Raw genomic sequence first — 131550 nt, 5'->3', positions numbered from 1 at the left:
GCCTAAAACTAATATAACACTGTATGTTAACTGTACTGGAATTAAAATAAAAAACATAATAAAAAAATTTTAAGTGTCTTTTCACAAAGAACACTCCAGGGCTAGATGATTTCACTGGTAAATTCTTCAAATATTTAAGGAAGGAATAATACCAATATTATCCCTAATATAAGGAAGAAGAAAACACTTTATTTTATGGGATCAGAATAAAACTGATACTAAAATCTGACAAGAAAAGAATACTACAGGTGAATATCTTTGTAATTATAGGCCAAAAAAAAAATCCTCATACTAGTAAATTTAATATAGCAATGTATCAAAATGATGATATGTCAGGACCAAGTGGGATTAATTCCAGGAAAGCCAGGTTGGTTTAACATTCAAAAATTACTCAGTATTAGGAGAGGCTCTTCCAGAAATCCACATTGAGTGGAAAATTTTAAGTCCTTTCTTTTGAGCAATTGGGTCAATGGGGGTGCTATGTACTGAGAAGGGAAAACTGATGAGAGCAGAAGTGAGTTGGAAAATTAAAACTTTTTTTTTTTTTACATATTTAGATTGAAATGTCCTATTAAGGACATTACATTACATTCTTGTAAGCAGTTGAAGATATTATTCTTGGATTCTGGGAGAGGTCAAGGGTAGATACTAAGATCCGCTATCACATAGATGGCTTGTCAAGGTTTAGTCACCTAATGGGAAGTTGGAAGAAGGAAGAGGCTTTACAGCTGAGCCCAGAAAATAAGCAGTGGTCAGGTGGGAAGATCAGGTGGGTGTAATTCCCATGAAAGTATGTTCCAAAGGAGAGAATGGTCAATTCGGGATAATGAAGAATAATAAGATTTTGATAGGCAGAGAAGTAGAAAGAAAAGGAAGGATAAAAAGAAAAAGCATGTTAATTAGAGGGAAAAGAAGGAAGAAGTATAGTCCCTCTCCATACTGGACCCCAAAAGAGACCCTTAAATAATCTAGTTATCAGCTTTTGGGGAATGGAAATATAGGAAGATTTACTTCAGGAAGCCAGGATCCTATGTCTGAAGTAAAGATTTTCCATCCAAAGCACAACATTAACTACTTCACATTTCTAGGATGCCATTTAATAAGCTGAGATAATCACAGACTTTCAGAAGGAGTACACGGAGCCTCCTCAGTGTATCTACCCTACTCTGAACAGGTCCCACAGGATGGTACAAGTTCAACTATTTCTCATCTGAGAGAGAACACTCAGAATCATTCTGTTTCAAAGACATTGCCAATGACTTGAAAACCAAATAGCCAAAGGACATTCTGATATCTTCACAAAGTGAAAATGTAGAGATCTTACATTGATTTATCTTTGCAAAGATATGTGGCATTACTTACTTCTCACCAGGGTTGAGATGAGTTAATTTTTACCCAAGAAATATACAGGAGAAAAAATTTTCCCCAGCAGTATGAGTTTATCAAATACGTATCATGGAATATTTCAGCCCTAAATCCACCCAGCTGAAAGATTTCACCTCTGAACGCTTTCTGACTTCCTGTTGGCTAAATTCTTCTAAAGCTTATGACTCTCAGAGCATTGCTTTGCTTTAATACTGAGAATTTGACAAGAACTTATCATTAGAATTCTGTTTGACAGCATCTTTTTTTCAGCTTGTGGAACAAGAAAGGTTAGGATGAATTTTGAGTCTCCAAATAATATCTTAGCAGGAGGGGAATCCTGCCATTTCCGGACCCCTGCACCAAAAATCTTGACTTAAAAAATACAATATCACAGATTGTCTAATCCCCTTCAAACCTAAACTGGTAATATCAGTCAAAATGTTTTCATAGCGAGATTTGGGATCAACGAATCCAACCTACAACCTAAACTTTCTTTTTAAGAGAAAATATTTGAATGCAGAATAGTTTCTACAAAGTTACCTCTAAGGTTGATTGTAAAAGACATATAAAAGTCAAATAAATGTATTAAAGAAAAAAGAACTAAGCACCAACGTGTGAAGTGCTGTTTTCCTGTGATTGCTGTCATCCAAATATGAATCACTTCACTGAGCATGGGCCACACCTCAACAGGCTTCTAAAAGAAAGAAAGAAAGAAAGAAAGAAAGAAAGAAAGAAAGAAAGAAAGAAAGAAAGAAAGAAAGAAAGAAAGAAAGAAAGAAAGAAAGAAAGAGAGAGAGAGAGAGAGAGAAAGAAAGAAAGAAAGAAAGAAAGAAAGAAAGAAAGAAAAAGAAGAAAAAAAAAAGGAAAGAAAAAAATGTCCCTCAAATTTTGCATCTTATGTCAGAAAGGTAAGATAACCTTAAATGGATTTTTTCCCCTAAGATTTTATTTATTTTGGGTGGGGGCAGGGGGAGGAGCAAAGGAACAAGCAGACTCCCCACTGAGCACAGAGCCCGATATGAGGCTAGATCATGACCTGAGCCAGAATGGTGTCATAGAGGTCAAAGGTAGACCTGAGCCAGAACTGAGTCATCCAGGTGTCCCACCTTACATGGATTTCTTAACTCAACAAGTAGACATAACTTCCCCCATCAAATAGGTAAACATGTAATCAGTAAGATTATTTCTGATATTTTCAATTCCTTATTTTTTTTTATCTCTCTCCTGATGCTATATTGATGCTGCCAATACTGGGTTTCAGCAGATTTTTAAAAAATATTTTTTAAATTTATTTATTCACAAGAGATGAGAGAGAGACAGAGACAGAGACATAGGCAGAGGGAGAAGCAGGCTCCATGCAGGGACCCTGATGTGGGACTTGATCCCGGGACTCCAGGATCACCCTGAGCCAAAGGCAGATGCTAAACCACTGAGCCACCCAGGCATCCCTTAAAAAAAAAAAATAAATTCAATTAATAAATATATAGTGTCTTATTGGTTTCAGAGGTAGAGTTCAGTGATTCATCAGTCTTATATAATCATTACATCACATGCCCTCCTTAATGCCCATCACCAAGTTACCCCATCTCCCACCCTCTCCCCTCCAGCAATCCTCAGTTTGTTTCCTATGATTAATACAATTTGTCTCCCTCTTTGATTTTGTCTTATTTTTTTCCTCTTTTCCTCTATGATCTTCTGTTTTGTTTCTTAAATTCCACATATGAGTCAGATATGATAATTATCTTTCTCTGATTGACTTATTTCGCTTAGCATAATACCCTCTAGCTCTATCCATGTCATTGCAAATGACAAGATTTCATTTTTGATGGCTGAGTAGTATTCCATTATATATATATATATATATATATATATATATATATCTTTATCCATTCATCTGTTGACAGACATCTAGACTCTGTAGTTTGACTATCGTAGACATTGCTGCTATAAACATTGGGATGAAGGTGCCCCTTTAGATCTCTACATTTCTATCTTTTGGGTAAATACCCAGTAGTGCAATTGCTGGGTCATAGGGTAGCTCTATTTTCAACTTTTTGAAGACCCTCCATACTGTTTTCCAGAGTGGCTGTACCAGCTTGCATTTCCACCAACAGTGCAAGAGGGTTCCCCTTTCTCTGCATTCTTGCCAACATCTGTCATTTCCTGACTTGTTAATTTTAGCCATTCTGACGGGTGTGAGGTGATATCTTATTGTGGCACCTGATGCCAAGTGATGTGGAATATTTTTTCACGTGTCTGTTGGCCATTTGTATGTCCTCTTTGGAGAAACAACTGTTCATGTCTTCTGCCCATTTCTTGATTGGATTATTTTGTTCTTTGGGTGTTGAGTTTGATAAATTCTTTATAGATCTTGGATACTAGCTCTTTATCTGATGTGTCATTTGCAAATATTTTCTCCCATTCTGTCGGTTGTCTTTTGATTTTGTCCACTGTTTCCTTTGCTGTGCAAAAGCTTTTTATCTTAATGAAGTCCCAATAGTTCATTTTTGCCTTTGTTTCCCTTGCCTTTGGAATGTGTCTAGCAAAAAGTTGCAGCGGCAGAGGTCATAGAGGTTGCTCCCTGTGTTCTCTAGAATTTTGATGGCTTCCTGTCTCACATTTAGGTCTTTCATCCATTTTAAGTCTATTTTTGTGTATGGTGTGAGGAAATGGTCCAGTGTCATTCTGCCTGTGGCTGTTCAGTTTTCCAAACACCATTTGTTGAAGAGACTGTCTTTTTTCCATTGGATATTCTTTCTTGCTTTGTTGAAAATTAGTTGATCATAGAGTTGAGGGTCATTTCTGGATTCTCTATTCTGTTCCATTGATCTGTGTGTTTGTTTCTGTGCCAGTACTATATGATCTTGATGGTTACAGCTTTGTAATAGAGCTTGAAATCTGGAATTATGATTTTGATTTTCTTTTTTCAGCAGATCCAACTTTCAATGGAACATCTCTTAAATAACCATAGGAAAAAAAGCAATTTCCTAATATGATAGTTTTTCTTGATCTATAAATAAAATAAGTGATATAAAATGCCACTCACCATGTATTTTGAGGACCAGGGCCACAAACAAAGCATTTCTTATACACTGAAGTCTTTTTCACAGTGTTCTTTTATGCCTGCCCCCCTGTTCCAATTTTCCATTCATTGAAAGATATCCTTCCACATATTATTGCCTGTAACTTTCAGTCCCCCTGCTTTCCACCAGTACCATCCCACTTCCCCAATATGCAAATACTGGAAGGAAAGAAACCAGAACTTTTTATATCAAATGAAATGGTCCTAGATTAGGAGCCATGAGACCGGGTTCTCACCCTCGCTCTGCCCCTTGTGTTCAGTGTAGCCTTCATCAAATCACTCAACCTCTTCTGCCATTTATTTCTTCATTCGAAAGAAATGGCAATCAAAATAATGAAATATAATTTGTGATCTTTACATTGTAAAGATTCAAATGTGTGATTATTTGTAGTGTTGGACAACATGTGTACAAACATTGTCATCCTTTGTTCATGGGAGCATAAATTAATTCAAGCATCAGGTGGGCAATTTTGCAGTACGAGATCAGGGAAGGAGGAAGGAGGCAGGAGTGAGAGGTTCATGCAAGGGGAATCATCCCATCATATTCACGGGTTTGGCCAACCAGCAGAGGGAGATTTCATGGGGGTACTCTTGGGGTCAGGTTAGAATTTGGCCAACCACAGGGAGGCAAGAAGATGAGTATGTGAGGTTGACAGAAGAGGGGGTGGATCTGGGAATGTCAGTCAGTTTGGAGAAGTACTTTGCCAAGGATAATGGTACCAGTGAGTCTTTCCTCACAGATACTTCTCACCACCTCCACTCTCTTTTTCTCCCTTCCCCAATAAAATATCATCAGAACTCTTGCCCCACCCAAATAACCCTAGTCTCTTTACCACAGAGTGTCTACTCCACTCAGTTATCTGCTTCTACCAGTTGGGTTAACAATCAAAATATGTTTTGATATTGATCAAGAAAATATTAAATCTATTATTGACTGCTTCCCTGTGTGGTCATCTGCAGAACCCCACCTCCCCCCAGTCCAGGACATCAGAGCCACCACCAGGAGCTGAGAACTACCTGGCAATCTCTTCCCTAATATCCAGCTATCCTGGGAATCAGAGAGGAGAGAGAGAAATGTCTTGCGTAGATATCTGATAAAGCACAGTATTGTCCAAAATTGAACAGATCTTACTCAGTACTTAGGGAAAAAAGTTGATACAAATTTAGAAACTGCTAAAAAACACAGCCATAATTAATAAAGTATAATAATATAAAATACAGCCTAATTTATTTCAAAATCTTTGTGAAAGAGTGCCAGATTTTGTAGAACTTGACATCTTTTATGTCACATTTACGCTTTAGATGTTCCTGATACAATAGGTTTAACACAATACCATTCATAACAAATCATAAGGAATTACAATCACAGATAAAAGCTCCTTTTTAACACAAATTGCCATGGGATGTGTTATCACAAGTAAATACAAGAGAATATTCAAAGAAATAACCACTGTCAGTCTGCCATGTTTTCTAAGGTACTCCTCAGCCAGAAATCAGTAGATTTCTCTTGCTCTTTTGCTCTTGCTCTGTTTGCTAATCATCTTCAGAGATAAGGTTTCAGAAAGCAGTGGTTAAAAAAAAAAAAAGAGAGAGAGAATGAGAGAGAGAGAGAGTCAAGTCCCAAATTCATGGCTTCCAATCCAATGGAGGGGAGAACAAAGTGACTTATTCTTGTAACGCACAAACCTAAACCCTGGGCTTACGTTTGATAAGCATGCTCCCTGGAGGAAGCAGCATAGACACTGAAGCCTGAGTAAATATAGAAGCTAACTCTACCAGGAGGTCCTTGTCCACCACGTGAAGGAGATTTGACTGCTTTTTCTTCCTAATGCCCTTTTTGGAGGGCATCAGGAAGCCATGAAAAAGTTTTAGAAATTGGTGTGATGGGATCCCATTTCCACGTTGGTATAATGGGTTACCTTGTGGGGCTCAGTCAGTTAAGCATCTGCCTTCCACTCAAGTCATGATCCTGGAGTCCTGGAATTGAGCCCTAAGTTGGCCTTACCCCTCAGTGGGGGAGTCTGCATCTCCCTCTGCCCTTCCACTCTGCTCTTGTGTGCATTCTCTTTCTCACATAAGTGAATACAATCTTTTAAAAAATATGTTAACTTGCTATTTCTATTGTTTCTTCTGAAATAGTGGCCAGCTAGTATATACATTTCATGGAGTTGCTGTTTCCACTTATGAAATACTTTTCAGGACCACCACTCTTCTATAATTTGGGGTTTAAGAATAGCCTCTGTTCTTCTCTGCGACTTAAGAATTAGGAATGCATCCCTTTTTCATTATTTATTTATTATTGAGCAAACTATATAACACACCACATGCAACTTTTCTGAGCAAACAGTGTATAAAGTACTGCAAATAATTACATTTATCACATTTTGATTTATGCATCCTTTTCAGGAACCCATGTGTTACATAAAGAAAGTGTTTTCCATTTGGTGAAGAGAAATTAGTATTCTTCACCTAATGACATACTCTTTAAAAAGTCATGTGATTTTGCAGATGATATTAACTACATATGAGATATTTGTTTTAAGAAAGCCTCTCTGTGATAGTGTTTTTTCAAGGTCTTTATATTATGGAAAATTTCATATATACACAATAGAGACAATAGTGTATATAATAAAACTCCATGTGTCCATCATTCAGCTTCAACTGTTTCTACACATGGATCTTTCTTTATTTTTCATCTACAGTTCACCCACTGAAATACATATATTTTTAATTTTAAACATTTTATTGAGAGAGGGAGAGAATGCATGCACACATGTGAAAGTTGAGTGGAGAGAAAGAAAATCCCAAGCAGGCTCCATCCCATGACCCCAAGACCAGGACCTGAGCCAAAATTAAGCATTAGTCACCCAACCAACTGAGATACCCAGGGCCTCACCCACTTAAATATTTTTAAGCAAATACTGGATAATGTATGATTTCATCTCTAACTACTTCAGTATGCATTTTTAAAAGATAAACATCCACTCATCCCTTGCTCTTCTCTCGCTCCTCCCATCCATTCTCCTTCCCTCCCTCTCTACTTTCCTTCCTTCCTTCCTTCCTTCCTTCCTTCCTTCCTTCCTTCCTTCCTTCCTTCCTTCCTTCCTTCCTTCCCTCCCTATAACCACAAACCAATTATCACACCTTAAACAATTAACAGCAATTCCATAGTGTTTATAAATACCCAGTGTTCAAATTTCCCTGATTGCCTCAATTTCTTTTACAGTTTATTTGTTGAAATTAGGATCCAAACACAACCACACATTTCATTTCATTGATTAACAAAGACTCTTAATGTAGGTCAATTATACCTCCATTTAAAAACTCTTAAATCTCTTTAATCTATGCATTCTCCTTCCTCTTTTCTTTCTTATAATTGATTTCTTCTTTTCTTGTATGTGTTGTCTTCGTTTGTATTTTGCTAATTGTATCCATGCAATGACAATTTCTCTGTTTCATATGTTTCCTATAAACTGGGACTTATTTCTGGGGGATTTCTCAGATTCAGGTTCAAATTAATTTTTGTCAAGAACAGTCCTATCAGGAGGCACATGTCTGGTTGTCTCTTTTTGTGTGATATTAAGATTGATTGGCACATTCAGGTATTGTCCTTTATCAAATGCCTCACCAACTTTTCACCTAATGTTTTAAACATCTGTTGATGATGATTGCCTAGATCCATTGTCTTATTAGGGCCTGCATAAACAGATTTTATAAAACATCATTGACTTTTGGTGGGAGCAGGGAGGGGCAGAGGGAGAGCTAGAGAGAGAATCTTAAGCAGACTACACACCCAGCACAGAGACCTACACAGGGCTCAATATTATAACCCTGAGATCATGACCTGAGCTGAAATCAAGAGTTGGACACTTAGCCAACTGATCCACCCTGGTGCCCCTAAAACCTCATTGACTTATATGAACTTAGAGATGCATGGACCTTTAAAAAAATTAGTGTAAGTCTCTCACTTTGGATAAGACAACTAAAAGCCATGAGGAATGAGAAAGGCACTCAATGTTTGCAATTCTTTGTTAGAAGTATTAAACACATCTCTCCTATCACATATGTGATAGCAAACTTCCGTTGAGACACACTACTCAGTGAAAAGCACCAGCACTGACTTCAAGTCTAGCTTGGCTTTATACAAATGACCTTGATCAACCTCTCTGACTACTCTGTGCTTAAGTTCCTTCATCTGTAAAGGGTAATATTCATCTCTAATTCAAAGAGTTGAGAGAAATAAGTGAAAGTGCTAATAAAGGGCTTGACATGGGGTAAGTGGTCAGAATTAGCCATTATTTCGTTAGTCACTCATTCAGCCATTCAATGATATTTTATCATCTTTACAATAATTGATCATTTTACAATATTTTATCATTTTATCATTCAGTGAGGTGAGTGCCAATTTCCACAATAGAAAACTGGATTCTGTAGAGGGTAGTTTTTCTTGTTCAGACCCTTTCACTTATTTTATGTTACATAATTGTAAGATATTTTCACATACATGATTTCATTTAATCATCTCAATTGATGTGCACTACAGGCAAATGTATCAACTATCCTAGCCTAGAAAGGAGGCCATGGAGGAGATCAGCTTGTCCTAAACTTCGTATGTAGTTACTGGTAGAGCTGGGACTGTGACATAGTTCTCCTGCTCTTTCCTTGACACACCATCTTACGTATCCTCCAGTGTTAGGTACGTCCTATTTGTTTAATCAATCAATATGTTTCAGGCCAACAGGAATAGGGTAGCTTTTTGTACTTGAAGACTTTTCTTTAAAATTAAGTATATTCTTCATTTTGTTTTTTTTTAAATAATAAATTTATTTTTTATTGGTGTTCAATTTACCAACATACAGAATAACACCCAGTGCTCATCCCGTCAAGTGCCCCCCTCAGTGCCCGTCACCCATTCACCCCCACCCCCCGCCCTCCTCCCCTTCCATCACCCCTAGTTCGTTTCCCAGAGTTAGGAGTATTCTTCATTTTGTAATCTGAGACCTGAAGACAAGAATCCTACTATGGGGTTCTTAATGCATAGATTTTTCCTTAAACTCAAGTGAATTTTCTGGTTCATTTTCACAATGATGTTTAGTTGATCACTGTGCTAATGAAATGTGTATCATACCCTTACATCTATAGAGTAACACCAATGTTAGAGATAAGAAACTTCATTTTTCCTTTTAGAATGGGGAATATTAGAACAAACCTTTTGCATAAATAGATTCCTAAGCAAGTGAATTAAAGAGTTGTTTGTAGATGTGATCAATAATTATCTTTAAGTGTTGTTCCATTACATTCCCATTTAGTTACTGTCACATCACCTATAAAAATAGTATGTGTTAATTGGGTGTTAATGTGTGTCATGAAGACCCCAAAATCAATGACCTTGTTAGCAGATAAGAGAAAGAGCTTTTCTCAGGTTGCAGAGAATTTTTCATATACCATTGACATCGCCATAATCATTAAGCTAAAACTGATGCTCATCATTTAATGACAACACACTCAAAATCAATGTGGTCTGCCAATGGCTGTCAGCACGTGAACTCTTTGTTATCTGTCCACAAGCAGATAAGGACAGACACTGGGACAATTCTAGCAATTTGGCAGAGTAATCTCATGTCTGTGAAACCTAATAACTTTTAAAGAGTGGATATGTACTTTAATCTTTTTCATTTTATTTTTCTAGTAATTCAGGTTTTTTGTTGAGGTGTAATTTACATGTTCTCATGCCCTCCCCTGCCCCATTTTAAATGGACATTTAAATGAGTTTTGGCAAATTTGTCTACAATGCATAATGTAGGATGTACTCACACCCCTCAAAATTTCATTGTTTCCAATACAGAAAATTACTCCCATCTCTAACCCCAGGTGGCCACTGATCTGCCTTCTGTCCTTACAGCTTAGATACACCTTTTCTAGAGTTATTGATGAACCAGTTGCTCACTTTTTTATTGCAGAGTAGTATTTCCATTGTATGGGTATTCCACAATTTATTTATTCAGTCACAAGTTGACAGACATTTGGATTCTTCAGTTTGGAGCCATTTGAATAAAGCTGTGTGAATCCTTTAGTGGGTATGTTCTATGTCTTTTTTTTTTTTTTAATTTATCTATCCATGAGAGGGGGTGAGATGGGGAGCAAAGGGAGAGGAAGAGAATCTAAAGCAGACTCTCCACAGAGCTCTGAACCCCACCTGGGGCTGGATCCCAGGACCCTGAGATCATGTCCTGAGCTTAAATCAAGAGCTGCCCGCCGACTGAGTCACCCTGGCTCCCTGGGTATGTTCTATTTCTGTTAGGTAAATACCGAGGATTGGAATTGTTGGATTGTGAGAAAAATGTGTCTAACTTTTCCAGAGTAGTGTGCTTTTTACATTTTCACTAGCAGTGTGCATAATTTCCATTTGGTCCATGTCACCACTAACACTTGGTGTTGTGAGACTTTCTTTTAACTTTAAGCAGTTATAATGGGTATTTAATGGTACTGAACTGTGATTTTGTGTTCATGATGACTAGTGAGGCTGAAGACCTTTTCATATGCTTTGTTGGATATTTGTACATCCTTTTCTGTGAAGTGTCTGTTTACATCCTTTGGCTATATATTTTTGAATTATCTTATTAAGAGTTCTATATAGTTTTTTGAAATAAGAAATTTGTAAGATTATGTTTTGCAGTTATTTTTCCCAATCTGTGCTGTGCCTTATATTTTTTAATATTATCTTTCAAATAACTGAGGTTTTAATAAATGTTGATGAAGGTGACTTTACAGAATTTTTAATGCTTTTGTTTTTTTTTGTCTAAAACTTTACTCAAAGATGATGAAAATTTTGTTTTGTATCTGTAAGTTTTAGAGTTTTGGCCTTTATGCTTAGATTGACAACCTATTGTTTTTTAAAGATTATTTATCTGAGAGAGAGAGAGAGAGAGCGAGCATGGGGAGGGGGGTAGTGTGAGAGGGAGAGAATTTCAAGCAGACTCCTTGCTGAGTGCAAAGCCCAACACAGGGCTTGATCCCATGACCCTGAGGTCATGACCTGATCTAAAATCAAGAGTTGGATGTTTAACTGACTGAACTATCCAGGTGCCCTGACGATCTGTTTTTTTTTATCCATCACAGTTTTATGTATGATACAAGGTAAAGATTGAGGTTCATTTTTCCCATAAATATATCCAGTTGTTCTAAAATTTGTTGAAAAGATCAGTCATTCCCTATTGAATTATTTTGGCAGCTTTGTCAAAAATCAATTAGCCATCTATGTTTGAGTCTGTTTCTGGCCTCTATTCTGTTCATTGGTCCATGTCTATCCTCATCTTAATATCACATCTTAATTTCTGTAGCTTTAAATAGCAAATCTTTACATAGTGCAAATTCTCTAATTTTTCCTTGAAATTGTTTTGGCTATTCTGGGTCATTTGCATTTACAAATAAATTTTATGATTAGTTTGTTTACAAAAAAGACTCCCAGAATTTTGAGTTGAATTGCACTATTTATAGATCAATTTAAGGACACTTAACATTTACAAAATTAAGTCTTTCAATTCACAATTATGGCATACCTCTTCATTCAGATTTTCATTCATTTCTTAGCAATTGTCCATACAAATTTTGTTGTTATTTGTCCCTAATTATTTCATGTTTTTTAATACTATTGTAAATGGTAGCTTCTAAATTTCATTTTCCAATTATTTGTTGGTAGCATGTAGAATAGTTTTGTGTATTGACCTTGTACCTTACCTTAGTAAACTCATCAATTCTAGTTTTTAAAAAAAATATATTAAGATTTTCAATGTTTTATGTCTTCTGCAGTTTTATTTCTCACAATATGTATGCTAATGTTATTTCACAGGCTAGGATCTTCAGTATAGTGTTGAATAGAAATGGTGACAGCAGATAGTTCTTTGTCTTCCTCCAAATCTTAGAAGGAAGACAAATTATTATATATGGTGTTAGCTTAAGGTTTTTTCAATGCTCTGTCAGGTTAAAGAAGTTCCCTTTAATTCTAGCTTGCAGTTTTTTATCATGAATGGGTGTTAAATTTCACTATATTTTTTTCCTTCCTCTACTGAGATGACCAGGTTTGTCTGCCCGTATCATGTAATTTGAACTACATTATTAAATTCTCTTAGTGATTCATTTTTAAAAATATTTAAGTTGTGGTTAAGATATAAATAAGATTTGCTGTTTTACTCTTAAGTGTGTACAGTTCAGTAATGTTAAGGATATTCACATTATTGTGTAACCAACATATGGAGATTTTTCATCTTGCAAAACTGAACTCTATACCCATTAAGCAACTCTTCATTTCCCCCGCTGCCCTTCATTCATTTTATAAGACTTTCAGTCTGTGACATATTGGAAATAAGAAAGTGGCCCTTCACCACAGGTTTTAAAATCATTCTAAGTTAGTATTTTAAATCAGTTTAATAGTAGTAAAATGCCTTTTAAACATGTGCTTAGCTTGCAAATTAAAGTCATACACGCACACAAATCAGTTTGGGATTACAAATTATACCTGATTTTCTGATTATTTTCATCACTTCAAATGGGACAAAATTAGGTTTTGGTTTTAGAGCAATTTATTTCACTCAAACCATAATCTTGTAAGCATGTCATAGTTTGATCATTGCTTGACCATACATAACACACAACACCTTTTCTGACCCATTTGATTCCAGAGACTTTGGTCCTTGGCACCTGTGTGGCTCAGTGGTTGAGTGTCTGCCTTCAGCTCAGAGCGTAATCTTGGAGATGGGGGATCGAGTCCCACATTGGGCTCTCTGCATGGAGCCTGCTTCTCCCTCTGCCTTTGTCTCTCTCTCTCTGTGTGTCTCTCATGAATAAATAAATACAATCTTAAAAAAAAAGCTTTTCTTTTTTGCAACGGGTTTGCTGCCAGAACACAGGGGTCGTGAAAACCACCACTAAACCTAAACCAAAATGGGAAAGGAAATGACTCACATCAACATCATAGTCATTGGGGCAGCCCCAGGTGGCTCAGCAATTTAGCGCCGCCTTCAGCCGGGGGTGTGATCCTGGAGACCCAGGATTGAGTCCCAAGTTGGGCTCTCTGCACGGAGCCTGCTTCTCCCTCTGCCTGTGTCTCTCTTTCTCTGTGTCATGAAATAAAAAAATAAAATAAATAAAATAAATAAAATAAAATAAAATAAAATAAAATAAAATAAAATAAAATAAAATAAATAAAATAAATAAAATAAAATAATAAATAAAATAAAATAAAATAAATAAAATAAAATAAAATAAAATAAATAAAATAAAATAAAATAAACATCATAGTCATTGGATGCATAGATCGGGCAAGTCTACCACTACTGGTCATCTGATCTACAAATGTGGTGGGATTGACAAAAGAACTATCGAAAAATTTGAGGAGGCTGCTGAGATGGGAAAAGGCTCCTTCAGGTACGCCTGGGTCCTGGATAAACTGAAAGCTGAACATGAACATGGTATCACCGTTGATATCTCCCTGTGGAAATTCGAGACCAGCAAGTATTATGTGACCATCACTGATGCCACAGGACACAAACACTATCAAAAACATGATAACAGGCACACCTCAGGCTGACTGTGCTGTCCTGATTGTTGCTGCTGGTGTTGGTGAATTTGAAGCAGGTATCTCCAAGATGGGGCAGACCCGGGAGCATGCCCTTCTGGCTTAAAACACTGGGTGTCAAACAACTAGTTGTTGGTGTTAACAAAATAGATTCCACTGAGCCACCCTACAGCTGGAAGAGATGACGTCTACAAAATTGGTGGTATTGGTACTGTCCCTGTGGGCCGAGTGGAGACTGGTGTTGTTAAGCCTGGCATGGTGGTCACCTTGCTCTGGTCAATGTTACAACTGAAGTAAAGTCTGTTGAAATGCACCACGAAGCTTCAAGTGAGGCTCTTCCTGGGGACAATGTGGGCTTCAATGTCAAGAACGTATCTGTCAAAGATGTTCGTCATGGCAACGTGGCTGGTGACAGCAAAAATGACCCACCAATGGAAGCAGCTGGCTTCATGGCCCAGGTGATTATCCTGAACCATCCAGGACAAATCAGTGCTGGACGTGCACCTGTGCTGGATCATCACACAGCTCACATTGCTCGCAAGTTTGCTGAGCTGAAGAAGAGAGATCATTCCGGAAAAAAGCTGGAAGATGGTCCCAAGTTCTTGAAATCTGGGGATGCTGCCTTTGTTGATATGGTTCCTGGCAAACCTATGTGTGTTGAGAGCTTCTCTGTCCTCTTCTGGGCCGTTTTGCTGTTTGTGACATGAGACAGACGGTTGCTGTGGGTGTCATCCAAGCAGTGGACAAGAAGGCAGCTGGAGCTGGCCACGTCTCCAAGTCCATCCAGAAGGCGGCTCAGAAGGCTAAATGAATATTATCCCCAACACCTGCCACCCCAGTCTTAATCAGTGGTGGAGGAAGGGTCTCAGAAGTCTCTGTGTCAATTGGCCATTTACGTTTAATAGTAAAAGACTGGTTATTGATAACAATGCATCATAAAACCTTCAGAAGGAAAGGAGAATATTTTGCGGACCTTTTTTTGTGTGAGTGTGCATGTATGGCAGTTTTAAGTTAGTTTTTAAAATCAGTACTTTTTAATGGAAACGACTTGACGAAAAATCTGTCACAGAATTTTGAGACCCATTAAAACAAAAGTTTAAGGAGAAAATAAAAGCTTTTACCAACTCGTTTGCTGACAAGGCCACTTTCAAAAAAAAAAAAAAAAAAAGACTGGTCCTGGCTGAGGCAACATAAACAGGTGATTTTTTTTCTTTAGTTGAAAAAGACTTGCCTTTTCACAAGTACTCAGTGTTACTACCATTCCTTCTGTTGCTATTCTAAAAGTTTGGCTCTGTGGATGGTATTTCATTTCTTTTAAGATTCTTATTTGACAGAGCACATGCAGGGTGAGCAGCAGGTAGAGGGAGAGGAAGCAGCAGGCTACCCACTGAGCAGGGAGCAGGACTCGGGGCTCGATCCCAGGAACAAAGGATCATGACCTGAGCCCAAGGCAGAAGCTTCACTGACTGAGCCACCCAGGTGCCCCTCTTTTTTCTTTTTTTTAAGATTTATTTATTTTGAGAAAGTGTGAGCAGGGGCAGGGGAGAGAGAATCTCAAGCAGACTCCTTGCTGAGCACAGAGCCTGTCACAAGGCTTGATTCCACAACCTTGAGATCATGACCTAAGATGAAATCAAGAGTTGGACACTCAACTGACTGAGCCACCCAGGGACTCCTCATTTTCTTAAAAACAGTAACTCTAACATCTAATTTTAGTTCAGTGGAATCTGTTCTTCCCAAATTGATAGTTTTTAAATAAAGTATATGGTACTCATGTACAATACAACAGATGTAGACTGTCATATTTTCTCATCCAACCTAATTCCAAGAATTTCAGACTTTTTTATGTAGGAAAAAAACTTCCAAGAACACAGAAATATACTGTATAATAGTTTTATTTTTCTCATTTTACTATTTTTACATTTTATGCACAAATATTTTTTATCTGAGTAAAAATAGAAAATAACTGTTTCATGTAAAATTACAAAAAAAATAAAAACCACAAAGAAATACATAATTGTTATTATGACCGTATAAGTGTCTTTATTTAAAGAGTAAAAATGTATGCAAAAATCCTCCTTCCTTTTACAAAAGACTGAGAATATTTTTTTCTGGCAGCAAGTGAAATATCACTGAAATATCAATATTTTTACACCTTCTAGATGTGAAGACATTAAGTTAGTCACAGGTTGTTTTGTAATTATGAATTTTAAAACATTTTTGTGCTATTTCAAAGATACACTAGTTCTTTTTAAAAGGCAGTAGCATAAAATGATGGACATGGAAAACAGGTGACCTCACCAAAAATGTTTGGAGGCACAACCTTTTAAAAAAATGTCACACTTGAGTTTCGTCATTAATGGGAAAAGGAAAACAACTAAACCATTTCTCTAATTATCTGACATGGATTGATACAAAAATGAATGTGATGAGTTGATACATGTGAAGATCAACGACACATAGCAATTCTTTAATGTGTCTGATTTTCTGGTATCAACACAAATTTCCAACTTCAGGCTAGATACACATCAAAGTTGGCTCAGTAAGAACCACACATGGAAAACAAGTTTTAAAGCAAAAATGGACATTTCCTTACTTTGTACTTAGAGGGTACAAAAGATGACCAACCATTTTATCTTTCTTCCTTTAAATACACTGTAAATTCCTCTATGGAAAATTTATTCATAAAAACAGCAAAGAATGAATAGCATGAATTGTATCTTCTTTTACAACACAAGTTCTCTTTCAATAAAAGAAAAGACTGCCTGGCTTTCTGATAATGTAACCTTAATAAGAACAATGGAGACAGTTTAATATTTAGGTTGAGAAAACGTAACTCAAGTTTCTTCAATCATGTGGGAGAATCAGTCTCATGACTTCACCTACGTTCTGGTGCATAAAATGATGGTGAAAGATGGAGATGAAAAAGAAAAAAAGAAATAGCACCTGTATGAGAATGATCTTTGTTCAAGTTGTAATGGGGAATAAAACTGCCAAAGGAAGAAAAATGGATAGAATGTGTCTTTGAAAGAAGGAATCTGAGGAATGCTTAAAGGAGAGGCAGCAATAGTTTGGAGATCCAAAAGAAACGTGGGTTCCTTGCCTTGAAATATATACAAATATATATAATCGCAACATAAAGAAGTCTGTCATCTTTGCTAAAACTTTAAAGTAACGTCTCCCCAAAAGCATTTTAATACTAAAATAAAAAATTTTGAGCTCTTGATAACATACCAGAAGAATTTACTTCCTTGTATGTTTTAAAACCATAAGCGACTTGTCAACTCCCCAGATTGTAATATGGTGCAAAACCTTCTTTTCAGCCATTTATTTGTTATCTGAACCTAAAGCTTCTATATATTATTTCATATGGTTATTCTACTCAGATATTCTTGTAGTCAGTGCCCAAAGTAACTGATAGTTTGTCAGTCTATGCTGTATGTTTATAAAAAGGTAAAAATAGAAGTTACAAGTTTTACTCTTTTTAGGCAGCTACCACAGTCTCAACGACTTAATCATATAGATGAGAACTGACCCTACACATCATAGTCCTACAGCACACAGCACTTCAAGCTACGGTTTGAGGTTACCAAAGAAGATCAGAGATCCTTCCTCTCCTGCTGGTTCCTAAGATCCCTGCCTTCTGGCTCATTCCAGACTACCGTCTGGTACCAGTATAGCGACTGCTAGTGATGCCTCCTCAACTTATACCCCTTTCCTCCTGGTTAGTCAGAAGCATCAACTGAGATCTTAGAAAGCTGCCTAGGGGGGGTGGGTTTAAAGAAAATGATGAAGGAGAAGGTGCATAAAGTAACATTTAAGAATCAATCTTCTGCTGTAAGAGGATTAAAAGCTTTTTGCCAGTATCTCATGATTCGCATATAATACCTTAAAACAAAAAGCAAAAAGAAATAAAGAAAGCAAGCAAAAAAGACTTTTCTAGCCATTTCTGTTTAGTGTTAGCTTGTGATAAGTTTCATATATATGAAAATCATAATTAAAACATTTTTTAAATGAGTTATGTTTTAAAATATCTTTCCTTTTGAATACCATTATATCTTCATATGTATGTGTATAGGTATATATAATAAAACAGTCAATTGGACATATATATAGATATTTATGCTCACACATATATAATATTCAAAAGGAAGAAATTAAGGAAATGGGAAATTTTGTTTTGAGAGCAGACTGCCTATACTGGAGGTCAGAATTTCCTTTTAAAACTATTGGCAAGTAATTTGCTCTTGTCCTGAAAGGTAAAGTACTGCTGACTGATTTAAAGTCTTCATTTCATCAGAAACACAATGACTATATAAGCTGCTTTTGTATAATACACTAGCAGTATAGGGCAATTTTAAAAAAAGAAAGCAAGCCATACCAAACCAAACTAAACCAAACTTTTATTTTCTGGCTGAGGTATACCTTTTCAGTTTTTTAAATCTCTGACAGGAAAAACAGAGATCATTTCAGAATTTTTCTAATAGTTGGTTTATTAGAATTAAATGCCTCTCTTAAAATAATTTAAATTCTTGGCCTGACATTATGAATAATCTATACAGAAAATCCTTAAAATTAGCTTGAGGTAAGCCAAATTTCAACCTGGATCTCCTTCTGCAGCAATGCTCTTTTGCCAGTTGACTTCTTATTGTCCTCTGCTTGCAAATATATAAATTATTTTAATAACCTGATACTCTCAGTTTAGTAATTAATATTATAATTTTATTTGATATGAATATTTTAGCTCTGCTTGATTAGATGAAACAGGCACACATGCTTTAGCTGTGAAAAATTCCATTTTCTGGTTCTATGTAAAGCAACATCTAAAGCAGCAGAGAGGGGGAAACAGTTATATTTTCAAAAATAGTTATGCCAGACTGTTTCCTGGAGATACTTCATTTATTTTTCATCCTCAGATGCTACTGGCTATTTTTGGTAGGGCTAGACATTAATACTGACCAGTTTAGCTTTCCTGACTGTTAACAAACTATCCCACAATGAACCTGACTTCGTGCTGAAGACATTGTGGTGATCCTTAACATACACATATTCTAAAATATATGCTCAAAGTAAAAAGATCCAAATTCACAAGAGTATGAAATATTTATAAAAAAATCATGCATCAGATTGTACAGTCTAGAAATAAAAGATTCAAATTCAGTAATAAAGGTAAGAGCAATATTTGCTCTAATTATTTAAGAAAGACCTCGGACTCCCAGAAGGTCCTGGGCTCAATTATCCTTTTCCGTCTGCAGAGAAGCAGTAGCCAGGGCTACTGCTGTGACTGGCTGGGCAATCCCATGAAGCTGCATCTTTGCAAGTTTCTTCTGTTCACATTCTGTGACCAAACGGTTCAACTCTGCTGCACTGTATCCAATAAGAGTCTTCAAGTCACAGACAAACTTGTACACAAATCTCTTGCCTTGAACTTTACAAATCATGTCCCCGTCATAATAATACCTTTAAAAAGAAAAACACATTAGGACCATAGAAAAAATACAGAATTTGGACTTCTTAAAATATTTAACAGATTCTTGCATAGGCAGAAGCCTAGTATTGTATCTATACCAACATCAGTTAACACTGAAGTTATATAGAAATATTTAATGGTACCATCCAAGGAAACTTCAAAACATTACTCACTAAAATTTCAAGATTCAGTATTCTAAAACTCTATATATTAAATTTTCAAAATGTATTTCAACAACTATGATAAAATACTAATTTAAAATGAACATTATTAAAACAAAACAAAGAACTTGAAAGCAAGGGCTTGGAATCAGAATGTCAAGATTCAAAATCCAGTGTCTCGACTTTGTGATTTTGTCACCACAGGGAAGTCACATTTTCTCTAAGCTTTTATTCGTCATCTATACAATGAGGTTAAAAACAGTACTTACCTTCAGAGAATTGTTGGGAATTAAAAGGGTTATCTTTGCAAAGTGCTCACTTAAGCACACAATGACTGGCACATAGCCCTCTATAAAATATAAGCTATGTTAATAATTAAGAACCCATATAAAAGGAGACAATTTTTAATACACATATTCTACAGACTGTGGGAATCTGCTATATGTTGTAGCCACGCCTTCACCGTCACCGTTTTAATGTGTAAAGGCTCTCCTTTCAGTGAAATTCAAATCCAAATTCAAATACAAAAGGGAGCCTCAAAAGTGTAAGTAAAGGGCTAGAAGAAGGACAGAATACAGAACACCAGGAAAGAGGACATCATAAAGAAACAAGGTTTCTATACCTACACAGACAAATCTAGAAGTCTAGTTTACTGTTGCTATGTATGGAGTGGAAATAGAGCTGGATTTGTATTTACTTTGGAAAACAGACTTTATTTACTGTTATGTGCTGCCAAGTCCAACAAAAGGAAAAAAGGTAAGTCGAGACTTTTATAGATAGGAGGATTAAGCCTTTTATTATTTTTTCCCTATCCTGTGAAGCCTTCATTTTAAAACTGCACTGCCTGTCAGTACCAATTTGACAATGAGCAGTTATGAAAGGAATGACCATTTGCCAAAGTACCAAAGTGGTATAAACAACTACCACATTTAGCAAGATTTTATTATAAAAGTCATTCAACTTAATCAAGAGTCCATTAATAAAAAGGCTGATCCATATGCAGGATATTAAGTCACTTTTCCTAAATTTCAGAATAGCAAAAGTCTAACAGTCAGTTATGTTCACTTTCTCAGTGAGAGATACAAAACACTGGGCAGAGTTCTCGTGTTTTCTTTTGTGCCAATTACATTTATATAGAATTTAGATCTTACCCACAAACCACCAATTTCCTGTCATCCAGTTTAAAATGAGATTAGTATAATAAAAAAAAATGAGATTAGTATTTCAATTTCTTAGAAAATTTTTACATAGTATGTAAGGTTATAACAGACCCTTGAGAAAAAAGTAAAATGAAGAAAGTGGTTTTATATTTCAAGGAGGAAAATGGAGTTGGTATAATCTTCTGTCTCTTAGTAAGAGATGATAAAGAATACAAACATTAATTTTTAAATTTACTTAGTATGTCCTCAATCTAGTAGATGCATCATACAACCACATATAAGAACATTCATATTTGTACCCTCTCTAAAATGAAGAAAGTAGTAAGGTAGTACACAGTATCTGTACTTTCATGCACATGATCCCCTCTCCCTGCTTTTTTGAAGCTTGTATATTTTTAAGCCTTTTAAATTGTGAAATAGATTTCCCCAGAATCCCTCAAAGGCCCTTCCCAATCACTACCCCGCCTCACTCTAAAAGGTAAACACAATCCTGTTCCATGATGGTGGTTCATTGCTTGTCACCCAAATATGTATCCTTCAATGCTGTAATTTACTTTTTCTGTTCTTGAACTTTACACTATTAAATGCATTCATAAAATATATACTCTTTTGGGTGGGTCTGATTCCTTCACCGAACATTACGTTTGTGAGATTCATCTATATCAGTGCCTGTAGGCAGTTCATTTCCATGGATACAGTCTACTTTTGTTTACCACCATTCATTTAGTCACTCTCTTGTTCATAGGTATTTGGTTTCTGGTCTTTGGATATTATAAATAATGCTATGAGCACATATGTGGACATAAGCATGTGCTTCTGTCTGGTAAATATTTAGGAGAGAAACTCCTGAGTTAAGAGGTTATATCCCTACCCCAAAGTGTAGAGGCATTCCCGCTCCTCCACATCCTCATCAACACTTGGTACTGGGAATCATTTAAATTTTAGCCACCCTGAGAACTGTGTTGTGTCATTTTATCATGGTTTCCAAATGTGTTTCCCGGATTACAAAAGAGGCTGTGCACAGTGGCAGTCACTGGCCATGCACATAATCTCCAGCTGGTACTGCCTATTCAAGTCTCTTGCCTATTTTTTTCTACTTCTCCTATTGATTTGTACTTCAAACATGACTTTTGTGTAAGGTCTGTGGCTTGCCTTTCACTCTCCTAATGATGGCTTCCATTGACCAAAAGTTCTAATTTAAATGTAGTCCAATTTCTTAATCTTCTCCATCAGGTTTAGTGCTGTAGATTGTTTGATGTCTTTCCTCACCTACTGACATCATGGAGATATTCCTGGATGCTTTCCTATTTTACTTTCCACATTTATAGCTATAAGCTACATGGAACCAATTTCTAGTATAGTATGAGGAAGAGGTGGAATTTAACTTTATTTCCTATGGATAGTCAATGTCTCAGCTCTGCTGATTTGAAAAACGGGTCTTTCCTCATGTCTTTTCCCCATGCCATCTTTAAGTCAAATACTCTTATATTCTTGGTTCTACTTGGGCTCTTTATTGTAATCTGTGATCTATTTGTTCTAAGCAAACAACACACATGCTATTGTTGTAGGTTTACAGAAAGTTTCAATGTCCTGGAGAGCAAGTCTTTCTGCTCTGTTCATCTTCTTCTGGTATCCCTGTTACTATGGCACTTTACATTCCCACATTTATAAATTTCACAATCCACATGTTAAGTTCTAAAAAAACAAAAAACAAAAAACAAAACAAAACAAAACAAAAAAAAACCTTTCTGCATTGAAACTTGTATCAATCTGGGGAGAACAGGCATCTTAATGATTAACTCTAATAATTTATCTGTTATTTTGAAGGGACTTGTGTATATCTAATCATATCAACTGCCAAAAATGACAGTTTTAATTCTCATTATACGGAAAGGATCTTAAAATAGTTGGCAAAGTGTGTGAGACTAAATAAATGATAAATACATTGAAAATAAAGCATTTTAGGGGCACCTGGAAGCTCAGTTGGTTAAACATCTCCCTTCAACTCAAGTTATAATATCAGAGTCCTGGTATTGAGTCCCGCATCGGGCTTTCTACTCAGCAGGGAGCCTGCTTCTCCCTTTCCCTTTGCCCACCACCCCCATCCTAAGTCGTGCTCTCTCAAATAAATAACATTAAAAAAAGAAAAAAGAAAAAAAGAAAAGCAAGCATTTTAGTTACTTATGAATGCTAAGGAAACCAGTTATTTTGGAAAAAATAATCATGCTAAAATATGTAACAATACTTACATGATAATGATCCTAACAATGAAAACTGATATTACCACAATTTCCATATAATTATGTAATTACATTATGAAGGGACAAAGAGAATGTGTGTAGGGATGAGAGGTAGATCACATTCTCATAGTGTGAAATTCACAATGCCCAAGCAGCAGTAAAAGCATATTACTTAGAAACAGAGATAAATTACAGAGCTATTTTACACTATGTTCAATCTTCCAAGAAAGGACATTAGCTCCGTGATATTTCCATATATCTTGCTTTTTAACTTAAATGCACATACTGAATTTCCATCTCCATAGTAAGAATAATTTGAGTACTTATGTCAAAAAAAATTCATACTACTTATGAGATGTTACAAATAGTTTTATTCTATTCCAATTCAAACTGTGTAAAGGTTGGATATTCAGATTTAGGCAGGCTGAAAGGGGAGAAAGAACAGAGAAATGGGTTGACATTTTGCACCTAGTTATAAAAAACAAAATATATGCATCTTTGCTAAAATTTACACTCAATTCACCTATACAAATAAATGATAGCATCTTTATCTGTTATGCAAATAACAGAAAATTCGGAGATTAAACACTTAAGTTTTTTAAGATTTTATTTATTTGAGAGAGAAAGAGAGAGAGAGGGAGAGGGAGAGGCAGACTCGTCACTGAGCAGGGAGCCCAATGTGGGGCATGATCCTAGGACCCTAGGATCATGACCTGAACTGTAAGAAGATGCTTAACTGACTGAGCTATCCAGGAGTCCCTAAACATAAGACTTTTTAACAGAATAATATATGCTTTTGAATGAGATAAAAACAAATAATCTTGGAATCATCCTAAAAAGAAAACAAAACAATGTGCCTCAAAGTTAATACTAAAGATCTTTGTAAAAGTCATTTTGGGGGCGCCTGGGTGGCTCAGTCAGTTAAGTGTCTGACTCTTGGTTTCAGCTCAGGTTGTGATCTCAGGATCCGGGGATGGAGTCCCACCCTGAGCTCTGTGCTGAGTGCAGAGTCGCTAAAGTTTCACTCTTTCTCTCCCTCAGCCCTTCCCCCTACCCGTATGCTCAAGCGTGCACAAGCTCTCTAAAATGAATAAAATAAATCTTAAAAAAGTCACTTTTAACACAAGTGTGAAATTTTTAGCTTTTTAAAAAATTAAATAAACATCTTATAAACAAATCTTTTAATGTTATATAACAATATTAAACCTATAAAAAGTCATTTTTTAGAAAGGCTTGATAATAAAAAGTAATAATCATAATAATGATAAATGCTTACCTTAAAGCACGACTGAGTTTCTCATAGTTCATTGTAGGCTTATTTTTACGTTGTCCCCATTTTTGCGCAACTAGTTCAGGCTGATTTAGCTTAAACTCGCCTTCATCACCAACCCAAGAAATGCAGTCTCGAGCATCCTTGTCAGTAAGAAGTTCTAGCAAAAACTGCCACAGTTGGATTTGGCCATTGTTTCCTAAATTGACAGAAAGGACAAGTGTTTACCACAGTGTTATGGGTTAATAGCAGGCAAAAGGCAATAAACAGGTTCTCTGGTTCATCCCTCAACCATGCTACAAACAAAAATTCTTATAAATGCTATTTACATACTGCCAGAGAAATAATCCACATTCATACTTTCATACAGTGAAACAGGACAAAATACACATGATTTGACAAATTTTATAAATACCGTAAGATAATGCAAAAATACCCGTTCTGTTCCCAGGTGAACTTCTATCTTCTCCTGAAATCCTTGGAGCTCTTTGTACTTTCGCTGCCTTTGCACTGCTGTTTATGACTTTAATGGTGGTTGGGGTAGCAGACTGCACTGATGCTGGGATAATCTGCACAGCTGCACAGAAAAACAAGGGAAACATTTTTTCTTTTCTAATACAAGCCACGAGAAACATTACTGACAGAAAATGCTGTTAGTTTCATTAATGCCCCTCCAATTAGCTCAACAAAAGGCCTTTCAAAAAAACCTTACTCCACAGCAGTTTTGAACAAAATTACCAAAGAAGTTCTGAGGATAAGGTACGATGTTTTCATCATGGGTTGTGAATCTGAACTGCAGGAATAAGAGTTGGTCTTATTTTGGATGAACTTAGTGGTGTATATACGTTAGACAAAGAATGGTAAAAACATTTGCTTTAAGAGTAATTCTTTATTAAAAGTAGTTTATCAAATGCTGGGAGAAAATGTGGACACATAAGAACTCACATGCAGTACTGGTGAGAGTACCAGAGCCTCCCCCCACTTTATGGAAAGCTGTGCTGGTGGTCCCCAGTCAGGTTGCAAGGGTGGAACCCCTGCGATAAACCAGAGGACCTCACGTTCTTACAAATACTCATTCCATGATATTCAGAGTTTGAAAAATAATAGCAGTGAAAATGAGTGAAATCAGACTGCAAGTACCAACACAAGTCTCTGTTCCACAAAAAAAGCAAGTTATAAAAATATGTGTAGTTTATTTAATCATTTTACCCAAAAAGTTTAAACATGGGTAAAATAATGCATAAATTGTGGTTGCCTAGGTGGTAAAAATATAAAATATACATAGAATAATAAACATCAAATTCAGAATAATCATTTCAAATGCGATCTACAACAGGTAAACTTGATAGTTTTAATTCTTATGGTGTACGCAGATGTTATACTTTAATTCTTGTTATATTTAAAATATTTCATAAAAAGTTTAAAAATTAAATTTCCTTTTTATTACCTTGCAGTGCTGAATTAAAACAAAATCTCTTACTGACAAATGGGCATACATAATGGGCATGAGTACTCACGTTGATCAATTGTAACTATCTCATTCATCTGTTGTTCTTGGCTTGCCAACACATCTGAAGAACACACACAAAAATTTTTGTTTACACTTAAACCCAGAAATGCAAACTTAAGTTAGTAAAACTCAATCTAAGTAATCAACCAAATAAACAAAAAAGCAAAACATTGAAGAAAACTTACTGGCACGATAATTTCAAAAATACTTGATAGTCACTTTGCAAGGAAAAAGATACTTTAAGAGAAGTAGCCAATGGAGAGGTCCAATTCTTTTAATGTTAAGAAAAGTTATTCAGAGAATCATGGTCTTCTAAACATAAATATCTCTATCTATTTATCTGTGTGAAACCATTTAAAAACATGGAAATCTTCAAGATCAACAAAGTTGAGAATATACATCACACTGAAATTACTTATACATTCAAAGATATACATTCTCAGTCAAGATGACTGAGAGATCTTCAGAATGTACTATTCTAACAAACTGAAAAGTTTTGAATAAATTCACTTAAACTTTTTAAAATTAATTAATTAATTATTCATGAGAGAGCGAGAGGGCAGAGAGAGACACAGGCAGAGGGAGAAGCAGGCTCCATGCAGGAAGCCTGAGGTGGGACTCGATCCCGGGTCTCCAGGTTCACGCCCTGGGCTGAAGGCGGCGCTAAACCACTGAGCCATCTGGGCTGCCCTCACTTTAACTTTTTTTAAAAAAGATTTTATTTGAGAGAGAGAGAGAGAGAAAGGGAGAGGGAGAGAGAAAATTTCAAGTAGACTCCGTGCTGAGCAGGAAGCCTCACGATCTCACATCCCTGAGGATCATGACCTGAGACGAAATTAGAGTCTGATGCTTAACCGACTGAACCATGGAGGCACCTGCAAACTGCTTTAACTTTATAATGCTCCTTAAAGATAGCTAAATTTTCAATAAAATTGTAATGGTCCTAAATGTCACAAGGGAACAAAATAATTTAACAATGGCTACCAATCTAGCTCTCAACATCAGAGTTACACTGTAAAAGGTCCTAATTAATATAACCCTTTAGAGGTTATATTCATTCCATGCCTTCCTCATCTGTTACTATTCCCTACTCAAATGCTATTCTTTATTTCTTAAACGAGAGTTCCTATTTCCCAGTCTCTAATACTTCAGTCTATTTATTTAGGGCCCATCATAGATTGGATGCTTTTCTCTTGAAGCTGTACCCACCAGCAACCACCTGTGTAGTTTGAGTCCTAGTGCCTGGTCCTGAACACAGTTCTACTTAAGGTGCCATGCCAGGAACCAGTTCCAGCACACAGAGCTGGAAAGGGCTGAGAAACTGAGAAGAGGTCTAAACCCTGTCAGATGGGGGCTTTCCTTAGGGGTTTATATAATTATATGGGACAGATGCTGGTTCTGATCTTAGCACTCATTCCTGGCTCTGGGACTTTGGTAAATTATTCAATAAACTTAATTTCCTCAAGTTTAAATGAATTATCCCCATCTACCACCTAAATTAGCTGTTATAAGGATTCAAGGAAAATGTTTTCAAAAAGCCCAACACCTGAAACCTATCAGTAAGCTGAAGATTCTACTGTTTCACCCAGATTCCTCATTCTGAGCATTCTCTCCACTTCAAGAAAATGAACAGATACACAAGATTCCTTCACTCCCTATACTAGGAAAAGGTTCTGGATGAGCTTTAAAGATTGATAAGTACTAGGAGAACCAGAAAGAGACAAGAACAATAAAGTACTGCCTTGGAGGAGAGCGCAGAACACCCCAATTTAAGAAAAATTATACTGGAACCTAAGCAAACTATCTTTGTCCTAATCCTGACAAGTCCCTACAAGGAAAACACTTCAGCAAAAGTGACTCACATGTTAAAAACCTGAAAAAAATGCAAGAGTTTGCCTTATTTATTGGAAAAGCTCTGTAGAAAATAAAAACCTGTGAAATCAAAGGACAAAACTTCAACTAGAACATTTATTTACCTAATAAGAACAACTGGAAATAATTCTTGTAAATGTAATGAATGCAGTAAGACTTTCAGTGTCAACAGACACTTTTCACCTCTAATATTTAAGAGATTCCATGAAAGAAACTATAAATATAATCAATGAAGGAAAGCTTCTCCCTCGAGCTCATTTCTTATTCGGCAGCAGAGAATGCACCTCAGATGAAAACCCTAAGCCTTCAAATACCTGTGGAAAATCCCTCCAACCAGAGCTGCTCCTTTACTGGGCGCATAAGAGAAAAAACCCTACCAGTTACTTTTTTACCCATAACCATTACAAAAACAAAGTCAGCGTCTGTCCTGTTCACACATTCTGAAAAGTATGTGGGTCTGGCTAGCATTTCTGGCCCGCAGAATGGTGTTAGGGAACAGGATATTGCTGCGCTATTTTAACAGACAGTCACTGAAATACAAGATTAAAATTCACACAAAATAATTTACATTTATTTGAGCTTTTTTGTTGTTGTTGGTCAGCCAAGAAGTTTCTAATTTCTTTATATAGTCACTTAATCATAATAATAATGTCTGTGGAGCCAACATGGAAACACTTATAACCAGCAGACTTCAATTCAAGACAGAGGACTGCATACTACTTTCTCCCTTAAGATCCCATTCAATTAAAAGGAATTTTAGAAGATTTCATTGAGGGAAGAAATCAGTGAATAACTTTAAATTTCCAGAAGATGAAGAGTAAATTAAAGAACTGACTGATGAAACAGAAGTCAATAAACTGGAATTTACAAAGAGAGCTAAGTGTGGACACAGAATCTTAAGAATTTGGATTCTCATGTTTGTCAGTCTGGTTTTGAATCCTGACTGCCACTCCCTAGCTGTGTACCTTTCTGGGGCTGGCTCTCTAAGCCTCATTATCCTATCTAAAAAAGTAAGGAAAGTAATGATTTGGGGCATTAGCAGAGAGATTAAGTGAGATAATATATATAAAGCTCCCACACAGCCTTTAACAATTAATAGGTGCTATTATTGCTATTATCATTGATCACAATGAACAATGAAGACAATGTTATAAGAAATAAAGTTAAATTCAAGCTAGAGTGCCAAATAGATAATAATTCAAATTTTATACATTTTCGGAGAAGTTCCAGATGACTCCACAGAATTTCTCCCCGAGGGACTCGCTGAAAAAAGTCTTCTTGGTTGAGACTGCATAATTCTCTTCCGGAAATGTTGAGCGTGGTCAAGTCTATATCAGTCATGCTGAATTCCTTCATTACCCAAACCACCCAATGCAGGACTTGGTCCGTAGACCACTGTATAGGATCTAGAGAGAAAAACAGTACCATTAGCCTAGTCCTATCTTAGATATTATATAAATTCACAGTTAATTTGTCAATATACATACACACATATATGGACAAAAATCCAGACAGGTTTTTTTCCCAAGTGAAATAAACTCAAATGAAATAAAAAGATTTTTAATACTCTATTTTCTCTTCAGCTCCTTTTCAATTTTTCAATCTAAATTTTTAATGAATTCACCTGGTTTTACAGCCGTTAGTCTGGATTTTTATCAAGAAAAACAATGTAAAATTACTCTCCAAGGGTCAACTCTAAGAATAAAATATGTGATTATTCTGGAGAATGTTATTCTCTGTGATTATTATTCTCTGTGATTATTCTGGAGTATGTTATCTAAGTTTGAAACATTACTTTTTAGCAGTGTATAATTTGGTGCACTGAAAAAAATAAACTGTAAGGGGTTTCTGAGGAGCTAAACTTATTTCTCAAAATGTGCACAACATAATCCTTTCCTTTTGCTTCTAGTAAAAAGCTGGTGCTCCTGTATTTACCCTTTAGCAGCACTTATAATACAACATGCAAATTGCATGTTTACTCAGCTGTCTTTCCCTGCAACACATTAAGGTCTTAAATACAAGGACTGTATCTTATAAACCACTGTATCTTTAGAATTTACAACAATGCCTCATGCATAGCATAATTTGTTAAATCTATGAAAAGTAAATCCAAAAAGTCATTTTCTTCATCATTTTTTACTATCTAATTGAATTCACAAATAAAAAAGATGGCCAACATGTATACATATTTCATTGTATCCCTGGGACCTAATAGATTATTCTATCCAAATAAATTTAATAAATACTGGCTGACTTAATTTTGGTATAGGTATTTCTGCATGAAAAAGATGATCTATCCAAAGAATATTGGTTACACACCCCTAAGATGCATGCTATTTAATTGGAATAAGTGGGGAGAAAAAAAAACATTTAGGTACTTATCAAGAACCAATCGATAATAAAAAAGGAATCAAACATAAAATAGGATTGATAGCCACATAACTGATTTTTAATTTGATCTTTTCACAAAAATGTGAAAGGGAAGATTCTGAGAAGATGGCAGCAAAGTTTTTTAATGCCTCTGAATGCACACATTAAAAAAACCCACTACAAGCAAGAGAGCAAAACCAAAAATTCATGTACATTTACAATAAAATCAGGTGACAAGATATCCCCATGGAAGCCAAAATACATCCAGGTAAAGACAAAGCAGTAACAGTTACAGACTTTCAGGGCAGCAGTATCTATTCAGAAGAAGGCAAAGGGCGAATGAAGCAAGAGCCATCTGACCATTCTTCATTCTGAGCACAGGAGAACCCAAACACAGCCAAGAAGTTTTCATTGAAAGCAGAATAAGCCAAGCTAATAGGAGGAGCTCAAATAGTTTTCCCCAATCTAACAACAGCTGAGTACAAAGGTCATAGTAAGGCTTAAAAGGGGTTGGAGCAGTGCAGCACCTCTGGGTTTTTCAAACGGAGTCACAGATCACATCCAGGAGAGGGGACCACAGAGAGGAGAAACTGGAGGGAATAGAATCTAAATTGAGTAGCACAGGAACACCAAGTAAAAAGACAGAGAAGGTCCAGATAAAAGTGGGGTAAGGGAACAGACAGGAACCGAGAAAGCAAGTGGTGCTATTTTTTTTTCTTAAGTTTTGTTTATTTAAGTAATCTCTATACCCAATGTGGGGCTTGATCTCATGACCCCGAGGGTCAAGGGTCAAGTGCTCTTCTGACTGAGCCAGCCAGGCACCTCTACTGGCTCTATTTTTTAATACTACTTGAAAATAACAGATGAGAGAGTTTTGGGAGAATAGATCCCAGTAACAAAAGTCTACAAACTGAAGACTGAGACTCTCTGTACTTCCCTTTCCACTTGCAGAATGCAGCATTCACATACATGTCAACCCTAAATCCTTACCCCAACCTTCTACTCCTGTCAGATGTTTGGCCAATTCTTCAGAAAGTTAGATACTCAGGAAAAAGATCTATACATACTGACACTTGAAAAATCTTTTAATGAAATGACTATTACCCCATTTTAACAGTGTCCAGTCAAGAAAACCCCTTTCAGAGCTTCAAACTAGTTAGCTTTCAAGTTATTCACTCTTAAATATGAAAAGATGAACAGGGATAGTCAGATATTTGAGAGACTAAAAACAAACCATTAAACAAAGAAAAATAGAACCCAGAAGCAGAAACAATGCAATAACAAAACAGAATTTTTTTTTTAAGATTTTATTTATTTATTCATGAGAGACAGAGGCAGAGACACAGGCAGAGGGAGAAGCAGGCTCCATGCCGGGAACCCGATGTAGGACTCGATCCTGGGACTCCAGGATCATGACCTGCGCTGAAGGGAGCGCTAAACCGCTGAGCCACCCAACCCAGGCCGCCTGATAAAATTCTCTAGATCAGCAGCTGTCCAACAGAAATACAATGTGGTAATTTTAAAAATTTTCTCACAGTTACACTGAAATAGGTAAAGTTTATTTAAATAATAATGTAATTTCATTTAATGTATCCAAATGTTATTTCAACATGTTCAACATAAAAAACTTAAAAGATTTTACATTCTTTTCTCTTTGTACCAGGTATTTTACACTTACAGCACATCTCAGTTCAGATCAGGCAGGTTTTAAGTGCTCACATGGGGACTAGTAGCTACTGCACTAGGCAGCGCAGGGCTATGAAATGCTACACCATAACCCATAAATCTACAGCATACGAAAAAGTTGCACAATGCCACTAAACCAAGATAAAGACCAAAGATAAAAAGGAAATCCAAACATCTTCCAGAAAGAAAAAAAAGGATATAAAAAGGAACTAGAATCAGAATGCTCCCTGGACATCTCACACTATAATAAAACAGAACAAGGCCATATAAATATTGAGGAAAAATAATATTTCAATTTAATATTCTATACCCAAGCTATCAATCAGAGAGAAGAGAATAAAGACATTTTCAGGTATGCAGTCTCCCCTACCAAAAAAAAAAAAAAAAAAAACCCAAAAAACAAAACACCCCCAAAACAAAAAACTACTTTTATTTTCTAGGTACCCTTTCTAAGGAAAACTGTAAGAAGTAAAGAGAGAATAATGAGTAAATTGGGAAAACAGAACCAAGAAAAAGGGAAATGTAAGATCTGGAAGATAGATCCAGCATTGCAGGAAAGTCAAGGATGTCCTAGGATGACAGCTCTGTGGTAAGTACACTGAATCCAGACATACTTGAGAATCTGGGAAAAACTACTCATAGGCACAAAACAGACTGATGGAAATGGGAGACAATCTTGGTATGTGTAGAAATCTACACAATTGAAAAACTAAGCCAACTGTTAACTTCAGGAAAATTAAAAGTTGTCAAAATGCAGTCACGGTTATATGAGAAATTCTCACAGTACAGAAAAATAACTAATGACTTAAATAAAAGTTACCTAAGAATATTCACAAAATGGGGAAAGATAAGGTTAAGTTTAATTTGCTTGCAGGAGAAAGCCATGTAAGAGAACTAATCTACTGCAACGCAATGTAAGAGAACATCTACTGCAACGATTAAAGAAGTAACTTCCTATTAAGAAGTTAATAATGATTTAAAAAAGCAGTACAGTAGAAAGTAGTTGCAACTGAGGAGCAGGACTGAAGAAAGGAAAACTTTTCATAAGACTTTCTTTCTTTAAACCAGATTTGACAGATACTTAGTGAGAACATACCCACGGACTGGGGGAGAGCTAGTCAGATACAAATCAACTCTACCTGTAATACTTAATTTTTATGTCAATACATAATATCTTAAAATGTTAATACTTAACAATTCTGGAAGCCAGAATCATAAGTATATATCTTTATTTTTAATTATTCAAACTAGAAGTAAAAATAAAAATAAATAAGCACAGTCATCTTTTCAATATTTCTGTTTAATAATGGACAAGAATGACTTTAATCTTACCTAAGTCAGTTTAACATATTCCCACTTGACCAGACTTCTACCTACTACAAATTCATTAATTTGAGTTTCACCTACAGTTTTTAAATGTGAAATAGTTAAAAAAAAAAAAAAAAAAAGCAACAACAACACATAAAAAATATCAGGAAAAATCTCAGTGACAGGACTGTACATATATGAAGGGGTGACTTTAGGCTCCTGTCAAGATAGTAAGTTGATATGTGTAAAATGAATTCAGGGAATTATGAATCAATATTTCAAGGAGATTTAAAGTAGCTATGATCAGTTAGGTCTATTTCAATTTTGCAGAGAATTAAGCAATTTCAAAATGACTACCCTTAGGTGCAGACACAGAAATGAGAAACAACAGGTTCCTAAGAAAACAGCAATCAAATTTCTAAAACTTTCCAGTTGCTAACAATTTCATGACAACAACAAAACAAAAACCAGTGATTTTAAAAAAGTCTTCCTATACCTAAATAAACCTCACATGCTTTAAAAGAGCTTTATTCTAAGTAAATGATACCCCTGGTAGGAACTATGAGTCAGAATTTATAATCTTACTCTCTATAATTCATTTTTATATACTACTCTCCATAAAAGATTCTGCTACTAAAGGGTTCTTGTTGAAAGTAGTACAACTATAAAATAGTATTTCAAATGTTTGTATGCTTCCTTCTTTCCTTCTCACTGCATTTCCCCTCTCTGAGGTGACTCCAAACTCACTAACAATAATGTCAAGCACATCCATGCTAGCTTCTACAAGTCACAAATAAAGAACAATATTGTCAACCACATATTTGAGGAATGACGCTACCTGATTCTTTGAACTGAGCTTACCTTCCTATGCTCCAATTAAAACCTCCTGGCTTCCTTCATCTATCTTTCTCCTGCTAGTGCCAAACCATTTTATCTACAAATACTCAGGTTACCAACAACTCATGAACCTTCAATAATTATTTATTCCCCCAACACTCTTCCCATTTGCCCCCCCTCAAAGGTTAATATTCAGTTTTTTCCACTTCAATAATATCTATTTCCTATAATTCGGTGTCTCTTAACTCTAGTTACTTTTTGGAAATCTACCAATGAACCTCTGATACCCAAATTTAACAGATACCACTCAATTGACATTCTTCTCTTTATCAGCAATATGGCCACTCTTGACCATCTAAAACTTTTTCAGTTTCAGAGACATGATATAAATTCTTATCTTCCTTCTATCTTTTCAGCTATTCCATGTTTCCATTCCTTTTCCTCAACCTGAAATGCTGACAAGATCCAGGCTTTAAAGAGTTCCATTCCATTTAATCTCTCTCCATCAGAGACTGTATATGCTTTTCTAGCTTCAAAACAAACTCAACACAGCAAAGTCCCAGAAAATATCTTTATCTCGTTCCACATCTTGTGTACCTGAAAATACTTTCTGGCTACTTTCAGTTAAAATATGTACTATTACTTCTAAAGGAAGTACTACCAACACTTAATCCTTGAAAAAAATCTTTCCAATATCAGACTTCCCCACCTTCCCCACTTAAGTGCTGGAGGGCACAGCCTAGCTTTCTTATGTACTACTGAAACCCCAGCATTTAATCTGATGCTTGGTGTATGTGGGTCACTAAATATGTAATGAAGATATAACTAATTCTCGTCAATATGATCATTCCCCTAGTCACCCAAACTTGAGAAGTTCCATCAGTCCTTGAATCTCTCCTCTCTACCCTCACGCAACCTATCACTGGTTTCATTCATCTCTTCGCACATAAATTATTGAGTCTAGGCGAACCTAGACCTTTACCACCTAGACACATCTCATCTATAACATGCTCCTATTTTCCCTTCATTCAGTCTCTATCTGTTCCAACGTATGTCACGTACTACTGCTACATCATCTCCCATGGTCACGTCCATCTATCAAAGGCAGTTCTATAATGCTAGAGAGTAACTCCACCAAATCTTCTCGCTTACTCCTGTATACTCACTCCTACGTCTAACTTTTGCATGCACATTTGCTATCTGGACTGTCCTCATCTGCTCAACTGTTTATCTATAATAAACTTTTCCCCAGTGTTCACCAGGCCACTGCAATCCCTTTAAGATTATTCTTTTCTCGGGATGCCTGGGTGGCTCAGCGGTTGAGGGTCTGCCATTGGCCCAGGGTATGATCCTGGGATTGAGTCCCACATCGGACTACTTGCAGAGAGCCTACTTCTCCCTTGGCCTGTGTCTCTGCCTCTCTCTCTCTCTCTGTCTCTTATGAGTAAATGAATAAAAAAAAATCTTTAAAAAAATTCTTTTCTTTTTAAGATTTATTTATTTATTTTAGGGAGGAGGGGCAGAGGGAGAGGGAGAGAAGCAAACTCTGTGCTGAGGCAGGCAGACTGACTTGGGGCTTGATCCCAGAACCCTGAGACATTGACCTGAGCCAGTCAAAAGTCATATGCTCAACTAACTGAGCTACCCAGGTGCCCCTGATCCGTCTGAGATCCTAATAGCACATTCTCTTTATATAAGTTACTGACAGCTTAAAACCATGCTACTTTTTATGGTAAATATTTCTTTTTATTTATTTTCTCTCTCTTCAATTACACTGAACACTCTAAAGACAGTATTTTTTTTTTAATTTGTCTTCTTAGCACCTGAGATAGTATTTGTTCAAAGGGGATAAAAGGAGAGATACAGAAAATCAATATTCTTTCTAAAAAAAAAAATCTACATTGAAAAGAGATTATAACTTAATGACTCTAGTGTCTTCTATGTCAAGCTTAATTCTTATTGTTCTACTTAACATGTAATTAAGTATTTTATTACCATAAGGTATCCCAAGACGTTCCTGCTCTTTCCTATAACCTTCCAGAGCGGCAGCCCATCTTGTCACTTGTTCTGAGGTTTCATCTGAAATAGTTGTAATGTGTTTTGTGCCATCGAGAGTTATTACTTGAGCTTCCTCAACAAGATGTGCTTCAGCTTCAGCATGGTGGGCATCCGGATCGATGACAACTTCAACTGTTTCCGCAGGTTTTACAATTTCAAGGATGTTTAGCTTAGGCTCAATTCCTTAAGAGTGGGATAAAAAAAAGTAAATATACATGAAAACAAAAAAGCCACTAAAAAATAAAATTTAGCTTAGTTTATATGTTCTCAAAAGGTAGAGCAAATGTTCTCTTTTAGACATAAATACAATTATTCACTAGAATTTCAGTAGATGACAGTATGTGTTAATATTAATTTCCTGATTTTGATAATTGTAATGTAGTCATAAAAAAAGAATTACTTGTTTTTAGAAGACACATACACTGATGCATTTAGGGACAGAAGGAAATCATGTCTGCAACTTATTCTTAAAAATAATGCGGGGATTGGTGGATGGAAATAAAGCAAATGTAATAAAAGTTAACATTTGGAGAATCTAGGTAAAGGACATTCAGGAATTTTTTTACTACTCTTGCAACTTTTCTGTACATCTGAAATAATATAGAAGACACCACCACCATACCCAATTACATATAAACATTTATTAGAAAAAAAGTACCAGTATGGATTAGAATATAAAAGCCAGACCAGCGAGAATATAAATGAGTGGTTACCCACCTGTAGAATTTTTAAAAAGTCCTTCTAAGCAAATTAAAATAATTTACTGGCTGTTTTTCTTTTCAAAGGTCAAAGTACATGTTTTAAAAATGAATAGGCACTAAGTTTGTTAGATTAAATTCACATTACTAACTTCTGATTTCCCTTTTCAATTGAATGAATCAACAACCCCAAATTCTTAAGACGGTCACAACAGAATAACTAGCCCTGTATATAATCATCTCGATACTTCCACTAAAATGACAGCTCTAAGAAACTAGCATATTAGCTAATAGCTATTGTTTGGTCACTGATTCTGTTATATAATCTGTATCAAATTTAATCAAAGTGTATTTGAAAGAAAAAAATAAAACTTCCTCTCTGAAAGCCAACTCCATAATAAAATGTATTGCTATCATTTATTACATGGTATAAAGATAAATCACTTTTTTCAAATACACCTATAACGTTTGAAAAAATTTTTTTCTAAGTTTTATTCTGACTCCCCACTCAAATTTCATCAAGTCAGCTCTTCCTAAATACACCTGCACTAAGAGGTCACTAGGCTTTTAAAGATAAAACAAAGAATTTCTTTCTTATTGCCAATGATAGTCAGTATTGGGGAAACTGTAGATCAGGAGGGGATAACTACCATTCTTTTTTCTAAGATATAATTTGTGAAATCCCATTATAAGCAATATGATATGTCCAAACATTAAAATTGGTCTAAAACTCTGGTCAGAATTCCTAACCAGGTACATTTTTAAAGACTAAAATTTAGCCTATGAAAAATAGTTTCTTAATTTTCTAACTTTTGTACTTACACAAGATTAGTAAAATACTGTGATGGACAGGGCTGGCTGACTGAGTCACTCAATATTTTTTGCAAATTCCACTCTCCTGTGCTAAACTGTAGGGACTACATTTCCTTGTGGCGAGGGTTCCAGTCGTGATTCTGGCTCTAGAATCACTGGCATAAGCCTTCTGTCTGGTAAGGAGTTAAGGGACAAGCAGGCACCTCACACCCATGTTTTGGCTAGTGTGGATGACTGTGAAGGCAGCATGGTTCTAAGCTCACAGCTATAGTGATGGCTTTCAGATCTGGTATCTTCCAGATCATGGAAGGGCAGCAGCTTCTTTGGCAATCCAGTTCTGCAGTGTTGCTAAGGTGTTCTGAGAAAGTCAACCAGAACCCATTCTTCCAGTTCTCTTTACCTTACAATATATCCTTCCCTGAGAAAAATAGGTAGAATATGTCATACAAAAAAAAAAAAAAAAAAAAAAAGAATATGTTATACTATCTCTGCTTCACCCTGACAGATATAATTAAACCAAAAGCATGAATATTTGGCTACAAAATCACATTAAGTAATTTGGACAACCATCCAAAATACCCAAAACTTGTAAAACTGAGTTCTCCCATATTTAAAAAAAATGTGACTTAAGACTTTTAAGTAGTTATAAAAGTAGCTTACCTTGGTAAGAAATTACCTGTACACTAAGTTGTACAGTTCCATCTGTCTTTACTCCTTGGTCAAATAAACTTCGTTCTGGATCCAGCTAAACATGAGAAAATAATTAAGATTACTTTGGTTCAGTCATCAGGTTTAATATAAACGGATGTACCAAACAGGACTTTAATTACTGAGGCATACTAACAAAATTATAAGAACACATCTAATTATCCAAGTTGCCATATCATGTAATTCTTTGCCAAAATTAAACATATTTTAACCGTTATGGTAGTAATTAAGGACAACATAAATTAACCAAATTTATTTGAGGTGGTGGTCTTCTCCAGCTCTGGAGTCTAGTTTAGGATTTTAAGTAATGCCAAAAGGCAACTGATTATCCTGTAAGTATATTTTAAGCAGAAGATAATTTAATTTATCTGTCATGAATAAGCAAGGATGTTTAATTAACAGGGAGATTTATATGAATCTATTAACATAATTTTTGCCATGTCCCCATTATAACCAATGCCACACATTTAAGATCCAGGTTAACTCTAAACTTCTTGTAATGAAGTTAATAAAGTTAAAGGATTTATGACCTTACTATCTGATCTAGCTTTAATATCTTCAATCATAATTCTATACCCTTTCAGTATTAGTGCTTTTATCCATCTTACCTCCTTACAGTGAATGCACTTCACACAATGGCAACCTGATGATAAAAAGTAACTCAGACTTCCAGACACTGTCATCATTTTAAAAGTAGACCTGTACTGCAATTATCTTGAATAATGTATATATCTGTGTGTCTGCATTCCATGCAGCTGGAGGTACAAAGCTCTTCCCACTCCCATTCCCAAGAATTCAGTCAATACTGTAGTCATGGTACAAATATGTTTTCTAATATCAAAAAAGCCATAAACAACCTAAAATCCTAAATGATTTTAAGTCTAACACAAACAGGGATAAGACAAACTGTGTAATCCTGCAGAAAGACATGGCAGTTTTAATCCTTAAAAGAAGTCTCTGCCTAATGCTTGGTTAAGAACTCTCCTAATATCAAGATTTATTGGGGTGTCTGGATGGCTCAATCATTGGGTATCTGCCTTCGGCTCAGGTAATGATCCCAGGGTCCTGGGATAAAGCCCCATGTTGGGCTCTCTGCTCAGTGTGGCGCCTGCTTATCCCTCTGTCCCTGTCCCCACTCGTACTTGTGCTTGTGCTCTCTCTCACGAACAATCTCTCTTTCAAATAAATAAATAAAATATTAAAAAAAAAAAAAACCTGGTTTCTCCTCTCCACAGTACACACTGGTATGATCTACTAGAAGCTACAGCATGTGGAACTCTGAACATGAACTCTCAGGTAGTAATGAATATACCAGCTAGTGCACATACTCCTCAAATTAGCACAACCCTGCTACTTTCCATTGGCTTTCCAGTCAGCATTAATCTGAAAATACAGAAGCTTCACCACAAGCAGCAAGCATTCTGACTCCAGGTGCATGTGGTTAGTTGACATGAAGAAGAGAAACTGCTAATCTCACATTCTTTATGAGGAGAGGAAGGGAGACAGGAAGGAATGCAAAATGCCTTAGGTCCTAGGCTAGCTTGGAATTCCATGATACAATGAATTATGTGAATTTCCATTTATGTAACTAAATGTTTATGGAGAACTTATGATGTGTTGGGTACTTTGCAAGTAATACTTTCATTTTGGGTAGAGCAAGTATGCTAAGAAAGGCAACAGAAGTTAGAGCTGAAAGGCAAAAAGAAGAGATCAAGTCCAAATTTCCCTTCTTTACATATGAGACTATCAGGTGAAGCCCAGGGATTCTGAGTTAAGTTTCTTAAAAGTTTGCCTCAAACGAGTGAAACTTTGAAGTCACACAGGCCTAGGTTCAAATTCCCAAGTACCTCTTTATAGCTATGCATTGGGCAAATTATTTAACTCCTTTAAATCTGTTTCTACATCTGCAGAAAGTAATTAAGAATATGCTGATTTCAAAGACTAATGTGAATATGAAATGAAATAAATGTAAAAATGTTCTGCAATTATTTATTCATTCAGGATAAACTGCTCAGGCAGCTCCAGTTAACCAATTTGTCATGGCTGCCTTAGATACCAATCTACAGAAGTTATTTCTCTAATTCCCTGGTTTTGGAACATTTGAGTTATTTTCAGTTTCAGCACAACCATACAATTAACAGCTCAGATGTACAACTTTGCTTACCGAGGTGACGATTTCTGTAAGAATAATTTATTGAGGTGAACTTCTAGGTATTTCACATTTAATATTAATACACTAAATACCTTCCAAAAAAGATTAATTTATTCTCTCCCTGAGAGAAAAGCTTTAAATCCTAAAATTATAATATTAGACCCACATACATTCTCTAATTCTAGAACATCCTCGCCTGCACCACACCCAACATTACTAGACTTACTGAAAAGATAAATGCATGGTTGAGTGGCAACTGAAACACACAAATTTCATTAAAACATTTCAATTTATTCTACATCAAAATCCTATTTGAAAATAATAGATATATGATGATTTGAATTTTTTTTAAAAAAAGGCAAAAAGTCCTACAACATATGGAATAGCCATATGACAAGACAGGCAAAGGGAGAAGTAAAGAGTAAGATAAACCAAACAATTCAAAAGAGGATACACTATGTATTTGTATAAATTAGCATAAAACAGTATAAAACTCTAACACTTATATGTTCAAGGAAGGTCTAGAGAAACTATCTGAGTAATCCTAAGTTACAACCCTTTATACATGAAAACATTACTTTTCTTCAGAGAATACCAAAAATAAAACAGGACTATGAATATGCTGTAAACATCATATATTATTAAAATACTACCACAGGTAAAATCCTACAGCAATAAACTCCCAAGGAATATAAACGCTGGTGTTTAATTTCTTATCCAAAATTCATTACTAGAGCAAATAAAAATGGAAGGGAATGTAAAAATCATTTAGTCAACTTTTCTCCTTTTAAAGATGAGGAAATTAATACACAAGAAGCTAAAACCTAGTTAGAAACAGAGTATGAGGAGGACACACTTCATCCAGGTTCCAAGGTCAGTATGTTTCTCATTACTTTATGTTTAGGCACTGATTCACACTTATTTAAACTTATTTCATATTTGTTAAAGTAGAAAGCAAATGTTTGATTTAGTACTCAAGATTTTTTTTTCTTAAAGCAGGCTACACACCCAATATGGAGCTGGATGTGGGGCTTGAACTTGTGATGCTAAGCTCAAGATTCAGATGCTTAGCTCACTGAGTCACCCAGGTGCCGGTAATACTCAATCTTTTAAATATAATTTTAAATAGAGGAAATTTTACTGCAAGAACTTTTATTTTTAAATGCTTAAATATTGTAATACAGGTCTAATTTAGTTATAAAGACTACAGCTATAAAGGTAAAAGGCTAACAAAAAATATTTCAGGGTGCCTGGCTGGCTCCGTTGGTAGAGCATGTGACTCTTGCCCGGGGGTTGTAAGTTTGAGCCTTACATTGGGTATAGAGATTACCTAAAAAATAAAATCTTAAAAAAAAAAATTTCTAAGGCAGACTTAAATGCTGAAATATAAATCTCCAAAGAAAAAAATATTACCTGGATATCTTGCAGGCAAATTTCATGAGCATCCAAAGAACACTGTAGTCTTGGTTCTAGCAGTTTCTTTAAATTGCCTATTGGCTCATTGATGTCTATAGCCTGGCTTACACATTCAGCTGGGGTGTAGGTTTGTTCAACAATACTAAATGTTAAAGGACATAATAGTTAATTATTTGTACCTTGGACATTAAAGTAACAATATGCTGAAACCAAAATTCAATATACATTTCTGGTCTTTGAAACTCATTTCTGCATAGACACCATTCATAGTGGTAGGCCTAACACCAACTGGTATTGCCAAACCGAACACTACATTGCAGAGAAATGCAAGCTTGAAATTTAAAGCACCCTTACAAATAGATCTATATATATATATATATATATATATATATATATATACATAAATATACACATATATATATACATACATAAATATACACACGTTTATATATGCCTATCAATATGTATACATACATACACACACATTTATATATGCCTATCAATAATGCATATACAATATTTAAAGGGAAATGTAAATGATACATTTTCAAGTTATTTTTAAAAATTTTAGGCCCAGAATGGAATATACAAATCTCCTCAAAATTTGTATACCATCTCTACTAATCAATTTCCTTTCCCGACACAAATAATGAGGTATGAAAGTAAGTTATATAAAATACTTACAATTTAATATAATCTGAGAACTACTGGTTATAATCAATACAGTTCAACATTAAAAAAAATCATATTCCTGCTTTGAAACTCTCAGAGACTCTTTTGTATTGTTATTTCATACTTTGAATTCTATGAAATCATAAATTCCTTAAGCGTAAAATCTTTGGCAAATAATTTTACATATTTTTTTCAAATCCTTATACGGAGTCAAAGAGAAGACAGACACCAAATAGTATCTGCTAAATTGGTGAATCTGGAATTCAATTAAGATTCACAGCACGTTTACTTTTAATATGATTTAAATCTCATTTGTAGTCAAAAAACAGCATTGTGTCTTTAAAAATTTGTCAAGTTCCGTTTTCACATAAATTCCAAATATAATGCGATATATGTGAAATTCAATAAATGTATATAGCCTAAATTTTTTCTAATACTTTAAAAGTTTATAATAGACCATTCATGATTAAAAACAAAGATTAGGGCAGCCCAAGTGGTTCAGTGGGTTTAGCGCCGCCTTTGGCCCGGGGCGTGATCCTGGAGACCTGGGATTGAGTCCCACTTCACACTCCCTGCATGGAGCCTGCTTCTCCCTCTGCCTGTGTCTTTGCCTGCCTCTCTCTCTCTGATGAATAAATAAATAAAATCTTAAAAAAAATAAAATAAAAACAAAGATTTTTAAATAATAGTAAATTGTTACTATTATTTTTGTTACGGTAAAATAATTGGGTATTTCAGTTAAGCATTTCTACCAAATTCTTTAGCTATAGCCCAATAGGTTATAATTTGTTTTTTTTTCTGTAACAATCATTTTTTTTTTTCGTAAAGATTTTATTTATTGGTTCATGAAAGAGAGAGAGAGAGAGAGAGAGAGAGGGACAGAGGCAGAGGGAGAAGCAGGCTCCATGCAGGGAGCCTGACACGGGACTCGATCCCAGGTCTCCAGGATCACGCCCTGGGCTGAAGGCGGTGCTAAACCGCTGAGCCATGGGCTGCCCCTGTAACAATCATTCTTTAAAAGAAATGTCTTTTGAAGATAGATCTGTAAAAACTTACTTTATGTGAGCTCAACAGTTAAAAAACTTTTATTTTGTTGCCACTATTTAAACCTTGGGCAACTTCATGCAAAAATCTGAATTTCTCATGAAAAAGCAGATGATCTCCTATCACTGGCCCTAAATTCCTGACCATCTATGTAGTACAGCTTCGTAACGACAACTGCTTCTTTACAGCTATTCCCAAGGTCAACATAGTAACTATCAATTTCTTTTATGAGACATCTGCAAAGATTTTTTTGTAGAGGGCCAAAGAGCAAACACCTTAGGTTATGTGGGCCATTTGTGTGTGTATACATAAAAATAAATATATGCACATATGTATGTATAAACACATATCCACACGTACATGTATGTATCCAATAGTTGGGAGGAGAAAATAGCATACTCAAATATGTTGAAAAGCTCTATTAAAAATTTAAGGTTTTAAATCTCAGCTCCACTCAACACTTAGCAGTCCTGTCAATCTTAGTAATTTTGTCTATTCAACACAGAGAAGTTCTAGACCTTCACCATTCCATAGAAGTCCTCTAACTACTCTTTAGTTCCTTTTACTTTCAACATATTATCTCATCTCCTGACTTATAGAGAAATGTAGGGACCCTTAGCCATCATCTTCCTCAAACTCTTCTTGACTCTCAAATCTCTATTTTGACCCAGACTGTGTCCCTGGATTCTGAACTCATTACCCCTGTTCTACCTCCTTAATGGAGTAATATTCCATTACTATTCCAAAAACTAACACCTTTCACTGCAGTATATACTTAGTACCGTGCACATAACGATCCATATACCTGTATGTCTCCTCAAATTCAACATGGCCTCTACAATAGCAGGCCACATTGTATTTGTCTCACTGTGGTACTCATTCATATACTCCCGACAGTTCCTAGTTTATAGCAGTTAACTTATAGATGTCTATTACATTATTTCAGGTTATGAATTAAACTCTTTCTGGAATAAAAATAACCAACATTGAGGAAAGAACAAATAATCAAAGAGTGCCCTAGGGGAAAGAAACTAGTACAATCACTTGTTTCATCACTATTACTACCATTAGTTTAAAACTGTCTTTCCCTCCCAGCTACAAAGCAATTAAGTCAAAGGTAAAAAAGCAATACATTATCCCCCAAAATGCTGAGGTGAGTTACAAAAAAAAAGGGGGGGGGGGAGTGTCTCCTGAAAACTATGGCCTGATTCTTAGTTTTAAGTAGATACACTGATAATTATAAAAAGTAGTAAATTCAGAAAAAAACCAACCTTTCTTCTGTGCACTCTGGTTTCTCTGTCCCATCAATCTCAATTTCTATCAGCTCCTCTGCTTCTCTTTTAGTCATGGTTGGAGTATTTCAAAAGCTCAGTCCTGCAAAGAGTTAAAACTTGACATTTTGAAATGATCTCCATAAAAGAAATGCTATATAAAAAGCAGAAATCCAATTTAAATAAAAGCAGAAGAGGAAGTGATCTTCACATATAAAAGAAAATCCACAAATGAGATTTATATGAACCTGACATGACTTCATCGTTCCACGGTTATTTACTGGGATGTTTCTTGGCCCAAACTTAGTCTATATGCTATTTCAAGTTACTTCAAAATTAAGTGAAAGGTATGTCACTATTATACAGCATCTCGGTCTTAATAATGGATTCAAACCTGCACCTTAAAAATTAACATGGAGACAAATTATAGTTGTTCAGCTAAAAGCTGTACTTTAGTAGCAAAATATACTAAGCATTGTAATGATAGTGACAGAAATTAATCATAGCCAGTATTTGTGTTATAAATGGCATCTTATAAAGGCCAGTACAATATTCTAAAACAGCAAAATAAAGTAACGAATCATTACAGATATGCACAATATTGCCAATTATATATTAGAATTTTTTTATTTTTTGGATGTGGTTTTATGTATTTTAAACCACTGATTTTTGATTCTCCTATGTAAAATTACCTGCTGCTTTAAACTACCATTAATACAAAATCATTGTAATTTTTAAAGTGCTAAGTAATGCAAAAAATAGCTGTGTATATTTGCATTTCTTTGTGGCCATTTCTGAGGTCTTCATGCTTTTAAGTTCCAGGTTGTTATTTCTCACTGTCGCCAATGAAATTGTCTTTGGACTCCATATGTACAGTCTCAGTCCAGAGCAGAATTTTCTAAGTTTACTATTACATCTAAGAAGGCACTTTTACGTGCTTCTGACTCTTTGACTTATAAGGACATTATCCTCTAAATAAATCTGGTATTGTATTCTATTATAATCAAAGGAGTCTCCCACTTACAAGATTTGATGAAATGAAGACTTCAGATATCCATTCTAATAATTAATAATAATAATATTTACTGAGCACCTAGCACAAGCATTAAAATGCTTTATAATCTTTACAACAGAACTATCTTATTTTGAGTCCACTCTCATATGAAAACTATCCAGAGGCTAAGTGAGGCTTGGCTGCACACGGCTCCGTGTTACACTTTAGGTGCAACAACCTAAGTACACATTCTAGGTGAGGCTGAACCACAGTTTATTCAAAGATGGGCTCTATATCGCAAACACAACACGAGTGCAAGAACCGCCACAGTCTCTAACCTGGGATGCTGCCACAGTCCCAGCTAACAGGTTTCCCTGTTGCTGTGCCGTTGTCCCCACTAGGGTCCATTCCCAGTCAATACAACAGCCAGCGCAATCCTTTTGAAAACTGAAGTCACAGCATAGCGCTCCTTTGACTAAGATCAGTTACCGTAAAACCTAAAGACTTTGTGGTGGCCAGCAAGGCTCTACAAGGTCTACCTCCATCCCCACCCCTCTAACTACTGCCTCTGGCTCCTACACTAGTGTCCTTGTTTGTCCTTGTATGTTCCTGCCCTCCAGCCTTTCTTTGCTCTTCCTAGCGGGTCTGCCTGGCATCTACTTCCCGCCAGCTGTCCTCCTGGCTACATACCTCACCTCTTTGATGTCTGCTCAAATCTCCTTTCCCCAATGAGGTATACCCTTACCACCCCATTTAATTCTGTAACTAGCCTCCTCTTTACCCTTTTATTCTATCTTCTTGTCCACAGCACCTGTCCATTTAACATACTTTATCAATAATTTCTGTATTCTCTTTCTCCATTTTATTATCATCAAAGCACAAAGACCAAAATTGCTCAAGAGTGACTTCAGGAACTTAAATTAGTCTAGATTAGGGACTTTGCCAGCTTCCCAAAATAGGAGGAGCTCTGCCGGGTCTCAATTTCTCAAGAACCAAAGTCTCTGGAAGACACAAGAACCCAAAGCCTGTGAATATGCGAAGTTACGTGGCAAAGGGGAGTTAGGATTACCAGTTCATCTTAAAATACAGATTATCCAGGATTACCTAATTGGATCTAACAAAATCACAAGAGTCCTTAAAAATGAAAGAGGGAATCTGTGGAGATCCAAAGTGATTCAAAGCAAGAAAAACACAACTGGTCTGCTGTGACTGGTTTGGAAGACAGAGGGAAGGAGTCACAAGCCAAAAACACAAAAAGCCTCTAAAAGCTGAAAAATGAAACAAATTCTCCCCTAGAACCTTTAGAAGAACCACAGTTCTGTTAACATCTGATTTCATCCCAGAAAGATCCATTTCAGACTTGATTTCCAGAACTATATATAATTAATTGATAGTTTATTTAAGCCACTAAATGTAATTTGTCACACAGTAGTACTAGAAAACTATCTTCTTTCCCACTTTAGAAGGGCTATAACTCTCCTTAGGTCCCACCATCTCCAGCAGTTGAGAAGCGGGTTTTCTGACAATTTAGTCTCTAAATATCTGGCACTGAAATCTAGGCTAATAAAATCTAGGCTAGTCTGATTCCCCCCCCCCCCCGCCCCCCGCCCCTTATCGACATTGCTCTCACACCTGCCCTATAAAAAGGAAGAACAATAGGGGGATGGGGTTCTCCATGTGAGTTGATACACAACATGCACATCCAGCAGACTGCCTAGGCCCCAGCCGACTTTTGTTCAGGATGATGAAAGGATTAAGGACTTTTCTTGTTGACTGTGGACTAATTAAGTCTTCCCTTTCCCCAGTAAAACCTATCCTTTAATTGATGCTATACATAAAATGGTGGATTTCATTCCGAGCACTATAGCAAAACAAGTAATGACCCAGTAGGGACCTACTTACAGGACAACTTAAGCTCCACAAGAGCAAGGATATTTGTTTATAGATGTATACAAAGTACTTGGAATGGTGCCTCATCCTTAATAGCCATTCCATTAATATGTGTTGAAAAGATAAAAGCTGTAAGGACTATTATACATCAGATAAAATTGGCTCCAGATGCCTTCAAGGCTTAAACATAAAGTAAAACTATAAAGCTAATAAAAGAAAATGGTGGAGATTTTTTTGCAGTCTAAGGACAGAAAAAGATTTCTTAAAATTCCAAACATATAAACCATAAGGACAAATACTGATGGGTTTCATTACATAAAAATTAAGATTTCTGTTCAATAGACAGGCTACAGAGTGGGGAAAATATATTTCCAATATTCAAAAATAACAGGGACTAATAATTGGAATGTAGACAAAGAGTTCCTACTATAAGTTGATAACCTCAAAAAAAGGACAAATTAGAAAAATAAAGCATAGGAAAAGGAAATTCACATGAAAGCAAAGCAAAACAGCTAAGGATACGAAGAAATGCTCAAATTCACATCATCCCCCAAAATGCAATTTAAAACAAAGAACTCTGTACACCGTGTGTGTTGGTGTGTACAAGGCAAAAATTAGAAATCTGACTACCAGAATGTTAGTAGGGATGTGAGAATGTAAAAATCCTCTGCTGCTAGTGATGAGGTATGGACAGGTGTAGCTATTTTGGAGAATAATCTAGCAGCATTTGTTCAAGTATGCTTGTATTTATGACCCAGCAATACTCTCCTTAGATAAGCATTAGACATTCTCACACTGATAATAGGATGTTCAGGACAGTTTTGTTGGTGATAGGTGGAAGTTGAAGCCAATAAGGGTATCCATGGTTAAGAAAGCACCACATGCTAGAAAACTTTATTAGAAGGTAGAAATAAAATAATGTATACACACACAATCATAAAAACCGATCTGTATTAGAAAAAGTGAGAAACAGAGTAAGGTTTATAGCAGAACACTTAAAAAGATCACTTATGGGGCACTGGGATGGCTCAATTGGTTGGGTAGCTGGCTCTTGGTTTCGGATCAGGTCATGATCTCAGGGTCCTGGGATCAAGTCCCACAGCGGGATCTAGCTGAGAGGGGTGTCAGCCTGTGGATTCTCTCTCCTCCCTCTGTTCCTCCCCAATCCTCACTGTCTCTCTCTAAAGTAAATTAATAAATCTTTAAAAAAAATCACTTCAGTTTTATTTTTAGGGCTTACACTCATCATCTACTCTTATCTTCATTACTTATTATTTTTTAAAATTATTATCTACTTTTATCTTCATTATTTTTTTAATTAAATAAGCTCCACACTCAACCTGGGGCTTGAACTCATGACCCTCAGATCAAGAGTTGCATGCTCTACTAAGCCAGCCATGTGCCCCCTCATAGCCAATTAAAAAAAAAAAAAAGAAAAAGAAAAACAGAAAGCAAGTGCAATTTCTGGGAATTATGGAAAAATAGAAATGAAAAAGTAACCAGAAGCTGAGAAACAGCCCTAAAGGCTTCTTAGCAGGGATAATGGTAGATCGACTTAAACACAAGCATTCAAACAGGGAGTTGTTGAAAAGATATCCTGTGATCTTACGAAAAAGTTACAGATTAGTTGCCCACAAAGTACCAAATAAAGTAAAAAAAAAAATGAGCCTTACATACTTGGGGGGTGGGGGGGAATCACGTTACTCATTGATCTCCTTTTCTCTTCCTCTAAATCTAGAGAAGCAGTGGAGAGGTTTGGGAAATTATTCAAATCTTTGATACCAGCGCTTGAACGAGTCTTAGCTCTTTTTCTGGAACCAATTCTCCAGAATTCTATGTCAATTCCTAAGAAAATGGAGAAGAGAACATTACTTGGAGCCTCTTCACCTAAGGACTGCCACCGGATGCCCTGGTTTCTCCTAGATGAGATCTAGCCTGGGGTTCAGAGCACTTCTCAAAATAGATACAAATTAACTAAAAATTCCTAGAAAGGCTAGTTTTCTTTAAAAGAGTTATGTTGATAACATTCTCTTTTGGAGCCACAGATAAATGTGAGGACTGCATTTCTTCATTGCGGTGCATTATTAGTTTACAGATGTTAGGGCCATTTTGCCCACTGAAGGAAAATAAAGAATACATAAATGTAAGTAGCATAGTACAGGAGTACCCGGAGGACCGACGACGCATTTTCCCCAAGCTAACAAATACTTTTAAATACTGGAAGAAATGAAAAGGCGTTTTTGATTTTTTTTTAAAATAAAGCCAACAGGTAAAGCCAGGGTGAGAAAGGGTAAAACACTTGGCGACCACCTCCCTCACCGCCGACTGTTGGAGGGTCTTTACTGTGTGATTTGTTTTCCAGGAATCTAGTAGACTTGGAAGTTGGAGAGAGACTAGACTCAACAGCTTTAATTTAGTATTCAGCCTCCCCATGGTGCCATAACTCACCTCAATTAAACATCTAACTCCTTATCTTGCTACTCCACGCCTCTATCCTTTATGGCACGTACATCGGCAGTCCAGGTGAAACTGCCTTAAGCCCACCTAGTGTCAGAGTATGTCTTTAAAAAGAAAATAAATAAATAAATAAATAAAGCTCGGAAAACCCAGATCAAGACCCCAAGAGGGCCAGGTCATTTCCCTAAAGTGGCTCCTGGAGAGTCGCCTCATTTCTTCTTAGGCTCGAGACAACACAGCTCCCAGGACTGTCATCGCTGCCCGGCCCTCGGCTCCCTCGGCTCCCTCGGCTCCCTTGGCTCCCGGGGGACCTCTCTAAAGCTCAGCTCCTCCCACGCGTCAGACCCGGCTTCGCTGCCGGTGGAATTTGTCAGTGGAAACTCTTTAGGAAGCGGACACTCCTCCCGAATCGCTACTCATCACCTCGCGAGGCAGTGCCAGGCACCGTTCTCCCGGCTGGGAACCCACACAAACCAGGGTCCCCAAGCGCACTGCCAACACGCACAAACGGCTTCTCTTCCAGGACGCAGAGTGCCAAAGACGCTGGCGAGCTGCGCCAACCCGTCGTCCTCCCTCCCCTTCTTAGACGTGCCTAGGCGAGCTCCGCACCGGCACCCTGTGCGTCCGCCAGCGGCCTCGGTGCAACTGTGGGGCAGTTCTAGAAAGGCCGCCGGCGGGGAGGGGAGGAGGGGAGGGGAGGGGAGGGCGCAGCGCTGAGCTGAGCTGGCGAGGACACCGGCTCGGCACCTCCCTCGGACACCCCGGCGGCGCCAGGCTCCGGCCCCACCGCGGCGACGGCCGGGGCAGGCCGGGCGGCAGCCGAGAGCGCCTCGGGCGGCCCGGCCCGGGGGCGCGCGGCTTCCCAGGGGCCCGCGCCGCGCGCCCCTCCCCTCCGCTCCCCGCACGGCCTCCCCCGCCCCTCCCCACCCGGCTCCCTCAAGTCTCCACGAACGGAAATGGGAGTCACAGCGCCGGGGACCAGCGGAAACAAAACACAGAGGCGGCCGCGGGGGGGCCGCTGCGGGTGAGGAGGCCCCGGAACGAGGCCGGCCCGCGCGGGCCCGCGCTCCCTTCCACCCCCGCGGCCGCACTCACCCGCTCCGGAATCCGCCCCGTCGCCCCCACCCGCGCTCCAGAGCCGGCTGAGAACAGCAGGGGCGCGGGCTCCACGCGCAGCGTCTCCCTGAGTGAGACCCGCGGCTCCCGCGACCCGAAGTGTGAGGCCCCTGGGCCCTTCCCGCGGAATCGGCGCTGAGAAACTCCAACCCCCCTCCCGCCTCCCAGGCACCCCCGGGTCCGGGACTACAACTCCCAGCAGGTTGCGCGAAGCGAACGCCTGAGGCAACGGAGGCTCGCGAGGCACAAGAGAGCCCAACGCCCCCACTCCGCTTTGTTTTACACTCTCACTTTCGGGGCATACTAATTCCTAAAGCCTCAACAACCCCAAAGAACAGGATGCTGAGTTGGGTCTGGGAGGATTTTTAACTAGGGAACAGGCCGATCAAAGTGCGCATGCGTGCAAAAGAAGGCTTCCAGGAGGTAAAAGACAGCAGGTCAAATTAGGCGAAGGAAAGATGGCGGAGGCTTCGCCGAGGGACCCGGAAGCACTTACCCTCCACTTCCTCCTCCTGTTTGGCTTCTGTCTCACCTAGAGCCGTCCGGTCGCAGACCGCCTCCGAGACGTTTCCTGTCCGGTGAGTGTCGACCGACTGAAACGGCGGCCCATAATGCATAGCGATGGCGGGTAGGCGGGTGGGGGCGGAGCCAGGGCCGGAAGTAGAACGGTGGCGGCCGTGGAGACTCCGGCGGCTCGGCGCGGAGTGCAAGGTGACTGGGGGGGGGTGGCTCGACCGGCTTGGCCTCTCGGGACTCGGATTCTGGGTTTCTTGCCGCGGCCTGGGCTGTCCGGTGCCGCCGTCCGTCCGGAGACGGGAGCAGCCCTGTGCCCCGGGCACCTTCACCGCCCGGCCCGGGGTCGCTGTTGACCTCGCCGCGTTTGGGCCGTGAAGTGTGCGGCTGACTCCGTATTCAGGCCCGGGGTTCCCTGCTCTGAGGGCGAAGCGGGGCGGCCCGGGGGGCAGGGAGGGAGGGAGGCAGGGAGGGAGGGAGGGGGGCCTGGGCCCGCGGCCCCGCTGCGGCCGCCCAAGGTCATTCCCTCAGGGAGGTCTGCAGCCCGGGCCTGCCTTGGGGCGCGCGGGACCGTCTGCCCCACTGTTGAAAGCAGAATGTGCCCCGTAAGAGGGAGGCGGCTGATGGTGATGGTGATCTTTAACAGTTTGCACCCCGCCTGCAAAGACTGATAGTGGGGATCCCCGGGCGGCTCGGCGGCTCAGCGCCTGCCTTTGCCCCGGGGCGTGATCCTGCAGGGAGCCTGCTCCTCCCTCGGCCTGTGTCTCTGCCTCTCTCTCTCTCTCTCTCTCTCTCTCTCTCTGCGTGTCTCTCATGAATAAATAAATGCAATCTTAAAAAAAAAATACGGATAGTGCTAAAACGTGGTCAGGCGGCTTTGCTTTGCACGCCCCCTGTCCAGCACGGTCGTCCGTCTCAACCCCAAGAAACGAGATGCCGACTGGGGGCGAAGGGGGTGCTTGAGTAGGGGTGAGGCCAGAGGTCGCAGGCGGGACCAAACAAGGCTGCCAGGAGGGAGAAAGAGAGCGGGTCGGTTAGGCGGGTTGTGGGTGGACCTTAGGGGTGTGCGCGGAAGAGGCGGGGGAGGGACTAACCCGTGGCCAGCCCAGCCCCTCTTTTCTGTGCGCGTCTCTCCGCCTTCCTGCTGCTGCCTGCCCCAGCCTGTGTCCCATCCTGTCACCTGTCACCGGTTCCCGCGGCACCCCATAGCGCCCGAGTAGAGAATCTATCCGACCCGGTATTTCACGCCCAGTAAAAATAGTGAGATCGCGCGCTCATTATTTTTCTAGACAGGTTGAGCTTGAGGGCCCCATAGGACCTCTGAAGGGAAGAGGCCTGTGGAATGTGTGGGCTTGGGGTTCAGGAAGAAGATGAAAGTTAGAGTTGTGATTTGGGAATCTTGAATACTTAAAAGAGGGTGATAGAGGGGCGCTGGGCGGCTCCGTCCGTGGAGCCCGCAACTCTTTATTCCCGGTGGTGATCAAGCCCCCGTGTTGGGTGTAGAGCTTACTTTAAAAACAAAAAACAGGGCAGCCCTGGTGGCTCAGCGGTTTAGTGCCTGCCTTCAGCCCAGGGCGGGATCCTGGAAACCCAGGATCGAGTCCCACATCGGGCTCCCTGCATGGAGCCTGCTTCTCCCTCTGCCTGTGTCTCTGCCTCTCTCTCTCTCTGTCTCTCTCTGTCTCTCATGAATAAATAAATAAAAATCTTAAAAAAAAAAAAAAAACTTAGATGATAGAAAATGAAAATGGGTTTTACGTAGTAGAAACAACACAATTTTTGCCACAGTCGGCGCAAATTAACTGGGAATATATAGGCAGTGTAAATAGCTTTCTTTAGACTTAGTTTTATTATCTATAAAGGAGGGATACGAACACTGTCCTCTAATTCTTAACAGTATTACCCTAGCGGTACACGGAGAGAACATGTATGGAAGTACTTTGCAGAGTATTCCGGGCTGAACAAATGTTTGGTGGCCTTCTTGCTGAATGTTCAGCACGTCCTTAAGTTGCCAGAAGGGAAGATACACGTTGAGTTGCACTATTTTTAAAATGGGTCTGCGTGTCTGGTCAGATTCTACTGTGCACCCTTGGGCCACATACTTCATTTCTAAGCCTTATTTTCTGTGTATGTAAAATGGGAATCATAATAAGTAGATTATTTGTTGTTTGCTTCGAGGCTTCTCGAGTCTTTTTCTCTGATAGAGTGTAAAAGTGACATACGGTGAATTCTTTAATTTTTTTCAGAGTGTGCTTTCATCCTGGCAGGTGAAGAGTATTTTGTTTATTATGGGAGTTCTTTTGGTAGGTTTCCTTTTTTTCCCCCAAATTTTTATTTAAGTCCTAGTTAGCGAACATATAGTGCAATACCGGTTTCAGGAATAGTATTCAGCGATTCATCATTTACATATAACACCATGTTCATCATAACAAGTGCCCTCCTTAATCCCCATCACCCATCTAGCCCATGCCCCACCTCCCTCCATCAGCCCTTGGTTTGTTCTCTTCTTTTGGTGATCTTCATGTGCCATTCCAGGGCTTCTCAACCTTAGCACTATTGACGTTTTGGACCAGAGAATTCTTTTTCATGGGGAGGCTGTTTGTGATTGTTAAGGGTTGTTTAGCAACATCCCTGGCCAGTCACACCCAAGCCACAACAACCAAAAATGTCAGCTATCTCTTGGGGGGTACTGTCACCCCTACTCAGGAACCACTGTGTTACTACCCTACAGTCTTCTAACTTAGTGCTTCTTAAACTCTTAGTGGTAGAGGACCATTTTTACCCCCCAACCTTTGCAGCGACTTTGGAAGAATACAATGAAAATGAGGTACTGGAAAAATTAGGTGAAAGATGGTACAGGGAAGACACACAAAATACAGACTGACTTATTATTCAAGAAATATATGTTACTCTGTCAAATTGCTATAAAAGTTTCTAAGTCCTTATTTCAATTGTATTACTATAGACCAGTAAGAATTTGTATACTACTGTTGGTCCACAGACCACACTTTGAGCACTTAATAGCAGTCCAGTGTTAGGATGACAATGGTTATTGTTATTAATAGGTAGTTTTGGGACACTGTGGGAGTCATGTTAGCGTGCCAGGTTTTCACTTTAATGTTCAGAAATTTTACCAAGCTATACTGAGGTGTGAATCTTTTATCTCCATTCCAACATAGGGTTGAATAAACCCTGTTTGACAGAGGCCACCTTTCTTAATCTGAGGGAAATTTCTTCTAATTATTTATGGCTTCCTTGTCTATTACTTTTTTTGGGAATTCTTGTTTCCATGTTTGTTTGTTTTTTTTTCATCTGATAGCTGAAATCACCCGTTTTATCCACTAAAATGTGTTAGTTAGAAGATCACTGTATTTTAGTTTCTGAAAGTAAGGACTTGGAAGTCTTTAAATCCTTTTTTTTTTTTTTCACTCTTTTATTGATTAGGTTGTACTGCTTGATTTTTCTCTTTCGTTGGTGGGCTCTGTTAGGCTGGTTCTTTTATGGTTGAGTTTTGTAGCAATTAGTGGAGTTAAAGCCCCACTATATGAAATATATAGAGATATTTGGCAGTTACATGTTTTAAAGTATATTAACATGCTGGTGCTTGTTTTCGGTAACAGAATCACCATGATTCTTCAGAGGCTCTTCAGGTTCTCCTCTCTCATTCGATCTGCAGTCTCAGTCCATTTGAGGAGAAACATTGGTGTTACAGCAGTGGCATTTAACAAGGAACTTGATCCTGTACAGAAACTCTTCGTGGACAAGATTAGAGAATATAGAACTAAACGCCAGTAAGTGGTAGATAATCAATCATGGTGTAAATATAAATATCCAAAGTATTAAATTTTGAGATTGGGGGAAAAAATTGGTGTTTGAGAGTGTCTAAGATCTTCACTGAGGTGATCCCTGACATACAGGTTCATTAGAGAATATAAAGATCTTGATTCTTCTTTTAAGTTCCATTTTTTTTTTTCCTTTTATGGGTTGCAAGGGAGAATTCTGTTAAATCTATTGTCATTTTAGATATATCATTATTATAATGTCATTTATTATAAACTAGAGTCAATTCTTAGAAGTACATGGGATCTTGAAATCATTTAGCAACTATATTTGAGAAAACTAAGTCCCTTAGACATTAATTAGCCTCAGGTCATAAAACTAATTGGAGGAAAAATATATTATCAAAATATTCTAATTCTCAAAAAAAAAAATTCTAATTCTCAATTTAGTGACCTTTCTATTACATCATGATTTGGGAGTAATGTATGAACACAGCATTTTTTTCTTTACTGCTATTTCCATAGTTATATATTTCTAGGAATATCAGAAGACAAAAGACTCTGAAATGGCATAAAGCAAATCCAGGATGATTATAGAACCACACCGTTTTGGAGATGAGTGATGACGACCTTAGCCATCAAATTCAACCCCCAAATTTTAGGAAAAGTGACATACATCAGTTCAGTGTTCTGTTTTATTTAGCTGTCTAGCATGTTCAAAGCACTGGGCTATTAAACTGTGTTGGGCCACAGAAAGAAGCCATATTGCATTTCCATAATCTTGAAATCTGATAAGGGTAGAAAGCTTGTAGGCACGTATAAAGTAGTATATAAGGTAAAACGGGTTAGATGCTAAGGTAGTGACATAGTTAATGTTGGGGAGTTCACAGGAAAGAATGCTCCTTTCTAGCTGGAGGCATTTTGGAAGAGGCAAAGGCAGCTTGTAAGAGTGATTGTTTTGTCGTGGCTTTGAAGGCACTGTTTAGTCCTTTATCCATTTTGAGAATATGGATAGCTCTGGATCATCCTCAGTTTAAAAAAGGTGAACAATTTGCTCAGATGATTTTCAAGCTTATAGCTTGAAAGGTTCCTCAAACCCATGGAAAGCCATTGGTAGATATCTACATCTAGGGGTCTCCCCCAGGTTATGAACAACCGGTGTGAAGGTTGGACAGATAAATGGGAGTGGGAGGACGATATCTTTTAGGAAGAAAGAATGAAGTGAGCTAAGGCATGAAAACTAGAAACCACAAAGTATCTTTGGGAAAATGTGTAATGCCGTTTCCCAGGAAGTTGGATATATACGAGGAGTGTAAGGAGCAGTAGCAATAGGAATGGGGTTGAAATGAGGGGATTATGAGGCTTTGATTATACGATAGGCATTTATAATGAATTAAAGGTTTTTGAGCAGTATGGTGGAGCGGAACAAGATTATTCTATTAGGATGATAATTTTAATCACAGAGTATTAGAAAAATTGGAATGTGCAGAAAAGGAAGACAGACATGATGGAAAATGTAATAATCCAAGCACTGGTTGATAAGGATCTTGGCTTTATAGCAGTGGGAATATAAAAGTGATAGTCAAGGCATTGAGAGACTGAGAACTGATCTTGGTTATCTGGTGGAGAGGCAGAGGAGAGGGAACAATTAAAGAACTCTGAGACTTTGAGTCTGAGCAACTGACAAAAGTTTTTGTCCTTGTCAGAACTAAGGAGGAAGAGAACAAAGGGATTAAAACGAAGACATTGTTATAAAATTCTGCCAACAATCTTAACAGATCTTATCTCCATTTTTTATATGAGAAAAGCAAGGCTAAAAGTTTACAATTTGTCTAAAATCATACAGTTTAGTAACATGTGCAGCACTGGTTGGGGGATTTGAGTGTTTCCTGTCCAGAGGTTTTGTAGTATCTTAGTGTTGATGCTGTTCGTACTTTATCCAATAAATTAATCCAGAGGTGTACTCTATTTTTTTTTTTTTTTTCAAAGTAAGCTTTATACCCAATGTGGGGCTCGAACTCAGAATTGCATGCTCTACCCACTGAGCCAGCCAGGCGCCCCTGAGGTGATCCCTGGCTGGTTTAATTTAAAGCTTTAAGATTAAACTCTTAGTCTAAAGAGTTCATTCATTTGTGCAAACTGTGTGGAAAAATGTTCTGCACATGAATTCTGGCCTGGAGTGCTGCTTTGACGCTAGCACTATGAACTTGGGCAGGCTATTTAACCTCTATACCTTATTCATATGTAAAATGGGTATGATAATAGCAGTATTTCAAAAGATGTTGTAAAAATTAAGTGATTCAATAAATTAGCATGCATAGTATTTTTTAAGTGCAATAAACAAGTATCCTTTGAGTGTCTACTTTGTCCTGGTCACCATGCTATCATTAAAAAAAAAAAAAAAAAAAGATTAATAAGAGTACACATTACAGTTATAACAGCCATCATCTATCAGTAACCAGTATAGTAGTGAGACTGGCTAGATTCTCTCAAAGCAGTTCCTAAGACCTGTGGCTCCCAGAGCTGGAAGACCATCATTAAGGTATCTGGTGGAAGGTTCTATCTTGGCCTGTACTGTCTTATTTCATTGGCCATTATCCACATGTGACTATTGAAATCTAATTAATTATAGCTAAGTATAAATAAAAATTCAATTCCTCAGTCCCTTAGTCACATTTCTGGGGCTCACTAGCCAGATTTTTCTAGTAGCTACCTAATGAGACAGCATAGATGTAGAGCATGTCTGTCATTACAGAAGGTTCTATTCCATGTGCTGATCTAGAAGAAAATTGGGTCCATGACAACCAACATCATTAATACGTTCTTAAAGTAGAGCTGTCTCTATTTTTTTTTGTGGAAATTCTGTAACATATATAAGGCCCTATGCTTTTAATAGGCATATGTGAAAATATTATTACCCATTTAATGGAATTCTCACTTATAAAGTTTGTTTATTGCTCATTGGTAGGTGGACAGTGACATGACAAACACAGAATTTATGCAAAGAATTAATTACATCTAATTGGCCCCACTGCTGGTCCATAATGCTATATTTATCTTCCCAAATTCTAGTTTTGTCACTTTATTGCTTAGCAAATACGATACAAACTCCCAGACTTAACACTCCAGGTCTCCCATGACCTGGGTCCTGCTGGCTTTTCCATCTAGATAGATGTCTTGTTCTTCTCCACATAAGCCAGTTCTTTATTACCTCCCTCCATATCTTTGCTTTCTCAGTCTTAGAATGTAGGAAATTAAAATCTGACCCAAATGCATGATGTGTCTCAAATGCCACCTTTTTAAAATGAAATTTTTCCCAGTTAACTCAGCAAAAGTGCGCTCTCCTCAGCTTGAGTAGCTGTTTGGTGAACCATGTCTTTCAAGCCTATCAATAACTTATAGCATAAATGTTTCTAGACATTTTTTTTTCTAAATAGCAAATTTCTGAGGATAGGAAATATTTTCTTCTTTGGTAGACCTGTATTATAAGAGACTTAAAGTTATTAAAAGACCTTTTAGAAGCCATTTAGTGGTGGCTGATTTAAATTCGGTATTAGAAATAAGTAACACATCACTGTGTCACTTCACTATGTGCCAGTCACTATGTTTAGTGGTACATGTGCATTTTCTCTGTAATTCTTATAATGCCATCGTTAGGTAGGACCTTTAGTTTTAGATGTGAAAACTAAAGTTTAGAGTGCTTCATGCCTTGCTGTGGTTTAGCAGTTTTAATAAATTGTAGAGCACACATTTCAAACAGAAGCAGTGATTGACTCCAAGAGCCGTGGACTTAGCCATTTTATCTTACCGCAACTTAGACCTCAAGAGATTCTGACTTAATAAACATTTGATACTACAAATCTTGAAAGTTAGAAGTTCATTTGAAGTTGCCCCTTTTATGTGGAACCTCATCATAATAAAAGTTTGAATTGAAATTCAAACAAATACTTTTTTCATAAAGAATATTTTTCCATGTGAATACTTTTGAAAGATCTATTGAAACTTGATGCTGAAAAGTAATTTTGGTTTTATAAATTGGTGTGTGAGTTTTTACCTGGCTGATTTACACAACAGGACATCTGGAGGACCTGTTGATACTGGCCCAGAGTACCAGCAAGACCTGGAGAAGGAGCTTTTTAAGCTTAAGCAAATGTATGGTAAAGCAGACATGAATACGTTCCCTGACTTCAAATTTGAAGGTAAGTGTCTAATCATGGATTCATTCTTGTGGGAGATTGTTTTAAGTTGAGCATATTTATACTTTACAATTGAATTCTTCAGAGGATTAAATGACAATCACATGTAAATTTATTAGGGCAATGATGTTTGCGTGTGAGGCTCTGACATAAATAAATGATTGCCGTTGGCATGGGAGATCACGTAAGAGGTTAAATGGTGGGGATCTGAAATCAAACTCTCTGATCTTGGATCTTGACAAGATCACCTATGAGGTATGTGATCTTGGGATAGGTAATGGTGACTGTTTTTCATCTGACATTGGAGAGAGTTATATCTTCTTCATGGTTATTGTAATTAAATGACATATGTGAAATCAGTTAATAAAGAGCCTGGTTTATAGTGAGTGCTGAATAAATCTTTAGCAATTGTTATATTCCCATGTAGGTGTTGAAAAACAGTAGATATTCACTAAAGAAAAAAAAAATTACTAGATGAGTTAAATATTGAAGCCTTCTAGATAATGCATTTTATTTCACTATGGCTAAGCTTGAACCTTTTTTCTTCCTTTTCTTAGATCCCAAATTTGAAGTCTTGGACAAACCCCAGTCCTGAAGAAATAATGTAAAATTTATTTGGCAATTTGTCCTAGATTAGTTGTACAACTGGATCAGAATAAACATGTTTCACAACTGTCAAATGTTCAGAGAACTGTCAAATGTTCTTTTAATTCTGGTTCCAAATAAATTATTTGGTGATATTGGGTGTACACTTGAGTGTATTGAATTCTGTGTCTCAGCACCAATTTTAAATCCTCCCATTTGGTTATAATGAATCAGGTGGAGACCTTGCATAAATTGGCTACAACTTGCCCATAACCCACCAGACTGTTCTCAGTGTGCAGGACTACCCTTTAGAGGAGACTTACTGCCTGAGCGGAGCCACCCTGACCTAAGGAATGCTTGCTGCAGAGGGGTGTTATATCTGCTCCCAAAATATGAAGAAATAACTTATAAATATTTTATCATGGCTTTTCCAGGAAACTCAAGTTAGGTTTAAATCTACACAGGAACATCCATTGTATCTCAACTGTCATCTCCTCAAATGTTAGCTGCTTACACCCTAAGAGCCCAGGTCCCCTCTCTTCCCTTGCAGTTTGTGATCAGTCTATTACTGTGCTCCCCAGGCAGAGAAAGGAAAGCTGAGAGCAAATGGGGGTTCTACAAAGGAATCTCCTTTGAAAGAATAAGCTGTATAGTGATGTTTTGCCTCAGTGATGGAAGACCCAACAACAAACACGGAACAGATAGGTGGCATAATAGACACGTCAAAATTTCAGTTCCAGTAGATGGCTCTTAAGGAAATTATTTTTAAGAAGGAAACTAGCTGTGCCTTTTCATGTCTGATAATCTCCGATTTGTATCAATAAATATTGGATCTTAAACTCTTAAAGGTTTTCTTTCTTTTTTTTTCTAATGAAGTCCTTTAACAACCTTCTTTATGAGTTTAGCTCACTTCAAAAGAGAAATAGATTGTTACTGTGGTGTGCAATTCTAACCAAAGCCAAACCTGCTTGGGAATACCTTTCCTGGGGCACCTGGTTGACTCAGTTGGTTAAGCATCAGCCTTCGGCTCAGGTCATGATCGAGTCCTGGGATCAAGTCCAACACTGGGCTCCCTGCTCAGTGGGAGTCTGCTTCTCCCTCTCCCCTGCTCATTCCCTCTCTCGCTTGCTCGCTCTCAAATAAGTAAATAAAACTTTAAAAAAATTATAAAGGAATACCTTTTCCAAAAGACCTGTAAACACTTCCTAATAATACAGGTGTGACTAAACTAGTAAGGTGTGCAGAATTGGAATTGGAGAGGGTAAAGGAGTAGTAAGTCCTGTTTCTTCCAATGATGCTAAGCAATGATATTCATTTGAACTACTTTTATTTAAATAACTATAGACATTGAAACAATTTGATGTTTGATTATGGCATTATTTAAAGGTAATTGAGGAAGTCTGGTTGCTCAGATCCTATCTCTATCCTCCCCTGAAACAACACCCACCTGTGGCAGGTGAGCTACCTGGTTTAGCTTGCAACTACCAGTCTAGAGAAGGTCCTGACCCTTTTCCGTACACACTTCATCTCCCTTCTTGTTCCCTCACTTCCCCCACTTGGTTTAGTTGAATTTAACCTTTTATAATTTCACACCGACTTTCTCATACACTTGTTTAAAATCTGTCTTGCAACTCTTTGGAGTTTGCTAGAACTTCCCAATCTAGTCATTCATTACATAAACGTAAGGATTCTATTTGTGACTGTAAGAATACTGCATTAAGCACTCTACTCCCATGCCCTACATTCTAGGCCATATATTGCTCACTTTTGACTGTCTTCTCCAGCTGACATCTACGGTGGTGCCTTGAGTCATGGATCTTAAGGTCCTCATCTTTCTCAGAGCCCCTTCTTCCTGGTGAGGCTGCCCCGACTACAACCCTGGCCTTTACCTGCCACTATCAGTTAGTTGGCCAGTGCACTCCTTATCCTTGGAAATGACCTCAACCTTCTAGGTTTTAGTGTTAAAAATAGCTTTTTTCTCCCATGCCTGGTGTTACCGGTTGAATTCTGTTCCGCTTAAAATTCACTTGTTGAAATCCTAACCCCCAGAACCTTACAATCTTGTATTTGGAGATAGGACTTTTTTTCTTTTTCTTTTTTTTTTTTTTAATTCAATTTGCCAACATAGAGTACAGCATTCGTTTCAGGTGTAGTGTTCAATAATTCATCAGTTGGGTATAACACGCAGTACTCATCACATCACATTTCCTCCTTAATGCCCATCACCCAGTTACCCCTTCCCCCCTACCCTATTCCACCACCAGCAACCCTCAGTTTGTTTCCCAGAGTTAAGAGTCTCTCATGGTTTGTCTTCCTCTCTGATTTTTGTCCCCTTCAGATAGGACTTTTAAAGAGGATTAAGTTAAAATTAGGCCTTTAGGGTGGGCCTGAATCCAATCTGACTAGCATCCTTATAAGAAGAGAAAATGAGTTGAAGAAGGGTGCAGAGAACTGGAAAAGAGACATAATGTTTGTTACTTATCTAGTGTTACCTTTAATAATAATAATAACCGAAGAGGGCTTCTGTTTCAGGCAATTTTTATTTATTTAAATCCATTTAGTGTAGGATTTTTTGGTTTTGGCTATTACTAGTTCTTGGCTGCCCTTGCTGTAGCAGTCCTGTAAATGCTAGGCTCTCCCTGGTTAGGTGCTGCATGTGTAAGTTCTTGGGGGCAATCAGTGGGCTAAGAGGTCTTCCCATTGTACAGATTATCCCAAATGGAAAGTCCACTCCAACTCCATCTCTTTCCAACTCCCCTCTGTTCCCATCCCAGTGGGACAGTCTTGTTTCAGATGTTTTATCTCAGTAAGACACCAGCAAGAGGCTCAAGGCCCACTACTTTCAATGATGCCTACTTGACCATGGGAAATTCATATATCCTTGCCCTAAGAAATCATGAGAAAATGGGTGCTTCACCATTATCCTGCTGTCTCCCTTAATATCTTTGTCCAACTCCTTCTCCCTGCTCAAATAGCTATTTCCTTCTTGGCAAGCATCTTCAGTTTTTGCAAGTGATTCTCTTTAAAATCCTCTGTACTTGCCTTGGGGGATAGTCAGATGATAGAACACAAAACTTGGACAAATTCATTCTGTCTCACAATTTGGACACTTCATTCTCTCTCTCCCATTCCTCCCCAACCCCAATCTATCCATATACACTTGATAGGAACTTGTGTGGTAGGGTAAAAGGGAGAGGACTGGGGTAATGATTTCAGGGTAGCACCATTATCTTCATAAACATCAAGGGGGGTATTTATACCCAAATCGTTTATGGTTTTCTTTAGAAAGTGGGGTACTTGGTCCTTGGGGCAACAGAAGATATCCCAATCAACATTCTGTTACATGAATATATCATACGTTAATGTATAATACTCTTTCTCATGTCCTTTGCTGTATATTATCCTACAATTTAGAACAATTTTCTTGACCTCAGTAACTTTAGTATGATTTTTGCTAGTTAAATATTTAGAAGGAAGTTGAGTTTGAGATTGAAAAGTTGCATGCTAGGGGCACCTTGAGGAACACAACCACAGATCTTAGGAAACTTCAGTTTTTACACCATCTATTTAGGAAGCACTTACAAGTAGCACATTCACTGTTAAAAACATCATGAAGTAGAGCTTTAAATCAATCCACCTTCAATCTTAGAGAACTTAAACAGATCCTTTGTTGATACAACTATTCACTTATTTGAGAGCATTTTCTTAGTAGAAAGCATAAAAACATACTCTAGAAAGCCTAAAGACATACTCTAGAAAAAAATAGTATTTTTTAAACTTGGGCAAATAAAAATATGGCATGTATTTAAGTCATAAACAAGAGTAAATAGAAAATGTTAAACAAAATTCAACTGAGTAAATGTTAAAGACTTTAGTGGCTTTATTTGACGATTTATGAATCAGGCAGCATCCCGTCTAACAGAAAAGTGCTCTGAAGATCCATATGAAATGACTTGTAGGCAGAAGGGTGTGCGACAAGGTAGTTACAAGCAGAGTGGATTAGCTGTGGCAAGGTCACCTTCCTTTAGGGGACTTGAGCAGGTAACCTCAATTCCAGATTGGCTGGTTTTAGATTCCACATCTGGGAGAGTTTTGAAACTGTAGTTAACTTTGGTATTAAGTTTTGGTTTAGTAATTTGGACTTAGTACAAATGTCTCCATTTTAGAGTATGTCTTTTTTTTTTTTTTTTTTTTGACACTTTATTCACTTAATTTGAGAGAGAGAGCAAGTGAGCATGAGCAGGGAGAGGGACAAGTGCGGGGACAGGCTGAGGGGCAGAGATCTCAAGCAGACTCCCCACTGGGCAGGGAGACTCTATGTGGTGCTCAGTCCCAGGACCCTGGCATCATGACCTGAACTGAAGGCAGACACTTAACTGACTGAGCCAGCCAGGAGCTTTTTTTAACAGTATCAACAAATAAAAATACATAGTCTATTTTGAATTTCCTGACCAGTTATTACTACTGAAAGTGTCCCAAACTCTTACAGAACAAGAAACAAAGAATGGAAAACTAAAACTTAAAACTTGAAAGTTGGAAAACTATTTTAAGATCTTTATAAGAACAGTGTGGAAATGGATGCTTAATAACAAAGGAGTAGAAGAGAGAAACAATTTCTGTCCAGCTTTAATTCATGGAGCAATAACTTGTATCACTTTGCATAATGAATGAACTGGATTATAATAACATTGCAGAATATGATACTTTACTAAAAATCTAAATCTGTAGAGAAATTGTATCAGTGTTTTTTTAGTTGCCTTTTCACAAGCGCTCTTGATTTTTAAAAATTAATTCAACATTTATTAGATACCGACCATATCTGATACTGTTTAATATGTGCATAAGTGTATTATGAACTAAATACCAATAATTGCCATAAAAAAAATCAACCAAGGGCTATGGAGGCTCAGAGAAGAAACTATTCCAGCAAGAGGAATGAGGGAAAGCCTCCTAAGGAAGGTGGAATTTGAGCCATCCCTTAAAGAGTCCATAGAATTTACCTATTTTTTTGGATTGGGAGAATCAGCATTCCAATGGAGGAGAACATTGCTTATTGAGATAAAATGACCCTAGTTAAGTTTGGATGCATAAGGCAACCAAAGTAGAACAGTGGAACATTTGGCTAGATGGGTAGGTTGTGACAATATGACAAGAAGTGTAGGTGGCTAGGAGGGCAGGGAAGACTTTCTTAGCTTTGAACTTCAGGCTAAGGAATTTAGCCCTTGGTAATAAGCTTTGGAAAGGAAAAGAGTGGAAGGTTTTTAGCAAGGGGAAGGGAGAAAAGGGGGAAGAGGGTTGACATTGTTCAGGAGCAAATCTGGCAGTGACTGAGATAGAAGTCGTGACTAAGAGAGAAGCTATTTGAGGGAAGAATGTCCCAGAAGACAAAATAGTAACAAAGGCCTGAAGTGAAAAGGATGAAAGTAGTGACAATCATGGAACATGTAGTGCAGGATGGAGTTGATGAATGAGGGGAGATGGGAGATGGGCAGATTTAGCGATGAGAAGGGTGGGAGTAGGGGACACCTGGGTGGCTCAGTGGTTGAGCATTTGCCTTCAGCTCAGGGCATGATCTCGGGGTCCTGGGATCAAGTCCCACATCGGGCTCACTGCAGGGAGCCTACTTCTCACTCTGCCTATGTCTCTGCCTCTGTGTGTGTCTCTCATGAATAAATAAATAACATCTTAAAAAAAAAAAAAAGGTTGGGAGCAGGAGTGCAGGATTTAAATGTAATCATCATAGTTCCTTTCAGTATTTAAAAAAATAAGATGAGAGGTTTGGGCATCTGTGGTGAGAGTAGATGAGCATGGAAGGGCCCACCTTAGCACTGAGACTGGCTTGTGGGGATAGGGAGGACAGAACAATGTTACTACCTGTGAGCCTAGGGAGAGGCCAGCTTGCCAGAGGTTACAAGGGGTGAAGGGAAGGTGTGGCACAAGAGAAGAACTTAAGAATTTAAAAAGAATGTATTTTGGGGGCAAGAGATAAAGCATCTCAAGTGAAACATTCTGGATCTGTGGAGGCTGAGAAAAATCAAGGCCATTCCACCTCAAGTTTAGCATTAGCACAAGTACAGCCATCTTAGGCCCCTGTGATTAAGAGCTGAACTTTATAGAAAAAACTGCAGAATGAATTCCGTATCAGAAAGACAACAGAGCCCACACCCGTGGTAGAAAGTCCCATATAGAACAGAGCTCAATGCCCTTGAAAGCCCCATATCAGAATATAAACAGAACTTGAGAAATTCCTCCACCCCTTCTGAAAATCCCCTAGACCAGCCTATAAAAAACCGAGCTGTAACCCACTTAGGGGTCCAAGTCCCTGCTCCGCTGTGTCGGGTATACTTGGACCCAAGCTCGAGCTTGCTAATAAACCCTCGTGCGCTTGCATCGGTGTCGGCTCCTTGGTGGTTTCTCAGATTCGCAATCTTGGGCACAACAGATCAGATGGACCAGGGTCCTATAAACCAGAAGTCCTCACTTATCTCTGTGAACTTGGTGGACTGACTCTGAATCTCAGATTCCTTGTCTGCAAATGACATGACCCACTTTATTTTTTTAATATTTATTTATTTATGAGAATGAGCAAGCAAGACAGAGAGAGAGAGCTGGGGGAGAAGGAGAGAGAGAATCTCTAGCAGGCTCCGTGGGGCTCCATCTCATGACCCTGAGATCATAACTTGAGCCAAAATCAAGTCTGGACACTTAACTGACTGAGCCACCTAGAAGCCTCACGATACATAATATTGAGATGAATGAGATTGTATGGACCCTCACCTCCATCTACCCCTACCTGATGTATATAAAATGTTTTAATAGTTTTGCTTTTTAATTTGCAGAGCATTTTCTTCATCATTTGAGAGGGTTGGCAGACATCCAGATGAAAGATGATGAGATTCTAATCTTAAGCAGCTAAAGAGCTAGCCTTGTAGCTACAGATGGTAAGAGGGTGTAGTTTCCCGGGTTTTATTGAACAATAGGTGGATGACTTCCCTGTGCTGGTTAAATGGGCCTAAAAAGTTGAACAAGTTCAGCTATTTTTATTAATGTAGACTTTAATCAAACAAAACCACTTGTGAGATGAAGGAAGTTCTTTGCAAAGTTATACTAAAAAACAATCCATTGTTCCAGATTTAGTTAGGTTAAACTCCCAACTAAAAATAAATTAAATCTAGCTATAATAGAAACAACAATAATTAAAGCAATACTTGCTATTAGAGATTTCAGAGCCCTAATCCTTATATAACACAATTTCACTGCAGGAAGATACAATCAAAATGCTCTGTGAATTATAATGGGGTCTTACCAATTATTAATATTCAAGTCCCTAAAAGCAAATGGAAACACAAGTCCAGACACAAGTGGATATATTTTTAATAAATGGAAAATGAGTGCTCAATATTATATCTTTTGTGTGGGAGAAAGCATTCTCCACACAATGACTTCTACTTAGCTCTATACAATATATTGAGATAAAGTGTAATATATATCTGACTCAAAGAAAACGTTATATGATAATATTTTATAAGATGAATTGACTAGCCAAATGGCACAGAAGCTTTCATCTGTTAGTAAAGCAAAGGCACTATGTATTTTTTCCCCACAATACAGATTTGAGTCATTTAAATTGAAGAAATTGATCTTATGGGATGGTAGGTATGCCTTCAGAGCCACTTTTTTTTTTTTTTTTTTTTTTTTTTTTAAGTAGGCTGCAAGCCCAGTGTAGAACCCAGTGTGGGGCTTGAATTCACAACCCTGAGATCAAGTCCTGAGCTGAGGTCAAGAACTGGACGCTTAACCAACTGAGCCACCACAAAGAGCCATCTTCGAGACTCACATATACTTGGCACTTGGCAATGCAAGAAGAAAATATTCCTCATGCCAATCAAATCAAAGCATGGGCAACATTTAGCTTAATTTTTGCAGAAGTTTATGGATAAGTGTTTTTCTCATGTGTCACTACCAGGCATTGGGAAGCCATGCATAGGAGCCAAATCCTGTCTGTGCCTGCTGTTTCTATAAATCAAGTTTTATTGGAACACAAACATGCCATTTGTTTATTATTGTCTATGGCTCCTTTTCTCCTACAAAGGCAGAGATGAGTACTTGTAACAGGCCATTATGGCTTAAAATATCTACTATCTGGCACTTCATAAAAAATGTTGGAAGGAGTCTGGTGAGAAGCATCCAGTGCTACAGACAAGTGAGGGGCAAGGTATAGTCTGACAACAGGCATCTTCCCAGGGACCTGGTGTGGTGCCCAGATACCAGCTAGTGCCTAAGCCATTTACTTGTCCAGTGAATCCTGGGATCTGCTTTGTCTAATGGGGAAAAAGAATGGACTCCTTAAGAAGCAGCTTAACTATGTTCAAAGTTGACAGTTTGTGAGTAACCTTCTCATCCAGATTTGCCCAGAACTAGATATATCCTTCCCATATTTTATTACCTATATTTGATATGAATTGAATAATCACAATAAGTTATAGAATATTAGGCTTTTTTTAGCACAGCCTAATTGCTCTTGCTGTTACACAGATCATTACAACTCTCAGTTTGTAACACTAGCCTGGACGCCTTTATGATGAATCAGTGGAGAAACCAGATGATTAGACCAATTTTTCATTTCAGCTACCCTTTCTCCTGTATCTTCTGTGTGCCAAGCAGGGCAACAGGCACAGGGAGCCATAGTGAGCTCTTTGATTTCATCTGTCAGACAACCCCTTCTCCTTTCTATATCCTCTGCTCTGCAATAAGCAGGACTGGCCAGCAAGAGACTCGGCCCAGCCCAGAATTTTCCTGCATGATTTTCAGAGACAAATTATGAAGTCACCATCATGCAGAGAACGGTATCTGCAAGGTTATGTGTGTAGGGTTCAGTGATGAGTTCTGATGTCAAGGTCACTGATCCTCTTCAAAGGGGTCTTAGAGGCAAGAAAGAGCAACAAGCAACTCAAGTGAAATAAGACACTTGGGTTTGTGTTTGACTCTCAAAATTATGTTTAATGAAGAAATCAATGACACACACCAGGGGAGTGAGCTCTGGCCATTAGATGTTTTTCTTCATGTTGTTGCTTTTGGTTCTTAGAAATAAAAATAAACACAAAGTGCAAATCCTTGGGAATAAGACCCACTCCTGCTACCTCCCTCTTGCGAATAGATTAGTGATAAATGAGCAGTGGAGTAAGGATTGTATTAGGGGAGAAAAGAGGATTCCAGGAGAAATGAGACCAGAGTTTCCTTTTGCGTCTGTCAGTATTTTCTAAACCCTGTAAATCAGGCTCCTGCACAGACGGTGCACACAGTTTGTATTTTCATGCTCTGTGGATTAATTTCACAATCAGTATCCTATATTTTAGTAACTTTCTCTAGAAGTTAGGACATTTAACATTTCATACACCCCAGAATATTAAAGTATTGTGATTCTTTTAACTTAGTCCAGACATAAAAAGCCAGACTATATTTTATTTAGGTGCTGACAGAACTATTTGTTTAAAATAGCAATTTCAAGTAATTTAACAATCATAGAAATTATCACGAAATACCAACTTCATCTCTTCATGTACCTCTTTGCAAATGTAAGACAAAGCAGAGTTTTATAACCCTTTAATAACTTGTGTAACAACTGTGTTTTTGGCGTCTCTCAAAGGTGGAATTCTTTTAAATTATAAAAGATTTTGTATGCTTGAAATCCTAGGAAAAGGGAAAAAAACAAGTTTAAGTATAATGTATTAATTCATATTTAAACAAATCTATAAATCTCATCAGTATAAAGTTACATGCACTATGAGAATCTTATAGGTACAAACCAGCATCTAGTTAACTAAATCTATCTTATGGTGATTTAAATAAATAGTAGGAGACAAGGTCTTTGAAACTGCCTTGAGTAAAGAAGTAGGAGTGGGAGTTAGAGCAGGAGAAATCTTATCTGCTTGGGGTATGTTCCTGGCATCCAGTGGGTGGGGGTTGGGGTGCTGCTAAGCATCCTACCATGCACAGTACAGTCCCTCCAACAAGGATATGCAAAATTATAAGAATTCATTATATAAGAATTTATATAAGAAATTACAATATAAGAATAATAAGAAATTGTCAGTAATGCCAAGACTGAGAAATCCTGCTCTAGGGCAAAACCAGAATTGGGCAAAACCATCCTTTCAGTGGATGAGGGCAACTGAGAGGAAGACAAGGAAAAAATAAAAGGTTTTTGCTCTTTTGACTCAGCCACAAAGTGTTTCTTATTCTTTGCTAGGATGAGATTACTTTATTCCACATTTAAGGAGTATTTTCTATAAATTGTTGGAACAAATATGGAGTTACATATTGCTTGTCTGCAACGAAAAAGTAATATGATTGTGGCATAGTAAACTATAAAATAAAGTGACTTCTGTCACTTTCTGTCTCTGTGAGATTCTGGAATAGACAATTTTAGGAAATCAAATTTTGACAAAAACATCTATGGAACAATAAGTAGGTCATAAAGATAGTATCCACTAGAATCACTCAAGTGTTTAAATATCTGTGTCCACTGCCTACCCCAAGCTCTACAAGTAGGACATCTAAGAGAATCCCTGCCACTGAGTGCCACAGAATTCAGAGAACCAGTGCTTCATTTCTCAAGAAAGAGCTTAGACCTCTAAAAACATTGGAAACCTTCCTCCCTTACCTCCTATATTCCTGAAAAATAATCCAGAAAGTTGAATATACATCCAAAGAGCTACAAAATCTGAGCAATGATACTATTTACTGCTTCACTGTAGTGTTCACAAATGCAAAAGCACACAAGGGTCCAAATGATGTTGCCTAAACCATCTGAATTAGATAATTATTGTATCTCTCCAGGGATTTCTGAAATATTCCTTTCAGCAATAGTAGAGGATATTCCATATGCCTAAATTTTCCAAGTTCTCTGAATAACCAAGGGAGAGTCCTGGTATCACAGACCTGGTGGAAGCCATCTGTTTGGTGAGCTGACAAGAATCTAGGTACCTGGATCCCGCCCACCACTGTGATCTTGTGAGAACTTGTGTCTTAATTTTCTCATCTGCGAAATGGGGCTGATAGTACCAGACCTAATGATGCAAAGGAGGCTAATCATAGCAAACACCATGAGAGAAAAGAATGGAATGGCAAAGCCCCGTTGCTCTACAAATGGCAGTCAGCTTTCTCATACCATCCCAGACAGAGGGTGGAAGCTAACATTCACTCAGCAACTTCTAAAGACCAGAAGTAGACACAAGCACAAAGTATAGTAAAAGTGAAAATCCATCACTTCTGTAACAGTTCCTTCATCTCCCTGCCCTATTTCCTAAACACACTGGATCTATAAGTATGCTTTAAAGATACTCACATTTTCACTCATTGTGGTGGCTTTAGATGAAGAACTACTCTTCCTGTTTGTGGAATATAAAAGACAATGTTAAAAAAAAATGCCAGCAATTGTAACTGAGTTTCTTATATTTATAGACAATATTCACAGAGAAAGCCAGGTAACAAGTACCAACCTATGAAGACCCAGGTATCTTATTATAGCCTAGGGCTAAAGATTTCTCTGTAATATGCAAACACAGACTTATACACTTTTAACTTAGCAGCTTTTTAACATTTAGCATTTTGAAAACTTGGACATTATAATCAAAATTCTTTTTTTTTTTTTTTGCATGGAAAGAAAGTTTTACATGGTAACTAGGGTGCTAGTCATCTGCTATAAGCTGAACTGTGTCTTATTCAAAACTTTACGTTAAAGTCCAACCACTAATACCTCAAAAGGCACCATATCTGGAGACAGGGTTCTTTAAAAAGATAATTAAATTAAAATGAGGTCATTAGGGTGAACCCTAATCCAATATGACTGGTGGCCTGGTAGGAAGAGTAAATGTGGAGACAAACACAGGCAGAGGGAAGATGATGTGAACAGAGAGAAGACCATGTACAAACCAAGGAGAGAGACCTGAAATAGATTCTTCCCTCACAGCCCTCAGAAGGAACCAACCCTGCTGTCGCCTTGATCTGGACTTCTAGCCTCCAGAACTATAAGAAAATAAGTTTCTGTACAGCAGTTCTAGCAAAATAATATAACATCCAATTCAATAATCAACAAATTTTAAGGGCCATGGATTTGACAAATGGCAGGAGACATGCTTAGGAGTAAAGATACTACCTCCCAGATTCCTACTTGGTTATTAAGAGACCCTATGGTTGAAGAGAAGAATAACCTCCCTCGAGGTAGCAATGTCAACTTTTCTCCTTATATAAGATGATGCTTTCTTCTGCTTAAAACCCTCCAGTTACTTTCCATCTTACTCAACAAAAGTGGAAGTCCTCACAATTGCCCAGAGTGGGGATGCAGGGTGGCTATACCATCAGGTAACTCTGTTTTCTGAATTCTCCTCCTTTGCTACTGCTAATCCTGATAACTTGGAGCTCATCTTGGACTTGTAGTGGGATATGATTAGATTGAGCGACCAGGTTTGAGCAGGAAGTCTGGGAACGGGAAATTAGTGGCAGTTAAGTCTTCAAAAAGACTTAGAATACCAGGAAGCATCTGAAGCCACAGCAGCTGAGACTAGAGGGGAACGCCCATAGATCTGGGTTGGGTCTGCCGTTTCCATGTACAAAGAAAGGACAGTCACAAATCAAGTGCGTGCCAACTTGGTGATCTCATCATACAGCAGTGATTCCTAAATTTCTAATCCTAGTTGAGATATTTTTCCAAACTCCAGGTTATATATTCTGTTACTAATTATCTCTACTTGGAAGTCTAATCAGCATCTCAAATATTAAAATTCCAAAATATTCCAGACCTTTCCACCTAATGCCCCCAAACCTGCTTCTCCTAAAGTCTTGTATATTTCAGTAAATGATAACACCATTCCTCTCATAGCCTTGAAGCTACCTTTTTCTCTTTTTCTCCCATATCTCCACATCCAACCAATCAGTAAATTATTCAAAATGTATCCAGAATCTTATCACTTCTCCACATCTCCAACACCTTTGCTTTGGAACCAGCCACCATTTTCTCTTGGCTGGATAATTATTGAGCCATTTCCCAACTGGTCTCCCTGCTTCCTCCACTTTTTGCTACCTTATAGTTTATTCTTAATCGAGCAGTGAATGTGAGCTTCTAAGAATTAAATAACAGGATACTACTCCCTGACTCAGAGCCTTCCGATGACTTCCCATCTTACTTAGAATCAAAGTCAAACCTTCACAGCTTAGGAGAGGTTCCATGTCATCTGACCCCCACTACTTTTGTGCACTCATCCCTTCTTTCCATCATCCTCACTCTGTTTTAGCCACACTGATCTCAATGTGTCCCACACACTCCAGGCCTGCCTGGCCTCCAGATCTTTCCATCTATTCCTTCTCCTCCGTTTGAATGTTCTTCTCAAGGGTATCTGCATGGCTTGTTCTTTCCGCTCCTTCACATCCTTCTCAAATATCACTTCGTCAGTGAAGCTCTCCCTAACCATCCTAAAGGACAATCTCCACTCCTACCCTGTGCATTCTCTATTCTCCTCTCTGCTTTAGTTTTCTCCATAATACTTATCACAGTCTGACATACTGTAGAGTTTACATATGGTTTACTTTCCGCCTTTCTCTACGTAAACTCCATGAGGCAGAGAGTTGTTGGGGCCTGTTTTGTTCTCTGCTGTTTTGCCACTCCCTAGGACGGTGTTGGGCACAGAAGAAGTATTCAAGTACATGTGAAAATAGCTGCTAAGTAAAATTTTATTTGAAAATTTTAAATTTAGCAAAATGCAGCATATTTTTTAAGGTAGTATGTTGAAAATGCCTACAGAGTAAAAGAATGACTATATGTCTTCTCTAGGTAATTAAACAACATTGACAGGCATGAAGCATGAAGTGAGGTGTATTTCTCAATGAATCACAGTCACTTCCCATAGGATAAAACTCTCAAATAACTCAACTTTCCACATTTGACTAATAAATAACTCAAATAACTCAACTTTCCACATTTGACTTTAAATAGATGATTAACAGAAGATTAGCTGATGGGGGCGGGGAAAGGCATGCATTTAAGAAAGTATACTTACTGGAACGAAGTCTCTTCTACAAAAGAATAAGTATAGATCATTAGTGCAAGAGTTAATACTGTATGATACACATTCATTTAAAAGTGAGTTTAGGCTTAATTTCTTTTTCTCAATATTGATTCTCTCTTGGTGACATTTGTACTTTCTAAATCAAGGGTTGACAAACTTTCTCTGTAATGGGCCACAAGACAAATACCTAGGCTTTGAGGGTCAAGATGTAGAATTGAGGATATTAAGTAGGTAGTTATATAATAAGAGAGGCCAAGTTTCCAAAAATGTATATTTATAAAATTTAAAATATAATAATAATCAAAGTCTTTGGTATAGGTCTATTAATTGGAAGAATAGAGTTCTTTGTTGGAAGGCGCAGATAACATTTCTCTTACTTGGGATTGGTTAGTGTTCCTTCCTTATTATAAAAACAGATAGTAACTGTTCATTTGAAAAAAAAAAAAACATTCTTAGCTTGTGGGCCACAGAAAAACAGGTGGCAGCTGGATTTGGTCCTCCGGTCACAGATTGCCAACTCCTGTCTGAAATCAAGTTCAAGAAAATGATCCCCTTGGACAGATTTTCTGCCAGCTGAGAATGGGAGTAGTATTCTTCACTAATGAATTCCTAGTACCCAAGTCAGATCTTTAATTAACTCACTATTTTAAGAAAAATGTCACCAAGTCTCCAATAAAAATACTCAGACAGAAACCCTTTGGAAGTAGAGTTAAAAGAACAGGAATTTTACATGAATAATTTTATCTGTCTGTACCTTCACTGGTGACCAGCAGGGGGACTCAGCTGGATTCCATTCATAAAATTATATTTACACTAGACTAAGACTGGAGCATCAAGGAAAGAGTTATTAATTCACAGAGCAGCTATTCTTAATTATAGGGAGTATTCTTGAAACAATGCTCGTGGAAATATTTTATGACATTTAATACCTATTTATAGGTTAAGTTTTATGTTAGTATGTTTTTTAAACCTAAGTTCTAAAATTAATGTTCACTATAAAACAGTGAGTCTAAAACTTGTTTATGCTATAAATTTATTTATTATTCTGTTTTAAAAATTCTGTTTCGTACACTATTCCCAATGCACTTGATGGAGTTCTACAGCTTTTGAGGTCTCGGATAATTTTAAAGACTGGGAGTAAAGAAATACAACAAGAGAACAAAATGTTATTTTTTAATCTCACTCATATCAAACCTATTTTATCATCAAATAGGGGTTTTGAGTTAGTATAGGTCTCAACTTTGTTCAGAAGCAACTGTAACACTATAGTTTTTATTCAACAATGCTATATATACAGTGGTGCTAAATTTGACATTCAACATTCCACTGTTCTACACTGATAAACTATTTCACTGATTTATTTCAATGAAACTTCTTGGGATAAAACTGGAAATCAATTTACATCTTGAAATATATAATTCCTAACTTAAAATACAGGGCTTTTAAATAGATGTCAACATATTATAAGCATCCATATATGTTAAATATCTCCCAGCACCACTGCATTATACTACTCCAGTGTGTATCTCACAGATACTGTGGTGTTTCCTGAATGTTGTGATGAGGAAGCTCTGCCTTTTCTCCCTATGTGTGCTTTACATAGGTGCTTTACAACTCACCCACATATCATCTTGGACATTTTTTACTGCAGAAAAATTAAGGAAAAAATATTCTCTACAGTTTGCTGGAACTCATTAGGAGAAAGAAGGTCTCATAAGAAAACTCTAGACCCACAGGAAGTTGTCTAGCAAAGAAGGATGAAATTCACTTACTGGAAAAGTAGCCTTTCCTCTGAGCGTAGCACACGCCAAGGCCACAAACAGAAATCACTAAGGCCACAACTACTACAGCTGCTATGATGCCACTGATGTTGAGATCATCTGGAATGCAAAATAAGCCATGCGTGAAGTTGGGTCAAAAGATGTACAGATGTAGTTATGAAACTGGAAAAATTCAAATAAGCTTCCCCTTTGCAGCTATTCCATACACATGGATAGTTTCATGCTGCTGAAGCCAGTTAAATAGATTCAGTTCCCGGACAAGGTTCAAAATGGATTGAATATATTAACAGAATTAAGTTTTGCAAGAATCTTACATTTAAGGAAGATCTTTAAATATAAGATTCTTGCAAAACTAAGAGTCAGAAACACCTTTCTTGAATTGGGCTTGTGGGATCCCTGGGTGGCGCAGCGGTTTGAATTGGGCTTGTGTGTGTGTGTACTTTATACACATACACACATGCCATTAAATTGTCATCCCATTAAATTTAAAATGAATTAAACTCCCTAAGACTTTTTCCTATTGCCATTAATTAAGTCATCTTTCTTCTAACCTAATACAACTGGAGTTTTTTGGACCCAAGTTTGAAATCACTACCATGTTACCAACCTGTAAGATTTCTTCAGATACTGATTCTGTTGTCCAAGAATCAGATTATTGACTTTTCAAGATTAATATATATGTAATTGGGAACTGCATCAAAAATATACTCATTCAAGTCATTAATAAAATGTTGACTATGACTTTGTTAGGGAAAGAACTACAGACAGGCTATTACACATCTCCCCTCATATAATGAAATTTATTACACCCTCTTGGTATGGGTCCAACTATGTGGAATCCATCTAAATATTTAATCTGAGATACATGTCTCCAGCTTGTCCATAAGGATTTCATGAGCCACATACCTCTGTCATTTGGATACTTCCTATGTATTGATTAATATATAAATTACCTGTACTTTTTAAAAGAACAATTCCTCAAAGAGTTCTAGTTTTTAAAAGCAAGTATTAGCGGGACACCTGGGTGGCTCAGTGGTTGAGCGTCTGCCTTCAGCTTGGGGTGTGATCCTGGGGTCCTGGTGTTGAGTCCCACATAGGGCTCCTTGTGCCTACTCTGCCTCTCATAAATAAATAAATAAAATCTTTAAAAAAATAAAATAAAAGCAAGTATTACTTAACATGGGATTGAATAACTTGGAGAAAATATTAGATAGCATTTTCTCAACAGTAATTTTATATATTTAATAAAAGCACTGCACATTTTGGGAAAGATTTTTTTTTTAGAAATGTTTAAGTGAGGGATCCCTGGGTGGCGCAGCGGTTTGGCGCCTGCCTTTGGCCCAGGGCGCGATCCTGGAGACCCGGGATCGAATCCCACGTCGGGCTCCCGGTGCATGGAGCCTGCTTCTCCCTCTGCCTGTGTCTCTGCCTCTCTCTCTCTCTGTGACTATCATGAATAAATAAATAAAATCTTTAAAAAAAAAAAAAAAAAAAGAAATGTTTAAGTGAGTATGCTTATCACAAAACTTTTTGGTCTCAAAATTTGTTTCTAATGGCAAGGGTTATTAATTTTCTCATATATTAACTGAATTATATTAATTCAGAATTCAGAATTATATTAATTCTGAAATATTAACTGATTTTTTTAAAGAAAGAAAACTGAATACATCTTTTAGAAGACTGAGCAATTTGACCAGAGTAGAAAACATTAGCTATTGCTTCATATAAACTCAGTTCATTTTTAGGGACACCTGGCTGGCTCCATCAGTAGAGCATGTGACTCTTGATCTCAATATTATAAGTTTGGGCCCCCACATTGGATATAGAGATTACTTAAAAGTAAAATCTTAAAAAGAAACAAACAAAAACCTCAGTTCATTTTTGCTTGAGCATTGAACATTGAGAGGTCAATGAGATCCAGCTTTTTATTTACTTACAAAAAATAGCAGAGAGGGGAAAAATTCCACAATATTCATAATCTAAGGCAAAATGAAATTAATAGGGAAAAATCTATAATAATCATTATATAAGGCAAAGTAATAACTATATGAAACTCCTTAAAACCAAACTGTAGCTACTATTTTCTTTGTAGTAGTCAACAAATGTGACATTTATGAAGGATTCAACCAAAGGGCAGATTCTAACAAAAAAAAAAACAAAACTGTCTTATTCTGTAAGTTACGGTATAAATATATTCTACTTTTTTCAGTGAAATGGAAGAAGCCTGTAAGCCTGTAAGCCTGTAAGTTAGAGATGAGTTGATTTCATGCCATTTGCCATTGACTGTGAGTTATTGAAGCAACTTCTATAACCGCCTAATGCCTCACTAAAGAGAAAATGTAACAACACATATAAGAATATTTTGGGTTTTTTTCTTTGAAAAAAAAAAAGGCCACAGTAAAACGATGGTGTTATTATTCTAACCAAAAAGAAATAGGAAGCAAGCTGTTAAAATGCTAAGTGTGAGTGAAGTCTCCCACAAGTTTTACAGGGGGCAGCCTGGGAAAAATCACCAAATCTGTATTTACTTTCTTTCTATACTTCAAACAGAGCTTCTTTAGAACAGATTTGGGTTTGGGTTATAAGTTATTAGTGATCACTCATGAAGAAACCTTGACATGTGGTTTCACAAATCCTTATGTATCAAAAGATAATAAATTCCAGCCCAAGGGCACGAAACATCTGGGATCAATGGATGAGAATTAAATGAACAAATTTTAACTTTTAAGCTAACTTATAGCAGAAAGAGTAGATATGTGAAAATCATGGTCAAATTCAAGTGGTAAGACTAGCAAAACACATACTATTAAATTTCAGCCGTTCTGTATTTATTTACTGCCTGCTTAAAAAAAATGTAACTAGTATGTTAAGACCATGACATCCCAGATATTATTTCTTGAGATAGGGTTAAATTAGGCATTGAAATTAAACAGGATCAGGGATTCCTGGGTGGCTCAGCGGTTTAGCACCTGCCTTTGGCCCAGGGTGCGATCCTGGAGTTCCGGGATCGAGTCCCACATCGGGCTCCCGGCATGGAGCCTGCTTCTCCCTCCTCCTGGGTCTCTGCCCTCTCTCTCTCTCTCTACGTCTATCATAAATAAATAAATAAATAAATAAATAAATAAATAAATAAATCTTAAAAAAAAAGAAAAAGAAATTAAACAGGATCATTTAAAGAAAAAATAAATAGTAATAGTGCAGGTGGTATAAAGTTACAGTAAAAAAAAAAACCCATGGGAATAGTATATAAATGAATGAAGTTAGGAAAACACTGTATTAATGCATTAATTTTAAACATGTTCTGATGAATTTTTCTAAAGCTAATTCCAAAGTAGCACTAAGAGGAGGAGTACTTTCTGGTATCTTAAGCAAATGCTTATGTTTGACTATAACTGTCAACACTTGAGTGAATTGGATGGCTAATATGTATCCCTGAATTTTAAAAAGACATGGGTGGAAATTAGAATATACTACTAAATATCTTATACTTTAGGGTATCCTGAGGTCTAATAAGATTATATATTTAAAAAAAAATAATGCCAAGAGTTTAAGTGTCCATAAATAATGCAGATGAGTGTGCATATACCGGCATATCTCTCAGCACATTGAAAAAATGAATTTCTGACCTCACAAAGATGAGGATAAGCTCCTGAACCAGGGGAGCTGTGGGTATTCTGCTCCAGAATGCAGTCCCCCCTGCCCCCGAGTGAACTTTAAGCTGCAGGTGCCACCTCTAGCTAGTCCTATTCCACAATCTTTTTCAAAACACAGGACTTTCACAAAGGGAGAAATGAACCAAATTATTAAAAATAAAATTAAAAAGAGTGTTTGCTCTGAAACTCATAGAATCTGAAAAAGATTCTGAGTACTAATTTTACTGACTTCTAAGAAGCTCATTTTGTGAAATATATGGCAGCTATGTTTTATAGCAAATAGAGATTCACAACTACACTTGACATGTCTTTTTTGAGAGCCCACTCTGTGGTAAGTAAAGCACTGTATTTTAGGGGACTGAAAAAATTATCAAGCAACTAAAATAGCCAACTCCTGAGAGTGCTCACAATATGCCAGTGGTATTGTAACCTTTTCAGATATCGATTATTTTTCTTTTTGTTATGAAAGATCTACTCCCCATGTGGGACTTGAACTCATGACTCCGAGATCAAGAGTTGCATGTTCTACCGATTGAGCTAGAACCCAATGAAGATAGCATATTACTATTTCTATTTTGGGGAGACTGAGGTTGAATAATTTGCTCAAGAATATGTAGTGACAGAGCTGGCAACTTAACCCCATACCAAATCCTTGACCCTGAGAAATGTATACAATTCTTAGCTTCTGTTTCAAAGAAGACTGTCCAGACAAGCATATTTTTAAAACGATGATTTGAAAAATTCAAAAACTTGAAGAGCATAGTGCTAAATATTCTTGGCTTGTTTGGGACATAGACTAAGAACAGCCTGTCTGGCTTTTTTGCAACACATTATGTCAAGCTCATTCGAAACATTCCCTCTGGTTTATTCTTCCAATCACTCACGCTCAATCCTACCCTTCGCTCCTTGCTGTCCCCAAGTACACCTGCACTCCGGCTGCAAACCATTGTTCCTCCCAATATTTCATGCTTACCTACTTGCATTCGCTTCCCAGGACACCTGCGATGTCCAACAGAATTACGGGCTTCACAGGAATATTCTCCACTGTCTAGTTTTGAAACAGTGTTAAATTGCTATTTGTGGAAGGAAAATAAATATATTTTTAAAGCAATAAATTTGTAAGTAGACTCCTAAAGTAACCATGTCCCTTGAACTTTAGCATTAAGTTGGTCTTCCCTTTTTCATGACTCGGGACTTGATATCTTTACTGTGAATTCAAGACTGCCATGCCTTCAAGGGGTAAGTAGCTAGGTTTCCTGTTTATTTTGACAGGGAAAGACTTAAATATATATGGGGAAGTGTCTTTGTTTTGTGATACTGAGGAAGTAGTATGGTTAGAAAGGCACTGGGCATTTTTTAAAGTTTATAGCACCCAGTACTATTAAGTTTTGTCAGTATTTCTAATTCCCAGGAAATGCCATTTGTAAAGGAAGGTCTCCCTGGCTTGAAAGGGTGAATGCAGTTTTCTTGGCCACAAGTGAGTTCACTGCAGTGGCAAATCATGAACGTTTCTTCTAAAAGGCCAGAGCAACTACCAGGAAGTAGCATAGGGTCTAGGAAAATCTCAATCAGTGTAGTTTATAGGATTACAAATTCTATCAAGTGTGGGATTTTTGAAAATTCTGAAAGGATTAAGGTCTAACCTTTGCTCCTTCTACTCTCGGCCAAAACAACGGAAAGGTATGACCATAGAAAGGAAGAAAAGATAGATGGATAGATAGAGGGATGGCAAGGGAAAGGGGAGGGAGGGAGGAAGCAAAGATGGATGGATGGCATGGAGGAAGGAAGGGGGAGAAAGAGAGGAGGGAAGTAAAGATGGATGGATGGGAAGGAAGGAAGGATGGCCAGGGGGAAAGAAGGGGGGGAAGGAAGGAAAGAAGGGAGGGGAGGAGAGGAGGGAAGCAAAGATGGATGGATAGATGAATTGATGGATGGATGACGGGAAGGAAGGGAAGGGAGGGAGGGAGGAAGTTAGTGGACAGGCAGGGAGGGAGGGAACACAGTGGGTCTTGAACACCTTAGAGGATTCTGCCAGGACCAGCACAGAGGGTGAGAGGGGTGCCTGGATCATGCTTCTGATGCCTCCTGTCACACGCTCAGTACTGCTGTGGTCACTGTTGACTGCAGCCATGACAGCCATGAGTCTCTAAGGAGCACCTCCTCATGGTTTTGGATCCTCATGCAACATATGTTCCTAAAAGCAGCCAAGTTTTTGATCTACTAACTCCCTTTCCTCTCTCACTTGACATTACCCACTACCTACATCCCCCTTCTTTCTGTATTCAACATGATGGCACAGGAAGCTTTCCCTCATGTATTTCACTTTATGAAATCATCCCTCACTGTCCCAAAAGCCAGACCATAAAAATATTCACCAGGAATGCAAGACCAAGGGTAAGTATTAACAATAAGTTGGACAAAAACCATAAATGATCTACTAGCACATAACTGGTAACTAAAAGGAAGCCATCATCATCCATACACTGGAGTCTTAGTTGTTTATTTCTCAGGGAAGAACCTATCTCTGTTCTGCCCTGGTACAACCCTTTGACATCATAAGATATTTCAAGGGTTGAGGCTAAGTGCGGAAAGTGAATCTATATCATTCCAAACTTGCCTTGGGGCTTTTATCACCTGCTCTGAGAAAAAATAAATTTGAAAAGTAAATATAGCAAAGTGTGACGGCAGGTTTTCTGCCCAAGATGTCAGTGTAAAATCTACTGGACCTGCTGACTGAGCCTGCTGGTGCTGCAAGGGCGGGAGTGTGCTCCTCCTCAAGGAGTCACATCAGTAAATGTGCTTTATTATTGAGCCACTTTATCAATATGCTTGATTATTTACCAGAGGATCTGGTTTTCAGTGTTATTGTGTACTCGTAGAGTGAAGGAATGAACATTTTAAAATTAGTTAAAATTATTATTATTAGTTCTCTATATTGTCTTCAAGCTCTGGTTTTCCATCACTTCCCTGGGTATATACTGCCATCTTTCCCCACTGCCCCTTCCTCTCTCCACTTAAGTATCAGCCCTCTATTCTCCATCATTTTAGTTCTAATAATTTTTCTTCTCCAAATATAAGACAGCTATCAGATCAATGCTTGAAATGACCTTACCAGAGTTCCCGATTTTGTATTCATTGTATAGGAGCTGTTGGTGCTTTGGGAGCCAAGTTTTGGATTCTCTGACAAAGGAACGCCATCCTTAAACCAGGTGTACTCGGGAGCTGGATTCCCTTCTTTGTCTTGACATCGCAATTCTACCACAGTTCCACTCAGAGCAGAATTGGGTACTTCACATGCTGGAACTGCTGGGGCCACTGAAGGATGGAAGTCAAATGGTACTGGTTATTTGTAAGCTATAGGAAGATTTGACTGATTGATTGATTGATTTAAAGATTGTATTTATTTATTCATGAGAGAGGCAGAGACATAGGCAGAGGGAGAAGCAGGCTTCCTGTGGGACCCTGATGCGGGATTTGATCCCAGGCCCCTGGGATCATGATGTGAGCCGAAGTCAGGTGCTCAACCACTGAGCCACCCAGGTGTTCCTAAAGAAGGATTTTAACAGCCAGGTAAATATGGGCTTATTGGACACCTGTGATAGAGACTGGCTACTTGTTCAAGAGATCCATGTCCTTTCTTCTTGGGCACACAGCCAGACCAGTTGCCAGCCCCCTTGCCAGACCAGATGGGGTCATGAGTTCTGACCAATGGCATGTGGGAAAAATCATATATGCCATTTCCAGGCCTGATCCAAAAACACTAATATAGGTACTACTTTGATAAGATTTTGGAGGTAATTTAAGGTCCTAAATCTATTGTCTTTAAAGATAGGGAGATTACCTAGATGGGTCTGACCTAATCCCATGACCCCTGGAAAAGTTGTTTTCTCTAGTTGGTCACAGAAGGGAAAGTCAGAGATTCAGAGCACGGGAAGGATTCAACATGCATCTGTTGGACTGTAGATAGAGAGGGCCACGTGGCAGGGAATGTGGTGCCTCCAGGAGCTGAGTGTAGCTCCCAGCTCCCAGCCAGAATGGAATGGAGACTACAGGTTTAGAGCCACAGGAACTGAAATCTGCCAACAAGAGTGAGCTCGGCAGTGGACTTTTCCCCAGAACCTCCAGACAAGAACTCAGCCTGCTGACTCCCTGATTTCAGCCTTATGATACCCTGGGAAGAGAGCCTTGCCTTGTCAAGCTGGACTTCTGATCTATAGAACTGTGAGCTAATAAACAGGTGGTGGTGTAAGCTGCTTGGTTTGTGATCATTTGTTATGTAGCAAGAGAAGACTAATACACCAGCTGAATCTCCTGCAAAGTTTTCTGAATTTAATTTCTGCTATACTAGTGAGTGACTAGCATTTTAGAAAGACCCTGGGTTATATAGAAAAAGGAAGAGGAGTCATTTTACTCTCTATGGTCAGCAGTTTTTACAGTAACATCCAGGGGGAAGAAAAGATCATGTTCCTCCACCAGTTGTCATCATGAGCTGTTAGTATCTATCAGGGATTCTCATAGTAACTAAATATATTGGCTTTGGAGTTAATCCCACCAGGATCCAAATCCTGGTCCAGACAATTATTAGCTATGTAGACTTGGAAAAAATCGTTTAGCTTCTATTTTCTCATCTATAGAAATGAAGCTGTCAGTGAAGATTAAGTAAAATTATGTATGTGTAAGAGCCTAACATATACTAGCTGCACAATAAATCCTAATTTCCCTTCTTTACCCAATTTCTTTTCTTTTTTCTTTTCTTTGTTCTTTCATTTTCTTTCCCTTTCTTTTCTTTTTTACCAAATAATTTCTAATACTTTCCCTGACCTACTTTTTTGTTTTAAGGCTTTTCCGTCATCTCGTGTGATTGGATTTTATATGTAAGAGATAGACCCTGTATACTGAAAGGTACTGAAAAATAAACTGTTAGGGGAAAAACTCCTGTGTAGAAGATAGGGCCATTAAGATTTACCTTAATCTGAAATGAAAAGAGATTTTTGTCACAACAAATTTCTAAGAGTAAAATTTTGGCAGCGAATGAGGTGAAAAGGGGCAATAGCCAAGATTTTACAGGAAAGGTGGTGTTGGTGATTTCTAGAACTTTCCTAACCAGGGCCCCAGGTGGCCTAGGTGATGGGGATGAGGGTAGAGAACAGTAATCCTACAGCTACAAGCACATCACACCTAGCACTTCTAGAGTGACCGTATCTTCTTCCAGGTTTTGGCCTTGCTCAGATGGGGCACTAACTTCACAGCGGTATTTCCCAGCATCATTTCTTGTAACATTTTTGATCCGTATACTGAAGTCTATCATCTCAGCTCGATCTTTAAAATCACCTTTTAGAAAAAGAAAACAATAATGTTAATAATAATGCAAATAACTTTCTATATACTACCTTCCTCTAGTCACTTCATTCAGTGACCAAGGCATTTGTTTCCCTATTAATGAACTCAATTTAAAACTCAAAAAGGACTCTTAAGTATAGGAAACAAACTGAGGGTTGCTGGATGGGGGCATGGGGTAACTGGGTGATGGGCATTAAGGAAGGCACGTGATGTGATGAGCACTGGGTACTGTAGCAACTGATGAATTACTGAAAGTCTACATCTGAAACTAATGACCTATTATATGTTGGCTAATTGAATTTAAATAAAAACTCAAAAAGTTATATGCCGATGCTATTTCAAATTTCTTCTTCTTCTTTTTTTTTTTTTTTAGAATAACAGTTCACAAAAGAACATTGGGTTCAATATTCTCATATTTTAGAAGATTCAATCCTCATTCTTGCCTCATCCCCTTTCTAATAAGCTTATATAAACATTCACACCTTCAGAAGGCACTGCAGCATCTAGTTAATTTAGCTGGAACAGTAACTTTATGTGTGGTGGCCCACATCATACTGCCCCAAAAGAAAAGGTGAATGGGTCTTAAAAACACTCTTTTGATTAGTGTTTGGTAGTAACATGCACAGAATGAAAATAGTGTTTTGTAAAACATTCAGGTGCTAGATTGGCAATGGTAGAAAATTCAAGCAAAGACAGCCCTGTGGCCTGCAGCAGTCCTATCTTGACAGATGAAAACAAGATGGGTATTTTAAATTCTTTATGGACTTTAAACATCTGTTCACATACTTAATTCTTTTAAAATTAAAGTAATGCATAGTATTCTAAAATAATAACATGCTTCCTATACTTGTTATATTTCCAACTTTTAAAATGTTTATAATGGAAAATTTCAAGCACACAAAAAATTACGGAGTATTGTAAAATAAAACTCATCACCCAGCAATAACAGTAACCCATGCATGGTCTATCTTATTCCATCTGTACCTCTAAACACTGAATTATTTTGAGGTAAGTCCCATACATCATAGCATTTTATCCATTATTATCAATACTTTAAAAGCTCAGTATATATTCAACAGGAAAACAGCAAGTGGAAAGAAATGGATAAAAAATAAAGAATTAAAAATAAAGCACTGGTTAAAGATAGTTGTATTTACCCTTCCCCAACCAGAAGTCTAAGTCTTAACTCTGTAGAGCTCTTAGCTATGGCCTACCTTCCTAGATGGTGATATGGAAATAGGGTAACATTATTACCACAGAACATCTCACTTCCACACCATCTCATCTTCCTTTCTCTCAAGAGTCTAATCTACTGGGTCAGCAAGAACCATTGCATTTTATATCCTTTAGGACTGAGTTGAGACACGAAGGGTCTAGGGCCTCCATGGTGTTCAACTTTCTTCTGTTCTCTGTCCCGTTTTCATGGTGATTATGCTTTAGGTCTCAGTCATTGTTGGGTTCATCTTACACTTACAAAACACATTCTCTTTCACCATACATAAAAATAAACTCAAAATAGATTAAAGACCTTAATATGAGATCCAAGACCATAAAAATCCTCAAAGAGAAAACCTGTGCTCTCTGACATTGGCTGTAGCAAACAGTTTCTAGATAGGTCTCTGAGGAAAGGGGGAAAAAAGCAAAAATAAACCATTGTGACTATATCAAAGTAAAAAGTTTCTGCATAGTGAATGAAATAGTCAACAAAGTTAAAAGGCAACATATGGAATGGAAGAAGATATTTTCAACTGATATATCTAATAAAGGGTTAGGATTTAAAATACATAAAGAACTGAAAACCCAAAAAACAAGTAATCCAATTAAAAATGGGCAGAAGACATGAATAGACATTTCTCCAAAGAAGACATACAGATGGCTAACAGACACATGAAAAGATGTTCAACATCACTCATCATCAGGGAAATGCAAAACAAAACCACAATGAGGTATCACCTCACATCTGTCAGAATGGCTAACAACAAAAACACAAGAAATAACAGGTGTTGGTGAGGATAAAGAGACAAAGGAACCCTTGTGCACTGTTGGTGGGAAAAAATTAAAAACAGAACTAGCCTATGATCCAGGAATCACACTGGGTATTTGCTCAAAAGACACAAAAACACGAATTCAAAGAGATATATGCACCCCTATCTTTATTGCACCATTATTTACAACAGCCAAATTATGGGAGCAGGCCAGTGTCCACTGATAGATGAATGGCTAAAGAAGATGTGGTAGATATATATAAAAATGGAATATGGCTCAGCTATAAAAAGAATGAAATCTTGCTATTTGCAACAACATGGCTAGAACAAGAAGGTAGTATGCTAAGTGAAATAAGTCAGTCAGAGAAAGAAAGACAAATACCATATGGTCTCACTCATATGTGGAATTTAAGAAACAAAACAGTAAGCAAAGGGGAAAGACACACACACACACACACACACACACACACACACACACACACAAAACAACAACCCAGGAAATAGACTCTTAAGTATAGATAGAGAGCAAACTGATAGTTACCAGAGGGAAGGTGTGTAGGGGAATGGGGGAAATAGGGGACAGGGATTAAGAGTACACTTATCATGATGAAAATAACATAACATAAAATAAAACAAAATAAAATGATTAAAAACCCCACATTCTCAGTAATTAGCCCTTCCCTGTTCCCATTGGTAAGTTAAAGAACCCAGGCTGTACTTGGTGTTCTCTTGCTCTCACCTCATCAAGTCTACAGCTTCTTACCTTGAAGAGCCTGTTGGTAGTAGACAAAGGAGACACTCCGGCCCAGTTTCTTCCACTCTAATCTGGAGGAGATGGTCTTCTTTGGGTATTTACAGGCTAAAATAACCTCTGGGAACAACAACAAAAAAACTTGTTTTCTAATGGTCCCTATGAAGTAAATTTTTAAACAGCCATAAGCTACTCCTTTATACTTCCATCCATCCATCCATAAATTACCTCAATGGGCACCACGTTGGCTTAACCCAAAGATGAACTGAAAGCATTATAGCTCTTCTCCATAGTAACTGCATGACACTATGCTACTGACCCTAGTTCTTGAGACTCATTATCATCTGTAAAATAAGATAGTATCTTAGAGAGTTGTGAGTCTTCAAATATAGTAATACATGCAAAGCACGCATGTCTGGACACGGTAAGTAATTTAAAAATGGCAGTTATGATCAATTATTTATCATTTATCCCACTATTCCCAGTCTCAGTCATCAGGGAGTTTATAGCCTGGTGGAAGAGGCAATTAAGATAAAGTGATTTTGTTCCATTGTGATAAGGGCCATGAGCGCCATGGAGGTAAACAGAGGCTGCTTCACATCCAGTGCCTAAGAAAAGCACTCAGTCCAGCCCATGGGATCCACAAACATTCTACCAACATGCGACGTTCCCACTCAGACCCATTCTTGGATGATCCTCTCTATGGGTATGTTGCTACAACCCCAATATAATCTATTAAATCATGGATTCCTACTCCTTATCTCTATCCAGATAAATTATGAGAAGATTTAATCTTGGCATCCAGTTTAACTGCCTCACTGTAGCTCATTTAGGTCACTTTATTACAGGAAATTTACTGCACTTACATCATTAAAGAATTCCTGGAACCTCCGAAGGAACCCCCCTCTATTAACTGTCCAAACAAGATGACTGGGGGGGGGGGCAGGAGAAAGTCCAGTGCCTATCAGCCAACTGCTCTGAGTTGCCAAAGGAAACCTCCAGTTGTAAATATTTTTAAAAGTATGTTTCAGTCAGGCTCTCTAGAGCGTTACCTTCATATCTCTGAGGTTTTTCCCCCCATAACACATATAGTTTGACCCCAAAAGTACATATCTTTGACTAGAAAGAAATTATGTTCAAATCTTTTCCATACATCTGATTTTGATGTAGCAGATTTGATGTCATTTTAAAAGACAATTCAGGATACTACATGATATGGTCGATTAGAGAGCAATACTCATATTACCCCAGATTTTATTAATATACACATAGATATGGAAAAAGAGCCTGTACAAGTATGTATGAAAATATTTAACCCAGTGATGATTTCTGTGTGATAGAATTCTTCTAGTTATATGTAGTCCCTAATTTTCCCCTTAGTTCCACACATATGGCCAGAAATATAGAAATAGAATAAAAGGTAATGGAAAACAGAAAATAGGACCGAGAAAAGAAAGGCAAGGGGGGGAGGACCCCCACAAAAGTTGTTTTCAAGGATGCCTAAAATTTTTAGAGCAGGTTTTACATTACAAGGAGACATCATTTTACAGACATGTTTACAATTATGCTACAAAGACAAATGTGTGCTAAGGGACTTGTCTGAGGAAACACGGTTCTGTTCTGTTGATTAAGGAGAATGGGTGGTGACTTTCCGGAGTCTTGAGTTTTAGATAGGTTTCCTTCCCGTATTTTGTTGGGTTTCCAACAATTAAACACACACCCACACTCATTTTTAGCCCACACACTTAGGTCTTAGGAATAAATTTGTGCTCGGTCACATTGTTTCATATATTTAACTACATACACAGACACAGACACACACAAACACAGCATTCTTCACCAAGATCTGACTTCTGCCCTCAATGCTCTATGAAAAACCTCTGCAGAAATTATATTTATAAATGAAACTAACGGTTTTCCTAAATGCAGTCACACCACTCCTGCCTCACTCACAACGACCATGTAAGATGTGGAGAAATGGTCTCTCCGAGTCACCCAACTAACTGTGTGTCCAGAATTGTTGCTGAGCCATATCAGTGAGCAAAACAAAGATCCCTGTTCTTTTGGTTCTTACAATTTGCAGGGGGAGTCAGGCACACAAAAATTATCATAAAGTGAATTAAATGCTACATTGGGAAGGAATGTGTGCTGTGGAAATAAAGCAGAGGAGATCAGAATAGAGTATGAGTAGATGAGGAGGGTTGGTGTGCAATTACAAAAAAAACTGAGTAGTCAGAGTTCAATTCATTTAGAGAGTGACTTTGACCAAAGACTGAGAAAATGAAATTAGAATTCCTTAGAATTTGAATAAAAATTTCCCAGAATTCAATATTGGAATTGACCATATGTTTTTTTTTTTTTAAAGATTTTATTTATTTATTCATGAGAGACACAGAGAGAGTGTCAGGGGCACAGGCAGAGGGAGAAGCAGGCTCCATGCAGGGAGACCCATGTGGGACTCGATCCCGGGTCTCCAGCATCATGCCCTGGGCTGAAGGCGGCGCTAAACCACTGAACCACCCAGGCTGCCCTCACCATGTGTTTCTTTGGGAGTATTCCACATAAGGCAATAGCCAGTGCCTAGATCCGAAGGCACCAACACCATGACTTCCAGAATGTGAGAAACATTAAGTAAACTGGAATCATGGGATCAACATCTGAGGATAAAGAACTCCAGATGAACTGAGAAGCTAACCACCAATGGACTCTCCTCTCTTTTCAGCTAAAATGGAACACTCATGATCAATATAATCTTGTATGTAGCCTGTAAAGTTATTATACCATAAAGTAGTAGTTTAAGGCACAGCCTTTTGGAATTAGACCTCTGCTATATACACTACGCGTGTGATGTTTGGCAAATTACTTAACCCTTTTTGAACATTATGCTCACATTTGTAAAAGGGAAAAAATAACAATATCATCTCACGAAGTTATTGTAAAGATTAAATGAGGTAATATATTTATACTCTGGGTGTGCATGGTACTTTGCACATGGTATGTAAGTAATCCATCAATGATTATTATTGCTCTCACCCTGAGAAATTTCCTTTAGTTGCAGTTGTAAGTATGCCTTGACATGAAAGAAGCCCACACTTTACACAACCCAAATTTACCTAAGAATCACTCAAATTTGAATTAAAACGTTACCTTTGAGAGAGCAAAGAATATGACATAAATTATATATATATATATATTTTTTTAAGACTTTATTTATTTATTCATGAGAGACATAAAGAGAGAGGCAGAGACATAGGCAGAGGGAAAAGCAGGCTCCCTGCAGGGAGCCTGATGCGAGACTCAATCCCAATACCCTGAGATCATGGGCTGAGCCAAAGGCAGACAATCACCCACTGAGCCACCCAGGTGCCCCATAAATTATATTTCCTCTTTTTTAAAAAAAGATTTTATTTATTTATTCATGAGAGACACACAGAGAGAGGCAGACACAGGCAGAGGGAGAAGCAGGCTCCACGCAGGGAGCCCAACATGGGACTTGATCCCAGGACTCCAGGACCATGTCCCAGGCCAAGGCAGGGGCCAAACCGCTGAGCCACCCAGGGAACCCTAAATTATATTTTCTCAAAACGAGGCGCACTAAAACATAATAGTGCACCAAGTTGTTTTGTTTTTGTTTTTTACTAAGATGATCATTTCATTGCCAAAAATATGTTTCCTTTGGATCAAGAAAAGACAATTCTTCGTTTAGAAAAAGCATTAGCAAAAATTATTTTCATGTAGCAAAATGGTCACTTTTAGAAATCTCATCGCTAGAAATCACTGTGAATTTTAATTTTTCTAGGATTCTGTACTGCTCATTATCTTTTGATTTTATTCTCTGTGCTCAAGTTGAAAATCATCACAATTTTACATAATGCAAAAACAGAACTGATACTACCAAAACAGTTCTGAAGAATTACCAAGAAATTACTTCTGTGAATAAAAGCATGCTATTAAACTGATTGATAGCTTACAGCATTGGACATTGGACATAAAGGCTGCTCATCTAATTTATAAGCCTAGCAAAGCTTCTCTCATTTCAGTCTTGTTCTGTTCTTGGCACCACTATGGGAAATGATACAAAACAGCAATACTCAAAAGAAGGAATTAATTCGTGATTTGTTGACATCAGAGAGACAAGAGGCAAAAATGAATGAATTAGGTGGAACATACCTATACCATATACACAAATCATAAAATATTTCAGACTTTAACTAAAATTAAGTCACTGCATGAAATATGCTACAATTAAAATGTGTTAGAAGATAGAAATTTATTTTTGCTTTAAGGACAGTCAAGTTGGAATGATTGGGGCACCTATAAAACAGAATCAAAATATAAATTTTTTAAGATTTATTTTTTTAAAAAGAAAGAGAGAGAGCACATGCAGGTGTACACACAGGTGAGTGTGTGTGGGAGGAGGTGGCACAGAGGGAAAGAAGCAGACTCCCTGCTGAGCACAGAACCCCATGTGGGGCTCAATCTGAGATTATGGATCATGACCTGAGTGGAAACCAAGAGTCAGATGCTCAACTGACTGAGCCACTCAGGTGCCCCTATAATTCTTAATTAAAAGGAGCAGAGGGGAAAAAATAGAAAATACTTATTCAGGAATATGACTAACATTTGATTGCAATAAATATAGAGTTTTTTTTATATTAAAAATAAAACATGGATTAAAAAGTAACGTAAGGGGCAGCCTGGGTGGCTCAGCAGTTTAGTGCTGCCTTCAGCTTGGGTCATGATCCTGGAGTCCCGGGATCGAGTCCCACGTTGGGCTCCCTGCATGGAGCCTGCTTCTTCCTCTGCCTGTGTCTCTGCCTCTCTCTCTCTGTCTCTATGTTAAAAGTAACATAAATGCTAAAAGATTTTGGTTTGGAGTGATGGAAATTTTTGGAACTAGACAGTGGTGGTAGGTAGACTGTGAATGTACTAAATGCCACTGAATCATTTGCTTGCATGTGCTAGCTTTATGTTATATGTGAATTTCGCCTCAATACATTTTTTAAAAGTAGTGTAAGACTGTAGAATATAATTTTGCATCCTAATTGAGATGTCATGCTGTAGGGCCTGGGTGCTGATGGGCGGGGTGGGGGGACAGGGTTGTATATTCATGGTATCCAGCTGGGCCCAACAGTGAGAACCTCCAGGAAAGTACAAAATAGGACAACTCACTTCCTTCGTCCCTTACAGAATCCTGGCCCATCTTTTCCTCTCACTGTGTGATCCCTCTTTTGGCCTTTTGCTCATCTCCTTTTCGACATCTTGTCTGGCCCTGTTTACCTTCCCTACAAGTGCTCCATACCTCTACTTTACTCCCAATCATTAATTTGCTCTTCCCACTTCTCTGCACTTAAAACTAAATGTCTTATTACTTTAATTATGTAACATATTAGGACTTAATTAACTGAAATAGTGATTTAAGTGATCTGTTATCAAGTGATGTGTTACTTGTGAGTGGCAGGCTGATTCTTAACATATTTTTATGAAAAAGGACATATAACACTGTGTGCCAGGCACCACCGTAAGTACTAGTTAAATACTAACCTACCTAATTTTCCCACCCAGTTCTGGTCTTTAAACTTTGTCTCTTTCCTTTGAACTCATCTCACCCAACTGCAGAAACCTAAGATTGCAGTTGTAAGATATGAGTTCACACACATTTGTAACTTCTTTCTTAAATGTTTACCATCTCTGGCCTATACAAGCATCATACCAAGGACATAGTAATTCTTCTGGTGTCCTAGTATTACTGTTTGAAGTAAAAGAGCCTTCAGAAACGTTGTAGGTGGTCAATATTTGAAGTAAACTTATAAAGTTTTCCTTGGTTATTTTATTAGTCCTAATTTTTTTTAATTTTTTAAAATATTTTATTTATTTATTAATGAGAGAGAGAGAGACAGACAGACAGGTAGAGGGAGAAGCAGGCTCCAAGCAGGGAGCCTGATGTGGGACTCGATTCTGGGTCTCCAGGATCATGCACTGGCCTGAAGGCTCCTAAATCACTGAGCCACCGGGGCTGCCCAGTTCTTAAACATTTTTTTTACAATTGTGGTTAAATACACGTATCTTAAAATTTACCATCTTTTTTTAACATTTACCATTTTAACACTTTTTAACATTTTGCCATCTTAATGATTTTTAATAATTCAGTAGCGTTAAGTATATTCATTGTTAAGCCACCAATGTCCAGAATTTTTCACCTTGCAAGAGTGATACCCATTAAACACCAGTAAAACCATTATACTATTATGGCCATTAAACACCAACTCCCTATTATACCCATTAAACACCAATTCCCTATTATAAATATATTTAAGAAGCTAAAATAAATAACAAAAATGGCACCCCAAAATAGGCTATATTAATGTTATCTTAAGTACATTAAATAGAGTAGAGTTTGCAGCGTTAATTTCCATTTGCTATATCCAGCTGGCTGGAAACTTTGCAAGACCTCCATCTACCAGTTTCACAAATTAGATCTGCTTTGTTGCAGATAATTTACGCAATTAGAGGCCCTCTTTGTACATCAGGTCTTCGTTGAATGTCCAAAATTTCCACTGAGGAGGTGGAGAAAGAGTTCTCAAGTGGAAACAGCACAGAGCAGCATTTCAGAAGGAAGAATTAGTGCGAGGTAAGGCAGAGGGTTCAACAAATAGATAATATCACATGCGTCATATTTGCGAGTCATTTGAACAACACAGTCCGTGAAAATCATAAGTTACTCTACCTTGATACTCTGTTGCTGTGACCACTTGATGGCCTTTTGGAGCAGAGAATCCATAGGCCTTATGATCTGAAAGATTAAAACAGATAGAATAATTAAAATGGTACCAAAGGCCACTTGCAAATATTTGAATGGAATGCAACATTAAAGAAAACTGGCCTAAAGTTTGGGGACAAATTCACACATTCATAAAGCCTAAGTTTTAAAGTATCAAAATAAGAAAAACCAAGCCAAACCATATATGTCTTTTCCATGTTCTGTATTGTGGTTTCTGCTTTCCTTTCACAAAGCAAAACCCATGAATCTCTCAGGGCCCCATGACAGACAACACAATGTCATAAGCCTGATTATGAAAAGCTCGCTTGCTTTCTTTTTCTTTTCTTTTCTTTTCTTTTCTTTTCTTTTCTTTTCTTTTCTTTTTTCTTTTCTTTTCTTTTCTTTTCTTTTTTCTTCCTCCCTCCCTCCCTCCCTCCCTTTCTTTCTTTCTTTCTTTCTTTCTTTCTTTCTTTTCTTTCTTTTCTTTTCTTTTCTTTTCTTTTCTTTTCTTTTCTTTTCTTTTCTTTCTTTTTTTCAGATTTATTTATTTATCTTAGAGATAGACAGCACCTGCAGAGGAGAAACAGAGAAGCAGACTCCCCACAGAGCACAGAGCCTGACTGGATACCAGGACCCCCAACTCCCTCCACCGCCGCAGATCATGACCTGAGCCAAAACCAAGAGTACTATGCTCAACCTCAACTGCTCAACCTCAACCAACTGAGCCACCTGGGCACCCCAATCCTGCTTGCTAAATAAGTGATTTTATCCTTAATTTAGCCTAATATGGAATCTAGCACCTAAGGTACTGCTCCTTTAAGATAAAAGCTCATTATTTTACAGTTAAATTGCTTTACCAACTTACCCCTGATTATACCTACATCATATAGAAATGGGTTATTTAAACATATTTGTGACTAGGAAATATATATATATAGAATACATACTGTATATAAGCTTTGCATATACAAATATGATGAAAAATGCAAGTAGAGCATCTTTATTTTTCTCCGAAATATTTCAATGATTTTCCAGGATTGGTATCTAGGGTTAAAATGACTGACCAATTATGGTGGCTGATGTTATCTGATACTAATACGATGACGAAAATGATGAGATAATCACCTTCATAAGTTTATATAGAATATTTCATTTCATTTTTTAAAGATTTATTTATTTATTTGAGAGAGAGAGAGAGAGAGAAGGGGCAGAGTGAGAGAGAGGGTCTTAAGCAGGCTCCATGATGGATGATGAGGCCAGGCCGATGGAACAATCCTGAGACCATGACCTGAGCCAAAACCAAAAGTCAGATGCTTGACTGACTGAGCCACCCAGGTGCCCCAACAATAGTTAACATTTATTAAGCACTTAGGCAACATTCCCAGTTTTTTGCAAGTATTAACTTATTGAACTCTCACGACAATTCTTTGTGGTAGGGTACACCATTTTTATCCATCTGTTTTGCAAGTGGGGAAACTGAGACACAGAGAGGGTAAGAAACCTTGGTCAAGGTTATACAAGCAGTAAGGAATAGGTCTGGGAGTTGAACTCATCCAGTCTGTTCCTAAAACCCACGTAGTTTATTACTAAACTACTATCCTGGGCCCCACATCGTGTTTCCCCCAAGCCGAACTATGAGGAAGCACTGCAGATTCACAAAGATGTCAGGTAGAAAGGTCTACTGATCTAATGAAGATGGACTAAGGTGAGAAATTGGGGGTTATAATGAAGATTTCTGAAGCACAGCAGGAAGGCAGAAGCTAGGAGGCTGTGACAGGAGAAGTGGTTCATCCTGGTAATCTCAATGCGGAGGGTTTCTCAATCATGACGCTATTAACATTTGGAACCAGATCATTCTTTGTTGTGGGAGGGCTGTCCTGTGCATTGTAGGATGTGGTGCAGTATCCCTGGCTTCTGCCCACTAGGTGCCAGTAGCACCTTCATCTCCCCTATGGCAAACCCAAGTCATGACAACCAGTGTTTCCAGACCTTGCCAAATGCCCTTGGGGGTGGGGGTGGGGAAATCGTATTTGATTGAAAATCTCTGCTTTAGACTAAACAGCTAGGCTGGTTTGAAGAACCAGGAAGAGAAATAAACAAATAGACTAAAGGAGGACAAAAAAACCTTGAGTTCAAGGATTTCAGAAAAAGCTCCCAGGAGACCAGAATTTCTTGGGTATGAAATCATTGATTACATTTCTGGGAAGGGGAGAAAAATGTTTCATATAACATGCCATCTTTGATTTATTCATCTATAGGTACACTGACATGTAAATTGTGATGCTGTGCTAGACTTCCTCATTCCTAAGGAATACATGCTATTTTGGATAATTTTTTTCTTTCTCTTTCCCTTAGAAGCCTGGATAACAAATATAATTGAGAAATTAAAACTCTTAAAAACCTACAGGCCTCAAATGTCCAGTTCTCCTGTTTAACATTGTTCAACTATTCAGGTTCTCTATCCCTAAATTGCAATCTTCATGAAGCAAATTGGCAAAGCTGGTGTCTATCTATGTGAAGAATGGAGAACTGAGTGGATTGTTTTCATTGACAGTTGTAAACATATTTATATAAAGCAGTGGCCTGAGGGACGCCTGGGTGGCTCAGCGGTTTAGCATCTGCCTTCGGCTCAGAGCATGATCCTGGGGTCCCGGGATCATGTCCTACATCGGGCTCCCTGCAGGGAGCCTGCTTCTCCCTCTGCCTATGTCTCTGCCTCTCTCATGAATAAATAAAAAGAAAGAAAAAAAAGCAGTGGCCTGCATGACCCAGTCTTAGAGAGATACCAGGTCACCAAAAAGTGATTTCAATATATCACTTTTGCTTGTATATTTAAAAAAAAAAATCATGAAGGGGTCCAAGCAATCTTTTTAAGTATCCCTCTTTCTACCACATACCAGAATATGTCCCACAGTCCTCTGAACTCCACCCTCACCCCTATAGATCTTTCTTTTCCACTTTCTCTTCTCCTTCCCCATTTTTACTTTATTTTAGCCCAAAGGCAGGGTTCAGATCTTCAGAAAACAGAAAAGCCAGGACCTCATTTGTTCACCCTGAGTCCTACCTACATTTACGTGACACGATCGCTGAACATTTTTCCAAGGATTCTGATTCCAAATCATTATTCTGTGAAACTTTCAAAACACACTTTGAAGCCTCTTTTCTCCTTTAGCCATGCATAAATTAGTGCCCTCAGAGCAGTTCTGTTTCTGACAGGCGTTTCTTGTGATTTTTGAACTATTTTAGTACATTTTTTAAACAAAACAGTGAAGACTCATATTCCCTAGAAACCAGTTGAGGGGAAAAGTAGAAGAAGATAATCTTTGTTCCCTCACATCATAATATCTTTGAACTTTTCAAACACTACACTGCCTACTGAGAATGTTTATTTTCTTCAGCATGCTCGTGTTTTCTTTCATTTGAGGCAAACGTTAGTCCAACCCAAGACTGGAAGATTTAGGACTGGGTCCAATTATTTTCTCCTTTACTCAATTCTAGTTTTCTACTTGCTAAAATGTCCTTTGAGAAAGATTTCTTAAATTTTCAAAAATCACCTTAAAAGTTCTATGGAAAATAATAGCTGTTAACTCAAGAATTTTATTAGTATCTTCAGAATTTTTATATGTATATATCTGAATAGAAAAAAAATTGTTCCAAACACTAAAAAAGAGAGGACTGATTGAATTGGCAAAACTATGAATGCAAAACTATTATAAAGGAGATTGGTTTTGGTAAACTAATAAATAGATACTATTTCTTGGTACCTGAATATTTAATTCTGCGATTTTAAGTGTTGTTTTCTAGTTATGTTGCTTCCTCCGGTTCTTTTTACTTCAAGATCTGCTTTTCAATTAAGTAAAAATACTTAAGATGTGTGGTCACCTATAATGAACTTATTTAAACAGAAAGTTTCGAATCTTAAAAATAAAACAGTAAAAGATTTCTACCTTGTTTTAAGCCTTACTGGTCTTGGAATTCAGTTTTTTTCTTTTTTTTTTTTTTTAAGCTTGAACCCAATAACTTTACGAAAACAAAATGTTGGAATTTGTACCAACATTTCACTAACAGATGTTAGGAAGAGTCTCTGTTGGCCACTTTCTTGAAGTGATTTTTTTTTTTTCACCTTTCCAGAGTGAGTTTAAAAAGAAAACAAACAAAAAATTGTCATGTAGGTCTGCTGGTTGAGGTCAACAATTGTTTTAAAGTTAGCTACAAAACATCTTTAATAGTTTTGGATGTGTTCCAAAATCACTGGCAGAAGTTCATAAAATGAGGTTAAGAAATGATTATTTCCATAACGGCTAACAGCTCCAAGTCAAGTAATCCCTAACCAAATGAAACCTTTTGTGCTTCTTCCCCCAACTCTAAGAATAAAATTTCTTACATTGTCTATCAATCATCTAAAATATTCTTGTGTGACCAAGGATAATGTAGAATGACTAAGAATAAGTATTTGTATTTAAACACAATGTTTAATGTTTACTATACAAGTGTTATTTAAAGTAACACTTTTAATTGGAAACATGATTAGGAAAAATTGATGTGTTACAGAGGTTTTTTGTTCTAAGAGTACATTACAGAGAGTACCATGGTAAAAGCAAATTATAAAAACTGTGGATATGAGTTATTTCACAAGTTTTCAAAAATGAAAATTAATAGCCATGTGGTTTTGACAATCACTAATATACAATTATTGTACTAACAAATATAGAACAGGGCAGAGGGCTAGTAGTAACAGATAAAATAATACAATCCAGTATTTATCATGGATAAACATTCATAGGGTAGAAAGTAACCCAATGAAGTAGGAATTAGGAGTTAGGTTAATATACTCATCTATCTCACTATTATTTGACTGTAGTAGGTCTAGGGAGTAAGGAGAGAAGGAGAGGGTAGGGAGTGGGAGAGGGAGGGAGGGGAAGAGAGAGACACACAGACACACAAATCCTTCTGATCTCTCAAAATGGACATTTTGGCCCCTGCTTTTTTTTTTTTTTTTTTTAAGATTTATTTCTTTATTTGAAAGAGAGAGAGCATGGGAGCAGGAAGCGGGGCTAAATCCCACAAACCTGGGATCATGACCGAGCCCAAATCAAGAGTCAGACATACCCAACCAACTGAGCCACCCAGGGACCCCTTCTGGCCCTCCCTTTTAATAAGATAAAGGGAAATCATACCAAAGTGCAAGGAAGAATAAAAGATGTGCTTGACTTTAGAGCTACCTGTGGCTGGTGGCGTGGTGAGTTAATGATGACCTAAAGAATTAAAGGGTGATTTTGACTATGAATAAATTTTCCCCTTAAGAACCTAACATCTAAGTAAGATGTGACTCCACTGTGTTAAAATCCTCATTTGACAGATGTGACAATTGAAAGAGGTCCTGGCTCAAGGTCACAACACTGGAAAGCAGAGAAGCAAAGTTGTGTATTTATATCTAGTTAGTTTGGCTCCACAGACCTTTCCTCCTTCCTCTATTCTCAGATCAGCATAAGGCATCGTGAGAAAGTCCTATCAAACATGACTCTGTCAGACACTCTGAAGATGGCTTCACATCCATTTTCATTCTTTAGGGCTGTAAAGGTATTATGCAGAGAGTGTATAATTAATTGTTATTTTAACAGAGAAAGTGTTAATAGGCAAATATTTATGGTGAATGAACTGATTTGAATAAAATTTGCATATTTATTATATACTGCACAAAAATTTTATGCCCCCTCCTCTTTTCTGTTTTTGTTTTGATTTGTTTTTTAAGTCATTCAAAAAAAATGATTGAGTTCAAAAAGAATGATTGGTGTGACTTGGCTCAGGTCATGATCCCAGGGTCCCAGGATCAATTCCTGCAACAGGCTCACTGCAGGGAGCTTGCTTCTCCCTCTGCCTATGTTGCTGCCTCCCTCTCTGTGTCTCTCATGAATAAATAAATAAAATCTTAAAAAAAAAATGATTGGTGTTTCAGAATTGTGTATATGGTTGTTTTCATATAAGTTACATGCTTTAGTAAATTTAGGAAAATTTTCAGGGCATCCTCTTACCCAAACAGCTGAATGATTAAATTTGGGGGACTATATTACGTAGAAATAAAATAAATAAAATAACTTCTTATAGTAAAATAAATTCTCAAAAAAATTTGTAAATGCTCTTCAAGAACATCTTCGAAAATTTAACAGTGGCCTGTGGTATTGGAAAGCCATCAATGGCTGAATTTCTCACCAGGTACTCCCCACTAGAACATGAAAGGAACAATTTTAGGATTCTGAGATCTTTCTCTAATATTCCCCAAGTGGCAATCTCAGCCAAGCACAATTTGCTCACTAGTGGCATTAACTATAGATTTCAGATAGATGGCAATTGTCAACTCAAATCCAGTAAACACTCTCCAGCAGACAAGATTGAAGGAATGTCCTCTTCCAAGATTGATGTTAATAAGAATCACATACTCCGCGGAAGGCGTGGGTGTTGACCGTTCTGTGTTCTGCAGGTTCTCCCTGAGATTAAGGTGCCAGGGAGCAATGGCTCTAAAACTTTATTAATGTAAAATAAGAAATCATTACTAAAGATGTCAGATTACAAAATAGACAAATGGTGTAAAAGCAAAGAACACTAAAATGGAAGAGATAAAGAGTAATAAACCTGAGTGTCTCTCCTCACTAATTGACTCATGCGGTCTGGACTGTGTCTCAGGTATATCCTTTCATTGGAGATGGCACATCAGGTTTTGATAGCTTGATGACATTTTAATTTAAGATTATTCACTGCCCTTTAATCTGAAATTGTAGTTACTAACTCCTAAATCTCAAGATGGCTTTTCAAGATTAAAAGTCCAGAACCATCACCAGTATCTGATAGTTGTATTTCTCAGCAGAAATGGACATATTAGTATAATTGTCAAATAAATAGTTTTTGAGAGCAGATATTATAAATCCTATCTCCAGAGGTGTTTTTTTTTAATATTTTATTTATTTATTCGTGAGAGACAGAGAGAGAGAGAGAGAGAGAGGCAGAGACACAGGCAGAAGGAGAAGCAGGCTCCTCGCAGGGAGCCCAATGCAGGACTCGATCCCAAACCAGGATCATGCCCTGAGCTAAAGGCAGATGGTCAACCACTGAGCCTCCCAGATATCCCTATCGCCAAAGTTTTGATCAGCTCTGGGCAAAGAGAGAAAAGCAAGTTTCTGGATCTGGGTCCTGGTTCAGAACTCTGGTTCTGAATCACCAAGTTGTGAGAATCTGGGAATTCCTGCACAAAATGTCCTAACAGCTGATACACACAGATTACTCAGTGGCTTTGTGGGTCAGGGGATAGTGAAATGGTTATTGTGCAGTCATTTGATACGTATAAATCCACTTAAGCAACATATGTGAGTAGAACTACCAGCTACTAAGCTCTTTCCACCCTGACCCTACACAGATGTTTGTTTTAAACTCTTTGTACCTCCAGAGTCTGATTTCTCTGCTTTACTGAATGAATTTGGGGAATCACTTTGATGCATGCAATATTTTCATTTTTTGAAAGCACAAACATGCAGTAATGAATAAAAATTGAGTTTTACAGGGATTAGCACAGAATGTCAAACACATTTTCTAATATTTCTAATGTGTCAAATTTATAATCTGCAAAGGAAGTCATCTTTGCATTTCTCAGATGAAGATAGAGTACTGCTAATGTTTTAAATCTTTTTTTGAATTAGAAGATTTATAAAATATGATGAATAAAAACATAAAGGAAGGAGGACTGACCGTTAATTTAATAAGACTTAAGCTCTGGGGCTCTCCCTTGTATGAGCACCCCCTAAGGCCTTAGGGGTTATCCTAGCAATGTGTGCACATTTTGACTGGGTGGCTCAGTTGGTTTACTGTGTGACTCCTGATTTCAGCTTATGTCATGATCTCAGGTTGTAAGATCAAGCCCCACATTGGGCTCTGCAGTCAGCAGAGTCTGCTGGCAATTCTCTCTCTCTCTCCCTCTTCCTCTGCTTCTCCCCTACCCAGTGAATGTGTGCTCACATGTGCTCTCTCTCTCTCTCTCTCTCTCTCTCTAAAGAACAGCAACAACAACACAAAAGCCAAAACCCAAAAAACTCTCAAGAATAAGATTTTGGGGGACGCCTGTTGGCTCAGCAGTTGAGCATCTGCCTTCGGCTCAGGGTGTGATCCCTGAGATCCAGGGGTTCTGGGATTGAGTCCCACATCGGGCTCCCTTCATGGCGCCTGCTTCTCCCTCTGCCTATGTCTCTGCCTCTCTTTCTGTGTCTCTCATGAATAAATAAATAAAATATTTAAAAAAAGAATAATATTTTGGGGGTACAATTTTTCTTAGAGCTCTAATAATCCATCTTCACACACAATTATGGGCTGCTTCTTATTAACAGGTTTATTTAGTTTTCTATTCTTGACCACCTACAATAAAAAAGTGATCTCCAGAGTTCACTGCCTCATAGATGAACCTTTAAAATATTAAAGATTTTATATGACCAAACACTTAGCATACCTCTACTTTCTCCCTCTCTCTTAAATTTCAATTCTGAAAACATGGGGGTTGTATGAATTTTACTTTTCAACTCTCCTACGGGATGATGATTCATAAAAGCTTATGCCCTTATAGTTTGTCCATATGTTACTAATTAAATTCTGTTACCATAAGTGCTTCCAGAAGAGATTTGAAATCTAAGGGAAACCCTCCCAGCTTATTGTTGCTTCATGTTTCCTTTGATTAGTCTTCAGGAAGCCAAAGGAACAAGAACGATTTCTTGTGAAATGCAGAACATGGAAACAATGGTTTGGCATTTCTTAACTGTCATATTTTACGACTGTCAGGTAAGACTCCTCAGAATTAGTTATCCTGATTTCTCAGGTGCTTTACAACCAAAGAGTACAATTTCCCTTCTCTTTCCACAAACACGGTTCTCTGACTCACTGTTTTTATTTCAAAACTGGTTCTACACATCCAACAGTGAGCTAACACCAAAACCTCCTCTTCAGGGCCAGTCATCTAGACCGTAAAAGAAATGGTTTAATGAAAATCTGTGTTATGGATTGAACGTTTGTGTCCACCACCACACTCCCCTACCCCCCGCCCCACACACACACTAAAAAATCCCTGCATTGAAATCCTCATGCCCAGAGTGATGAGATTAGAAGGTGGGGCCTTTGGAAGATGAGTGGGGCCTTCATGAATGGAAATAGCACCCTTAGGAAAGAGACTCCAGAGACCCCCCCATCTCGGCCTTGGTTGGACCCAACAAGAAAGTGACAGTGCCTAAGCAGGAAGCAGGCTCTTACCAGATACTAAACCTGCCATCACCTTGGTCTTGGAATTTCTAGCCTCTGGAAGTGTGAGAAATAGATATTGTTTCTGAGCTACCTGGTGTATGGTTTTTCCACTGTAGCAGCTTGAACTAAGACAATCTGCATACATTCAAATCAGAGCTGCACCCCGAGTGCAGGGTCAAGAAATGAGTATGTGCCATTAGAGATCCAATTCTTGAAATTTATCCAGATGAAGTATTTAAAAATGGGCAGAGGTATTTGTGTCCAAATATGGTGTAAAAAAGTCTGTTTCCCCCAAATTCAGGTGAGCTTGTTGTTTGATATCCTGTGTAGCATGATGATGACCACATTTGTGACAGAATCAACCAGATATTTTGAAATACTGTAGAGTCAATCTTAGCAATTTTTTGATGAAGTGGTGTCGGAGCTGACTTCTCATCTAATGGGATAAAGAGTTAAATAGCATGGTACAACCAGCAGCACTATTTTCAACAGCTTGGCATTTGACTAAATATTATCTGAAATCAAACAAAAAGCAACATTAGAGTCCAGATGGGTGAAGAAAGGGTAATCTGTTAGAAATGTGGCCCAAGGCTTTATTACAGTTGGGGTCAGAATCATTCCTTGTCTTCAGGAAGTCACAACTGATAGAGATGAAATGAGACCTAGCTAGCTTTGAATACTCAGGGCCGTGAATTACTGGTCACATCGCCTGGGGCAAGCCTCCGCCTTCACCTCCTAAACCTTAGTTTCCATTTAAGTAAAATGAACCTAATAGTGCCTTCCCTAATTGGCTATAAGATTAAATAAGGTATGTAATTGCTTGGCCTACTTCCAGGCACACAGTAGATTCTCTACAAATACTTGCCTCTGAGCTCTCCCCTCTCATTTGACAGTGCTTTTTTATCAATGTGACCAATGCGAGTTTAGTGTTTTACAAATAATTCCACGATAATCATGTATTAGGATGGATTGCAAAAAATAGAGAATGAATTGCTAGGGTTATAGATTTTTCTCCCTTCTTTCCATGATTAGCACGAAGTCTTCATTACAGTGACTGCTTAGAGCAACAAGTCCTGTGTTTAAACTTGACCTCTTCTTTATGCTTGCTGTGACATATTTGGGACAGCTACAGCCTCTTCGGGCTGTGCCTCATCTTGTGTAAAACCTGATTTATGCCGTTGAAGCCTTCCCTAACTACTTTCATTGACACAGCTCACCACACCGTTCATCTCCATATCACCTTCTACACCTAGCATCTAGGACGACACACTTCCCTAGCTTTCCTTCTCACAGGTCTTATCCTTATTCATCTTCTCCTCTCTGCCTCTCTGCTTTCTCCTTTAATGGGGTGATCCAGGCTCATGGCATTGAACACCCCCAGATATAAACAATTCCCAAATATATACCTCCAGTCTAGATGTCTCTGCTGAACTCCGGACTCAGATTCAAATGCCTATTTAATTCTGCCACTTGAAGGTTTAACAGACATTTCAAACACTATGTCCAAATCTTATCTTTCTCTGTAAAGCTGTCCCACTTACCCCAACTCAGATGATTGCAACTCTATTCTTCCAGTTGTTTGGCCAAAAATTCACACTTATCCTTAATGATTCCAGTTACCATAGCCCATATCCAATTCATCAGCAAATCCTATTAGCTCTCCCTTCAAAACGCATCCAGAATTACCTCTGACTACTTCCATTGCTACCATCTGGTCTGAGCACCATCATCTCTGCCTGGATCCCTGCAATAAGATTCCTGATTGGCTTTCTATTCTTGGATAGAATAGAATTCCTGTCACTCTAAAATCTAATTTCAATGCATCCACTACAGTGATCCATTAAAATGCTAAATCAGATCATGATGCTCTTGCTCAAAACCTAGGGCCAGCTCTCCATTTCCCCCAAAGCAAAAGTAAACACCCTTACATTGGCCCCGAAGCCCTACACAATCTGGCCTCGCTCCCTTTCAGCCTCCTTTCCTGAATTCTTCCCTCCCTCTGCTCCAGGGACATTGGCCTTGCTCATCCTCAAAACAGGCCAGACGAGGCTGCTCCCCACCTGAAAGACTCTTCCTTCAGATGTCTATTGACACTCTTACTTCTTCAGGATTTTGTTCAAAGGACACCCCCATAATGGATTCTACACTGGCCACCTTCTTCCATAGTGCAACCCCAACTCCATCTGACCGTTTTCCTTCCAAACTCCCTGATTTCCTTAATCCTGCTTTGATTTTCTTTTTTTCATAGTGCCTATCACCTTCTAACACACAATATAATGTACTTATGCACTGAAGGCAGGGGCCTTTATTTTCTTACCTATATCCCAAGGATCAAGAATTGCTTGATTTGTAGTAGATACTAAATAAATATTTGCCAAATGACTGGAAACAAAGTTAATTATGGAGAAAATGGAAATGAAATATAAAAAGCTATGCTTAATTTTTTGAATTGAAGGATGAGCTACACAAGATTAATCAATGAAAGATTCTGAAGCAGCTAATCTTGAAATTAAAACCACCTTATCACATCACTGTGTAGAATTAATTTTCATATTGCGCTGCAGCAAAAAATTACATAGTAGTAGCAGCATGCAGTATGTGGAATAGTTACCTAAAATGTGATTTTATTCTATTACTTTTTAAAGGTTTTTTAAAATTTATTCATGAGAGACACAGAGAGAAATGCAGAGACATAAGCAGAGGGAGGAGCATGCTCCCTGGAGGGAGCCTGATGAGGGACTTGATCCCAGGACCCTGGGATCATGCCCTGAGCCAAGGGCAGACACTCAACCACTGAGCTACTCAGATGCCCCTAAAGTGTGATTTTTTTTAATTTTTTAAAAAGATTTTATTTATTTATTCAGAGAGACACACAGAGAGAAAGAGGCAGAGACACAGGCAGAGGGAGAAGCAGGCTCCATGCAGGGAACCTGATGCGGAACTTGATCCCGGGTCTCCAGGATCACACCCTGGGCCAAAGGCAGGCGCTAAACCACTGAGTCACCCAGGGATCCCCTAAAATGTGATTTTAAAAGCCATAAATTACTGTTCTTATTTTTTAAAAGATACCGTTTAAAAATGTAGTTTTAAAATCCTAATTATAATAATACAAGGTAAGTTTTATTTTTTAAAAGTAAAATTACTTGCTTTAAAAGCTTTTTTGATATGTAATTTAAAATAATTTAAAAGTTTTGATGTGTAATTTTAAAATAACTATATATAATATATGTAATATCTATGTAATATATATATAATTATATATATCTATTGTGTGTGTGTGTGTGTGTGTGTGTGTGTGTGTGGCATCTTGGATGGGCCAGAATGTCCAGTTATGTAGTCAAACATTATTTTGGATGTTTCTGTGACAGTGTTTTGGGATGAAATTGACATTTAAATGGACAGACCTTGAGTAAAGCAGATGGCCCTTCCTACCTTGGGTGGGCTTCATCCCGTAAGTTGAAGGCCTGAACAGAACAAGAGACTGGCTTCCCCTGAGCAAGAGGTAATTCTGTCAGAAGACAACCATTGGACTTGAACTGCAACATTGGCTATCCCTGGGTCTCCAGCCTGCTGGCCCACTCTGTAGATTTTGGACTTGCCTGCCTCCTTATTACCATGAGGCATGTCCTCAGAATAAATCTTTTTATTTATATACACTTCCCATTGGTTCTGTTTCTCTGGAGAACTCTAATACAAGCACCATCATGAATTACAATAATAAATTAATTTGGGAGTGTCTAATAAAAGTGCGCTTTGCATCTTAGGAGTTCTTTTAGGAGGTTCAGCATGACTTTTAAAAAATGTTTCATTGTCATTTATGTCTCAAGAAAAGTGATCTAGAACAATCTTAAGTAGTCAAACTCTCTCCTCTAAGCCTTAACAAACACTTTCCTCTGAGCCACATCTATATCCTCAGGGACAATGGATAGTCTTCCTTATCCTTTTCACACAGCCTTCTCTTGGAGGGGAGGTGCACAGAGGAGTGGAGGCTGTCTCCTCTTCATTAACATTCTCTCCAAAAAAAAAAAATTCTCTCCAATCTTCAAGGCCTCTTCTCAGTCTTATCACTTCTAGAAAGTTCTCCTGTCAAAGCTCTAAGCAACATCTTGACAAAATCCACTTTGATGAAATTAAGTAGCATTTTAAGACTTGCCAATTTGATAGTTTTTGTGACACCATTCTCTCCTGGTTCTCTTCTCTGATGCTCCTTTCCTTTCTCCTCTTCCTCAGATTGGCCACTGACTCTTAGCATTTGATAGAAAGATGAGGTCATGAAGGTTTGAGAAACATCCAGTCAATATGTTAAACAAGAGTGCCTGGCTGGCTCAGCTGCTAAAACATGCGACTCTTGATCTTAGGCTTGTAAGTTTGAGCCCCATGTGGGGTGTAGAGATCACTTAAAAATGAAATCTTTGGAAGAAAAAGAGTTGAACAAAATTCTCCATTGTAGGAGGTATTAGAGCCTTGAACATGCTAAGGAGCATTGTGACTCTCCAAGGGGAAATATAATTTAGAGCATGAACACTGGAGTAGAAAAAGAGAGGAAAAAGCCCAAGAGAAACTTCTGTAGAAGTCTGAGAAGAGGTAAGGGGACACAAGAAAAACTAGGGCAGAATGATGTCACGGAAGTCAGGGGTGGGCAGACTTTCAAGGAGTGTCAACAATATTGAATGTTCCAGGGAGGTCAAGTAAGGTTTTAATGAAAGTAAGCTGTGAATTTAGAGGCTAGCAAATCATTGGTGATACAATGAGAGTAATTTCAGTGGCATGGGAAAGGAGCAGACTGCAGCAGGTTGAAAGGTCATTACAAGAAGGGAGATAAATCCAGATCACCAATTCAAGAGCTTTATTACAGAATCATGGTGAGCTTTTTTTTGCCACTGCAATTGTAGGGACTTGAACATGTTTGTAGCCCATGACTGGAGAGAAGATAAGTTGAAGATCTAGAATGGATGATGGGACACAGGCCCCAAGGAGACTGCAGGAATAGCATTATGGGCACAGGTAAGAAATCAGCTTTCAGTGGGAGGGATGGCTCTTTGGTTCCGGATGGAACTTGCTAAGGATGAACACAAATGTGCACAGGTTTCAATGCAACTGCCTCACTCCTACATGAGGTACCTGCTTCCAACATAATCTGATCAGATTTATTTTTTTTTAAGATTTTATTTATCTATTTGAGAGAGGGGCAGAGAGAGAGGCAGAGGGAGCAGCAGACTCCCCGCTGAGCAGGCCTTAATGATAACTTCAATAATTCTTTCGTAATATTAAAGGTTTATAGCCTCTTTGCACAAAAATCTAAAAGTAATTTTCACATTGCATAACTAAACTGTCACTGTAACTACATATAAAAGGAAAAAAAAGAAATATATTTTGGTGAAACAGGTGCACATGAACACAGTTATTCTTCAGTGCATTCTAGAGTCATTATTTTAACATTTTTTTCCATTTAATTTTTTTCTCTCACATCAGCTAAAAATTAACCCTGGAAAGGGAAAAACTGCTTCCCTAAAAATAGAATATATAATAAGTTTCCTATCTTCTATAGACTGAAGAATTTACTGCAGTAATGAAATACATGTAATTTGCATCCATTTATTTTAATTGGTTGGTTTTCAGCACTACTGGAACCTCTCTTTTTCTTTCTTTCTTTTTTCTAAAGATTTTATTTATTTGAAAGCGAAAGAGTATGAGAGAGAGAGATAGTGAGAGCACAAGGAGGAGTGAGGGAGAGGCAGAGGGAGAGGCAGAGGGAGAGGGAGAAGCAGACTCCTCACTGAGCAGGGAGGGCTTGATCCCAGGATCCTAAGATCATGACCTGAACTGAAGGCAGATGCTGAACCAGCTGAGTCACCCAGGTGCCCCAGACCCCTTTTTCTAATAAATTTTTGATGCCCCTTTACTATCCTGAAACACAATCTATGGATAATATATGTTTATGGGTTTATATGTTTATATGCATATATGTATACACACATATATACATATATATGCATGTATAAAATTTGGAAAGCTAAATATAATGTTCCCTTAATATTTAAGAGAAAGAAAACAATATATAGTAAAATATTAAACACTAGAATACACAATGATAAAGAATTCAGGTATTAGTCTATTTTTACAATGTTAAACTGGACTTAAGAGAAGGAGACCAGAAGCCATTCCAAATGGTACAGGAAAATAAAGAACAGGCTTAAAAAAAAAAAAAAAAAAAAAAAAAGGAACAGGCTTACTGTGGACATTGGAATAGAAGCTTGTATATTTAGTTATGCATTAAGGCTGTGCAAAAGAAAAAAATTCTCTTTACAGCTAAATTAGTATAAGCTATTCGCTCAGATAGCTATAAAGTTTTCACTTATACGGACATGAAGTGGGACGGGAAAATCATGAAGGATGCAGGATGAGGGACACAGGAAGTTGTTTATTTTACACTGGCACACAGATATTTATCAGCTCTGGTCTCTGCCCAGCAGGTGTATAGCACCCAACCATCATTGTAACAATCAAACAGGTCCCCAGAACTCCACAACACACCCCAGGGCAGTAACCCCCATTGGTAGCTCCCCATCGAATTCCTTGAACACACACTTAGCTAATCGAAACCTAAAAGCTTTGCATTACAAACTGAGTGTTCTCCACGTACACAGCTATCACATGGCCTATAAAGTTAATTTTTTTGAGAGTAAACCTATGATCACCCACATTCCATAGGTGGTACTTATTCTCACAGTGAAACCTCAAAGGAGGTACTGGAGAGGACCCAGGATTTTTTGAGGCCTTTTTGGTACCTTTCAGTGGCTTTTCAATTCTGTTATTTTCTCTCACCTCTTTTGATTTTTAATTACTCCCTGCTCCCAATCTAAGCCCAATATAATTCTTCCTACTCACAATATGCTGTATTTCAAAGGATAACATTTTTAACGAAGAAACATTTAACCAATTTTGATGATCGAACTGGGATAATTGGTGTCTCTTAAGTCTTATCTGTCAAGAATACTATGCCTGAAGATATTTCTTTCTTTCTTTCTTTTTTTTTTTTTTTCAGGCATGTTCCCCCACATTCTTAAATGATTTTAAAGCTCTCTGATCCAAATCTTTAATAAAAATCTTTGAAAAGGCACACATATTGCGAAATCTTAACCCAGTTTTCTTTACCTTCAAAGATATAACACAGACACTCATCTTAATTAAGCTGCAAGTGCCTGAAGCCTAATTAGGAATCCTGGACTCAACATTCTGAAGAGTCCCAAATATTTTCTGACTGATCCTGTTCCCATGGAAACTAAAGTTGGGAAGTAGTAAAAGCCAGAAGAAATTACAAAATAGTACCACAGAAACTAGCTAAAAGAGTTATTCTTCATTTCAAAGTAAAGGAAAAAAAAAATCCCTTTGTCCTACTATCAGATAAAACATAGCAATTTAAAAGGTACTACATATAAAAAATTTAGGAAGTGTGTGATATATGAAAATATTTATTTTTGCTTAGGACAATATTCATGTTTTTCTTTTGATATTAACTTCTAGGAAAAAAGCCAGAAAATTATGGGGACTTTTTCTATTTTCCTTTTAAATGATCTGTGATGCTACAGTGTGACTAAATTTGATAATAAATCCCTCAACAATATTAGCTGAGCTCATGTTTGGGTATTTTTCCCTTTTAGCTAAACAATATTTTCAGATCATGAAATATTTATTTAGGGCTTATGGCTAGCAGTGCTTTGATTTCAACTTGAGTTGTGAATGCAGAAGGCATGTGTATATGTTAAGAAACAACCAAAAGAAAAAAAGAAAAGAAACAACCACACTACAAATATACTAAATTTGAGTCATTACCCACATGCTAAATGGAACACTCCAATTATTTTCTTATTATGACAGAAAAAAATGAGCCATCCTTGCAGTGCCCCTGCGGGATACCATATGCTGATTTTAAATCCATACAGGACAAGACAGAGGCTCCCTCTCTTCTCCTGGTGCCTTTATAAGAGAACACCAGAAAAGAGCACCTTCGATCGTCCCTGAAAATCTCCTCAGCCTTTTACCTTTCCTTATACTTTCCTCCTCTCCCACGTAGGATCTGGGGTCAGCAGTTCTAACCTCTTCAAGTCTTGCCTCTGTGTATCCCTACAAATATTCCAAGCCTCTGCTTCTCATTTCTGAAACCCTGATAACAATAGTCCTGGGTACCTCATTGGAATGTTAACAGGAGAATCAAGTAATACAATTCTTTGTCAATCATAAAGTTCCTTTCAAATGCTAATTTTCTCTAGTTTTTTAATCCCTCAGGTTAGTCATAGCTTCACTCTGATCTCCCATCATTCTTCTGGCCTCCAGATAACAACTGACTTGGCAAAATTCCTCCCTGCTTCCATGACACTGGTTCTGTTCTTGTCTATTATTTCCCTGGGCACTTTCTCTTCATTGTCTCTGCTCTTTTGTATTCTCTAACTGAGCACATTCTCCAGAGTTCAGTCCTCTGCCCCTACTACGAATCAACCTCTGTGTATTCTCCCCTAGAATGTCTTCTCCTGGCGTGAATCTACCTATTTTTGTTTACCACTTAAGTACGGGGGATAGGTACAGAGAGAATGGATGCTTTCATCCTCTTTCCAATGCTCTAAAGAGACATTTTTAGTTGGATATTTTGTTGTCTCCTGATATATACAAAATAATCATTCCTTCTCAATTTAAGCACTATGACTTCTCTGGTTCTTCAAATTTACAAACTTGAAATGAACTGTTTTGATATCTTTGATGTCCCTCCATCTTTCTCATCAACCACTAAATCTTACAAATTTCTATTTTGAATGTCTTCCGGATTTAAGTGTTCCTAAATAATTTTGGCAGCTGTTGCCTTAATCCTCTACCCTTTTACCCAATACTTGGGCTATAGTTACCTCTTGCCTTCCAAGTCTATCCTATATGTAAGCCTCAAAATTATTGTTTACCCTAAATACCATCTTTTTGGTATTTTTGGTATATTGCTTCACTGTTCAAGACTTCTGGCAACTTCCTGATGACGACTGCATCAAATAGAGACTTTATACATAATATACAATCAACTCCATGAATACCAAGCCATTTCTTGTGCCTGTTCAAAATAAAGCTCTGTGTTCTAACCAATAAGAAATCTGAAAGAGGCAGTTTAGAATGAAAACAAGTTCTCAACACCACACAAAATCATTTTACCATCTAAGTATGGTACATTTTTTTCCCAGTTGAAAACAAAATGTTAAATTGTGAAGAACTCTAATCATCATTATCAAACCCCCTCATTTTACAAATAAGGAAAATAAGATCCAAAGAAAATAGTTTTCTAAAGCCTTATCAAAAACGAAGGGCGGAACTGACACAATCTTAGTTCTTTGCATCTCAACCTCCATTTTATTTATACCATACATTTTGCTTCTTTGTAAATAAGTAGCATTTATGGTTTGAAGTTTAAGGAGATCCTTGACCCTCCAATTGAGACATTTTACCTAGACTTTTAACTTACAAATGTAAGAATGTACCACTACCAAATAGACTGAGAACTCCATAATTTATAAAATTAATCAATTTAAAAAGTGAGGGTGATTCTACCCACCATCCCACCATAGAGTGATTCTACCCACCATAGAGTTCTGTCATGGAAAATGTAACTGATATCTTTCAGGTAAAAGATGAGTAACCATCATTCCTTGGAGAAAAAAAAAATACATTCAACACACTTATTGGTGAGATAACTTTGCTCTCTAGAAGAGGTATTTCTTCCAGATGTCCATCAACAGATGAATGGATAAAGAAGATGTAATATATAATACACACACACACACACACACACACACACACAAAGGAATACTACTCAGCCATCAAAAATATTGAAATCTTGCCATTTGAAATGACGAGGATGGAACTAGAAGGTATTATGTGAAGCAAAATAAGTCAATCAAAGAAAATTATAATATGATCTCATTCATATGTGGAATTTAAGAAACAAAACAGAAGAGCATAGGGGAAGAGAGGGAAAAAAATCAAACAAGATAAAATCAGAGGGGGAAACAAACCATAAGAGATTCTTGATCACAGGAAACAAACTGAGGGTGGCTGGAGGGGAGGGGGATGGGATAATTGGGTGATGGACATTAAGGAAGACACATGATGTAATGTAATGAGCACTGGGTGTTATATAAGAGTGATGAATCACTGACCTCTACCTCTGAAACCAAAAATACCTTATCTGTTAATTAATTGAATTTAAATTTTAAAAAATAAAAATAAAATAAACAATAGAAGTTATTATTTCTGTATCCCATTTCTAAAATTATTTGTCCTTTTATTTTCTAATAATAAAAAATAAATTTCCTCAAATCTTCTAGTCTATGTAATGAAAAAGGCTGTCTTGACTGATCTCATCATCAGTGAGAGATTTTAGTAGTCACCAAAGATGAATAGTTGAATATGTGGAATGGTGCAAGCTAGAGGGACATGACTTGTTTGTTCACATAGTTAGGACTCTATATATAAATTCTATTAGAGGAGTATGATGCAGTCTTGCTTCTATGATAAAAGTAAGAGGTAATGGGATGAGAGGTGAAGTGGAACTCCTGCCTCTATTAACGTCTATATCCTCTTGCTCATGAATTCAGGGTGTATTTGGGGAAAATGTTATCCCATATAGAAATTGCTTCTGACATAAATGACTACAATGAGAGTGTGCATAAGCTGCTGACACAGGCTCTGGGCAGCCTCTAAATGCCTTTAATTCTTTCATTCTTCCCCCACAACCAGAGTCTTCTCTAGAGAATCCCTAGAGCTTTGGGGTCTTCAAGGTTAAAGGAACTCTGGGAAATTAGATCTTACAAAGACCTCATTTGGAACTTGATATTAAGTTTTAATGATATAGATTTGAACATTAAATGAATATTTTAGAAAATGTGAGCAGTTTCAAAATGTGCTTGAGTTGGTATGTTAAATGCTAGATAGGCCCTTCCTCCCCCAAACAAACAAACAAACAAAAAAAACCAAAAAAACCTGAAGTAGTCTCTCCTGCTGTTTGGAAGAGCCAGAGGGTTGACAAAAGAGGCTTGATTGGACTGGCTTCCGTTAAGTAAATGCAAGAGAAAATTTTTAAATTTAATCAACTCCCTTTTTTACATTCACCTTTTTTTGTCATCAGTCTATGACTGTGACATGCACTCATCTAATGGGTACTTTTACATTTTAGGGAATAAAATATTAAAGTCCCTTTCAAAGGAACTGAAAGGTCCTTGCTACATTATGAAGAAAAACATAGCTGTTACGCAGATTTACTAACAGACTTTGCTGTATCTTTGAATACAGGATCTTTGAATTCAGTTAATGACAGGGTGTTTTGTTTGTTTTCAGGCACTTTATTTTTCCATTAGTGTGAAACAGACTAGCTAGATTAAAAAGGGGATTAATCAAATAGAATTTGAGTTTTTTTATACTGACTGCCCTGGTTCAGTAAGGTACAGAGTTTAAGAGAGCAGATATTTCAAGTAGACTTACTTTGGTCTGTTTATTTTCTCTTTAAACCAGTAGATTCTAAGGTGGATTGTCCAATAAAACCCAGAGGGCAAAGAAAAGAAATATTGAAATTTTAATATTTTTATCACATTTTTCTCTTTTCATGGGTTTAGTTATTTTATGAAAAATTTTCTTTTTCTTTTTCTTTTTTTAAGATTTATCTAAGTAATCTTTACACCCAACATGGGGCTTGAACTCACAACCCCAAGATCAAGAGCCACTCACTCTACCAACTGAGTCAGCCAGGTGCCTCTATTACAAATTTTCAAATACACACAAAAGTAGAGAGAACAGAATTATAGACTCCATATATTGATTATTTGGATTCAACAACTATAAAGGCTGCCATGTTTACTTCATCTATCCTTTTTGTTGTTGAGAAATTTTAAATCATATACATCAATCAATTTTCTTTATTGTTTTAGGAGATATCAATACAAATTAAAGTCCTATGGGCCACAATAACATTAAAATAACAAATTATAATTCATTCCTTAGTATAATCTAATACCCTGCCCTAATCAGATTTGCCTTCTATCTTTTTTGAATTGGGATTCACATTGCAGCATTACACTTGCTTCTTAGGCTTTTTGTCCTATTTTGTTTTTAATCCAGAGTTAACCTGCCCTTTTCTCCTATTTGTTGACTTGTGGAAACCTAGCAGTTATTCTGCAGAACAACCCACTTTCTAGGTGTGTCTTTAATCTGTGCATCTACCTTCCTGTAAAAAGAAGATACCTGCCTAGAGGCTTGATTCAAATAAAGGTCAATTATTATTATTTTTTGAGGGATGAACACAAACACTACATAGGGAATGCTATGCACTTGCTGTTGTATTACACGATTGGCCGACTTTTAATGATGCTAAGATTTATCAGTGGTTTTAGGTGATAACAGACTGGCCATTCCATTTGAAAGGTCCCTGTCAACATTTTGTCTAATTTTTAATAATTATATGATGAACCAATGACATGTTGCAAGATGATGATTATTAGATTCTATTGTTTTTCCTATTATCTTTGCATATTTACTAGCTTGACTTCTATAAAGAAGAATTTTCTCTATCAGTCAAGGTTATATGTTATATACACAAACATAAGGAAAGCAGGCTTACTTCTGTATTTTGATTGTTAAAAATTGGGTAAGGAGTCATTGACATAGTTCTAATGGTGACCAAAGTGTAATGATTGTGGGGTTTTTTTTTTTAATCTATTGACTCTCTCTTTTAAGTGTCTGTAATTTTTAAATATTATTTTTTATTTTTTAAATTCATTTATTCATGAGAGACACAGAGAGAGCGAGAGCGAGAGCGAGAGCGAGAGAGAGAGAGAGACAGGCAGAGGGAAAAGCAGGCTCCATGCAGGGAGCCTGACATGGGACTCCATCCCGGGACCAACTGATCCAAGATCAGGCCCTGGGCTGAAGGCGGCGCTAAACCACTGAGCCACCAGGGCTGCCTTAAGTGTCTGTAATTAATACACTTAAGAAATAGGTTCGACATCTTTAAATCAGTTGCCTTCAACTTGTTTTTTCATTTTTGATTCTCAAATTGCCTCTAATTTGGTCAAAATGAGCCTTTTTTACGTTGATTCCTGTGTCCTTTAGACACGATCCCATTAGCTTTGGGAGATTACTTGCTTTCTGTCTGGCACAACAAAATAAATGCTTCCAGACTCCTATCCACCCAACCCTAAACATGGAATCAGATGCTCCTCTACAGATCCCTGGTCACTACTAGCGTGGAATGGTATTCAGAGATCACAATGTGTATGCTCATTTTTATGGTGCTGTAGGATAGATTTTATTATTATTCCCAACTACTCATTCCCTTCCCACTTACTATCACATGATATCCAGGGCCTCCTGGCAGGTAGGATACACTTCCCCAACCCAGTAGCAGGTTTGGCCATGTGATTGCTTTGACCAATAAACATATACCCTGGTAAGCGAAAGCTTGAAGGCTAATATAGTTCAATCTGTCTCTGGCTTTTTCCTTGACCACAAGAACTGTCTGTCCCAAACAGGTTAGCTCCTTGAGCCTGGGGCCTAGGATGAGAAAAAGACATGCAGAGCAGAGATTCTGCAGCTGACATGGAAACACTAAAAGGGGATGTAAGCAAAAGTAACCTGTCCAATGACTGAGATTTTTAGGTTATTTGTTACTTCATTAAAACTAACTGATACAGGTCATTATTTCACCTAGAACTTTTTAGGAGACAGAGATAGGAAATATGCAGTTTGGGAAAGAAAAAAAGCTTTAGTTCATACGGATTATTTCCAATTCAAATACACATGATAGGACTTTTACTTTGTTTTAAAACGTAATATTTGTATCTTTTTTTTTCCTTCACTGATAATCTTAATATTTAGGTCATTACAGTTATTGATTTGCATTATCCTGCAGTATAATTTCAAAAATAACACCCTTGTTTCAAATTATTTTCATTTAAAAATGTATTTGCAGCTTTAATTATCCTTAAAATAAATTCTCCTACTTAGTGGAATATTACATTCTAAGCTCAGACTGGAATAATTCTTTCCTCTGCATGGTTATATCGCTGGTTTGATACACAGTAGGTTTTTTTTTTGATACACAGTAGGTTTATTTCTTTCCACTTGTTTTCAATGTTTAGGATGGCTGTTTTAGTGAATTTTTCTTTGAAACAGACATTTTTGTTTTTACAACCAAATCTATGTAGTAAGTTATTAAAAGAAATCAGCTCCATTTCTGCCCCTTTCCACCCATTGTGAGTGGTCTTCATTTAACCTTCCAGTATTTCTTTCTTACATAAAATGCAACGTGCTACATTATACTATTCTGCACTTGCTTTTCTCATTTGTGATACCTATACATGGAGATCATACTCATTCCTTTTTACAGCTCCATTGCATATCATTCTGTTATTTATTTATTTATTTATTTATTTATTTGAGATTGTGGGCATTTGGTTGTTTTCAATCTTCTTTATAATAAATAAATAATTTTGAAATAAGCAATCCGATTCATCAATCATGTTTTTTTGTTTCATTTACCTTTTTTAAAATACAGCTTTGCAACAGGCTCCCAGTAGTGGGGTGGATGAGTCAAAGTAGACATACAATTTTTCTACATATTGCTGAATTTTTCTCCATGGCAGATAGATCACTACCCAGCCCCTCAGCAGGGAGAGTGCCTGTTTGCACAGAGCTTCAATAATAGAGGATGCAGATGAGTTATGTGTTTTTGCTAATCTGGCAGGGAAGAGAGGTTATCTTTGTGACAGTTTAATTTGCATTTAAGTGATGTTGAATGCAGTGTCATATCTGAAGAACTATTAAAATTTTTCTTCTGGGAACTCTCTGGGGTTTGTCCTGTATGCATGCCATTTTTCCATTTTATTCTTTATATTTTTATTTTCTTTCCAGTTTTAGGACTTGTTGTATATCAGTGGCAATACTCTTTGGCTGAGATTTAAAGTGCAGATATATTTTTCCCAATTAGTCATTTGTCTTTCGATTTGTGTGTGGTATTTTATTTTTTTCATGCAGATATTCTTTTGATATATAGTTTATAGAAGAATACATCCATGCTTTGGGGTTTTTGGGGGAGGGGGATGAATTTATTACTTACTGACATTTAGAGTTTTGATCCATTTGGAGTTTATCATGTACACTCAGAATCAGATCCATTTTCTCTCAAATGACTACCCAATTGTAACAATATTTATTACAGTTTTTATTACAATATTTTATTACAGTTTGAGAGACTCCTATTTTATATATAGATAGGTAAGTGGAAAGATACATCTCATAGCTATACTAAATTTCCAAATGAACTTGGGCCAATTCCTAGACTTTATATTTTATTCTATTGATCTGTCAGTCTATTCATACACTAGTCTCACAGTGTTTTAATGATAGAAGTTTTATCAATTGCTGTAGTATGGGACAATCATCACCTCACTCTGCCCAAAGACATTACTGCTGATTTATTTTTCATTATCTCACTTGTTTGATACTTATTTTATACATCTTTTATAATTAATGCAATAATATTGATACAGAAATATGTGTATATAATTCATTACCAAAAATGTATGTTGGGGCATATGTTCTTTTTTTATTTAAAGATTGTATTTATTTATTCATGAGAGACACGCAGAGACATAGGCAGAGAGAGAAGCAGGCTCCTCACAGGGAGCCCCATGTGGGACTTGATCCCCGGACTGGGAGTCATGCTGTGAGCGGAAGGCAGACACTCAAGGTGTCCCAGGGGCATATGTTCTTCTTAAGAGAAGTAGGACATGGAATAAAAAAAAGTCTGAAGGACCAGTGCTCCAGGCAGTGTTTTTTTGAACATTTTGGCAGATTTTCTGGGAGAATAGCACACCAGAGCTGAAAATCTCAGGATGCATCTAACCCTGGCATTTGCAATGAGAGACTACCCTTGGACCTAATTGATGAGTCACCTGGATCCAGAAGAAACTATTCACTGATAATAAGCAGGTGTCAAGATCCCTAAGAAGATAGGACTACTGGACACGAATGCCTAGGAAAACCATCTTTGGTTGTAAATAAGGATTGGGCCCTCCCCTCTCTCTTAATAAACTTTTACCTATTGTGGGACATGGATTGCTAGGGTATCAACAGAGTGGACCACGAGGGGAAAGTCTGGAATCCCCTGTTCCACAGAGTACTTTTACAACTCTCTAACATCCTGTGTTGAATTTTATCTCAGGAGACTTGAAAGGAGGTATTGTTTGATTCATCTGGGCTTTTAATTCATCTGAGCTTTTAATCACTAATTCAAGAGGAGCTTATATGGGTTTTTCATTTCGTTTTGTTTTTGTTTTTTATAATACACAATGGCATTAGGCAATCAGCAAAATTTCTTAAAACTCTGTAAGGCAGGCCAGTCTCTATATTACCATGTAACTCTAAACTCTAGGGAGGCTACAGATTATGAGGGAGGTGGGAGTTCTAAGAGCAGTAAAATTATTTACTTATTATTTATTTATTAGGGAAAATTAATTTTACGTATGTCTTAGGATTCCCTAGTATTAAAATGTAATTTTAGGAGGCTAAGAAACAAATAAACATTAAACTCCAGGTTACTCCCTTCTATTCATTGAACTATCAGAGAATCATCATGTGCCAGGCATGATTCTAGGTGCTAGACACAATGATGTATTGTCTCTGTCCTTGACAAACTGGCAATCCAGAGAGAAGCACATGTAAACACAGTTAGCAGTAGCCCAATAAGTACTGTAAGGGAAGCAGGAACATACCAAGAGCACCAGGAGTATAATAATATGTGGTAGACTTTGGCTCTGAGGAATGGATGAGCTGGGGAGGATTAAGAGAAGGTATTTGGGGCACCTGGGTGGCTTAGGCATCTGTCTTTGGCTTGGGTCATGGTCCCAGGGTCCTGGGATCGAGCCCGGCATCTGGCTCCCTATTTATCTGGGAGTCTGTTTCCCCCGCTCCCTCTATCCCTTCCCCTGCTTGTGCTCTCTCTTTCTCAAGGAGATAAGTAAAATCTTTTAAAAGAGAGAGAGAGAAAAGAAGCGGGTTAGATCTTCAGGGAGTAATTGCATTTGGCACATGGAGAAAATTTCAACAATGATAACACAACAGCAGAGAAAATGGCTGGGAAGGAGAAACATTGTCTAAAACATTTTATCTAAAATAGTAGTTCACTCCCTTAACACACACCCACACAGGGTGCAAAAGCATCTGACTTGTTCTGGGACCAAAAGCATTGTTTGGGGCCAAAGTACAATGATCCACAGCTCCCATCAGCTTAGGTACAATTTTTATCCCATTTTTAAAAAAGATTCTATTTATTTATTTGACACAGAGAAAGAGAGAGAGCCCAAGCATAAGCCAGGGGGCAGGGCAGAGAGTGAGAGAGAGAGAAGCAGGCTCCCCACTGAGCAGGGAGCCCAACCAGCTTCATCCCAGGACGCTGGGATCCTGACCTGAGCCTGAAGGCAGACGCTTAGCTTAACCGACTAAGCCTTCATCCTAAGCCTTTGTCCGAGGCGCCCCTTTATCCCATTTTTTAATGACATAGCTGACTGCATGTTTAGATTATTGGACAAACAGACCCCTGAGTTATCATTTATTCCACGGTAGGAGCTCAACTTCTGATTAGAATCCATTCCTATTTTAAAGTGCCTGTAGAGCATTTTATATATATATAAACATTAGCACAATTCTTCCTTTTCAAATTTAGCACTTTCCCAGCAGTTCAACATGTTCCCTTTTTATTTGCGGTCATTACTTCTTCTTTGGTCTCCTTTCAAAATAGCATCGGCTTGCACTTGTCCCTAAGTCTCAGCCGCTGCTGGTGTCGGTCTTCTCTGGGCGTTGGCCCCTTACCCTCTACTTTGGGCTTTTTTTTCCGCAGTATCCGAGTTGGAATTTTTTCCTTTCTAGATTTGGTCGCTGGTTTGGGAGTTTATGTCCTTCTGTTTTGTTATATTCATTTTGTTTCCCTACTTACTTTTGTTGGTTTTAACTAGAAGGTAGCCCCTGCTGCACTTTGGCTTAAGGAATTTAAAGGCCTCTGCAAGATGTTACCGTGAGTCCTGTTTGTGAGACAGAGCTCTGGGTTGTGGCTTAATTTACTAGTAAAAATAAAATTTTTGCATGGGGTGCCTAGGTGGCTCGGTTGGTTAAGCTTCTGTCTCTTGGTTTAGCTCAGGGCAAGATCTCATGGGATGTGGGATCAAGCCCTTCCACACACCCCCCAGGCTTTGCACTCAGGAGGGAGTCCACACTTGGCCTTGGAGAATCTCTCCCTCTGCCCCTTTCCCCACTCACGTGCTCTCTCTCTTTCTCTCTAATGTAAATAAGTAAATCTTTAAAAAAAAAAAAAACTAAATATATTTCTGCAGGAAGGCACAGAATATCATATATAATATGATTTGATTTGTTGGAAGGTGCAGAACAATAAGCACAGTAAATTTTGATTTTTAGTGTGTGTGTTTTTTAAGATTTTATTTATTTATTCATGAGAGACACAGAGAGAGGCAGAGACATAGGCAGAGGGAGAAGCAGACTCCACCCAGGGAGCCCGATGTGGGACTTGATCCCAGGACCCTGGAATCACAACCTGAGCCAACCAGGTGCCCCTGATTTTTAGTTTTAAAGAAACTATACAGGTATGCTCCTATAGGCTGGAACTATATTTCCCCCCCCAATTTTTCTGGAACTATATACAAAAAACTTAAGAGTGAGTTATCTGTAAGGAGTAGAATAAAAGTCAGAGGAGTTATTTTTCATTTCTGTACTGTTGGAATTTACCCTATACATACCTTGTTTTTAATTAAATGTGTAAGTAAATGCATTCAACAATGATCTACTTTTGTCTCTGATTATGCCCTTGAAGTATTTAACAAGTTTTTACAGTGTGAGCAAAACTAAAACTGAAAACAGCAAGTGACTGCTTTGACAAAAGGAGAATAAGTGAACTGGGAATGCCTAGAATAAAGGAGAAAGACCAGATTAGGCTTTTTCACTCTTTACCAGTTTAAAAACAACTCAGTCCCAAACTCTCCCTGTGAAAAATTTTGAAACCCAAATGAAACAGAAAATCTAACAAATAAAAACTGACATAATGACATAAGAAAGTGAGAGAAAAAGGCAAAATTCTTCAGTTAAGAACTAAAACTCCCATCTGTTAAGATCACAAGGATTCTTGAGGTGCCTGGGAGGCTCAGTTGGTTAAGCATCTCCTCATGATTTCAACTAAAGTCATGATCTCAGGATCCTGTGTCAGCCTCTACGCTCAGTGGGGAGTCTGGTTGGGGATTCTTACTCTCTCCCCCCCCCCCAAATAAATAAATCTTAAAAAGAAAAAAAAAAGATCACAAAGATTCTTGCTTAGTACTATTTGAGCCAAGACAGTGGAGAGCTAAGAGAATAGCTCTTGAAACACTTTCATGGGACTAGGTCCAGTGGTTCTTTGCTTCTCTGTTCATAAAATGTGGCAAACATTTCCAACCCCTTCACTGCCTGAAGATTCCAAGAGTAGGAGTCTGTGGTCCTGGTAGCAAGCATTCCTTTGAGCATACTCTTTCTTCCTCTTTCTCTCCTTTGGTCCCTCTCTCCTCCTTCTCTCTCCACCTCTATCCCTCTATCTCTCTGCATCTCTCATACATGCACACCCTCACACACTTAGTAATACAGAGGGCCACTCTTTTTCCCCATCAAATCCAATCTAATCACCCGCCTAAGGATGGCCACATGGGAAACAGGTAAAACAATACCAAGGGAAGACAAAATCAGGGGTGGGAAAGAGAATAATACTGAAAGAGGATAAATAGTGGTCCCAAAGTTTCATGTTTAGATGTTGGGAACTGAACAGGAAGCTGGAAATATTTGCAGTGTACACAATTCTTAAAAATTCCTTAAAAACCAAAGAACCATTTTTCTCAAATCCCTGATTAAATTTAACTAACTAAATTTCAGATATAAAACAATTTCCTGTGGGTGAATGTAAATGTCTAATCAAATATGTGCATATACATATTTCAATGAGCCACAGAAAATACTTCCTATTACTTAAGAAGTAGCCTGGACCACTCCAATAGCATCTCACTGGGCTCCCCACTTCAACATCCCACCCACCCATCCTGCCCATTCTCCACACTTCCATCCACTGTGTTCTCTTTGAAAGGCAAATCTAACTGATACTCAGTGTTTAAAAAGCCTTCAATGGCTTCTCCTAGTCTTTTTTAGGATAAATTCAAAATCCTAGATATGACCCACAAGGCCCGCTTTCCACCTGGCGGGGACCTTTCATCCTCCCCTGTCCTCCATGCTCTGGCCATACGGAACTTCTTCCATTCCCTGCTTGCTTTTCCCCAAGTACCTCTGTGCAACACTGTTCCCTCCGTATCTGAAATGGTCTCCCCACTCCTTTACTTGTCTAGCATATTCTTTTCATGTAGATAGACAGGTAGCTACAGATATACATGCATGAGTATTCTGTAATAAAACTTTAAAAAATATATTTCAAAACAAAATCTTTAAATAATAAAAGTAAATAAAACTGTTTAAACTAGAATAAACTTATGAAACAGTTCATTATCTGTGTTTGGAATAGGACCCTCATAACTGTAGGAAATCCATTATAAATGATTATATGAATATTTAACTCCACCACCCCCAAATGTTATCAACAATAACAGTACAAGTTTTCTAAGTGTGCTAGACATGTGTACACATTTAATTCTCCCTACTTCTCTACAAAGTAAATCTATTATTGGGATTATCACCATTACAGATGGGTAAACTGACACACACAGACCAAATAGCTCATAGCAGATCCGTTAGCTGGTAAGTGCACACAGAACTCAGCATCAGAGCACATGTTCTTTACTGCTACACTCTGTGATCTGAAATATAACTCAAAAAATACAGTTCTCTATCACTATAAATTATAATTTAAAGGTAAAAGTTGTGGTCACTCCATGGGGTCTAGAATATTCTTGGCTACAAGGCTGATTACACATTACTGGGCACACCCTAATTTTGGTTGGGGTGATGGTTTCCCAGAGATGTCTACATCCTAACCCCAGGAACCTATAAACATGTTACCTTACATGGTAAATATGAATTAAGGTTGTAAATAGAATTGAAGCTGCTAACCCAGCTAACTTTAGGATGGAAAGATAATCCTGGATTACCTGGGTAGGCCCAATGTAAATATAACGGCCCTTGTAAGTGGAAGAGGGAGGTAGAAAAGAGAGAACAAGATTTATGGCAGCCTGGCACCACTGACTTTGAAGCGGGAGGGACAGGGCCCCGAGCCAATGGCTTCTAGAAGCTGGAAAAACAGCTGGTTTTCCCCTGGAACCTCCTGAAGATAGCTGCCCTTCCCATACTTTGATTTGAGCCAAGTGAGACCTACTTCAGATTTCTGGCCTCTAGAACTTTCAGATAATAAATCTGTGTTGTATTAAATTTGTGGTAATTTGTTTCTGCAGCGATAGGAAAACTCATACAGTTGGATTGTTTTTCTGAGTTCTGGTCATGTGAACAGTAACACCTCCCAAGAAAACAGTACCCAGTGTTTTCTTTCTCTGTTTCTGCCAAAGAAAGCACTTGACCTAGATTCTGATTCCCCTTTTCTGTCTTCACCTTCATCTTCCTCAAAGCATCAATGTGGCAACACAGGTATACTGGAGTACTGACTCAGCAGTGTTATGGGATGAAAAGGTTATTTTAAATAATGGCCTTTACAGATTTCTTCTGGCTCAACTTCAATACAGTGGCTCTAGCCTCCAGAGTTCAAAACATCTTCTCTACAGAAACCATGGGTAGAGCAAACATATGTAAATGCACAGAGGCTCCTCTCATTAAACTGCTCTGGTGGAAGGATAATGAGTGTTTTCAGTCTTAAGGAATTTACTTTTCTCTTTATGCTGATTTTTTGTTTTAGACTTCTTCCCTTTGAAGGCCATTTCTGTTTCAGTTTTAAAACCGTTATCAGGTCTACCAGTAAGCCCAACCTGACCTTTATTCTCATCAGATAATTAAGATCATGCCAGGATGGAACTTGTTCTCTGCAGATGATGCTTTGTTCTTAACAATGTTTACAGAGGGCAGAATTTTCCTGGCACTGGTTCCCTGGAGTGTTCTTTTGGGTCAGTTACACTACTGGGGCAGAACTTTGTGATTTTGCAGAAGATCTGACTTCTCCCTCCTCCACATTCCTTATCAGTTGATGAAATATTACAGACTCAGGCCAAGAGGCCTGGCTTGGGTTCCAGTCCAGATTTGAAGACCAACTGGTACCAGCCAGGTAGTGTCAAGAACAGCACACTGCTCTCATTAACATCTAACTGCTTGGCTTAAATGTCACCTCAGAGAAATCTGACACCTCACCTATTTGGCATTAGTTAGGGCGTCATGATTTATATTGCAATTATTAATTCCATCCATCCATTTCTTCCACCTCATTCCCTTCCTATCTGATCAACAGGTATCTATTTACACCTACTATTCATCAGGCACTTTGCTTGGCACTGTACATACAGTGGGGAGCAACTATAAAGAAATTCCTTCCGTCATGGAGTTCCCATTTTAATGGTAAACAAAAATATAGTTTCACTAAACACACAAGTAAATGTCCATATTTCAAAAGGTACACTGAACTCATAGTCCAAATAATGGCGGCAGCAGCGACTACAAAATTCTTCCAAACTACTAAGAAAGAAATAAGAATATGGACAAATAAAAATAAAAGGAAAGAATGGAATACGTATGGTATTATATATAATAGGATCAGAACAAAAGGGTGGTACAGTTATATTTGGGATGGATATTAAAAAGAGGAGTCTGTAATTAGAGAATAAGAAATCCACAGTCTTTTTTTGAATTTTGAATGAAGATAGTGGAAAGGGTTAAGTGCTCAGCTAGAAAAAGAGAGAAGTCCAATTATCTATGGAACAATTTCTCAGATCTTCAAACCCCAGTTCCATTCTTTTCAGTCTCCATAAATGATGTTGCTTGAGCCTTGAGGGTCATGAACTGTAAGTTGAAGATATGTTCTGTCTCATGCATTTACTGAGAACTTAAAAAGAGAATATTCAAGAAAGTCCGTAGTACTGTTTTTGGATCTCAACATGAAACCTGAGTAGACAAATCACAAATAGGACTGTGGAGTGAAACTCAGCCCTGAAAAACATTCTTGTTTTTCAATAACACTCTTCAATAACGCCTACACCTTGGTTTCTCCCATCCAAGTACTAACTAGGCCTGACCCTGCTTAGCTTCCAAGAGCAGATAAGACAAGGCTTGTTCAGAGTGGTATGGTGGTAGACGTACATCTTGGTTTCTAACACCATTCTCCAATAAAAGGAACCAGGGCTTTTTGGAGAAATGGCCAATCCTAGGCCTGGAGCAGGAAATATACAAGATCAGCCTGAAGTATTCTGTGTTACCAGAAAGTAAGAAGCACTAAAAACAAAAAACAAAACAAAACAAAACAAAACAAAATATATATATAGCAATGGGGGTATGTCAGAGGATACAGAAACCACTAGAACTCCCAGTGGCCAAAACTGGAAGCATTTCAGTACTAAAATAAATAAAATCACATTGAACTATAAATCCAAAGTATAAAATAAATATTCATAAGCCCATACTGATATAGGATCTAGAGAAAACATTAAAAAAATCAGTTAAGGGACATTCAATAAAATACTTCATCAGTACTCCTCAAACTTGACAAGGTAATAAAAAACAAGGGAAGTCTGAGGAACTGTGACAGCTAAGAGGAGCCTAAGGAGGCAGGGCTGTTAAATGTAATATAGTATCCTGGATGAGATCCTGAAATAAAAAAGGACATCAGGTAAAAATGAAGGAAATTTGAATAAAATATGGAGTTCTAAATAAAATATTTAGTTCATAATAATATACCAATATTGTTTCATTAATTATGACACATGTATCATACATACTAACAAAATATTAATAAAAGGAGAAGGTGGATGTGGTATATATGGGAACTCCCCATACTATCTTCACAATATTTCCTCAAATCTACTATCATAGAATAACTAAGTTTATCTGAAAAAAAGAAAAGAAAAGAAAACATTCTTGCAATGCCAGACCTTGGGCATCCCGGGGAACAACACAGAAAAGGTCTATGCACACTCCCAAACTCTTCCCCCCTAGGAGTGAGGGTTAGAAGAGCCACTGATTAGATTTACCTGAAGTCTGAACGAGAGGTTTTTCTGCCCATTCATCTAAGCCTGTGTTTTTGCCTCTTGGTTATTTCTTCCCTACACATCCAAACTGCGGGTGTATTGTTTCTATTTTGATCACTGAATAAGAATAGCAGAGCAAAACCATTTTCTCTGCTTTTCATTAGTGACAATTCTAAAGTCAGTCTTTTTTAATTTGAAATTTAGGATCGTCAACGAAATACCCCACTTTTCCAACAGTTCGGTGACAATTCCTCCAGCCTGTCTCTCTGTTGTCCTTTACCATTACTGCATTTTTCCCCCCTCTGTGTGTTCAACATGATACCAACTTCAAAACTGCATAATGGTTTTATTGTGAAGCCTCGGATTCCTGGTTTGATTTTCTATAGCATAGGTCAGCACATGCCCCTTCACTGGGACAACTTGCACCTTCCTCCCCCACTAAGGTACAAAGCTCACACCACGTTGGGTTCTGCGATACTCTCTTGTGCAGCAAGAGCGTGCGTGAGGAAAAAGTCATCGTATTTTGGTATTAGACGCTCATCCGGTGGCTTATGTTAAATATTGCCAGGGCTTGGATAGCAACAATAATAACCTCTTCTATTAAAAAGAGAGAGAGAGAGAGAAGGGAAAACGAAAAACAATAGAAAAGGGGGTCTTCCCTGCCTAAGTGCTTAAGATCTAGTTCGATTTCCTCCATTTTCCTAAAAAGTTAACGCGAAGGAAACAAAATAATAGGAAACGTTCCCATGAACGTTTGAACGTTCAATGAGATTTGAAATCTCATGAGCTCAGAATCCGCGAAAATCCTGTCTGGAACCACCCCGGTGAGATGGGCTTTGGGACGTCCCCCGCTCCTGGTTCATTCAGCGTCTGCCTCTTTCTAACAATCCCAGCGCTGCACGTCCCCCGGGGACACGGCGTCCCTAACCGGATAGAGACGTGCAGGTGGAGAGGCTAGAGTACCGCGGCTCCCCTCGGCCCCCGCCCGCCCCACCAGCGCGCCGCCTCCCCCTCCTCGCCTCGGAGCGAGGCAGCCCCAACCGTGCCCGTCCCCGCTGGTACTTGGCGGCCCCCGGCCCCCCCCCCCCCCCCCCGTGATGCCACCTTGAGGTCTCAGCATCTCAGAGGAGTCCCGGTCCTAGTGAGTTCTGCATTCAGTTCGCGCGCGGGCCTGCGTCTTTGAAAACTTACCCCAACTTTGAAAGAAGGTCAGACCCCGCCGCTGTGGACTCTTTCCATCTTCTCTAACCCGAATGCACACAATACCATAAACCGCCGGACCCCGCGCCGCCCCCCACGCCCGCCCGCACCCCGATTCCCGCTCGGGCGCTCGGGCCGCGGGGACGGCGCTCGGCGGGCGCGGGGGCCGCAGGTCGGGGTGGGGCCGGGTGGGGGAGGGGAGGGGGTACCCCAGCAACTTACAGCCCAGCGCGACCACCAGGTAGCGCAGCAGCAGCAGCAGGAGGCGGTGGCGGCTCCTCCTCGCCATCTTCGCGGGGTCCGAGCTGGAGGCTCCTCGGAGGCGGGGAGGCCGGGCGGGGGCCCCTGAAGTTCTGGGGGCGGGAGCGGAGGAGAGACGCGGGAGGGGGGTCCGTGCCCGGCCGGGGGGCGGCCTGGGGGCAGGTGTGGCCTGCGCGCGGGCTGGGAAGGGGGAGCGCGGGGGTCTGCGCTGCTCCCCCCTGGGGGGCGGGCTGGGGCGGGGTGCGGCGGGGGGGGGAGGGCGGAGGATGCAGGCGAGGTGCGGGCTGGGTCCGAATGAGGGCGCGCGAGGAGGCGAGCGGCGGAAGGGAAGCCCCGGGGGCGCCCCCGCCCCTGCGCCGCGGGCCCCGAGCGGCTTTGTGTCCGGCGGGGCGCGGGGCTGCCAGCTGTCCCCGGGGCGAGGAGCCCGGGCGCGCCGGCTGCGGGGGCTGCGGGGGCCGCGGGGGCCGCGGGGGGGCAGCTCCGCCCGCCCAGCTCCAACTCCTCTCCTCCTTCCCCCTGGCACAAAACTTTCTGGGTTTTCAGCCTAGGGGGCTGGAGATTTTTGGAAAATTTCTGGCCAACTGGGAAGCTGCGGGGGGAGGCGCTCGGGGCGGGGGGGACATGGGGTTCGCCGGCTCCGCCTTGGGCGCGGGAGGGAAGACGAGAAAGCCATGGAGACTGGCGCTGGAGGGCAGGGTCGGGGTCCAGCAGCAGCCTTGGCCCCTCCTCTGCGCGAGCCCTTAGCGCTTGGAGAGTCAAGGTGCGTTCTGCGGCTCTTTGCTTTCCGCGTGTCCGCGTTGGAAGTTCATCCAGCGGCGTGAAATATTTATCACGTCTCTTTCCAGTTACATAACTGCTGCCTGTGGAGTTCTCCACGTGTTAAAACTCCACAGCTGCCCTTTGTCAGGTTTATTTTTGGTCTACTGTGCTTTTAAAAGGGAAACCCATTCTGAATGCTCCGTTGCCTGCTTTAAAATTGACCCACACTTCGACTTGCACACACTCCAAGGGCTAAACAGGCAATTTTTGTATTTGCTCCTAGGCCCCGAAAATGTCTGGTGCATTCAAGAATAGTGACAGGTCCGGGAAAAGACCATTCCCAAGAGAAGAAATTGCTATACATCAGGCTTCTTTTTAAATTTTTTATTATTATTATTATTATTATTATTATTATTATTTAAAGGTAGAATGATGGATAAAGGACTGAATAGAAGACAGTTGATTTAGGGGGGAAGCACATGAAGAATTCAGCTCACTGGACAAAGGCGACCAGAGTTGAGATATGCAGAGCTGTGAGGAAGGAATGAGACATCCCTGCTGTTTCCTTGGTGACAGTGATGGAAGCTTGATGCCCAAGGCAGGGAGGGGCCGAGGACCCGGGAAGTCAAAATGGCCAAAACGTTAGAGCTATACTCCAGTCAAGCAAGGAGAAGGGACAAAAATTTAAACAATTTTCTGGGCAGGAACCAGGAAAATGGAACGCTTTACAAGAGAAGTTGTTGGCATTCTCTTTTCTCATTCTTGCCGCTATGTATCTCTTTTGCTCCTCCCTAAAGATACACACATTAAAAAGGGGGTGATTTTTTATTATTATTCCGTGACATCATATGTGAATCATTGGTTCACTCCATCATTTGTCATCCAGTTAAAGCATTTGTCAAATAGCTACATTGTGCTGGATGCTGGTGTACAATGTTGAACAAGACTGAGTCTTTGCTGGTAATGAGCTCCTAGTCTTGAGAGAGAGAGAGAGAGAGAGAGAGAGAGAGTCCCATCTGGAAAGCCCTCTAATACCACATGATAAGCGTTGTGGGAGAACAGGAAAAAGTAACAGCAGTTTTTATTGAGTGCTTTCTCAGTGGTGGAGTCTGAATAGTGCTAATCTAATCCCCCAAGAACTCTGTAAGGGAGAGAAATATTATTCTCACTTTGCAGATGAGAAAACTGGGCTGAGAGATTCTAATGGCCTGTTCAAGGTCAAGGATA

General features: G+C 38.2%; 3 protein-coding genes and 1 long non-coding RNA gene across 16 annotated transcripts; 2 read left to right on the top strand and 2 right to left on the bottom strand.

The window, feature by feature from the left end:
- Positions 1-15898: 15898 nt before the first annotated feature.
- On the bottom strand, positions 15899-51844 carry GABPA (GA binding protein transcription factor subunit alpha). 12 transcript variants are annotated; one of them, XM_077878878.1, is made up of 12 exons: positions 51174-51362; positions 50070-50182; positions 49299-49466; positions 44738-44840; positions 41748-41892; positions 38135-38219; positions 35901-36146; positions 28916-29110; positions 25840-25893; positions 24759-24899; positions 24329-24521; positions 15899-19481 (listed from the first exon to the last, which is right to left on the bottom strand). In XM_077878878.1, the coding sequence occupies exons 4-12, from the start codon at positions 44812-44814 to the stop codon at positions 19253-19255; spliced, it is 1365 nt and encodes a 454-aa protein (XP_077735004.1). In that variant the 5' UTR covers positions 44815-44840; positions 49299-49466; positions 50070-50182; positions 51174-51362; the 3' UTR covers positions 15899-19252. The 12 variants fall into 12 exon arrangements, with proteins under 12 accessions (XP_077735004.1, XP_077735000.1, XP_077735002.1 ...); XM_077878874.1 differs by lacking the exon at positions 51174-51362 and adding an exon at positions 50502-50852; XM_077878876.1 differs by lacking the exon at positions 51174-51362 and adding an exon at positions 50553-50852.
- LOC144301797 (uncharacterized) lies at positions 20255-36236 on the top strand. Its single transcript, XR_013368680.1, has 3 exons — positions 20255-20408; positions 32201-32349; positions 35907-36236. It is a non-coding gene; the product is annotated as an uncharacterized LOC144301797 (long non-coding RNA).
- ATP5PF (ATP synthase peripheral stalk subunit F6) lies at positions 51634-60422 on the top strand. 2 transcript variants are annotated; one of them, XM_077878888.1, is made up of 4 exons: positions 51634-51772; positions 55328-55498; positions 59561-59685; positions 60240-60422. In XM_077878888.1, exons 2-4 carry the CDS (start codon positions 55335-55337, stop codon positions 60275-60277), a joined length of 327 nt encoding a protein of 108 aa, XP_077735014.1. In that variant the 5' UTR covers positions 51634-51772; positions 55328-55334; the 3' UTR covers positions 60278-60422. The 2 variants fall into 2 exon arrangements, with proteins under 2 accessions (XP_077735014.1, XP_077735013.1); XM_077878887.1 differs by having other exon boundaries at positions 51765-51905.
- A 9287-nt stretch (positions 60423-69709) lies between these two features.
- On the bottom strand, positions 69710-129761 carry JAM2 (junctional adhesion molecule 2). The gene is made up of 10 exons (XM_077878872.1): positions 129526-129761; positions 94568-94633; positions 87853-87960; positions 84943-85095; positions 82877-83079; positions 80738-80837; positions 76103-76210; positions 74322-74337; positions 71615-71657; positions 69710-69957 (listed from the first exon to the last, which is right to left on the bottom strand). The coding sequence occupies exons 1-10, from the start codon at positions 129590-129592 to the stop codon at positions 69925-69927; spliced, it is 897 nt and encodes a 298-aa protein (XP_077734998.1). The 5' UTR covers positions 129593-129761; the 3' UTR covers positions 69710-69924.
- Between the last annotated feature and the right edge of the window lie 1789 nt (positions 129762-131550).

This window comes from Canis aureus, chromosome 30 (genome assembly GCF_053574225.1).
Source record: "Canis aureus isolate CA01 chromosome 30, VMU_Caureus_v.1.0, whole genome shotgun sequence".
Classification (NCBI taxonomy): Eukaryota; Metazoa; Chordata; class Mammalia; order Carnivora; family Canidae; genus Canis; species Canis aureus.
This window is presented reverse-complemented; position numbering and strand designations above follow the sequence as displayed.

Excerpts from the sequence above, each read along its gene's own strand:
- ATP5PF (XM_077878888.1), top strand. The coding sequence starts at position 55,335 with ATGATTCTTCAGAGGCTCTTCAGGTTCTCCTCTCTCATTCGATCTGCA. Across the intron at positions 55,499-59,560 it reads GAATATAGAACTAAACGCCA|GACATCTGGAGGACCTGTTG; the intron begins GTAAGTGGTAGA and ends TTTACACAACAG. Across the intron at positions 59,686-60,239 it reads CCCTGACTTCAAATTTGAAG|ATCCCAAATTTGAAGTCTTG; the intron begins GTAAGTGTCTAA and ends TCCTTTTCTTAG.
- GABPA (XM_077878879.1), bottom strand. The coding sequence starts at position 44,814 with ATGACTAAAAGAGAAGCAGAGGAGCTGATAGAAATTGAGATTGATGGG. Across the intron at positions 41,893-44,737 it reads CCAGAGTGCACAGAAGAAAG|TATTGTTGAACAAACCTACA; the intron begins GTTGGTTTTTTT and ends TTTAACATTTAG. Across the intron at positions 19,482-24,328 it reads AAACTCAGTCGTGCTTTAAG|GTATTATTATGACGGGGACA; the intron begins GTAAGCATTTAT and ends TTCTTTTTAAAG.
- JAM2 (XM_077878872.1), bottom strand. The coding sequence starts at position 129,592 with ATGGCGAGGAGGAGCCGCCACCGCCTCCTGCTGCTGCTGCTGCGCTAC. Across the intron at positions 87,961-94,567 it reads CACAGCAACAGAGTATCAAG|AGGTTATTTTAGCCTGTAAA; the intron begins GTAGAGTAACTT and ends TGTTGTTCCCAG. Across the intron at positions 85,096-87,852 it reads CTACCAACAGGCTCTTCAAG|GTGATTTTAAAGATCGAGCT; the intron begins GTAAGAAGCTGT and ends TTTTTCTAAAAG.